We start from the raw sequence: 144179 nt of genomic DNA, 5'->3' as shown, positions 1-144179 counted from the left end.
ATAAAAGTATTCTTGTTAAATCTATCCACAGGTCTAGGGAACTAGTAAGTTATCTAGCTCCTTACATGAAAACTACTAAGTATCAAAGCCAAGAATGAATCTCACCAGCAGGTTCTGAATTGTTTCTCCCACTTCAACTAAAAGCAAAGATCCTGAATATTTAGTTATCTGTCTATTCATAATAGTCTGTCAATTACAGAATGAAATTTGAATGTGAAAATATTCAAAGTCTTACTCAGCCTCAGGCAGGTTATTTGATGTGCCACTGCTCACTGCCACTGTGTATTAAAGACAGGGTAGGGTATATGGAGGTGGAGGAATGCAATATGCTGTTGGGTGATGCCCAGAAATACCTCCTGATATTTTGTTTCACAATAATAATGCAGTGAAAAACCAATAAGCCGGGGTGGACTAGCTTTTGCAGAGTTTACGTGGCAGATGTGTCTCAGATATGTTCTAGATCTGCAGACCTGTACAAAAGTACCTGAGGTTATTAGACTGCCCAAATAGCTGACAAGAAGCAGTTTCAACTTTTACATCCCTTTTCTTTCAAATTCTTCCCTGAATTCATAAATGCAGGGACAATTAAAGAAAGAAAAAAAAAAAAAAAAGTTCCTTTGAGGAAAGTAATGGGACACTCAAGAAAGGACTGCATCTCTGGCAGGGTAGTTTCCTGAGCTGCTGCATCTATGAGAAAAAACACAGTGGGTAGTGGGTAAGTGTCAAGCTATCTGCTTTTAAAATCTTCCATGGTTTTCACTGTTGGTGTCATTTTTAATGAGAGTCTTGTACTGTGTCAGAAGAAGCAAAGAGAAGGGCTCTCATGCAGCTCAGGATGAGCTAGAAATGGGCAGTACTGCAAAATAAAGCTACTATGGCTTAAAGGTGGTGGTAGAGGTGGTGGGTACGTCCTAGAGGAAGCAGCAGATGGGAAGGGGACTCCTGGCTGTAAGCAGGCTCCTGACAGTCTCTAGCCATGGCAAGGCTGCTACAGCTGCACTGCAGCGCAGAGCTGGCTTCTCTCCTGGCTTCGGGGACTGAAGCACTGCGGGAACTCGTCAGCGCAGCAACTGCATATGCAGAACAACCTCTGTAGAAAAGAGCAAGCATCCCCTTGCGCTGCTGTTTGTTGCTTTCCAACTTATTCCATTTACAGATCTCTAGCACTTTATGGTACTGGTATTCAGACCATTACTAAAAGTCCTGATGCAGTCTTTGGAATGTTAGGAGTAAAAGGAGAAGAAAAGTTTCAGTGAGATTAACATGAGAATGTCCTGCTGATATGCCAGAGGTAAATTACTCGGGTGAGGGACTCTGCTTTCTTTTCTCCATAGAAATGTGCCCATCTCAGGGAGCCCTGACGGATAGCTGGGTGTCATGCTCTCGGTTCTGGAGGTCACCAGTCCATGAGTCCCCTGCACACAATGGATATTATTAGCATGCTCTACCACTGGACCCAGGCATGTGAGCGAAATGATCCAATACAGGGCAGGTATAGCTGTGCCTAAATTGTCAGTGCAGGTATGCTGCAGTGCACTGGGGACCATTGCACAAGCATGACCAGGAATGTGTAAGAGGATAGCCAATATCAAATTAGCTGACTGCGCCTCTGAAGACCACTACACGCAGTGGAATGGAGTGCTAAATAAAACATTGAGATACTGACTTGTCATGCACGCAAAGCATGTGGCCACAGAGACCAAAAGTCAGTCAGGTGTGCCTAAATCCCAGGACTCTGCTCAGAAGTCCTGGACGCTCTTCTGACACATGGATTAGCAAACAAAAGGCATCAAAGAAGTCAAAAGTTCAAGTGTGTTTCCACACAGCTCTCTATTGTGATTGTGCTTTTAATTGGTTTTGTTCATTACTGCAGCTTTTTTACAAAGAAATTATAAATTAGTAGTGAAGGGCATAGAAATTATTTTGATCCAAGATATCCTTTGATTCACTTGTATCCTACAGCTCCTTTGTTCTCCTTATTGTTTATTCTAATATGGATGGGACACACATTTTTTGTTTTTATTCTGACTGGGCCGTATTATCACAGAATTGTTAAAGAGAAAAATACTTTAGACAGCATGTGGCTACACTACACCACTACAGCAAAATAAATGACAGTAATATATCTCATATTTTAATAAATTCATCATTAAAAGCCGTATACAGCGAACGGCCTTTCCTGCATACATGATTTTGCACATAGATTTAACCTCTTTCCTTTAAAGACTTCGTAATATTTTATGGATGTGATGTCTTGAAACTTCACAATTAAGAAAATGAAAATATTTGAATGAAGAACAGTGGGACAATACCCTGGGTTTCTTTTCCAAGTTCCTCTTTCTCCTTTGTTCTTTAGCCAACTGCAAATGTTTCAGGTTAAGACTAGAGAGAGGGACTGAAGTTAACAAAAATTATAACTAGCATAGACATTGACAAGCATAAACAGAAAATTATTTTAATGATATTTTCACTAACAATTTGAATCAGGCCTGCTTTTATCCTGTAAAAATTTACGCAGAGCTGTTGTCAACACTTTCTTCATTTCGTTTCAATTCTGTGCCTGCTTGCTTGAACTGGAGTCTTTTATGTTACATTTCACAAGCTGAAGATTTTTTTTCAATTTTTCACATGAACATTATTTTCTTGCTTCCAGTAGTTTAACACTTTTATTAGTATATTAAATATTTACAAATTTTAATGAAATATATTAAAATATCTTTTATAAGCATTCTCATTTTATCCAGTAAGTCTGGTAGAAGTGCAGTTGATATTTCCACAGGCTGCAGTGTATTAATCCTAAATCATCAGGATTAATAGGAAATTCCGTGTTGGTTTCTTCTGTTCTTCTTCTATATGAGCACGTTTTACTGCAGAAGGTTTCTGGCAGCTGGTGCTGTCTGTACTACTAGCACAAGTGAACTTCATCTTGCCCTTGGCTTTCTTATATGAAAGCTATTCGGGCTTTTCTAAATCCAATCTAGTTGGCTTTGTTTGTATAACAAGATGGACTTCAAGCTTCTTTATTTAAGAAAAAATTACCTATTTATCTTTATTCAACAATATGGACATAAAGCGAAAGCAGATGGGGTTTATTTCAGACACGTCCAATATCCAGATTGTTTTCAATTGACAAAGGTAGCTTTATGAAAGCCCAGAGAGGCTCTGAACTACCATGAAAGGCTGCCTAGGCTAAAGGTACGAATGGCCAAGCATCCATGACTGCAGTGCAGTCATAGCTTCCCAAGTCTCACTTCTCTCTGCTGTCCCCACTTTGTTTAACAAGTGCTCGATTTTGTATGACCTGCAGCACTTTCTACAAAAAGTACAGATTATAGGCCTGGTTTAAGCTTTTAAGCTTTTAATTGCCAATAAACAGCCCTTGGCTCATTTGACTTATTGCCACATTAGCAGACTTTGCTTTACTTCCAAGTTCCGCTGGAGCTAACCACTGATTCACAACTGCTGTCAACAAGATTGTCCTTGATGCAGTGGCTCCAGAGAAATAACCTAGAGCATTTACAAGCAAGATTTCTGAAGAGCCAAATCAGGATATTTATCCAAAAGGGTTAGAGAGTTGCTGAGATCTGAAGACCTGATTGGGTTGAGGAGGGGACTTCTGTCCACGGGCAGCAGGTGCTTTAAAGATTTATCACAGGGGGTCACTAGAGAACTTGGTGACATCATTGAAATTCAGTGCAGGCAAAAGTGTTGTGTAAATCTTATGTTAGAGAAAAATAGCCATGGAAAAATACCAGTGTCCATCAGGCCAGCGACCAGGGAAAAGGTCAGAAAATGATTCATTTGCTCACCAGACCCAAGGGTGAGCCTCAGGTGATGATGTTACTAACAATAACAGAAGGACAATATTTTCTAATCTGTGTAATCAAGAATCTAATCCTTTCTCTCTCTTTGCTAGTAAAAAACATGAGGTTTTTTCACTGTAAGCTTGTGTAAATGTATGAAACAGACTAAAAATAAAATTGGCAGGCAGTAAGCATTCTCTGTTTTTCCAACACTACAAAATGCAAACCTAAAGGACTGGCCACTCCAAACAAATTAGAGGCTCTCAAAATTTGGTCTGTCTCTCCAGAAAGTGGCAAGAATAATTTTGAAATAAAAGCTCATTAATAACTCTATTCTTCACTTCAGCAACTTGTCATTTGGGCAAAATCTCAAAAAGTAAACACTACTGTTTCTTCATAAGAAACTTAACCTACTCTTTTATTAACTTTTGCTGGTTAAAATAAAGACTTCTAAGTTTTGCATCTCATTGATGTACTACCCGAAGTCCATTAGTACTAACCACAAACGTGTTTGCTCTGTAGTTAGAACGATTGCTAAAAGCACTTAAGTAGGTCTCGTTTAGGTATCAAGACCTTATTTGTGCATCTCATCTGATGTAGCTAAATGCTTTAAATTCATTCAAGAAGGCTGTGTTTTAGGAGTCAGGTTCCAACTCTCAGATATTTCTGGACAGTTGTGTGATCTCTTTTTTTTTTTTTTTTTTTTTTGGTTGGTTCTTCATTAAACCCTTGGGATTCCTACCGACTGAGGAGGACAGAATGGGTTACTGGTGTCTGCTAGTGTAGTTTCAGGCAGAATTTTCTCCCACAACCTGGGAGCAGAGGAGATGTGTTTTCTTATGAGGAGGAATGTTTTCTTATGAACTTTACTGTGCTCATGGATGACTGGCTTTGGTGGCTCCGCCTTATAGGGCGAGAAGCTATTTCTGGTGGCACACCTCCCTTCAGCTCCATGCGGATAAACCCTCCTAGCTCAAGCGTGGTTTTGCTAAGCTTGGTGTGTGAGCTCAAGTAACTTCCACCAACTCAACAGAAGCTTGAAACTAGTGAGAGAGTGAGGAAGGGTTTTCCAGCTGGTAGCCTATGGGCCACATATTTATTTCTTCTGTAGAGTCCAACCTAAAATATACCTTCAGCACCTTGCACTGTGTTGGAGTGAATGAAAATGGAGAAGGACACCATTTAGAGCCAGGGTTTTGTTGGTTTTGTTTTGGGTTTTTTTAACTGAAAAAACATCTGATGCTCAAGGAAAGAAAAACAGTAGTCAAGACTGGCTACTTTTTTATCATTTTAGGGCGTTAAGGTGTTAATTTATGCTACTCTCACTGCCTGTAAATTTGCCTTGTATTCATATACATATCCTCCTTACATCAAATTAGGATACCAGCTGTCCTCTTCTTAAAATCCAGTTTGCTTCACTATAGGAGTAGCACCTACCTTACTTCACCAGATAGGTGCCACTCATATACCTGTCAGCAAGGTCTCCTTTGGGCCTTCAGCTTGTCTCTCTCTCTCTCCACCATCCCCTGTGGCTTTGCAGCGTAGAGGGATCCCTGGAAAGGCATGGGGGGCAGCTCACCAAACCCTGAAACCTGTCCTGGTTTTTATCAGCAAATTGAGAAATCTGGTCACGAAATTGAACACTTGTGCCAGGAAACCTTCAGGCAGCCTCTGCTGTGACAAAATCCAAAGATATCCCTCCTCCTCCCTACTCTGAATAGGCAGAACACAAAGAAAGAGTGGTGGGCTGCTCCTAACAGATCTGTCCCTGCCCCTCACCAGCCTGCTCCATCAGAACTATTAAGTCGATCCTCGGAGTGATTTCATACAGTAGGGTCAGGGAGAAACAGAGAGGTATTCCTAACGTGCGGGCAGTAAGTAACACCACTTTTGCCAACTTCACCAGTTTGTATTATATATTTATGGTAAAAGTCCTGAAGAACATCTGGGAAGCTACCTGTCTTTCTGGAAAGTTCTATTTCATCAATAAGCAGAGCTCTGTCTTCCACTCAAACATCCTTGGGAAGAAGAGCCATGCCTGAGGCCATTCAGCAAGCATCCTGCAGCCTTAAGTGTTTGCAGTAGCGAACTTTGAAATCAAGATCATAATAATTCTCATGCCTTTAAAAAGAGCTGTAATTTCTGTATTAAGTCATGGTCATTTCACCATAGAAATCCTAAGTTTGGTTAGTCTTTATCTGAATTTCCCACTAATTTTCACAGTATTGGTCCAGCCCTCAAGTTTCAAGCTGAGTTTTGTTCTGAAGCTTAATACCTGCCCTAAGAAGAGTGAAACTGGAGGCCTGGTCTACTGAACACGAGCAGAACTGTTGTAGTATTACTCACAAGATACTTTTATTTTCCTTATGCATTTCAGTAGCAGAAAGGAATTACCAAGAGCATTTTTTTTTTCTTTTCCCTGTGGCAAGCGCTAGGCAGTGGCCTCAATGTACTCTTTAAGCCAGTGAGTCAGATGGGTGCACCCTTGGAGATCCCTAGGGAATCTTCTTACCATTTCAAGTAGCCTTTTTTATTTAAATAGTTACTTTTTAATGAGAACCAGTGTGTAGCATTGTTAAGCTTGATTAGGCAAATTTAATTGGCTATAGTAATGTATTTGTGCAAAAGAAGTACTCAGCTTAAGCATGGCCCTTAATCTTTCAGTAGTTTAGAATAATTTAAATAACCACAAAGTCTTTAACTTGTAATTGAACGTATTTCAAGTAACTTCCTCTATTGTCTCTTCAACTGTCTCTTAAACATTTCATACTTCCATTTCTGGCATTGGTACTCCTCAGTTTCCCTGTCTCAGGTAGACACAGCCATATCCCTTTCCTGTGCCTTCATGGCTTTGACTCCTCTTCTGAATACTCTGGGATCAAGAACATGTTTTATGAGTATTTGGCATTCTCTAGTTGAGAGTTTTACCATTCTGGATTACAGACACCAGATGTAATTAGTTTCTCAGCACACCAGTGGTGCTTGCTCTGATATTTATCTCCTTCATCTTCCTATTCATTAAGCTGCTGCATTGCCAGAGCTCCTTCCACCATAGGGGTCTGCAAGAACATGGAAATCAGAACACCTGAACCTTATACCATAGAGCTACATCAGTATAACAAATTTTCTTGAGGAGTATTTCTAATTATCACTTTCCCTCCAGGAACTTATCTTCCTTTTTCCTAAATTTGCCCTGCTTCATTTTCAGTCTGGCAATGCTCAGCAGAAGGGTGGCAATACAGCAGGACACTCAACATTTAAATCGTCAGTTACAAGCATCTACAAAAGAAAAATCCTCTTTAAAAGCAGTTTTTTTCTTGATTGTTATTTCATACTTCCATCCTAGCTGTTTTGACACACCTCAATACATATCTGCTCCACCTACTCAATTCTAGTTATTTCCTCTCAACAAATAACATTCTTGTTCTGTTCATGGTTCTCTTATTTTTATCTTATAGGCTTGTGTTAATTCTCTTTTAATGGGTAAAGGTAAATGCCTTCTGATGCCTGTGATTTAATTTTCTACTGTATTTTATCAAATGAACACTTCAGTCAGTAAACTTAAACCTCATATTATTTGAAGCATGCGGTGTGGATGTTAAAGAACAAACAGCTGACTGAAAAATGCTTCTACATAGTTGAATAGTTCATCCCTAATCACAGCCTAATTGAAACCAACTTGAAACAAAATCTAAGCAGAGTATTGTTTCACTGCTCTTTGAATGCTCTATCCATGCCTATGGGTTTTCAGATTACATCTCTAGCACTTGTAACTGAACAAAGTTGACTGTTGCAAGGGGCTGAAGGTTTCAGTTTGCTGGATGTGTCCACCTGCCTTCAGAACAGAGCACAAACATGACATTGCCAAAGGGCAAAAGTCCTCTAAATTTCCCATGTTACAAATAACACCAACTATGTTTGGGGTTTTTTTCCTTTCTTTTACAATTAAAAAAGGAATAAGCAATACCAATGTACCTTTACTGATCAGAATGACACACAGGTTATTACACAATCCACCATTACTGATATGTCATCTGTGCTCCCATTATTTTCAACCTGTTTCCTGCAAATGATGGGGAAAAAATATGTTCTACACCACGTTCATCATAAAAAAACGTTCCAGGCATCAAATTCAACATATGGTAACATAGACAAAGTGCAGAAAACATCCAATTCTCCCTTCTCATTTATATTCTCTCCTGTGGTCTATTTTTAAATGTACCTGTGCATTAGAGGCATCTAATCCTATTATTTCTGCAAGGTTTCATTAGTATATGAAATAAAACTCCCAGGCACTATGCTGGTCATCCCTATCCCTGTGTAAATGAACAACCTTTTGAAGCAACAGTGCATAAGGTTCTCTAAATGAGGCTGAAGAAGCCTCCTAACTGCAATATACAGTGTCATTATTGCTTCATTCTCTACCAAGAACACCTTTGGCAAATTTTAGAATTGTCTATAATAACCTTTGTAAGAGCCAAGTTCACAGAATCACAGAATGTGTAGGTTGGAAGAGACCTTCCAGATCATCAAGTCCAACCCCTGCCCTAACACCTCAGCTAGAGCATGGCATCGAGTGCCACATCCAATCTTTTTTTAGACATATCCAGGGATGGTGACTCAACCACCTCCCTGGGCAGACCATTCCAGTACTTTATCACTCTTTCCATGAAAAACTTTTTCCTAATGTCCAACCTATATTTCCCTTGACGCAGCCTGAGACTGTGTCCTCTCGTTCTGTCAGTTGCTGCCTGGAGAAAGAGACCAACCCCCAGCTGACCACAGCCACCCTTCAGGGAGTTGTAGAGAGTGATAAGGTCACCTCTGAGTCTCCTTTTCTCCAGGCTAAACAACCCCAGCTCCCTCAGTCGTTCCTCACAGGGTTTGTGCTCCAAGCCCCTCACCAGCCTCATTGCCCTCCTCTGGACACGCTCAAGCATCTCAACGTCCTTCCTGAACTGAGGGGACAGAACTGGACACAGCACTCAAGTTGTGGCCTCACCAGTGCCGAGTGCAGGGGAAGAATGACCTCCCTGCTCCTGCTGGCCACACCATTCCTGATCCAGGCCAGGATGCCTTTGGCCCTCTTGGCCACCTGGGCACACTGCTGGATCATGTTTGTATTGACCAGCACCCCCAGGTCCCTTTCCTCCTGGGCACTGTCCAGCCACACCATCCCCAGCCTATAACGCTGCAGGGGGTTATTGTGGCCAAAGTGCAGGAGTCAGCACTTGGACTTACTAAACTTCATCTTGTTAGACTCTGCCCATCTGTCCAAAAGCTCCAGGTCTCTCTGCAGAGCCATCCTATCTTCCAACAGATCGACACACGCTCCCAGCTTAGTGTCATCTGAAATTTACTAATGACAGACTCAATTCCCTCATCCATGCCGTCAATAGAAATATTGAACAGAACTGGCCCCAGCACAGACCCCTGAGGGACACCACTGGTGACTGGTCGCCAGCTGGATGCTGCACCATTCACCACCACTCTCTGGGCCCAGCCAACCAGTTCCCAACCCAGCAAAGAGAGCTCCTGTCCAAGCCACGGGCTGCCAGCTTATCCAGGAGTGTGCTGTGGGAGACAGTGTCAAAGGCCTTGCTGAAGTCCAAATAGACAACATCCACAGCCCTTCCTGCATCCACCAGGCAGGTCACCTGGTCATAAAAGGAGATCAGGTTGGTCAAACATGACCTCCCCCTCCTCAACCTGTGCTGGCTGTGTCTGATACCCTGGCCATCCTGCAAATTCTGTGTGATGACACTCAGTATAAACTGTTCCATTATCTTGCCAGGTACTGAGGTCAGGCTGACGGGTCTATAATTACCAGGATCCTCCCTCCCACCCTTTTTGTGAATGGGTGTCACACTGGCCAATTTCCAGTCATCTGGAACCTCTCCAGTGAGCCAGGACTGTTTGTAAATGATGGAGAGTGGTTTCCCAAGATCATCTGCCAGCTCCCTCATCACCCTGGGATGGATCCCATCTGGGCCCATAGATTTATGAATATCCAAGCATCTCAGCAGTTCTCTGACTGCCTCCTCTTGGATAATGGGGGGACCATTCTGCTCTCTGACACCATCTACCAGCCCAAGAGGACAGTTGTCTTGAAGGCAAGTTGTCCTCCCACTAAAAACTAAAACAAAGAAGGCATTAAGCACTTCTGCCTTCTCCTCACCTGCAGTTACTATGTTCCCTCCCTCATCCAAGAGAGAAGAAAGGTTGGCTTTACCCTTTCTTTTGCTATCAATATATTAGTAAAAACATTTTTTATTATCCTTTATAGAAGTCACCATTTTAAGTTCAAACTGAGCTTTGGCCTCCCTAATTTTTTTCCTACATGCTCCAGCAGCCCCCTTAAATAGTTCCTGAGAGACCTGACCCTCCTTCCAAAGATGAAACATCTTCCTTTTATTCCTAAGTTTCTTCAAAACCTCCTAGCCCATCCAGGCTGGACATTTACCTCTTTGACTCACCTTTTGGCACACAGGTACAGTCTGTTCCTGCGCCCTCAAGATCTCTGTTTTGAAGCACTCCCACCTTTCCTAAGCCCTTTTGTTTTTAACAGCTGTTTCCCAAGGAACTCTCTGAATAAGTCTCCTAAATAGGCCAAAGTCTGCCCCCCGGAAATCCAATGCAAGCGTCTTATTGGTGCTCCTCCTGATTTCCCCAAATATCGAGAACTCTATAATTTCATGATCACTCTGCCCCAATCGGCCTCCAACCACCACATCTCCCACCAGCCCATCTCTATTTGCAAACAATAGATCTAACATCGTCCTTCCCCTGCTGGGCTCACCCACCACCTGCAGCACAAAGTTGTCCTCCATGCACTCTAAGAATTTCCTGGACTGCCTCTTTCCTGCTGTATTAAGTTTCCCAGCAGATGTCTGGCAGGTTGAAGCCACCTACAAGAACAAGGGCTGATGATCCCGAAACATTCTCCAGCTGCTTATAGAATAAGTTGTCCACCTCTTCCTCCTGGCTGGGTGGATGATAACAGACTCCCAGCAGGATGTCAGCCTTGTTGGCTTTCCCCTGAATTCTTACCCATAGGCATTCAACTCCATCTCCATTAGTTTCAATACCTATGGCGCCAAAAGCCTTCTTAATACAAAGGGCCACCCCTCCACCTCTTCTCCCTTTCCTGTCTCTTCTGAAGAGCTTGTAGCCATCGAGTGCAGTGCTCCAGCCATGTGACTCATCCCACCACATTTCCGTGATGGCAACTCCATCACAGCTCTGCTGCTGCACCATGGCCTCCAGCTCTTCCTGTTTGTTACCCATGCTGCGTGCATTGGTATACATGCACATGCTGGGCTGCTGATTTCACCCCTGACTCAGGCTTTCCACCCTTGGGCCTGCTTCCAGAGAGCCCAGCTGCATCCCCTTCTCCCTTCAAACCTAGTTTAAAACCTTCTCAAAGAGGTCTGCCAGTTCATGAGCTAAGAACCTTCTACCCTTAACAGAGCGATGTATCCCATCTGGTTCCAACAGAGCAGGTGCTGTAAAAGTTGCCCCATGATCAAAGAATCCGAAATTTTGTCAATGACACCAACCCTTAAGCCACTTGTTAATGATGTGAGTTCTCCTATTTATTTCATTATTTTTCTCTGCCACCAAAGGAACTGAGCAGAACAATACCTGGGCCCCTGTCTTATCAACCACTTGACCCAGTGCCCTAAAGTCTCTTTTAATTGTGTTCATACTCCTCTTTTCGATCTCATCACAGCAGTGGGTAATAATCAGAGGGCTGAATCAGCCCAGGAAGTCTCTCAGTGATATTTCATACCCAGGCCCCAGGGAGGCAGCAGACTTCCCTGTGGGATGGGTCCGGGCGACATATGGGGCCCTCTGTTCCTCTCAGAATGGAGTTACCCAACTACAATTACCCTTCTTTTCTTCTTGATATTAGAGGTGGAGATTCCTCTTACAGATGAATCAGAATTGGGAGGCTCACTGGGCAGAGAATTTCCATCTAAATCATCTGGCTGTCTCTCTAGATCCAGGGCCTCATTCTGAAGTGGCATGTGGCTAGGGGAGTTTTGATTATTGCCTCCCGGAGCAGGGACCCATTTCCACTCCCCTTCATCTCCCAGGTGCCATTCTACTGCCTGGGAGGGGGACGCATGAGAGTCCTCTGAATCTTGATGGGCCTCCCTTAAGGATGGAAGGGCTGAACTCCCCCTGTCTATTTCCCTTTCACTTTCCCTGATACTTCTTTACCTTTCAACTTCCTAAGTTCGGCCACCAGTGAAAGGAGACCTTCACCTGTTCACACCGCAGGCACGCCTCCTCCACAACACCCCTGAAACAACCGAGAAGCTCAAACACTCCGGGCAGGAATGGGTCTGTACAGACGCATCCCTTTTGGAGAGCTCCACTTGGTCACATCCACTTGTACCAACCACAGTTTTCGACCGTGTTGAAACCATTGCTAACAGAAACCCCAAGACCAACCAGCCAGCAGAAACACCTCAGACAACACACAGAAACACCTCAAACAACACACAAGAGAACTTGCAGCCCTGCCTGCGCAAACTGCCGTGGACACGCCCCAGAGATGTGCCATGCCCCTCTTTGCCCGCTCCTGTTCACTGCACTCCCTAGAGGGCTCTTATAATCAGTCACTCAGCAACTGAAGAAGCTCCTCCCCTCGTTCCTGAGTGACTCACAAAGTTTTCTCTCTTTATGCTATAATAGACTGAGACTACCAGCTTACATTATCCCTTATCACACAAGTACAAGACCTTGACTTTTGTGCTGTGAACTTTTTCCATTTCTACTATATCAATTTTTTGTAAAATATTCTACTTCTGGTTTCTATTAAATATGCCTCCAAGCTTTGTCTTAGTGCATTTCATTACTATACTTTTGCCTGTTCTTATTCAATATACATATTTACTAAAGGTCCCATGACAGATCTTTGCTAAACATAATTAGTTAAGTCCCTCTGAAATTTCTAACATTCTCTATTTTTACTCATTAGTAAGGATTTCTTATTTAATACTTCTTCTACCAATTTCTATCTTTTTTGATTCTTCTTCTTGCCTGCTGACAACTGCCCTGTGCTTGCAATACCCATATTCACTCCTTTGCTACTGCAGCACAAAAGTGGTCTGAAAACCCACAGGGAGCTCCCTGTGGGTTATTTGGTAAGATTTGGGGGGGGTTACTGTTTCTTTAGAAAGAATTTAAGACTTTTCTTTTGGTAACAACACTTGAATTTATGGTAGAAGTTCTCTCTAAAAAAAGATTTGTATATTATATTTCTTTCATACAAGACTTCACAAAATAAATGCTTCATAATGGGTCTTTGATGCCTGTGACAAAAAACCTCCATGCAACTCAGCAATGTCAAGGTGCTATCAAAAACTAAATCCTCCAAGTAAGGATTACATGTTTCCCAAGAGGAATAAAAACATCCAACCATTCATTTTCAAACAGACCAATAAACTGTTTTGTGTCCTGTTTAGAGAGTTAATAGGAACTCAATAAATCAACTTAAAACTTCTGATGTAGATCACTGTTTCAGTCTTTTAAGAAAAGTATTCAGAGAAAAACATCTTTATATTCCTCTTGGGGTCACTGCATGGCCTATTGCCAGAAACTTTAATGCTTTTGATAGTCTAAGGCTATATGAAGGCTACCACCAAGCTACTCTTCCATTTGCCTTCCTCTTTGTATCTTTAGCTATGCACTACCATACAAACCAGAATAAATCATGGAGCTTCTTTTAAAGAACTATTTATTCTGTCAATCCATTAAATTTCACACCTTGTCAAAGCAAGTGCTGCTCAGTCAATCAAATTATGTAAGTGCATATGTTAGGGTACAGTTTTGAATTCTTCATTTTATTAAAAGTCTAATACAAGTTGTTTTTCTGGTATGAAATATTTGGTTATTGTCAAGCATTTTCCCCTTAAGTTTTCTGTTTAATCCCGACCTGCAGCATGAGTTACCTTGCCTATTTCCACTTACTGTGGTAAAGATTTGTGTACAACTGGTTCTCATTATAAGATCAGCTCCAGATATATCTCAGACAAATAGTCATCAACCCCATGACGTGGATACTTGTTAAGAAAAACAGTATTCTGAACAAGATAACTATTGAAGTGTGGCACACAATTAAAATGAGTGAGTCCCACTGAAGATCTGTCACAAGTTTATCAGGAAACCACAAATGCAGATACCATTTTAGAATGTCATGCTGTGATTTTTAACCTCCTTTTAAAAGTTTTCCTACCTGTGTTTTTGTAGACTCTGATTAATGGAAATAGCCCACTTTAAGCAACAAGTTCCTTGTTCATGACAGGAAACATACTAAATGTGTGTTTGAACTATTCAGTAGAAGTGGGTTTTCCATTAATCTATCACAATTATATACTCAGCATTTTTTATGAAGGATGATCACGAAGCCATGTGCATCCAGCTGAAAGCACAAAACAAAAAAAAGAAGTCTTACGCTTGTTGGTAGAACCATTTCAATTTTTACTGAATTTCCAAACACTATATAGTGGAACTGACTAAGTGACCCTCATCTGGACATCCTGCCACCTGTTGTAAGTCCGTCATCTGGGGGTCACAGCAGGCTGAGGTCTCTGCAAGATATATAAACCCTTGTTCACTCTTGCAGAAACCAGAACTGAGACTGCGATGCCTGCTCCCTGTGCTGTGGAGCACCACAGGGCAGCAAAGGGTGCCCTTTCTCACCCTTCCTGGAACAGGTTGCAGGCGGAATTTCCTTCTGACTCTGGCTCATCTTGTCTTGCTCCCTTGTAACCCTGGGCACCACTCTAGGAAAACATTACTGATGCTCTCTGGCAGGTTTCTTCTCCCTTCCTGGCATGCCATGCACATCTACGTGCACAAATATTATAGTTTCTGGGTTGAATATCTTACTGCAAATCATGGTCACTGTGCGTGATAAACGCTGGAGGTTTTCATTTTCAGTTCTTTTGTCCTTCTCACTCCCAGGACAGCTCTTCTATTTATTGTTGCTTTTCTCGGTTTACAATGTGCCCCAGAAAACCTGTTCAGCTAGTTTTTCAGTTTCTTTGATTGATTAACTTTTCTGTTACTAAGCCAGGATCAAGCCTGCTTTCTGGCAGTACTATTCTGTCTTCTTGTGTTAAACTTTGCAATAGGATCAATCATACTCAAATGAATCAGAGAACAATGGTGGAATATGCATTGTTTGGTGGTCTGACACCTGACCATTACTTCCTTTTTACATCAAGCTCCCTAGAATCACGTAAGTTTTCCTAGAACAATGAATTTAGTATTCAATTTGAAATAAATGGCTATATCTCTTTGCAGAACATAGATCTTTAGTTTTTAGTGGTAACCTTAACATACCACCTTAGAACTTGTTTAATTTTCTCATTTGCTGTAGCCCAGAGCTTTCATGCTGAGCATTGAATGACAATAATTGGCAAATTCTGGAAACCTGAATGGTACTAGATCATTCCATTGGCATCCTCACTCCTTATCTTCTGTGTTTTTTTCTAAACAGGTTTCTCGCCAGGCCGTGCTGCTCTCCAAGCCAGAGGGGAGAGGCTGGGAGGGACTTGGATTCTTTCCACAGCACGGAGATTCTGTCCTAGCAGCTAACAAGCGACATGGAAGAATGCAGCTAAAGTTAGGATACTGGAGCTGCACAAAAGTGCTCCCACTATGCTCAAAGCACGAAGACAAGCTCTCTGAGCTCCTTTGCCTCTGGATCCTGGTAGTCCTGTTCTCCCAGAAGCCTGGGCTAGTGCTTACACAGGAGGATCCACAATTATCTCTTCCATTTCAGTGCTTCTAGACATTAATGTTCCCAAAGACGGTCAGCTACCTGTCCCCATTAGTAGTCAGTCTTCATTAATTTTCCTTATAGATTTCTTACTACCCTCTGAGTCATATTAAAGAAGCTGTTATTCATATGCAACAATGTTTATACTGAAGGATTTTGTTTCAGTTTTGCTAATGGCATAAAATCTAGGATGACTTTTTCCCCACTGTACAGCTTTTAGGGCTGTTCGCAGCTTTCCAGTGCTTTTTCAAGTGCTATGTCATTTTCAATAGTTAAAATTGGGCAATTTAACTTTGACAAAAATTTCTCTTCTGTATTCTGAAGTTTAAAATGTTTGCCCTCTCCTGAATCCTGCTCTTTAGTACATGGTCAATTTGTTGCTCTTTAGTACATGGTCAATTTGTTTCTCTTTTGTGTTATTTACATGTGCAAAGCTCTATTCTTAACCTTTCCCAGAATTTGCCCACACAGTCACATTTAAATTTCATAGCCCCATGGTATGGGAGGGCAAAGAATGTTAAACTTCCAGTTTAACCTCTTTTACAGCATTCTGTCATATTTTTCGTGACATTTTGTTGGGCATTAAAGCATACAATTTTCTCCTCTCACTGGAGCAGCAACAGTGGGGTTTTTTGTTTTTTGGGTTGGTTTTTTTTTTTTTTTTTTTTTTTTTTTTTTTTTTTTTTTTTTTTTTTTTTTTTTTTTCCTCTTATTAAGTAACAGAAAAGCCAAACCATATGGTACATTTATTACTTTTAGAGATGCAAGAATACAGGGAAAAGAATGATTTTTCATGCCCTTCAGGGAAGGGAAATACTAATTTTTTCCTGATATTTATTTTGTGGTGAAACTGTGGCATATTGGAATATACTCTCAAAGTATATTGGAAATATTAAGTTTCAAAAGTCTTCAAGTCAAAAAAAACCCCACAAAACAAACAAACAAACAAACAAAAAACATAATGAACATGGTAAATCCAAGTTTCAGTTAGTTCAGGTGTGACCAAAATATAATTTGAATACTGCTCATTCATTACAGCACAGCCCCAGAATCTTCAACAAAATTAAAATATTTGCTGATACTTTCAGGTAACCTTTAATACAATGCTGTGCAAACTAGACCACAATATGCCTAACATGTCTTGATCATCTCATAGGCTTGATCTCTGAATTTTTTTTTTGTTGTGTGCCTGCCCATTCTGCTGATACTTCCTACAATAATTACATCTCTTTGTCTAATAGCCAAAAGTGTCAATACCTCCTCCTCCACCCCCCAAAATTGTTTCTCCATTTCTTTAAAGATGAAAATCACTCAATACCAGCAAACCATACATTAAGTATCTTGTTATTGCTCTATCTTTGGTAGCCACATAATGACACATTGTGTTCGTCACTACAACAATGCAAGAGTATTTATTTCAGAAATCTGCTTTCTACATGTGAAAAGTAGCTAATTAGCTGTCATAGTTAGGGGGTTTTAAGTCTTTAGTGCACAAGTTTTCCCCAAGAACTTCTTCCCTGTTCCAGCAAAATTCTTTCAGTGCTTCAGGACTTCCGGAAGCCTTCTGGAGTTCAGGTAAAGGCTCTATTGTGATCCAAGTCACGGCAGTAGGCACACACACCAAAGCTTTCTTAGTTACAGGCTTACCATGTTTACACAATAAGTTAGAATACTTGCATGAACCTTCTGCAACATTTCAGGTCAGAGTAACTCAGAGAGTATTTCCATGATTTGGGTTTGCTAGACACAGGTCAGGTTCAACGGCTGCAGTGACACAATCATTTTGTTGCCTTTTTTTGCTCCTATGCTGAGAATTCAGAAGTTATCTTCCATGTCCTGTCACCATCCCCATCCCATGAGCTGCTTTGCTTCTCTGTAGATGTTTTTCATACCTGGAAAGAAACTGAGTGTCACACAATATTTGAAGGCACTATATGCAGACCACTAATTTCTGGCTCTTTGCTCATGCCCCAGGGTTGCTTCCTAGACATCTAGGATGTTAGGTCCAAACTCTTCTAATGCGTGTTTTTCAAGCTTACAGTGTGAAGTAAATGCAGAGCTTGGCATCCTCCTTGGGTCCTAGGTGGGACCAAACCCTCGCAGGAAACAGACATCACGTACTGTGTGAATGTAATGACTTCATAAAGTCACCAGCAAGATGCCATGCCCCAAAACTGGGGACAACCCCATCCGAATATGGGATTAAAAGCCTAAGAAGAATACACTGCACAATGCTGAGAAGTAGAGAACATCAAGGGAAAGAGCACCAAAAAAGGCAGGTTTTGGACAAATATCCTGATAGCCTTAGTGTGCAAACTAGGTTTTGACACACGGTGGAAGGCAAAATATCCTCAAAAGGAAGAGCATGTAATGATCTATTTTTTTCAATACAAAAGTAATAGTTACACTGGGGAAAAAAAATAAAAAATAAAATAAAATAATAAAAAAAAATTAAAAATAAATAAATTTTAAAAAAAACCCACCACAAAAAAACAACCTCCCAAATGACCAAACTTCATGTTTAGGCTTCCCAGAGAATAAAAGTCGTAACAAATGTTTCTAAGCTCATTTATGAAGATGAACTAATAGACTTATTAAAATTGGCTTAACTCACAGAGGTAATATTTGTTTGCAGCTGGGTTTTTTTTTTTTTTTTTCCTTTGTCAAAGATATTTATTTTGGCAGTTATCAAAATTTAAAAATTGACTCATCTCTTGAAGCTACCCATTCTGGTTTTCACTGGCTTGGGTACTTGCCCACGCAATGCATTCCTTGTTTTTAACTGGCTTTACAACCAGCAGATGATAGTGCACTATATCTGAGCTTTCAGCTCTCAAGGACAAGCTGGTGTTTGAGCGCTGGTGACTCTTTTTTATGCTGCTTTTTGCCAGCCCACAAAAGGCCTGTGAGTAAAGGAAAGCCAAGCTGATTACTAACGAACAATCCTTTAACTTGTAGCAAGTGACTTTCATCACATGCAGGAAGAGAGTTGTAACTTGTCAAAATTTCGCAGGGCTTGCATTTTAATCCGCATGCATGAAAATAATTTGAATCTCTTTTATGTTAAGATGCAGTGCTACATATGGTTTTCTACACTTGTTTTATTGTGTGGATTTGAACACATCTTAGGCAGCCACCATCCCTGTCCCCTTTGTGCCTCAGGGCTTTATTAATTGTGAACAATAGGTCACTGTCTCTGAGAATGAAGAGAGGCTAATGCTTCCTAAGTACATTATTGCCTATTCATTTGCTCTTGAAATCGTTTGGCTGAATTTCATCTGTTCTTCCATCTGTGAAATCATCATTTAACTGAATGGTGATTATGCGGAGTTGCTTTTCAGTTCTTCATTACTGTTTAATAGCTGTTCTGTCTTTAAAAATTTTCTTATTTTTACTATAGCTCAAATGCTTCAAACAACTCTGCCTTCATATACGATGAACCCTCTCCTTTTCCCATCACTGAGTTCACTGGTGGGAACGCTAGGGTAGCTCAAATACTAGGAAAAACTGGGGAGGTTTTTTGGGGGGTGGTTGTGGGTTTTTTTGTTGTTTTTTGGGGGGGTTGTTTTGTTTTGTTTGTTTTTCCCCTCTATCCAAAGTGGAAGATTAAGGTTTTTTCTCTACACTGAAGCAACCACTATGGACATTGAACTATAAGTGAATGAGCAGCGTTGTTAGTATCAACAACTTTACCTAATTTTAATGTCATTTACACCCATCATTCTATTTCTTCTTTAATCACAGTGAGCTTCTCTGGCCCTAGAAAGTCTTAGATTAGAGGAAATTAACTCCTATCTAGTACTATATTTTAATGCTTGCATGGAGTACTAAGACCACACTGTGAAGTTATTTTTTTCACTTCCTGTTTTAAAACATCAACTGTACAGAATATTTTATTGTGTTCGTATTTGCAACGTGTCATCATATTACCATGCTTTTGTCATCTATCGAAGCTAGTTTAAATTTGTTCTATCCTCTTTTCCCGAAGTGAGCAAAGAATTATATTCCTCTGATAATCTTATCATGCATGTGATTCCCTAGAAGAGTAAAAGGTGGAAAGCAAGGGAAGGCTGTATTGCCCTGCTTGTCCTAGAGCAGGTAGTTTCAGGTTATTAAGCTGTTAGCCACGAGCAGCCTGTGACAGGTGCATTGCACTCCAAAGACACAGCTCAACCTGAGCCAACCATCCCTCCCCCCATACCTGACTATCACTTGTCTCACTGCTCAGTTCCGCCAGCAGCTTCAGGGTACCTTTTCTGCACAGACAAACACGAATGCTGTCTTCTAAAGCTCTTTTGCCACTGGCAAGCAGATCTCTATTTTCTAGATGTATGGTATTAATAATTAACAAAAAGTCAGAAATCTTTTACTTCCAATTGTATAGATTCTACATTCTATCTTGTCACAACTTACCCTCATATTTGAGAAGCATGATAAGAAGCCAAGTGCTTTCAATATCTTTCAAACAAATGAGCCATAGTCCTCAAAACAAGAAAAAAAGTGACCATTTGGGGAGGAAGAAAGAGTCACTTTGTTCCCTGCCACAGGCTTTCCTACCCAAATGGAATTTAGGTCTACACAGCAAAATCAAAGAGAATGTGATTGCAGGAAAATAAGGCACATCTTATCAAGCATCAGTAGATGTCTCATGCCAGGATTAAAACTCACTGAGGATGCTGGGAACTTGCTCTGGAAGGGGGCTCTGGTACCTGCATTTCACAGTGAAATTACACAGAACAGGCAAAGCCAATTATCAGTAACCACAATTCCTCTTTCTGCTCTTTAGGGGGATCATTTGGGATTCTTCAAGGAGGTATAAATACAGGCATTAATTCAACTGGGGTTTTGCTCAGTGAGTATAATCTTAAAATATGTATATATGCATAAATTGTCCTAAACTTCACAATTTGAAGATTATTAAACTTTTGGTAGAGAATAATGAGATCTACTTCAGGTCACTGGTAAACTGTCTCAAAATAATTTTAAGTTAATGAAGATATTCATAAACCAGCTTTGAGTTAAGTTATATTTTGAAATTTGTCTTGAATTTCAGACACTTGACATTAACAGTCAACTACATTCAAAACTATAAGCATATATCTCACATGACAAACTAGAAAAGGGAAATAGTTTTCTTCTTTTTCCACAGTCCGTGGTGGGCTTGTGCAATTTTTATTTTTTTTTATTTTTTTCCAATGGAAACATCCATATCGATGGGACTGATTCCTGACTACTGATATGCAAGACAATCAGTTTTAGGGAGGTTATTATGGCATACTACAAGCTTACTAATGGAAGTTAATTTGTATTGCTTTCTGACCACACCCCTAGGATGCATAGAGATAAATGCAATGTGCCCTGCACTCACAGCAGTATGAGCTTATATTTTCATATGCACAGACATTCTGAGGCTGATCCCCATTTGGCTCTGACCAAATCACGTCTCCGAGCAATCTGTCTTGACAGCCAGATGCTAAACAGGTTAAGTACACGTTCTATCTTCATTGGCTGCTAGGAGAATTAACATCAAGTTTTACTTTATGGGATCAGAATAAAAATTCTGCCCGTAAAGAGGGAAGGAAAAACTGAAAGTGATAAAAGCACGTATCTATTAATCAGTCAGGGCAACAGTCAGCAAACACCCGTGAGATCACAGGAGTCCTCTTCATAATTCCAGCAGTAAATGGGTGCAATCAGAGTGTAGGCCTAACTGGTTTACTCTATAACACATCCTTCCCTTCCCCTACCTCCAATAAATGTAATGATAAGGCTTCTCTTGGTGATAAAACTTTGTTTGTCTTTACAGAGGTAAACTTCTTCGTTGAAGTTCAAGTTTTCTTAAAGCAACAGAAAAGGCCACTATCTTTTATTAAAGCTTGTTCTTTTCCTCAAAAAGTACCACTATGAACAATTCTACAATTCAGTATTGCTTTTCATCTCTTTTGGGTTCATAAGTCTTAGTAAACATTTTTTTTACTTAGAATGTTTCTTAGCTGTTTCTGCTAACCACACTTTATTTAAACCTAGCTATCAACATTATGTATGCTCCAGATGAACAATGGGAACTTAAATGACCATTACAAACACACGTGTCAATGTAATTATTTTTTGCATCAAATATCACTGATAGTTATGCTTACTTCATGTCTGCAGTCTTGTGAAAAAAAAAATGCAAGTATTGATACTCCAGCTCCCACCACTGACAAATAAGCTTCTCACCCTGCTTCAAAAAAGGAAATGGGAACTTTAGGGAGCCTAGCAGGAAGGGATGTTTATTAATAGTGAAATTGCTTTTGTAGTGGGCTACAGGATTGTTATGAATGTATCAATTATTCCGCTTGTGTCAGAGTACAACTCAGCAGAAATGCAGTGGTTGGTAAGCTAATTATTTAGCAAGCTCCTTCTTCCAGCCACCAACAATCAGCCTCTCTTCATGCATTGAAACAAGTTTATCAGGGCTCCTTGTCCTTTTCAAATAGACATAAATTGTTATTTTGTCCTTGGGACATCTTGCTTGAGACTGAAGCAGGCTGCAAAGCATCTGGTTACTCTTGTTCTGGACAGGGTTGGCAGGCTGTAGCTAAGTCCTCTCTGCAGGTGTTTTCTAATCACTTGTTGTCAGTTTACCTGCAATGCTGCTGTCTGTTACCCATGGAGGAGCCAACAGGATGCATCCACTAACACAGACATACATGGCTTCAGCAGTCTTCCAGGTGAGCAGTGTAAATTGGCATAACCTGCCTGACTGCTGTACCTCTGGATTTTGTCTCTTCTGTGGCTTACTCGTTATCAGGTCTCATATCACACATTAGCAAGAGCTAGGAAATGTTCAATTCTCAGGCTTCAGACAAAAGCAGTCTTTAAGAAGAGAACTATGCTGTTCCACATACCAAGATAGCAATGACTGAAAAATACCTGAGTTTGTAAAAGTCATGCCTTTAATATGTGGAACACTGTGGAACAGATTAGAAAATTTTAAAGAACTGGTGCTAGAAAAAGAACATAGAATCTTTGACTGAGAACCTTTTTTCTCTAGGATTTTTTTAACCTGGTCATTAGAAGCACTCTGCTCATTGCCCACGCTTCTCATCAACAAACAAGTAATAACATCTCTTATTGAATATTTGTATATTATCATAAATCTCCAGTACATTTTATTTATAGGAGGCACTTGAAACTTGAGGAAGTTTCAAGCAAAAATCTGTAATTAAAATCTTCAGTTAAAAGTCAGCCATTACATCAAGTAAGATAGTCGGCTTTCAAACAGAAGTAGCATTTTATCAAGAACACTTTTGCAATATTTATTCCCAGTCATTCATGAAAAGTCTTGAAGTTTGAGGTACTATGTCAGCACTTTTAAAACAACCATCAATTAAATGGCAAGAAATAATTCCCTATTAAAGACAGAAAAACCCCATACACTCAAAATATGAAGGCTTTAGGGAGCTGAAAGGACGAGAGCAATGTTCTTTCTGTTATCACAGCTGAGTTCCAAGGAGCACCAGATAAGTTTACACATGAGACTCACATTAAGCACCTAGTCCCTCACCCCAAAAGAACTACTATTAGCATTTGCTTACATGAAATGATAAAAATTAACAGATTTCTTCTTAACTATTTCTTCTTTTTCTAATAGAAATATTTCACTTCATTCTTTGCATTACGATGTTGGTATGAGAATCTTTGGCTTGCACATCACCCCAGAAATAGAGACAATTAAAGAAAAACATTTGACGAGAGAGGAAAAGAAACTGCCATCTTTTCAAGGTCTGTCACCCTGCAAACCCTCCCAAAAAATAAAGTAACCCCATCACAAATCTGTGCACTGGAGCTTTAATTTTAACACTGAGGCTTTGAAAACTCTAGCAATGGGAAATGGAGAAATTGATTCTTTTTAAGGAAAAGAACAAGAAGTCATCAGTGTTTTTCTCCCTGCTATATCGAAACATGATTTTTGTACCTGTTCACACTGAAAAAGAGTTGTTCTTTGTGTGTCTGCTTTTCAGTGATACAGGCACAGTTTTGCAGAGGGCATGCTGGGATAAACTTTTTAACTCTAACGTCAGCTGACTTCTAATGAGAATTAGGCAATATTTTCAGAATGAAGTACGCACATGTGTTTTTCCTTCCTGACTCCAGAGGAAGAAAATGCTTTTTTCTTTTTTTAATAAACTTTTGTGTTTGAGCAAGCAGCTATTTCACTAGACATTTTGTTGTTCTTATATTAAAATTTACAGTGCACAAGAAAGTATTTTAAGCATATTAGAAGGAAATTAATTATAATGTCCTTGTGACAGTTCAAAATATACACGCATACCCAAACACATGCTTGACTTGGGACTAAAATCAACACATGTTTCTGATTCTGGTAACAGTTCTGTCTTTTTGAAGGATTCCCAAACTAGAGCATACCTTCCAAACAAACTCAGACTGAGAGCATAGATTTTCATCACAAAATTTTGAAATGTTTACATCTGGGAACCCAGACTATGGAGCCAACTAATTCACCTCCAGTTTATATTGCATGGCTGTAAACTGGGTTGCATTCCTGATTAATGCAGCAACTTTAAATAATTTTGCATATATAGCATCACTGAATTCTCTCACAGTCATCTATGTTTTAGCTGATCTGGTTTTCTAGGGAAAACAGCGATTTCATGCTATCTCCCTCAGCCACCTCAGATGTGTCACTCATTTGTGAGTGTCAGCTATCCACCGCAGCCCCAAGCTCCAGGGGTGTCCAAGAAAGTACCTCACTATTCTGTTAGCCTAAATTTTCTTTTTGCTTATAAATGCTGACTCACATATTAGCTGAAATAAACTATAATAGCATTTTTAATAAAGAAAATAAAAATATCTAAAATTTTTATAAGCCAGCATTTTAGTAATGTAGATTGGTTTGGTTTGGTTTATTTTTTCATACAAATGCCTTGAAGTGATTACTAGGAGAAAACAGAACTTCTTTATCCACAGTTATATCCACAGTGTCTGTGTGTATATATATATATACACACACACATTTAAGTGGGAAAATTGTGTAACAAACCAACATTGGATTCTGTTTTTCACATAGTAAGCCAGTAGTGCTATTTTCCAGTGATTTTCAAGTGTGGAAGAAAGGGTCATACTCAGTTACCTCTCAAAAGCCATCAAATATCTATCCATAAGTAAAATATTTTACCTGTTGAGGGTTCTGTCCCTCTAACTTTGCTGGAGTTAAACCTGTGCAACTGGAGGAGAATGTCACCTGAGCACAAGTATAATAAGACAGCATGTCCTTTCCTAGGAAAGAAATACCCTCAACCAGTGTGCACTACATTCACTGACAGGACTGAAGAAAAAAAATGAAGAAATTGAAAGAAGACTCTTTTATCACAAAATAATTCTGAATGGCAGGAGAATATCTCATTCAAACAAAAATTAAACACACTCTTGGAGAGTGAAGGGTTGGATACTTTCTTTTAAAGCAAGTTTTCTGTCTCCCTTTGTAATAATGGGAGCATAGCAGTGTTGTATTTTGCTTGTAGGAAGGACCTCGCCCAGACCTCATGCAAAGCACATGTAAGTTGGTTTTGCCATGTAGTGAGATGTGGAAAGTCCGTATTCCATTACTGAACCCAGTCATATTGTTTTAAAGTCCTGGATTAACAATGTGAAAAACGAGTGTTATACAAATGTCCTTCCCAAAGTAGCAGGAATTGAGCTCCCCAAATGCACAAGACTTACACTGACCAAGTAAGTAACTCAAATCAGAAAAGCATTTTAATGTAATTTATGCTCTCGGCAATGTCCAGGTCCATTTTAAAAAGATTTTGACATTAAATGGGTCTGTCAGAATGCACTGACAAGTGAAAATCTCACATAACTGAATATCTTCATTTGTACTTGAGCTGCATCCTCATATCAGGACTGATTTACCAGTTCACATCAGAGAAGTCTCTAGGATTCTGGAATAATGTGTTGTCTTATATTATTTGCATGAGCACATTTGGTGTCTCAGGAAACACAAGATGATAAAAGTATTTTGCTACTGTACTTCACCAGTAACCCATCTGTTTTCAGCATGGCTGCAACAGAGACTGCTCCTCAAAGCCCACAACTCTTCCAAGCAGACTTCATTTGAGATGTTGTTTAGTGTAAACTGTAACCAAGCAACTAGTAGACCAGGAAAACTCCTAATATAGTGGTCAACACCATCATCTGCCACTCAGTGATGAAATATGACAGAGCATTATACTTTTCACTAAAAGGGATAAAATAAGAACTGCTTGTTGGATTACTCACAAGGTCTAGGAAGACAGTTTTGTTCTGGGAGAACATGGAAAGAAAATGCCAATGGATGGCAGAACATCCATTATTCTTTGCTTTCTTCCTCAGGTCTCCATTTTTTGCTTTCTTCCTTAGGTCTCCCTAGAGCCAGAGTGAATCATCTCGATCTTTCAGACTTTTTGTCTTCCCACTTTTGACTATTTAGAGTAATTTTTTCACTGATGACTATGAGAACTTTGGAAAACTTAGCATCACCATCCTGATGGGGACAGGCTTCAGGTGGGGACAGGCTGAAACTTCAAACCCATGATTAAAACTCATAAGACTATATATAGACTTGCCAGCACAGTACAGTTATACATGCATGGATTTCCACTTCGTTTGTTAACCCAGTGAAAAAAGCATGCCTTGTTTGTATGCAGTCCTGTAATTCATCTTCAGTAGAACTACAGCTTCATTTCTGCACCTGAACAGTGCCAGGTGCTGGCATTTTAACATAATCATTTCTATCTAGCTGTGATTCTAGAAGGGCTGGCAAATGTATACACATTTTACATATAAGCAAAGAAACACTGTCGAGAGCTTATGAACACAGTGATGAATTTGCAATCTAAATCCAAGCCACTGCGTGCTAGTGTAACAAGAGTTCATAATTCTTTATGCAGGCTAAGGAACATCAATAGGCTGCTTCATAAAATAATGAATGTTTGTAGTAATGATTTCATGGGTTGACTGCAATTTAATAGCCTTTAGTTCAAGATGAGTTCATGAAGGATATCATTGGTAAATAGGTTCTTATGAAATACATTCAGTCAGAATTACCATTAAGCTCTTGTTGGTGCATTTGATGCACTTTTTACATGCTGTTACTGTTTATGTGATGATTCTTTTTCATAAAATTTTATGTGCCAGTTACAAGCTGGACATTTGCAATGGCTTTACAGAATATTGTCATTGATCAGCTAGGAGCTGGTGTGACTCTGTGTTGCATCAGTTTTATGCTTGTCCAGTACAAATTACTTCTGAGTGGCGTTTGATTTACGCAGCATGAATCCATAGACACTGCATCCTTTCCCTCCATCTGCCCGAATTTGTGGTGTCAGAGGGTGTCACATTCTCTACCCAAGGGATTAATTTGCTCATTATTCAACAGGGACAAATCAAGCGGCAGACCTGCATATGTGCTCAGCCTTGACCTGCCTCTAGGGCAGAGCGGGTAATGCATTCCCTCTGCTCCTGCCTCTTTAATAAGAGAACTAAGAGCAAAAATCAGTGCTATTAGCACTCCCCTGCAAAGAAATGGACCTCAGATCTTTTACTTGTGATTTGAACTAGTGACCTGAAGATAAAGACTTTGCATGTTTTTCATTGAACCTTTGCAATATCTGGGTTACACATTTAAAATACACACTTGCTTTATATTGAGCATGTCCAGGACACAGATAATTCTCTGAAATATTAATGTATTTTTTATGACTAGCAAGGCTGGAGAAGGCAATTCTCACTGCCCATTGCCACTCCCTCTCTACATACCACTCTCTCTGTTGTGAATCAACAACTGTTTGTGCGGTGATTCAGATTTAAAAATGGAGCACCGTGAAAAAGTTATGCAAGAGAACAAAGTGAGAGCTACGTAAACCAGTGCTGATGCCAAAGCAAAAATATGTGCTACCAAGTTCTTTGCTCATCCTTTATTAGTTCTAGTAAATCTGGCCCTAATTATTTGTAAATTACAATGGATAGTACAGAAAGTGTTTTTACATTCCAAAGCTTGCAGAACAAATCTATATGAAATAGCAAATCATTCTACAACTGCTGTAAACTTATCCTCTGTATGCAAACAGCAAAGAAGACTAAGCAGTAAACTATTAAATTGGTAGTGAAGAGGATGCAGCAACATATGACAATGACAGCAAGAGCCTGACCAGAGCTATGACTCAACTTTGTGCAAGTCATTTCCAAGTGCTTCTGTTTTCCCTTTAAAATGTAAGTAAAGAAAAAAATCACCTTTCACTGTTAAGAAGCTCTGAGATCTGGAGTGCATGAAAAGAGTTATATAAGTGCAAATTGCTGTGCTTACTCATTTATATTAAGAAAACATCGGTTTTTCATTAAATGTTTTTCTTTGTTTGGAAGTCCGTATCTTGATCTAACAAACCTTACTCAGCCCACTCAAATGACCAGAATCTGTGATTCATTCACTGTGTGCAGCAACACTAAAGCTTTGCAATGGCTTTTTCTATGTCCCATGGTGATATGGGCTATGTTGTCAAAGTCTGGCATCCCAGGACACGACACGAGCTTGGATGGGTGATCTTCAAGAATCCACATTATACACTTTAACATTTACTAGATCCTTTGACAAGTGTCATGTTTCCTTGAGTCCACACCGAATTGAGACTTCACTCTGCAGTGTGCCTTCAGAAGTGTTCTTCACTCAGTAGTAAAGCAATGCCAGAAAACCAGGTGCATGGGCAGGGTTCATCTTCTGTGGTGCTGTAATGACAGGGATACTAATAGGGCTCAGAACCCTTATTAGCTGCAAAGAAACATCATATGCTTGTTCTCTCTTAGATAAACTCCAAATATTACCGGGTCTTATCTTAACTGCTTTATCTTATCTTAATCCCCGTGTGAAGAACAGGGTTTCTATGCCTCCTGGCTAATTCGTGCACAGCGTGCACACCCAGCCTGTTACTCAGCTCTTCAGAGGTTGATATCCATTCTTTTCTGATCTAGTCCATTTTTATTACTGTTTCCCATCTCAATTCCATCAGCAACCTTGGATTTGTTCCTCCTTAATCCACTTTGATGTAAGACCAGCCACAAACTGACTCACCAGCTAGCAACCACCATCAGATAAGGTCCTGTTTTCAGGGCTGCTCTTTCCAGCTCTCTGTAGTAGGATTATCTGTAGTGCTAGTCCAGAACCATTTATGAAATGTGCCTTCCAAATATTTGCAGGTTACCTACACATTGCATGTTTTATTTTTTTCGTTACATTTTATGCTGGCTACTGTATCTCCTAATAATCAGTATCCTCCAATGTAATGTATAGGAATATTGCCAACAGTAAAAATTATCTGTGCTTATTAAAATGGGCTCAAAAGGTTGAAATACTGAGCTGAGAACTCCCCCAAAGCAGTTACAAAGTGCTACAGACAGAACAGCAGGGAGGGGAGAATGGTCTCAGCTTGCCTGAAGTGAGTTTGAACCTACCTTGTGACCTGACCCATCAGAGGTTGATCTCAACCCTCATGCATCAGAATAGCCTCAGAGATGCTAATATGAGCTGCTCATAGCTGAGCAGAGTGAACGTACCCTAAATGGAGATTTTGTGCTATTTTATGATGTGTCCACTGGGCTGACAAACAGAAAAACAACCTAAAAGGAGGGTGGTAGCTCTGAACAACTTGGGAATTCTGCAGTGAAGGGAGGGGTTCTAAGGGGAAAGACATCACACAGGGGAGTCAGGAGTAGAAGGTTGTAAAGCAGCCTGTATTTCACTTACAAATCTCTAGTGCAACAGGTATTTTAGAAAAAAAGACGTACAAATGCAATGTATTTTCGGGTTTCATCTAATGTTACTTAATTTCTATTTTTTCTGATGTTTATGTTGTAAAAGGTAGTAGATGTGCTCGGTATGCTAACAGTAATTCATGCCTACTAATCGTTTCCACAGGCTTGCTGTTGGTATCCAAAAGCACATCCTGTTCCATCAGTCTATCAAGTGTATGGAGTACTAAAGACTTCCATACAGAAAGCTTGCTTATCCAAGCAAATAACACTTAGCTGCTTAACACTTGCTGTGTAAGTTGTTGAGTTTGCTAGTTCTTTCATCAGGCTCAAGAGAGGCCTAAAATCCTGACAAAGGTCAAACCCATGCAACATGATCAGTGTCTCTTAAACCAGCGGTGTTGATGGTGTTCCTGTGGATCTGTTGGTGAGACTTCTGCAAAGACATCAGGAAGATGATGCTCCTCACTCTTCCTTCCTTTGGATTACAAAGTATGTTTATGCTTTCAGCTGATGGCTTCCTTGAGATGCTTAGATAAGAGTTAACAAAACCATCCATGACAGGATTTTCTGCATGTTGTGTAGAAAACCCTGTATGTAAGATATGTCTCACTTCAGAAGGTGAAGAGGGGGTTTATACTTGAGCTTTGAACCCAAGTGTGGGAATTATTTTTGGGTGTGTCAGTGATGATGTATGTCATCACAGAGGATTTCGAACATGAATTTGCCACATCAGTGGCAAATTGCAAACAAATCATTCAAAAAGGTAAACAGAGATCAATACACAAAGAAATATTTCCATGAACCTTAGATGAATAGAAATCCAAGTCTGGAGTTATAAATAAAGTTCAGTAAAGTTGCCATCTGAAGTAGATTTTGAATTTAATCCAAATCTGAAAGTTTCATCTTGCCCTTTCCCACATCTGCTTTTGTATCTGAAATTCTGAGAAGTCAAAAAGTTGACAACAGCATTGTTGAACCCAAGACTATTTCCTGTATAGGCTTCAGAGTTGTTCTCCTTACCCCAGAACATCAGATGTATAAATGCTGACTCTGTGTGCAGAAATACCACCAGGGATGGGAGCAAATGGCATTGCTTCTATCAGCCAGAGGGGTCATTTAAACTGATCATGGAATTACAGTATTTCCCTAAATTTAGTCTTCAGAAGCTGTAAAGGGAAATAATCATATTGCATGAATCAGGTAAATGTTTGGTAACGATTTAAAAGCTGACCTTTGCGCCTAGACAATAAGTTTTTTGTTAAGAAGTTAACAAGATTCAGTTCAGCAGAGCAAAACAGGTATGAGTGAAAACAAATGAATTAGACCCTTAAACAGCCCTGTGATGGGGCAGGACCTGTAAGTCTTCACGGGCCAAGCTGATGCCTCGGGAGGCTACCTAGAACAGATACTAGAGAGTGTTAAAGGAATAAAGGAGGTATTTATTAAAAAGGCCTTCAAAGGATACACCTTGGGCAGTACAACAGCCTGGCCGAGGCTACACCCAAGATGGACACCGGGTCATGAGTTTTGATACTTTTATAAGTTTTGGTCTATTTGCATATTAGGGTTAATTGTCCAATTACAGCTTCAGGTTATGAAGTCCTATAGTTTCAAATTGCTCTCCTCAATTCACTCTTGTTTGTACTTTTTGGGCCTGAAGCTGCAACGGTGTCCTTGGTTCTCTGGCTGGAAAAGGATTGTTCTGTCTAACTAAACTATGAAGAGAACTTGCTAACACTTTATATGAAGTTGAGAGTTATATAGTAATGCAGTACAGAATCTGGAAAATATGAAAGCTAAAAATTAAGGCACCAAAGTGACCCAACAAGCAAGAAGTCTGAGGATCTCCTATCTATGCCTGAAATTGCTGAAAATGTTGCCAGTTGTTAAGTTGCAAGTTGTGAAGCTAAGCTGATCCCTGCTGCCAAACGTTTTGGGCACATTTTGAACTAAAAAAAATAATCATCCTCACAGGAGGCCATCTGACGTCGTTAAAAAATGGTTTGTAAGCATATGCACATGCCACTTTGCTGACTTCTCCTTCATTCTTACTGCTGGCAGGAACCTGTCAAATCAATGTGATCCAAATGAATCCGGCCATACGCTTCTGGTGTTTATATTTTTATTAGGAATACACATGTGCGCTCTTTTGTCCTCTCCTCCGTTCATTTTTTCCACTGCAGGAAATCTCAGCATATTTGGCATGCAGGCACATCAGCACAGTACCACCTCCAGTGAGCACCAAGAGGCTTTCCAACTTGAAGCCAACGAATCCACAAGACTGGAAAAAGAAATGTGAGAGGAAAAGCTTGGTTCAGGTTCATCCCACTGCTCACTTGGGAGATCATTCCCAGGCCACCCTTTCCCTGTCTCCCTGATGCAGGAGCTCCTGTGCCAAACTGGCTCTGCTGCTCCCACTGCTCCAGTCCCCTGTCAGGGCATCACAGGGGCTGTGACAGCAGCCAGGGGCAGTCAGGGGGACAGGGATAATTACTCAACAGCAGTAAGGGAAATGCCCACGTACAGGACACTTTGCAGCAGTTCTCTGCCTTGTGGATGTTCTGTAGCAGACACTGCACTGGAGGCCTAATTTACTGCAGCCCTTAAGATAAGAATTTCTACTTTCTTATTAAAGTATTTCTACTTGTTCTAGTGGTGTTTGCTCTCCTTAGGTCCCAAGAGAAAATAGAGAAGCAAGGCACTGGCTTCATCTTTTTAGCGCCTTCAGGTGTCACCACGTTCAATTTTTCTGTGCTGAAGGAGTCCTTGGGCACCTCTGAACGTTTCAGTCAGTCACTTCCCCTTGCTTTGCTGGGTTTCTGTTTGCACTCAGGTATTGCTGCCTCATTCTTTGTGTTGTTTCCTGCAATGAGTGGAAAAGGCACATTACCCTGCAAGCTGAAGGTGGTGCAGACTGCTCTCAGCAACATCACTAACGTAAGCCTGTACAGAGAGAGATTTTGGTATTTTGTTTTGACCTGCACAGAACTTTCCCTGTTTTACTGCTGCTGTTACAAAGCGTGCAGCTCTCTGCAATGGCTGTCTACATGCTAAAGGCTTGCTTTCAGGAGGCAGGAACTAGCATTTATCATTCATTCCAGCACAAGGCTGTAAAGGAAAAGGTGCTTTTTGACTCATTTTGACGTGTAGCTTTTGATTTGTTCTTCTAGACTGAAGAAAAGGTTAAAATTAGACAACTCTAAGACAAACATGCTATTTCACTTTCACAATTGTTGTACTTAAACCAGATATTTTTCTGCTAACCACGTGGAATTAAGACCTACTACAAAACAAAATGACTGGCTTTTTTATTAAAATGTTTGGGGGGTTGTTGTTTTGTTTTTTGTTGGGTTTTTTTTGTTTTTGTTTTTGTTTTTGTTTTCTTTTTCTTTTTTTTCTTTGTTCATACTTTTCTCTTATTAGGGAAAGGAAGACATTAAAGGGGAAATAAAATTGAGTCAGAAAATGATTAATGACTTCTAAATGAGTTGCACGGGAGAGTTAGAAAATTACAAAAATAAGGGAACTGATTTAGGATCACATGTGTTAAGAAGAAAATGTAACAGAATTACAGCAAGATGTAGATTATAAGGTCGCATCTCTGGGATATAACATAAAGGAGATAAGTGAAACAAAGATTTGAGGAGGCAGCAATGCATGTTAAAGTTAATATGGTTTGAAGAGAGAAATTAACAGCTCGGATGAAGGTTTTTTGAGGGGGAAAGAAGAAAGGAAGGGAAGGGAAGGGAAGGGAAGGGAAGGGAAGGGAAGGGAAGGGAAGGGAAGGGAAGGGAAGGGAAGGGAAGGGAAGGGAAGGGAAGGGAAGGGAAGGGAAGGGAAGGGAAGGGAAGGGAAGGGAAGGGAAGGGAAGGGAAGGGAAGGGAAGGGAAGGGAAGGGAAGGGAAGGGAAGGGAAGGGAAGGGAAGGGAAGGGAAGGGAAGGGAAGGAAGGGAAGGGAAGGGAAGGGAAGGGAAGGGAAGGGAAGGGAAGGGAAGGGAAGGGAAGGGAGATTGGTTTCTAATTGTGGTATGCCTTCCACAGAAATGAGATAATTGAAGATGTGATAAAGCTGCTACACTGATGAAAAGGCAGGAGGATTAAAAAGGAAATTGCTGTATTCTATTTGCCTGTCTTTGCAACTGAGTGCATAAGCTCTGGCTGATTCCTTGATGGCACAGCTTCAATGTGGCTGTGAAAGGGGCAGGAGGAGAACAAGCCTGGGCTCTGAAAATACATAAACTGCTCAGGGGGCACATGTCAAACAAGGCATCAGATCTTTTTAAATCAGATCTTAAGAGAAAAAGCAACTTTGGTTGACTTTGGGAATGACTTGGATTTATTTTGTTGCTAGCTGACAATTCTAGTTAATTTATGATCAGTGTAAAATATTTAGAAAATATTTTCAATTTTAGGTGGTTAGATGAAGGGTTTTAAGTCCATTTTCAGCACAGAAAGGAAGGAAGCCTGGTTTCCAGAAGCCATGGCTTCAGTGGGGCTTACTGGTGCTCTGTCAGTTCTCAGCTAACTGCCAAAATACGGATTTAGGAGTCTGGCCATAGTCAGCCAAGACATAGGCAGCCTGGCCACAAAATATACTGCTGGGGTCTCTGTGAGAGCCTTAACACCTCAGAAGAAATATTTGGAGAAAAACACCGTACATAGAACAACTTTTGTTTCTTGTTAAACTATCTGGGCCGATTGAGATGTTAATTTTATATGTTACATTACTTCATCAGTATGTGGATGTTGTCCCTTCAAACAGGTGGATTTTCTTTCACTCCTACTAAATGACCTTAAAATTTTGGCTTGTTAAAACCCCAGGATGCATCTATGGCAAGAGAAATTAGTCACTACTATGGCCTGGCTCGTGGGAAAACAATATAGGGCAAATTCTAGGATGCCACTCTTCCTTTTTTTCCTAATGTATTCCCTTAAATATTCTTGTGTTTCTCTGTACACAGGTGAGGAATAGATAGCTCAGGAAAGAAACTAAATGGTTATTTTTTTTGCCTGAATTTCATTTACACTGTTCTGTGGAGAATGAAAGTTCCTGAATGCTTCTCCTTTAATCAAAAGGCAAAAGTCTTTTACAGTATGGAACGATTACCAAATTAAGTGAAAATATTAAACCCCCCCAAACAAACAAGATAGAAGTAGTATCATTCATTTACCTGATACAACTGTAATTGATTTATTCTACCTCATTAAATTTGGGGTTGTTAAAAACGTAGGATACAGCTATTTGTGAGAAAGATTAGATTATCACTCCTTGCTGACTCATGAGTTTTTCCCCATCATTGGAACAAGCCGTCAGTTTAAAAAAAAAAAAAAAAAAAAAAAAAAGTTTGATTTCTGTTGGGTTTTTTAAGGAATTTCTAAGGTTTTTCCAAAAGCAGTGTCCACTTCAACACTTTTTAATATTGATCTATCTGAAAATCACTGAAGAACACTCAGGTATCTAAAGTCAGCAAAAGTAAACTGAGGGATCAAAAAAATATATTGGCCCGTGCTAGACAAGGAGCGTTGAACACAGTTATCCTTTTGTCAGATTAGGAGGATACATGATTTACAGGCTTCTGGCAATGCCATAAAGGATCTCAGGGAAGTCATGAAGCTGCAGGAGTGCCTTGTTGAACGTGATACATTTGATCATTGAAAAGCTGGCAACATTCACGCTGCAGCTTTCACTGGTGGTTCTACATCTGGGCACATCTCCTGCCATCCTTTAAAGGTCCAGGTTGATGTGTTCTTTTACATATCAGCATTTGAACATCTCTTTGTGAAAGGGGATGGAGAAAATGACGGGCACCAGAAGAGAACAAAGCAGTCTGAAGTGCAGATATAATTATCCTCTGAATAGCTGATAGAGGTTTTTGATGGAGACATTATCCACACAAGTGCGTTAAAAGCCACGCTGAATATCCTTCAGTGTAACTAGCTGCAAGATGAATTTAAGCATCAGTTGAATAGACAGTCAGGTCATGATATCCACATTCAAATCCCTGGATTAGTCCCACAGTTTACATAACCCAGTCCCTGAGGTCCACTTTGTAACTGTTTCTCGTCATCCAAGTATTTCCTTTGGATTAATAAAAGATTAATGTCTGGAAATCCTTTGAATTTCCTTTCAGCAGCATGAGGAAGCATTTAGAAGTTATTTACCTAATTAAACATCTCTGTTTGACTTCCTACCCTTATTTTAAAAGTGGTGATTTGGTAACATAGATAAATGAATACTAATGACAGTTGTCCACCCTTCCCTTCCTTGGTTTATCTGTGTTTCATCCACAGCTGTTGCTAAAATGATTTGCAATTTTATTTATATTTAAATGTATGTAAACAGAGGTGCAAATTGGAGTTGCAGTTTCTGACACAAGGCCTTAACAACCTCATTCCAGAGATGCTTCTTTTTAAATGCACAAATTAAAGTGAACAACTTTCTTTTCACAAAGTCCTCCCTAGACAGTGAACTGCTGCTCTCCCTCACAGATTTCTATCAGAGATCTTTCAAACAGCTGACCACTTTCAAATCCTGCTATTGTCCTCACCTGCTACAAATAGCTTAGCCAATTTTGAACCAAAACCAGTCTTTTCACTGGATTATGCATTGCAAAAGGCTTTGGATTATTTTGTGTGACTGGACCCCTTATTTATAACAAGAAGATTATGGTTTTAAACAATAAAGAATTTTTGGACTCATGAGGATTCAGATCTTTAAATTAAGTTGTTAAACACTTCAGGATAGAAGGCTCTTGGTAATCTTCTAGTGTAATTGATACCACAGCAATTCCTACATTTATGAAGACTTTAAAAAATAGTATGTGCAGTCCCTCTGATACCCTAGGTGGCAAGTCGCACTCGCTTATGCTATATAGATACTGACTGCAGCACTCAGACTTGTTAACTTGGCTACTAGGGGTTTTTTTAAAAAACAACACTTGAGAACTCATAAATTCTAGCATTAGTTATTATTCTGTTGTTGTAACACTGGGCTGTCTCACAATCTTTCCATTTATTCATGGTTATTTACCCACGGGATTTGTAAATCAGGTGAAACTCACGGTGGTAACAAAAGGTCCCCAGGGAAAAGTCCATTGCAAAGGAGGTTCCACAAGCACCAGACTGATGAGGTTTCATTTTCTGTGAAGTGTTTTCTCATGGTTGACTGTCTTTGGCTTTTTCATTCTGAGACCAAAGTGAAATTTCTGCCATAGACAGACATTCATTACACTTTTTATGTGTGCATTTTCATGTCCATATTAATATAGGATCTTAAATTGTAGCATTTACCATAAAAAAGTGCAAAAAGGATCTTGTTAACCCTGTGACCCCTTCTTTTCATTACGTTTGTTGGAAATTGAACTACCTTTTAAACCTGTATCTCTATTCAAAATTATAGAAATTGGCTAGCCTGGTTCCAGTGACAGGAAAGGATTTTTCTTTTTCAGGTGAAACAAGAGCTAATGCCCACCAAGAATTCCAACTACTTTATTTACATCACAGTTGAAATCAGCTCCTGACCCACTGCCCTGTAGGAGTTTTGGTCCAGCCTTTGCTTTAATGAATGCAGCCCCACAGGGCATTAACCTGGAGAAATGTCTTGCTCCTGCACCACGCAAACTGCTCTGCCTCACCGTCTCTTCTCTCACTATAATAGCCAGCAACCTTGGAATGATTTGAACTGTAAATATGTTCTGGGGCTTATCAGAAAAGGAACAGCGTGGAGAATGATAAAAGTGTTACTGTAAATAATAGTCTTAGAACTGCAGGTCAGCCTCACCTCTAGTGAGGCAACTGTGTACCTTCTCACGAAAAACAACAGCAGCTCCCTTCCCTGAGACAAGGATCCATGCTTTGAGAACAGATGGTGCTACTTTTCATGCCAAGCATTCTGCACTTCACTGTTTATTAAATTGGCCAGAGAAGACTGTAAGAGCAGCTCTCAAACAACACAACATGATGTCTGTGCCGCGCACACTGAACCAGTGCACACTGAGGACCTTTTACACTGCAAAGACATGGAATATGCACAAGTGGAAATCAGCCCCTCTAGGACTTTTCTGCCAGATTTTTTTTTTTTTTTTAACACTCTTCCTATTTTATTCACAGTTTGTTTGGTTTTTTTGTGTTTTTTTTTTGTTTTGGTTTGGTTTGGTTTTTTTTCCATTTAAATAATTTCTGGAAGTTCATGGCAACTGCTTTATAATGCCCCAGTACAAATGGTGTCAGTGTCTAAAGCTGGTGGAGAGGAAACACTACTGCTTTCACTTCACATCTTTCTGGCTCCCGTTTGAATCCCTCCTGTGACTTCAGTACAGGGTTCTTCATGAACACTCTACTTCTTCCTAAAATAAGTGCCAAAACTCCCAAGTCTTCCCACATTAGCATGCCCATGATTTCCAGCAGAGCAGGAAGCAAACCTCCTAACCTTCCCTCTGCTCACCTCCTCAGTAGTGACCCAACGTGCTGAAGTCTGGGACCCTCACACAGGTTACAGATATTTGCTGCTGTAGAGGTAGTAATTGAGACATTTACATAATTGGCATTTCTCAGGATTCAGCTTGCTTAGCATATTCATCTTATCAATTTCAATAGCCTTTACAGCGGTGTAGTATACCACAGTTTTATGATCTAAACAACAAATAATAAAAAAAAAAGATATATCAAACCGTTATTTTCTGTGAAATAGCACTTTCTGGAAAGAACAATTCCTGTTACTGATTTTGACTATTTGGTATTTTTGTGATTTTAGAGATTGCTCTGAAAAGAAAGTATAACCCTGAAATAGAGGTTTATAGCACTTAACCACAGCCTCAAGTACTTGACAAAAGCAGTTATACATAACCTGTAATAATCATCTACAGGGGGGGTCTACTCTTGCCCTCAGCTGTGAAAAATCACACACTGCTCCTTTAAGGATGCCTGGCAGTAGTAAAGTTCCTGGGAGAGACTCTGGACTTTCAGCTTGTGTGTATTGACTGCCGAAAGATGAAAGTTGTTTAACAGGGCCTATGCCCTCTGACCACTTCTGCATTCACTGCTGCGGCTTCCCTTCCTTTTCCTTTTTTTAAAATTTAAATTTAAATTTTAAAAAAAAAATCTGCCTTGTAATGGATAAAATAAATACCATGTTTGTGTTTTCAGTTTGAGGACTGAAAATGGATCTCATTACAAAGAGACATACATTTTTGGACAACCTATCTCATCAAGTAAAGGTTTTCCAAGTCTATGGAGATCAACGTGGCTATGAAAATATTAAGTTAGGGAAGTTGCTTAGTGGTCAAAGTTTAAGATTTATGAGCCAGTGGATAATCAAGTCAGGTCCCTCACAATTGTTTCCAAAGTCACACTAGCAGGCAAGTTGGTGAATCTGCAGGATGGGTTTATTGAAACCCAGAAGCTTCTGGAAACAGCAAGCAGCAGTGAGAGGGGAGGGAGAAGGGAGCCAGCTGAATCAGCAGGGAAGAAGCAGAGGAACTCTGACCTAAGATTTCTCACTTTGTTCCATGTGGCTGGAAGCCATTCTTATTTCAGGTTCATTATTCTTCACTGGCCAGAGGACTTCAGGAAATCAGCTTTTTTCTTCTTTAGTCAGTTCCTGGCTAATGCACAAGCAGAGCTTTGCTTGCTAAAAAGAAAATTTACTGGCATTTTGGCATAAGGTTGGGGTTGCATGGGCAATCAAAACTACCAAGCAGGAAGGACAATCAGCAACTGGCCAGGAGCAATGGGGGTGCCTGTTGCAAGGGTCCTTGCAGTGTCATCTTCCCCTGGATCAGGAGAGACGCCCTAAACCCACAATTTTGCTCAGTTCTTATAATCCAGCAGGCCATGACCAGCACAGCACGTGCGTAAGTCATTGCTACTCCAACACCCTACAGAGAAAACATTTCTTAAATATCATAGCTATGGACGTAAGATGTTCCACAATGGCCATTTCTGGAGGAATGGCTTCTATTGTCTGTTTACAAATGTTTTATCTATGTACAATCCAATCACTTCAGTGACAGGGATGTGTTGGTACACTCCAGCCAGGATGTCAATAAACACACTTAGGCATAGAAATTAGTTTCAATTAGGGCAATTTCTAGATCAGTCTGCAGTTCCCACTGGACAGGCTCTGGTTAACAATCAGTCAACTACTGCATCATGAAGGTCTAGTTAATCACTTGGTTTCAGTTTGGTTCATTGTCTCAAGCTTGTCCATTATCTCATCCATGAGGAGACAGTTGGGATATTCCTGAACCCCTCCAGAAATTCATGATTTGGTGTGCACATAGGAGCCCTCTTACCAAGCTGCACCACAATTATAACAAAAGAACAAGCTTGCTTTCCTTATTTATTACTCAAAAATTACATCCCATAGCTCTTGTCACACCTAGTTGTCCTGGATGGGAGGGAAAAGATGTGAAATAGTTTTCCTGCTCTTGACGATGAACAACTGTCTGTATTAGAATGTCTCACCTGCAAAGAATTTTATCAGCCAAAGTGGAGGATGGTCACTCAGATATTTTCCTGCCCTCCTTCATGGTAGCTGTGGGGAACAGAACCTCGAGCTGTAAGTTGGAATGTCTGACTTCTGCAGTTTGAAGGGAAGACAGCAGCTCTAGCACACCTGTTATTTCCTCTGTTCTGAGAAAAGAAAGAATCGAGAGCATGATCAGCACTTTGATTAGGCTGCTTTAACTAAAATACACTGAATTTTTCAACTCTCAGCCAGGCTGAAAGAAAACTCAGATTCAGTCTTCACAGCAGAGACATCACTTATTAGTATGAAGTTAGCTTCTTCATATTTGAGAATTACAATATCCTATAAAATCTATTACTCTTGAGACTCATATTTCATAATGAATAAATTTCTAAAACGTCATCCAGAAAATGGTCTGAGGAGATGAGAGGGAGAGGAAAAGGGAGGGCAGGAAAAGGAAGGGAAGGGAAAAGGAGCAGAAGGTTAAGGAAGGGAAGAGGAACTAGATATGGAGGGAGAAGGAATGGCAGATGAGAGGCAGGAAAGGGAGAAAGCATTTTCTTTATATTTCAATGTAGTATCATTTATTCTAGCAAAACTGCCATGCTTTATACAAATTGAGAAACTAAATTGAGGTGACTACTTTGATATATAAGCCCGACTCGAGTTTAAAAAAAAAAAAAAACCCAACACTGAGGACCTACTGATCCTGGCACTTTTCCTTTTGATATGCATTTATGTAAAACAATCATTAAAGGTTTTCATGGGAGTGCATTTACTTCTTTCTCTCCAAATAATGACATTCCCATGGTAATCTTTGTTATCTTCAAAGCTTTTATCCTAGCTTTATGGGATTTTTACTTACAACAGCAATGTTCACTGAAAGCTATCAGCAATGACATAATTCATCAGTAGATATTCCAGTAAATGTTCTTTGGGACAGTCATCTTCTAACATGAGAGGAAAGATGTAGTGAAAGGGAAAATAATATGAACTTCTCTCCTTAGATTCACATTCTGCAAATACTTGAACATTCTCAATATTAACTGATAAACACATGAATGTACAATACTCAGTTCCTCAGTGGAAATGATCTGCAGCTCAGAGAATCAGATACCTTGTTTTAATGTTGAAGCAGCTCATGTAAATCACAACACGCTTTATTCAAATTTATGATTGATTTGTATCAAACAACCAAGTCTTAACCATAGGTATTCAGACAGCTCTGTCTTTTTACATGTATTTAAATGTTTATTAGAATGTCCAATAGTTTCCCTGGAAGATTAGTGATATTTTACACTGGGATTACCTAATACAAATAAATTGTTAAAAGAAAAAAAAGCAAGAATAATTGTCACAGGAATTGGATGAAAATATTCCTGATAAGAGTTCTTGGGGAATAACTCCATTCCTTCCTCCTGCAGCAATCACGTCCAGAATAGTACATTTGTCTGTGTACAATGTCATGTGTGATTTCACAGAGCTTGACATCAGCATCTTGTTTCTACTAATTGCCAGCACCATGGGATGCATTCACTTAAAATACAAACCTACTGGAAGTGATTCTTATCTCAACCTAACTATCAACAACATAGTCACAAAATAAGTTACTTGAATTGTCAATATTTTACTTTCTACATGTCTGCATTTGTCCAGCTGTAAAGAAATCATATTCATTATTTTTTAAATCACCTCAAATAACCAGATTAAATTTGCTGGAATTAACAAATATGATATCAGGTAAACACAGACAATTTTAATGTGTATCTGAAAATCTGCTTTTATTATTTTAGTGTTTGTATTCTATGAACAAAAGTACTTTCTTATTATACGTTTTATATTCGCACTTGCTATAAGTCAAGGTGATCAGAGTCGTAGCCAGCTAGTTCTTTTAACTGAAATTCTTTCATTAAGCTTTTGGTTTCTGCTTTTCTGTCCTCATTAAAACAAAGAGCTTCAGAATTGAAGTAATAAAATGCCGTGCATTCCCGTGGATAAAACCAGAGCTTAAAAAAGCTCAGAAAAGATTTTGCACAGTTCACATGTCAGACAAACTTATACAGGCTCATGTTGCAGCAGAAGACAAAGATCATAAATTCCTAGCAGTCTGAACGCATGCATTCACTGAAGTTGTCTGTAATTTTCGAGTGATACTGGCACAGTGTTGCAGGGGCACAGAAGAAACCATGAGCAGTTTACAAAAATCTCCTTTAGTAGCAGTCTGAGAAGACAAAAGCAAGCAAAGACAATGAGAAGCCTGCATGGAGATTCCAATGCTATTTCAGTCATGGGAATGCAAACATGGGCCGGTCGTGTTTTTCAGTAAGATGAAAAGAAGTGGCTCAGAGACCGAGTACAAATTAGTACAGTATTACAATGGCATGGATACTGAAAACGTGAGAATTACATACAAATATTACTAGGTGAGAGAAATCTCAAGTCACATCATTATTTGCATAAATAAATGTACACCATATGCAGACTCCCTACCCCTGGCTTCTAGCACAGAAAAACTTAAAGAGAAGTTTTTCCTTATACTCTTTTGCTTATATTTTTTTTTTTTATGTTGGGCCACTTTGTACTCCCTTCAGTCACACAGAAAGGTGGTAAAGGAGGTTCCATCAAGAAAATCCAGTCACAACATGCTGAATGGTGAACATAAGTGATTTTCATGTAGCAGATAATTTACCTAAGAGGTTTACTTTCTTTATGTACCAGTTCTGCAATAAACATCATTCAAATGATAATCAGAAGGGGTGGGGGGCACTGTCATTTCTATGACTACATAAAGCTGTAGGACTGCTTCAAAAACATGGTCTGTTACAGGGCTCACGTCCTAGATTTTGATGCTTTGATTGGCTACCAAGTTTATGTCTCCTAGGAGAATTTCAAAGGATGGCCCGTGCTTCCACGATGCAGGAAATATTGCCACTGCTGCACATTGTATAAGCTGCATTGTGCATCTCTGGGGTCTCAGTGAATAGCAAGATAATAGAAGGTTTTTATACAGAGTGCTTGAGCGTGCACTTATATTTCTTACACTTATTCTGATGTCCTGAACATACCTGTGGTATAATTGATAGTGACGGCAATGTAAATTACAGTCTGGATAGAATTTAATACATCCAAGATAGAGATCATGTTTAGTATCATGTGGCTCTAGAGTTATATTAATATGGTTTCAAAGGTCTGATAAATATCAAGTAACCCTAACACTGAAAGTCTAATGACTGCAATGCTTTTTTTTCCCACAGGAATTACAAAAAAGAACATATATTGTAGTCTTGAAGTGCATTTCTTTAATACATATGAGCGTTAAGCAGGAATAGACATTGAATTTCATTTTTCAAACTGGTCATTTTGTAATTCTGCCACACATTTCTTCATCATGAGAAACACAAATTAGACTCATAGTTTTTACAGAGGTATTCACTATAATATTTATGACTAGAACACTTTCCTATTTTCACTTAGCATCCCTGTGTGGAAGATTACAGTTCTGTACCCTGAACAGTAAGAAACATTTTAAAAAATGTTTTTATTTAAAGTGAGTATCACTTAGACAAAAAAGATTTTTCCCTGCTATACATAAGACGTAATGACCCAAATGGAAGTAATGAAAATAAGCATCTGGGGTGATGAACATAACATTTTAGTGCACTTTGTTCAAGATGTTGATTTAATTTGAAGGCTGGAGTGACTCTGGCATCTTTTTATATATCAGTATTCTCTATTTTTTTTATTGGCCTTTCTTTTAGGTTTCTGAGTAAGCAGTCACCATAAAGAGTAACAAGATGAAATATGTTAGAGCATATTCAAGTAATGATAAGATGTTCAACCAAGACATCATTCTGAGACAGTATTTAATTAATTCTATCGTGGCAACAGGAGATCATCTCTGCTTAACTTGCCACGTTTTCCAGATAAGCTTATCGAAAGGACCCAAGCTTCTGGTTGTTAATGATCATAAAAGTGCCTAATGAAATAGTTACACTCATAAATTTCAATATTCTGGTCAAACCAGACTTTAGAAATATACGTTTCCATTAAGTCCTCTCAAATTTCCATTGGGGTTTTAATTTTCATTCCTTTAAAATATCTTAACCATGGTATCCCTTCCAAACACCCTTGCCTTCACTTGGTTAAGTTGATGTCATAACTTTGAAGAAGTCGTCTGAGCACCTGTGAAACATCACTATGTTTGATTGTAGTTTGGTAAGATTTCTTAATTATTGTTTTTGGAAGGTATTTTTTTTCCTCAACAAAAAAGTGTCTGCACTCTATCAAAATATCACTGGCTGTCCCAATATTAAATTTATTTGTGGTAAAATGATGAAAATGTTCCCTCTGGAAAGTATAGAAGGGATGTTACAACAGCTGGTGGAGTCAATTGATACTGAATCTGTTGTTCGATATGGGTATGAAATTTTCATAATAACCTGACAAGTGTTGCATGGCTCAGGTTCAGAAGCTAAAACTCAGTGTCATGACTGAAGTTTTAGTGTATGGCATTAAGCCGGAAAAGAAATCAGTAGGAGGTCAGTAAAAAATTGCTTTGATTTTATGTCATAGGACTCCAAAATGTTAAGCTCTCCCAGACTATATCCTTCAGTGGAACTAAAGGCTTTCTCATGTGGATTAAAAATGTAAGGGTGTGTTCTGCAAATTATTTCCCTTGTGGGGTGCCAGAAAACAGAAAACACCATCCAGATTTCACATTTGAGATGGATGCCTCTGAAGAGAGAAGTCTTAGAGTGGAAAATGCATTTGTAGCACCATTTTCTATAATTAGTCAAGGGTAAATCTCACAACAGAGTGCATTTAGACATGAACTCACACACACGGGTACTCTTATGTCTTCATACACATGGAGAGAAGAGTAACAGCACACAGCATTGTACCAACATTCAAATGAGCCTCTGTGTCCTTTAGAGCCTGAAACCCCTGTATATGTGTATTCCATGGAATTGTTACTCTCAATAGCTTCCCTCTATGCTACTAGTGTTTATGTTCCTATGGGAGAGTAAAAAAATAATTTAAAAAAAAAAAAAAAAAAAAAAAAAAAAAAAAAAAAAAAAAAAAAAAAAAAGAAAAGATCCCTGACAGGAATATAACAACATCAGATAAGCAGAAATAAGTAAGGAAATTCAGAACTTCCAAAAGGTACAGCTACTGTATTGCTTGTGCGTGTGAGAAAACAGGAGTCGCTTCTGGCTATTAGTGGAGTTGGTACTCCCCTGCAGAGCTGCTCAAAGATTCAGCACTGGGACACAGACAGCAAGGAATCCTGCACCTTCCCTTCTGCAGCTGTTCTGAGTCTGGGTTGGTTACAGCATGGTGCCAACAACTGGCATTACAGCACAGTGGACAGTGCACACAGCCAGCAGTGACCAGAGAGGGCTGGAACAGGGGTAGTCAGAAAGGATGCAGCATCTCTTCCCTTTGCCTTGTAAGCTATAGCCTGTTCTCACTTAAAGGATGCCCACACAATTCGCAATTTCCTTTTCAAGCATGTGCAGAGGACACTGAGGTTGTCTCCAGTCACAAAGAGTCTGCTCAGGTGCAAACTTCATACATAAATGACTTGAACAAATTGCGACGAATCTCACCCCAAAATATATCCATAAGATTTCCCTTTCCTTAATTTACGTCTATAATGCTAATGCCTGCACCTGAGCTAGACAGTTCAGCTTTTATAATTGCTCAAAGTTAGAAGCAGGCACTTTCAAAGGTATGTTTGTCTACTTTATTTTGCTTGTCCCCTTAGGGTGAGATGCACTGCACCCCAAAGATGCCTTTTCCTCCACAACGTCTTTGAAGAAAATCCAGAATGGAAAAAATAAATATATTTTTCATCAGATTAATCCCTCTATCTTTTCCAGGTCAAAGCACACCTTGTAAAAGACACTTCCTCTAAGTGTCCATAGGTTCACCCTGAATGTCAGTCTTTATGCACAATCCACGTGACAGTTTAATGACCTTAGCTGACTTCTTCCTATCCTGCTGTGAAATTTTTATTCTGGAGGTTTATGACAGGAGAAGGGGGGCACTCCTTCTTAAGAAGCTATCAACTCTTACATGACTTCCACAAACCCATGTAATACACCTTCAAGGGACGTTGCCATAACCATCTGAACAGGCAATTAGCCACGAACTGTGGCTGCACAGCCAAGCACCTTTACAAGGTTTCCTAGGGGCAGCTGGATGTGCTACAGAGATGCAGTCCACGCGTGGGCAAGCGCAGTTTCCCCAGCTCTGTGCTCTGCTTCTCCCCGGGAAGAAGAATCTGTCTCATCCATTCCGAGGCTGAAACTGGATCTGTTGTTTTGCTGGGGCTACATCCATTAATTAGCCTGAGGATTAAGTTTTAGGCCTTCAGCTGACATTGGAAATGGTCTGGAGCCAAAAGAAGGAGGAGCGTGAACCCCTCTTTCGCAAATGTCTGAAGCTAGTCAGCAGAAGGTGCTACACTTTACAACGCATGAAGTTGTAATCTTTACCTGCAAATTCTGTGAATTATAATTACTCTGCATGGAGACAAACAATGTAGGAAACATTGTTTTGTTTCTTAATTAGTCCCATGAATTTTTAGTCATACAAAATAGCAGAAAGTAATATTGCACCTACATGGATATTTAATATCATTAGTTGTCTGCTCTGAATCTAATTAACTATCAGACTAATTTAACATAGAGAGCAACAAAGTTCTTTTTGTTAGCAGGAGAGCTGGTCTTGCGTGTTCACATTCCTGTTTGAAGTGATCTATGAGTAGTCTGGAATCCTGTAACAGGGAGGATTTTGTAGAAAATAGCTGGTTGCCTGATAGAGTCAAAAAGGAGCTGCTGCAGCAGAAAATCTCTGCCATAGTTTAGCATAAAGGCATATCTAAAAGGGGAAACAAAGCCTTGCATTTTAGAAGCATATATAAGAAATGAAAGTGTCACAGGTGACAAAAAATGTCTGTTTCACCTGGGAAGGGATATATATAAAATCAAAATGTGCCATGAAATTGGATTCTATGATACATTTCAAAATGAGGGGAAAACCAACAGATTAATGTTGTTTGTACATTTTCAGCAGTCCTACAGTCACCTTGCACTTAACATTAGCCATGAAACGACAGCAGAATGAAACCCAGTAAATATTTATTTAGTTCTAAGGTATTAAGACTAATCCCTTCAGTTCTCCCCTCTGTTGTTCTTTCCCACAAATGTGAAAAAGTTGGCACATGCAAACTTTAATTCACTAGCTGTAAGCTAAGGGGAAATAGAGCCAGTTTAACTTACAGAGGTACTTGCATAAGCAGTTACAAAATCATTACAGTGTTGCTGCAATGTAGGAGAAAAGGTTTAAACTTTGTAGTGTGGTGGCTCTAAACTGACCGGTGGATCTTCTGCACAAAGGCCTGAACCCCATCATTTCATGAGGAAAATTTTGTACTACGGATTTCTGTGCTGCAACCAGGAGCTGACAAATGCTTGGTGGGGTTTTACTGAATCAGCTTTGCACCAGTTCAGAAGAAAAATAAGTGAAAGAACATGGTCCAAATCCTTTCTGTCTTTTGCATCAGCACAATTTTTTTAATAGTTAACACTTGTATACCCTGGAATTGTGCCTCGTATCCTAATTCTTCTCTGCCCGTTTTATGAGCCCTGCATGTTCCACTTCCATGCCAAAGCTCTGAAGCTGGGGTCTGGTGCGTTCCAAACACATCTTCTAGATATTCACTTCTGAGTGCCACAAGCTTTCTGCTCCTGTAGCTGTCCCATTCTGCTTCTTCAGCAGATCTCCACGAATTCAGCAAATAAAGCAATCTCACGCCACCCCTTCTATCTGTCTGTGCAGGATGGCCTTAAGCCAGTTTTCCAAGGAACTCTGTGAGCTCTTGATGGGCGTCTTACCATGGCAGGGTTTTTTCTGCAAAGCTGCCCGGTCATACCCTGTACATCTTTCAAAGGACAGTTTGAATAACTACTAGGCAGATTTGAAGTCCTGACCTCATTCCTTGCTCTAAGATGCTTCAGTTCTGAGGGCCTAGTTAGGCTGGTCATGCATTCACACGTGGTCTCGACACCTTTAGTCGATTGCGTTAGCTGTGAACATTGAAAGAAACAACTTAATTGCATTGTCACATATTTATGAGGTGAGTTTTTTCTTCCAAAATGTAATTGGATCTAAATTGATATCCATACACTGGGTTATTGACACCTACAATTATTACTAATACAGCAGAACAAATTATGATTATATTTAGTTCAATAATTGCAATAAAAATATGGGAAAAAATCTTCTACATTGAAATAGAAATGGACTTATTCTGTGTATTTTTCATTGTAATGCTGCATTTTGTTCTCTCTAATTATTTTGTCTTTAAAAAATATAGACCACTTGCCAATAAAAAATGTTGTTTGAAAGAAGAAACTCAAAATGATTCATTAAAATATGTCAAAATAAGCAGTTGGTGATTTTAAAATGAAACATTTCAGAACTTTTTACACTGCTTCCATATTTTTAAGCTGTAATTATTTGCCAAATTACATTCATTGGTGTGAACAATTTTGGTCACTTTAAAACTGTACTTTCAGTGGCTTTCACAGTAATTGAAATAAAAAATTCCTCTCCCTGCTGTTATAACAATAAAGGTGCAAAAATATTCTCTGCAAAATGGAGCAGGAACAATAGACACAGTCATAACAGCTGAATAAGAAACAATAATTCTGTTTCACGAAAGTAATGCAGCAGGCATTTTCCAACCTGTCTTCATTCAACAGTTGTGAGTGGTCTACAGCTGTATCTAAAAGCCTTCTAGCATCTCACGTAAAACATTTTTTCATCTCCCAGGCTGAGGTCCCTCTCTTGCCTGAGTTAGAGCCTGCATTGAGTCTCAAATACATATCCCCGCATCAGGACTTTAGTGACTTCTTTATCAGGGCCCATGCTGTCTTCTCTGTCTACTGAAGATGTTTATTGTAATAAACATGATTTGCTAAATGGAGGTTTACGTGTTTCACATAACTTTTAGTCTTGGAGATTCTCACTCTCACCAGAAATTCCAGCCTTTTTTAAAATGTGTGCACTCCCTCGTGAGAAAATCTGATTTGAATTCACCTATATTTTCTGATTATAACAAGGGATTTTGGTGTGATTTCCCAACTCACTGCAATCAAGTCAGATCAGCACTTCTGCACTGTTAAGATTAACACATAGGCTGAATTCCACATATGCCAGAGACATTGTTTTGGTCATACCAGGCATATAAAATAAACCATATGCATAAGTCTTTGCAGGATCAGGTTACTCGTAGCAAAAGTTGCATCTAATACACCTGTTTAGATAAATATATTCATCCACAGGTAGAAAGATGCAACATATGAAAATGATGACCAGGTTGCAACTATAATTCTATTTTGTGTAGAACACAAGAAATGTTCCTCTGGTAACATATAACTAGAAAACCATAAATTACTGTCTGTCTTCTACCTCTGTGACCTTAACTTTTAAAAGACATACTTACGTATTACTGGTCAGGGACATACAAATATTTAATGGCATAGAGCTCTGCTCATAATACACTAAAATTAAAGACTATAGCATTTTTCCTACTGGAAAGGAGTTGTGCAGTACATAATTTACCCTATTTTCCACACATACAGTGGAGGGTAAAATGTCTTCTGTTTATTGCCTGAACAGAGCACCAAAATCACCTTTTTGGCCTGAGTTCTAACACCCCAGTTCTCATTCAGGGTTCACATCCTTACAAGTGAAGTTATTTATGAGTGCATCACTTAAGTTTTTTCCTCCCTCATGGGTTCCTTATGGGTACAAGTTACTCCTGTGGAGAGTCTGATTAGATACAAGACAAAAATTTTTCACAAAGAGAATAATCAGCCACTGGAATCCTGCCAGGGACTCCCCAGCACTGGACATTTTTAAGATTCAGCTGGGCCATCTTTTCCACACCGTGCTTTTGCCAGAAAAGATTGGACCATATGATCCTTGATGTCCCTTCCTAGCCAGAATTCTATGATTCCATGAATCTAATTTCTGAGATTAATAATAAGAATATTCTCAATCATAATACAAGTCAGTCTGACTTTGGAGAAGCTTTTTTATTCATTTGTTTTTCTGAGAACTTACGACCTAGATGGAGGTGCCTCGTAGGAAATTGAAGCGATACAACCAACAAACAGTGCAGCTAAAAATGGCTGTCAGGGTTTAGACTGAGTATTTTAGACCAGAGTCAGCCAAGAATCCTTGGAAATTTGATGACAATTTGGCTATATATTTTGTGCTATCAAAATGTGAAACTTTTCTATCCTGGCAAAAATGTGCTTGGTTTCTTATTGAATAGCTACATGTTTTTGGGGGCTGTTGACATTTATGCTTGAACACCGCCTCTCCCCGACAAGACCTGTTAGAATCACTCTGTTACTGATATAACCACAACTATTTATGCAGCTTATTTAAACCTTAAATTCTAATATAAGCATTGCACCATTCTACAGCTCATGACAAACCATCCACCTCTGTTATGTTCAAAAGAGTCAAACTTGGGGTGTCAGGAGTTCAGGATGAACAGGACTATCTGCTACTTCTCTGTATTTCCCATTTTACTTACTGTGAGTTTTGTTTAATTCATTGCCAGCAGAAAAGAACATAACTGACTAAAAATAAAGAATCACTGGAAATAACATAAAATAATAATTGCAGTTTGAAATGGGTAAGTTAAATATCCAGCCCACTCAAGGGTAGTGGCAGTAGTCTATAGTGGAACATGTAATCTTCTCTGGAAATGCAGTTCATGAACTGGATGCTGCCCTTCCTGAGCCACATGAAATCATTTACACAACAGAACAGAAAATATTAACAAGTTTTTGTGATCATATTATCATAAACAGGTAAGAAATAAAGAAACTGTGTGGGAAAAAAACTGTGAATTCTGTGCCCTGCAAAGCCATGAGATAATGGCTTTTCTCAGATTGGTGATTCTAGGTGTTTCTGCCCGTGGCAGGGGGATTGGAACTAGATGATCACTAAGATTTTTTACAACCCAAACCTTTCTATGATTCCATGATTTAATGATAAGAGGGCTGACAGCTCCCATTGCCCCAAAAGTGAATATGGCCCCCATCGTGGTGTTTCATGATCAAGTATCTTCCAGAGAAAAATCTGAAGAACATGATTTATTAGGCTGGAATCATTTTTCACACTCATCAAACTCTTTAGAGAGCTTAGCTGATGTAAAAAGTGAAGCAGCATAGCAGCTGGTGCAAAAAGATCCTTAAACATTTGACACACGTGAGAGAAAGCATTGCTCTGGCTGAGAGAGGGAGAATTGCAACAAAGACCCCAATTTATTTTTGCCATTCCACCCATTATACCTAGGATTACAGCAGAAAATAAAGAAATAACGGCATTGTTTCTTTCAAGTGCAAAGCGTGACTGACTGCATTTCACTTTGCTCCATTCCCTCCGCAGATTAAAGCCCTAGAATGACTACTATGTTTTCACACCAAAATATAGATACGTAAATAAATCACTAAATAAAACTGATCATCTGCTGCAGGACAGATGTTAACAAAACACTTGCGGTACAGAAGTGAAATTGATATTAAAACATTTGCAAACAACTCTCTGACTGGCAAGCATCAAAAACCAAGAAATCCATATTTAATGCTGATACTTTTCTCTAATTCAGACATATTAAAAAAAGAAACACCATATGTTCAGGGGTGGGAACAGGGTGGATATACCAAAGTGACATTATACAGAAACAATAATAAAATCACTGTTGAAGAATTGATCCCATATGACATGCTGTTGAATGTGCTTGGATATTAAGGAACTGACAAAACATAAATAATAAAATATATCATTAGGCTTTAAAACTTGCTTTTGAAGGATAGTATTGAGGATGCAACTAATTTTATGATGCACTAGCAGGTGTGAGATTGTGGGCAGGAGAAATATATTTTACAGCTTGTGTTTCTCAAGGTACTTACATCTACATGTCTCTTAGAGTGAGTTCTCTTTTAAGTGGGTTCTTCTCATTCTTCAAGTCACAGAGGAGTGTGTTCTACCAGTCAAGCCCCTATTCGTCCTGGATTGTGTCTGATAAAGGACAACACTAGAAGAATGGTAGGTGTTTCAGTTACTGTACACCTCATGTAGGATTTTCCTTTAAACGGATGTATTTCATGTAAGTTGAAAAGAGGACTTTTGTATTTCTGTTACAGGATGGGCTGATTTGGATTACTTAATCCTTTCTGAGTGTATTGCTGTAAATTAGGGGAGAAAAACCTCAGGCCTTGTGAACACTTAAATATTGTGTAGGTATACCCTTACTCCACCCTCTACCTCCACTAGTTAAAATATTACAAATCCAAACCTCATTTTTGCAGAATCTGAAAACATTCATGAATTTGGGACAGCTTCCAGAAACTTGCAGAATGTCTCATTCTGGAGGACTGCAACAAGGAAACAGTAAATATTTCTGAAATGAAACACTGATACTTCACATTTAAATTATGCTTTTGTTAAAAGCTGACTTAATTTGAAGGGGTCAGAAATGTGTACAAAAGCCAAAAAATTGAGCAATTTTTTTTTGGCACAACTCAAATTACATTTTTGCCTGGATGACCAAATAAAAATCCACTATTATGTGCTCTTAATCTACTCAGGTTTTGTGCTTATTACATAATGATTTTGATGAGGAAGTGATTTCTACATAAAAAGTTACATAATTGCAATTTAGGTGTAGTTATTATCAATAAAGGGGCTTTTTTTCCCTTACAGGTATAAGGCTTTTTGCTTCTTCATAAATGCAGTTTTCTCTTGTATATGGGAATAAATAAAGAGGTGCAAGATATTTACATAGATGAAGACTCCAGCCTCAGTGATGCTTTCATGTGTACCAGTGTTGCTTCTCTCAGTGTAAAGACACACCTTGGGACAGATCTCAGGTTAAAGCAGATTTTTTGAGGATTTTGGTCTGCCTGTAACAGTGTCTATTAAAAAGATGTGTAGAAATTAAGAACTCTTTGTGCACAGAAACTTGTTTTTAAAGTTTAATATGGTTCCTTCAAGTTTTGGGTTGGTTTTTTTTTTTTTTTTCTCTCAAACGATCAAAAAATGTGTAGGTGTTTTCTGGGCTACCCTTTTCAGGCTGAAAGTAGAAGGGGAAATTCAGAATTCAATTACCTATGTAAAAGTGCAAAAGTAAAGTGTAAAAGCTGTCTAAAATTAATTTGCACTCCTCTTTCCCACTCAAAGTTTTAAAATACTTGATCTGTGCAATAAAATGTGCTCAAAAATCATTCAGAGACTGAAACCTTCATTTAGTTTCAGGGCAACATCAATTTTTGTAGATACTCAAAAAAGGCAAGAGAGAAAATGCAACGTATACAGGCTTCATATTGTAGAAACCTATAGGTATAATAACCTTTCATTACTGAACCATGCTATGTTTCAATCTTATGCTGGATTTTGAATTCACAGAAGTTAAGATGGTTTCAAGTATCAAACACGGATGCAAGCAGTGGGAATACAGCATGTTAGTGCAGTTACCTTGTGACTTTACCTTGATGCATCTTTCATACATCTCCAAGCTGTATCCCTAAGGCATAGGCAGGCATAACCTTTGGGTTCATGCACTCCACTCAGCACACTGTAGAAAACCTGCTGCATTTAACTATCAATCCACAGAGGAAAAGATGAGGGTAAAGAAGAAAAACAAAGTTTACACCATTTTTAGTAGTTAAATTCTTGCCAAGATGTGCTCATTTCTAAGGGTTGGAATAAGCACTCTCAAGGAAAATGAAAAAAATAAGGGAGGAGCAGTTGTGAAGATGAAGAGAGTTAGTCTAAAAAGAAAAGAGCAAGCTCCTCCAGGGAATTCTAAACCTGCTTCTACTCCCATAATTAAGTGAAGCTAGTGTAACAGTGCAGATACTAAAAATGAATAAATGTTCACATTAAAATGAATGTTAAAACTCTCTTTTCCTTTTCCTTGAATCAGGAACTAACCTCCTGCTGGGGCTGAGATCATGTCAGTGAATTGCCATAATGAAAATATCATTGCAAAATGTAGATATGCACTATAAAATTATGACCTCATTGAGATATATATTTCTTTTTTGAAGTCATTGTTTCTTCTTTTTTACACTGTAGAAAAGAAGACTGATTTTGGTTATCTCTAGTTGTGAAAGAAACCTCTGTGAAGACAGCAATAATCCTCCTACAGAGCAGGACCATCTTGGATAATCACCCCTCCTCCACCACTGTAGTGCAGGGTCGAGATGAAGCAGAAGGTGAGCATCTCTCCGTGGTGCAAGGCAATCAGCCAGAGTGTGGAGGTGTGCCTGGAGGCGTGTTTGGCCACTGGAGAGACCAGTGCCAAGGGCAGGGAACTGCAACATAGGGATGTCCAACTGGCAGCAAGCAGACCGGCAACACCTTCAGCTTTTGGCTAATAGTTTTAGCCAGGGAGCAGCCCCAGGGTGAGTGACACCATTTAGCATCCTCCCTCTGCTGCACCAGCTACTCCCGAGCTACAGACCAAGGCATGGTCCTCTGGGTTTCTTCCCCTCTTTCTAAATTCTAACCACACACCTGCTTTTAAAATGTCAGAGTAACATAAAAAGACCTCACTCACTCATCCTCCTTTTTCCCTCTCTTCTCCACCCATTCCCTTCTCTTTTCTCTTTCTTGCCTTCCTGTGCTCTTTCTGCTAATCTTGGGTACATAATGCTTGTGCCTAGAAAGGTTGTAGTTTTTAGAAAAAAAATATGCAAGTTTTGCATCTTTCAAACAGACACGTATGAATCAAGGATATGTTGTATTTATTAGTATAAAATATCACACTTCAATAAAAATACAAATAAATAATTGAAAAAAGAAAGGCAAGAAAACAAGCATACAGAAGGAGAGCAAGAGACTACAGTAAAGGGAAGCAGAGCAGGAAGAAAAACAGGGAAGCATTGTCTTGGAAATATGCTTCTGAGAGGAATCCTGAAGTTTTCTGTTCTCTTTGTCAATGAGGTAAGTGGAGACAGATCTAGCTGGAAAATCTACCATTTCCTCACCTATTTTTTTTTTTTTTTTTTTTTTTTTTTTTTTTTTTTTTTTTTGTCTGCCAGAAACGTACGAGGAATTTACTTAGTTGGCTGTGAGTCTTAAATCTCTTGGCTGAGACAACAGGAATCACAGTTGCACTGCAGATTGGATGATACGTACTTCTGATCACGGGTATGAAACACAACGCTGGAGAGTGATTATTGCCAGTAACTGCATTACTCTTACGTGACAAAAAGCCTTAGGTCTGGAACTTTTCTGAGACACATTGAGAGCTTGACCACTCTGTGAGGAAGAGAACCAATTTTCTAGTTGTACTTTGCAAGGCAGAAGGAGTCAGATACTCATATTTCTCCTTAAAGGGATGGCCTTTGATTGAAACAAGATTTAAGTATGTCATCTTTAATATGATTGACAAATAGATTTTAAAAATATCATATACCGTGCAACTGTATGTATGTTATTCTTGGCTAAGCTTGTTTATGATTTAAATCAAAATATTATGATAGATATTTTATGAGGTGACAACACAGATTGTTTTTCATTATACTGTATGCAAAGAGCGGGAAACATGAGAATAATCCAGCTTTATAATACATTCCTAATTTTAATCATTTCTGCGTAACAGCCATGGTTATAGAGCATCCTTCCACCAAAAATTCTTCAGTGTATCCAACAGTATTAAAAGCACACTCTACCAGTGGTAAGCCAAACTGTGTGCTGTGGGGTGTTGTCTGAGCCCTTCTCAGACACATCTATGGATGATCAGAGCGAGGAGTCCACCACTGGGTCAGAAAATGCATGCATATAAATATACAGACCGTGTCCTTTGGTCTTACTGGCACTGCTGTCAGCCACGCCTGCTGCACAGCCTACAGAGATGCTTTTCCACTGCTTTCTAGACAAGGAATTGGACAGGCTCCTTTCTCCACACCGCACAGAAAACAGTCCCTCAGGCAGCAGTTTTGCTGAAGCACAACCAGACACAATTACTCTGACTTCAGCTGGAGGGGGGATGCAGAAGCACAACCACCTGTTAGCAAAGTGCAGAAACTCCATGCAATAACAGGTTAAATATCTCACCCAGCTGTAAACACATGAAAAAAAAAAAAAAAAAAAAAAAAAAAAAAAAAAAAAAAAAAAAAAAAAGAGGCAGGTTTTTTGGGGGGTTGGTTTGGTGTGGTTTTATTTTAAAGGGTCATAACGGGTGGTGGTGTGCAAGCATCGCCAGGGAGGCCCTGTCCCATACAATGGAATGGAGGCGAGAGTGTTGAGAAAAGCACATTGTTCTGCCACGAATCTATTTGCCCATTCCCACTGAAGTGAATAGCCCTTCATTCCAGTGGGAATTTGTGTGTCACTTCAAATGTTATGCATATAAGTTAATTTCACACTGCTTCAGGTCTTTGTTTTCTAACTACCAGAAGGGTTAAGAACTGAGAAGGAACAAACACTTGCCAAACTCCCCGGTCTGAACTAAGGGTAAGGGGGTTTTTTGGTTGGTTGGTTGGTTGGTTTTTTTTTTTTTTGCATGGGGGGAAGGGCAGGTGGGTGGACAATGGCCAGAAAGAGAGAGAAATAGGGACTGGAAATAAAGTACAGTCTTTTGTATTTCTACAGCTCAAAGATGCTTTTCAACAGGACTGCTGCCAACTGTGGAAAACCATCTTTTTATGGAAAAAATATGCCAGTGACAATGGATTTACAAGAACTGAGCCAGTGTGTCCTATACGCATTTATTCCATATTATGCAAGATTAATCATTTGGAGCATCATGCCTTCAGGAGCGTTCTAAGCATCAGGGAGCCAAATTTAGACTTGATATCATGAAGTCAAATTTCCTTTTGCACCACAAAGTCCCCAGGATGCCTGATTACAACAGTGCTGAATCTGGCACTGGAAGATGTTACCTACAGACTGGGCACAGTTCTGCTTAAATATGACAAATTGTATTTGCTTCCTAAGCCTGCATGAATCGATGTACATAATTTGGTGCTGGACCTTCAAAACATTTTATTTTAAACAGACTTAATGCTTTTTGTTGTTTTGGAATGAGAAGGAATAAAAACATAGCAGATGGCAATTTGAATATACTTGTCACAAACGGGATTTTAAGGCTGTACTCTCAATTACACTATGGCCCCATTATATCTCCTACCCATCCTAAGAATGCCTTAAACTCAGTGTAAATGTAATTACGAAATGTAATTTGTTTTGACTGCTAACTATAAAATGGGATTTATCTATATAGGACTCGTCTATACAGGGAAGTGGAATAATTACACCAAATTAAAACATCTACCTGGGATGTTACATCAGCAAAGCCATAGCAGTATAAATTATTCTGCTACAATTATGCTCATTAGTTTTCCTGGGTAAAAAGGCTCTTATCATAAATAAAAATGGGTCCCTAATGATTAATTCAGTATTATATTTATCCAGGTTTATTGGCATGGGGGAATACATTGGTTACCATGGAATCAAAAGGCAGAGTCTAACAGCAGAGTAAAGCACCAGGCATCAAAAGTATCAGCAGAGTGAGAAACCCTCTTTTAAACAAAAAGGTTTGCCATATGAACATGTCTAAGAACCTTTAGACAGCATCCTGTGTACCACCCGAGCGACCCCACATCCCTGCTGCTAATTGGAATGAGAACAGTTTTGCACTAGCCGGGGAATAGACTGGCAAAATTACATTGATTTCATAAAACTTTGATTTCTTTCAGCTATGTTTGGTTTTCACAGCAAAATGTTGAGGAATGTCCAACATCCATCATAGCCAGCAATTTGCCTGTAGTAACTCCTTGCCTGAATTCTGTTTTGTTTCACAGTTACAAATTAATGAGGCCAGTTAATTGGCAAACTGTGCCTGAAGACTGAACATACTACTGTGAGCATTTGATAAACTTAGCCGTACATATCTTTGAAACTGCTCTTCATGTCCACTGTCTGAAGAAATCGGCAAATATTACACTATTTTGGGGAATATATGGTGCTTACATGAAACCTGCTCCCACAGATGTTTCAGCAGCAAGTATGGTATTTATAGCTATTCAGTATTTTCCTTGAGGTTTTGCAAGATAGTGAATCCAAAATCAAAAAGCACACCTAGGCTGTAAAGAGGCAAGACTCTCAAGCCACTTCTTTTAAGGTTCCATAATTTGCTGTGGAAAAACATCATCTGGGGATACATCGACGCCGTACCCACAAAACTGACGATCAGCACCGAGATGCAGCAGAGAAATAGCATTTCTTAGAAAAGTCACCTTTAGTTTTGTAACCTGATTACAGACTGCTCTAATTCTGAGACAGCCCTTAGCTGGGCTCCTGGGACCTTGGGCAGAGGCACGAATCCCTCTTCACCTCGGGCGGTCGCTTTGCCCGGACAACACTCGGAGCATTGGTCTCCGCCCGTGGCTGGGGCACCATCGCTCCCTGCGGAGCAGCTCTGCCCTCGCCGGTGGCAGCGTTTCCCAGAGCACAGCTATGTGCTGTGCCACAGCCAAGAATCCCTGCAGGCATTAGCGTGACAGAAACGCTGCCTGCTGCCCCCGAACCCCTGCCGGCCCCTCTGCGAGGGCTGCACAGGGCCGTATTTGGTATTCCTCGAGCTCTGCGCAGGGCTCGCTGGGCTCCCAGATGGTTTCAGACCTTCGGATGCTGCCATCTCTCGCGGGCTCGGCACCGCCTCGAAGCCGTGCGCTCCACGCTCCCCGAGTGCCGCCCAGACGCCGGCACAAGCCCCGTCGGGAGGTGCCGTGGTAGCGGTGCCCCTGCCCGGCCCTCGCTGCCCGGCACACACGGCGCGTCCCGCACGGGGCTCTGCCAAGGCCAGCGTTAAGAGATGCGAGGACAACGTCGGTAAACTTTATTGGTGGCAAAACCACGAGGCACGGGCTGCACGCCGGCGGCCGTCAGCCCCAGCGCGGGGTTGCAGCACAGCGGCCAGCCGCCCCCGCCGAGGAGGAACTGGCCCGGCTCCCCGCGGCCGTACGGCAGCGGCCCTGGCCGGACCTCCCGGCTCCCGGGCGCCCGACAGAGAGGGCTGTGGCCGGTCCCCCGCCGCTCCCCGCCCAGGGCGAGCGCCGCTGGCTGGTCCCCAGCCCGCGGGGCAGTGGCTGCCTAGGCCACCCCGGCCCGGCGGGGGCAGAAGCCTGAGGGGCGGCGGAGGGAGAGGGGCGCGAGTGCCCAGTCCGGCCGGGCGCCCCCGACCGTGCTCGGGCGGTGGAGGGAGGGCGGGGCGGGACATACCAACAGCCCTCCGGGGGGGAACGCAGTGACGCCCCCTCCCACCAGCCTCTGGCGGCGCCCTTGATACCAACGGGAACCCCCCGATGCGGGGGGCGCGTCTGCGAGTCCCGCAGAGTGGGACGGGAAAGGCCGGGGCGAGGCGACTCGCCCCGAGGCGGGGGGGGAGGCGGTGGGGGTCGCGGTGAAGGCGCCCGGCACACGCGTCCCGCCTTCCCCCGGCCCCCCTCCCTGCGGCGGGTGGTGCGGCCCGCTCTGAGAGGGCGGGAGCGGCGCGCCCCGCCCCGCTCAGTGACACAGGCACCGTGTGGGGAGGTGCCGGCGGCGCGGGTAGCGGGACCGGGCGTGACTGACCGGGCGTCGTAGCGGCGGCGGCGACGGCGAGCCGAGCCCGGAGCATGGCCGGAGCTGGAGCCGCTGCGGAGGCTGCTGCTGTTTTCCCTCGTTCGCCGCCTCCTCCCGCCCGCCGGGAACTTTTCCTAGCGGCTGGTGGCGGTGCCTCCCTCCGGTGGTGGCAGCGGCGGCGGCGGCTGCTGCGTTCGGCGGTGCCTCCCGGGCCGGGGCTGGGGCTGCTGGGGCTGGTTTTCTCTCGTTTCTGCTGCAGTAAGTGGAACTTTTCCCCTTGGCGGACAGGCGAGGGGGCGGGTGAAGGAAGAGGAGGAGAGAAACCCGAGCCCTGGCAGCGCCGAGGGACGCGGCCGAGTTGAGGGAAACTTTGTGTGGCGCCCGGCGGCGGGGAGGGGTGGCGGGGGCTGCCGGCCGGCCTGCGCGGGGGGAACCGGGCGGGACGTGGCCGGGATGGTCGAGGAGGGAGGGATGCGAGGCGGGGTCCGAACCGGAGCCCACACCGAGGAGACCTACCTCGGTAGGTCTTTTCCTCGGGAACATCCGCTGCGGCAGCCGCCGTGAGAGCGAGTGTCCCGGGAGGCCAAGTTTCCCTGGCGTTCGGGCTGGGGCGGCCGCGGCCCGGGTGGGGCTGCAGAAGTTTATTCTCCGTGGCTGGGGTTTCCCCCGGCGGACGGCAGGTTATCCGCTGTAATTCCCGTCCTGAGCGGCGGTATTTCTCTTGTTTGCGGGAATTCACGGGCGCTTCCCCCCCCCTTTCTCCTTCCCCATCCTGGAGGGAGGACAGAAGGATCTTGGTGTTACCCGAGTGCGCCTGAGGGGAGGAATAGTACGCTCTTTGCCTCCGGCGGTGTGGGCTCGCGTCGTTGTTCCCTCTCACTGAGGGTGAAACCCGTGCTGGTTTCGGTGTTGGGTCGCTCGCCGCTGCTGCCGAGGTGGGATTGTGTGTGCTTGCTCTACATCACCCGCATCCTGAGCAGCTGCTGCCGGGGGCACTGCGGTGCGGGGCCCCGCCGGGCTTGGCGTGACCGCCCGCAGGAAAATGCCATCACCGACCCCCCCCCTTCCCGTTCATCTTCCTGTGGGGAACAAACAAGCGACGTAGCAGTTGGAAACTGAGCAGGAATTTATTTACTTATTTATTTATTTATGCTATACTGCATTCGGTGTAGTGTGCGTAGTGTCTTTTTTTTTTTTTTTTTTTTTTTTTTTTTTTTTACGGCAGTGGAAGATGAGAGGGGATAAAAGTAGACTTGGACAAGAGCAAATCGACAACCCTCATCCTGCCGTTGTATTCCCAATGCAGTAATGAATAGTTGGCAAGGATATTTTATTATAGGAGACTCTGTGTCCCTTCCCTCTTTAATGAAGGAGGAACAAGTTAGAGGAGGTAGTCTCTGGAGGTTCATGTGATAAAAATACCCAGGAACGAGCAAGCCATACCGCCGTAAAACACTTGTGTAGTAGCTGAGAAATGCTTTCTCAGGGAGGGAGTTGAGGCGCTCTAAGATTGTGCTCATGCATGTAATAGTCTCCCCCCTCTGGCAATGATATGGCTTTCAAAAAAGATGATTGTTACTAAGTTTGTAAATATTGAGAAGGCATCACATTTCAAACTTTAAGGCTTGAAGACTTAGTTTTCATGTGGTTGGCAAACTTTTTGCTCTAGCACTTTCCTCCCTTCCCATTGTTCAGGGTTATTTCTGCCCTTTTGCAAAAAAGTGAAGTTCCAAACTTGTCATAACCTTGACAAGCTATTTTTACATCTAAATGTGAAGTTAATAGTAACAATGAAGCTAAGACCATCTGTGCTTAGTGTCATACAGAGGCTCAACCATTTCAGTCTTGACTAGCGTAATTCAGATGTCAGTCTTCCCAGATTCTTTTTTTTTTTTGCATAAGTGAACTTCACTGATGACACTTCAGGACATCCGCCAGAAGCGGCAATGTTGTGTTGAAATAATTTTGTTCTTCGAGCACAAAATTTTGAAGTAAAATCTCTGGATAAAAGGGAAAACTTAACTGCTACAGACTTCTGGACTTTGGGGTGATCAGCAGGGGAAGAGGTTTTTTGTCAATATCTTAAGTTTTAGTTTTCTTTTCACCTGGAAATTTCCCAGTTGTTTTCATTGTTTCTGTAACTGTAACATATGACTCTGAAGGAAAAAATATTATTACTATGGCTCTTAAGAGTGCTCTTAAATATATTTTGAGCATATTTCCATGTTGATGGAGCCCAAAACTGCTTATTACTTTTGGTCGCCTTTTGTCCTTCTACTCAGCCATTCCGATAATGCTAAAAAAACAAGATTTGAAAATAGTGCCACAAAAAATGCCAACTCTAGCAGAATAAACTCACTACGAAACCAATCAGTTTTTATCCAATCATTTCAACTGACGGTTAGAAACAATGCTTTATTTGCACTGTAATTCCTCAGACAAATATTGCCAAAAACCTACCAACACTCGCACCAAAAAACTGAAGGGGAAATTAGAAAATATATCAGGCATCTGAAATAACAGCAACTTTTCTGGTTTTGAGTAAAAATAGACCTGCTTTAATAAATGCTGCTTCTTTTAACAAAACCAAGACTAGTGGCTTCGGGTTATATGTACAGTTATATGTACAAGTACTTCTTCCAGTTCCCAGTGAAACAGTGCAACAGAGCTCGCACTGAACTTACATGATCAAACTAGTGTAATCTTGAACTAGGGGACATATATGGCATCTGTAAGAAGTATCATCAAAACCTTTAATCCCTAAAGTAACTTATTTTGCATTGCATCAAATATATTTCAGCTATGCTGTAAATGAGGACCAGTGTGCTGCTAAATAATGAATTCCTCACAATTCCATTGCCTTTGTTAGTTTGTGCACAGTGAAAAGTTTTTGCAAAATGTTTTTGAATGTAAGCGTGAATTAAAAATAAGCAGAACTGTAAAGTGAGGTGACTAGAGAGGAAAGATGTACAAGATGCATTTTTCAGGTATTTTGTTGAAGAAATAATTATATTTTTTCCAATTTAAATTGCTGGTTATGTTAACCTTCCCAGTAAGGCTAGACAAAGAAGTATACATATGTCTTCTAAGATCCCTATGATTTTTTTTTTCCTTAAAGGAGCCTGGAGTACAGAATGCCAGACTGGTAGTAGAGCTGAAGGGATTGGGTTATAAAGGTGTAAATAATATATGTGTGCAGTGTACCATGTAGAGAAATAATAATAAAAAATTCCCAAGTAATTATTGACAAGAACAATCTGACTAGAAACATTTTTACTCATTTTTCAGGTTAAGTCATAGCAAATTAGCATGTCAAGCAAAGCAGGTTACTAACTTGGAAATGGGGAGGCATAGTAGAGTGATCAGAAAGACAACAGAATGTGTTTTTTCCTCATTGTATGTTAAATGATATGTTAATAGTTTAGAAATCCTTGTCTAAATATGCGTTTATTTTTTGAAAAAGGTGTGGAAATAAATGCTCATTTGAACAGGTGTTTGGCGGAGCAATATGACAGCAGTGAAAGAAGGAATAGGAATGCTATAGAAGGTATTTGAAAAGTTGGAATGAATAGTGGTTAACCATATAGTAGGTTGGGCAGTATATGAAACTACTGTGAAGAAATATAGTAGCTGCACTGGTAAGAACTACAGATAGGAGAGTTTAAATCTGAATTGTCTGATAGTTAACAATTTAAAAAAAAAAAAAAAAAAAAAATTGTCAGAAGTCTGTCCAGCCTGTACTTGAGGATAACTTGTTGGAATATAAGGTGTGATTTTTTGAAAGAATTCTTAGCCTTTTTCATTGTGGTAAGTCTGTCATTTTCAATGTTACTGTTACACTGTGATGCTTTCAGTGTGCAAGAACTCCCATATGTATGGAAATGAAGTACCGTGTTATCTGAGTTAGGATCTGAACGCCTGGAGTATCATGAAAGAATTGTGATGGTTGTTTAGCCATTTGTGCTACATAAAAGTTGAACAGTTACTTGATTTAAACAGTGTTTCTCTCTTGCATTCTCAAACAACTTAATTTTATGTCATAGAATATGAATACTATTTGATAGTGAACAAAAAGTAGCTCCAGCAGGATTACTTTTTGTGATATTAGAGAGTCAAGTATCCTGTTTAGAAATACGGTCAAATCTAGGTTGTTTTCTTTCTGATCCATTTTATGTGGTATTGCTGACAGGGTGATATTGAGAAACAAAGGACTGTTCTGTAGCAGGAAAAGCAAAAATATGTAACCTTTATAGAGCACCTGTGCCAGTTGATTACCCTTCAGGTGCTGGTAGTAGAGCTTTTAAGGTAGGCACAATCTGATGTAAATTGCATCTGATGTGAGAAAGGAAAAGGAGCTGGGCGTGTTTTGCTTCAGAAAGCAGTGTGTGGGGCTAGTGAGTGGAGCATTTGTGGAGCTCAAAGGAAAAATAAGTTGAAAACTCTAGAATCGAAAATCTGAATTTTAATTTGTAGAAACAAATTCTGGAGTGAATGAAATTAAGGTAAGAGAAAAATAAAACCTGGTACACAGAAGATAATCTTGCTAAGTGCCAGCTACCTGCCGTGCTCTTGGTAAATGTTGTCCTTTTTTAGTGTTGATTTGGTTATCTGTTGAAGAGCAATAATCTTTGCATCTGGTGTTACAGGAGTTACAGGGTGGCCTGCCCTGCTGTTGTGTGGCTGAATTCAGCTTTGTCCAAACAGCTCTTTATCAGAAGGTACAGCTGCAGACTGCTTGGATATGTGTGCAAAGAAGTGAGAGTGCTGAGATTGTGTGTGCTGTCTGCTTGCTCTGGAGGCCCCGTCCTCTTCCTCTTCTGTGGCTCTGTGATGACAGATTACTTTGCTCTAGCACTGTTTGTGTTTGTACTTCTTGTTTCCAGCTTTGGATGAATGTGTTGTATTGAATGAGGATTATTGCAACTTTGGTTGGTTGGTTTTTTGTTGGTTTTTTTTTTTTTTTTTACCCTCATGACTTCTGTTTTGATTGGTATGTGGATTGTTATGCAGAAGTTTGTCAGGAATTTTCCAAGGCAACTGATAGCTGGGAGTGAGTGGCCAGATTTGCCAATGAAAAATAGGTATAGGTGCAATTACTTAATTATTATTACTTTGTTATGCCACGTGTTCTTGGGTTTTGTGGTTGTTAGAGGTGGAGGTATGTATGGTCTTAAAAGGTAACTTTAACCAAAACTCTTTTGTGTTTCTGTGGTTTATTTTTGGTAGGGTTAGCCTGTCTAAAATAAGACTTTTTGAGTAGTAGTTATTTGAAGGGCAGTGGTATTCAGTGCTTCGGAGTTCATAGGTATCTGAAATGCAGTAATGTATTTTTATTGAGAGGCTGGAGATGATGACTTTTTGATTAGGCATGAAATAGGTTGATCAAGCTTTCTTGTTAAAGGTAAAGGGGTCATTAGTATTATTCTTTGTTCCTGGTTAGAAAACAGAAGGATTGCCTAGAAAAGAGTATCATCTGAGTATGAGAAGAAATCTCAAGAAGAGCTAAAAAGAAAAGATTGGAATGTGGAAAAACGCAGGGAAATATATGAGAAGCAAATAAAGAGTGACATGTGCAGTAAAGGCTATGTCAGGGGAAATAATTATTGTGTCTCTGTCTTGGGGAGAGGTGATAAAGCTGTTGGGTGAAAGCTTGTCTTACTCCACTGGATGTCCTGGATGGTGGAGGTGTAAAACAGTGCGTGAAAAGGAGGTGAAGGTGTGTGTGAGTGAGACTCCTGAGGGGGCTCATGGACAATATTTTCATTGATTCTAGAAAAGCTGGCCCATGGTTGCTTATTACACCACTAAGTATATAAGTTGGTGATGAAGAGGTTCAAGGTGTGTAGCACAACTTACGAGTCATGGTGAAAACACTAATCCAACTTTTTTTTGTGTTATCCAATACATGAATGCTTCAGGAGTTACTTTTCAGGTAATTAACTTTCAGACTTGGGACAGTTTCAAATGTGAACCAAAAAATTGGTCTTTCTGTCCATAAGTTAGCAACAGAAGAAAATGAGCAGCAGGAATGAAAAAAAACCCTGAAGGTCTTAAAGTTTCAGTTGATGTCCTCTGTCCTTTTACCTTGGTTTTTCCAAGTGTATGGGAAGGTAAATGTAGGTAAAGTTTGGTGTGTTATCAAGAAGGTCACATTTAGTTCAGGTAATGAAAAGCGGTAACAAGCTTGCAGACAATCCTCTTTTATCATAGCTGCATTCTTTTGTTCAGTATTTTAGCTCCTTTTCAATTGTTTTTCAAGTGATATACAGGAGTAAAAGCAATTTAAATATTTTGATAGTGTAAAATAGCATCCATCTTACTCTGTGTGAAGGCTAGTCATGTGTAACTCTTGAGCTGACAGAGATAGTAAGATTATCTGCAGCAATAGACAGCTCTTGCCCATTTCCCTTCCCTGACCCCCTTCCTATATCAGATTTTCATTATCTGGTGTTTAAGATAGTTATATGTCTACAGGGATTCATTGTTTTCTCCTTTTCCATTAGTCAAGGTTTGTATTACATTATAGTTCTTAAACTAATCCTGGGATTGGTTTGTACAGAGCAGAATGTTTTCCAAAAGTGACTGTTGTTTTGAATACTTGGCAGGTGCTAGTGCTATCAGTGTAATGCAGTGGCATGTGCAAATTTGGAGTAATTCAAATGGCAATCTCCTGCTAAAGGTGAATAAAGACTAGTCAAGCAGGTCTCCATACCTGATATGTATACAGATGAGTGGAAAAAAACTGCTGAGCTAGTTTGATGAATTTATTGGTTACTTTTGGATTTGTTGTTTTTATTAGTCCCTCAGTTAGAAGCTCACAGATTAGCATTGGATTTAATTTTATCTTACTCCTGTATTGTGTGGGCATTCTTTGCCCGCTTCTGTTGCTTTTTTAACTTGAAATATCACCTATGCTGCATGTGATATATTGGTATAAGCTGAAAACTAATTAATAACAAGCATAACCAAAGCCAGCCTATTGGATGAAGAGATGCTGGAGAAAGAATATGAAGTTGACATCATATGCAAGATGGGTAACTTAATTTCTTTTCAGCGTATGTAATTTGGTAGAAAAATAGCAACTTTAGTCAAGTATAAGTTAAATTACATCAAATACCAAGTAACTTCTTCATAGCAACAGATTAACTTAGGGAGCAAGGCTTCTGACTCCTATATAACCTGGGGGTAATTTCTTAGCCCAAATTCCTTTAATTTCTGCAACATTATCTGTTGGCCCTTGCCACAATGAATAGCTAAGGTTGATTGCTCCCCTTGTTGGAGAAGGGAAGTCAAGAGCTGTTAAGCTTAATATAATTTTTAATATATTTGTAAAGATTGATAATTGCATTATAAAAACCCACTTCTCAGCCCTTCACGAGTGCTGCTGTTCCTGTGTTTTAAACACTTCAATGTGCTGATTTCAACAGATAAACTTTCTTAAGGGCTATAATATGCACTTACATAGAGAACTAATGTTATTATGACTTCATTGCGGCACTGTAGTTCTAAAGTAATCAACTATGAGAAATTGATGATTTGACCATGCTATTAATCACTTTTTGAGAAATTGAAATGCATCCTGTTGAAAGTTTCAATGTGTTACTGGTAGCTGAGGTAACATAAAATAATCTACATCTGGTAATTTGCAAGTGTAATATAGCCATTTATCCAGGATACAGTCTATAGAAAGAAGCACACTAAATTCTGTTTGAGGTATTAGAGGAAATTCAGGCTTCTGCATGCAGCTTATATGGTCTAGTTCCAATCTTTGATTTGGGTTGGAAGGGACCTTATTCTGTGATTCTATATGTATAACACAACAGTTAAGTTCAACAGCTGTAAAATAGCAAGGTTTTTTTACTATGACCAGATTATCACAATTGATGTGTCAGTGTTTCCAGATGAATATTTAAAAACTTAAGCTACCTCCTGATAAATCAGAATGTAATCTTTTGTGGCGAGACAGATTTGTATAAGCTTCACGGAAAATTTTTAAATGATTCTGCAGAGTATTCTGCCTTACAGAAAGAGGTGAGGACTGTGTGACTCGATAGAACTGTTGGTGAAAGTTCTTTTTGTGATGAATTTCCAGAACTACACTACAGCTATGTATTCTGAATCTCAAGGGGCATGGCTTAGGTATAATAAATTGATGTGTCTTCAAATAGCTGAAAACTGAAGTGAGGAGAAGTTATGGTGGTGTCTCCACTATCTGAGACAGCTGTGAAAAGAGGTCCTGAATTGATCGCTGTAAGTACATGAGGCAAGACACTGGACAGAGGAAGAACACTGAGCGTTAGGAACCTTAAGGGGGCTTTTAACAGGATTTCCTAATATTTCCTTCTAGCCAACCTGCAAGATATGTTTTGGGAAGTGGATTATTGGATCAGTGAAAATTTGTGTGTCCTGCTGAGCTCAGAAGGTTCTGATCATCTGTATGGAGTCCACCTGGAGGCTTGTGGCTGGTGGCACCAGGGCAGGGGCAGTTCATCTGCATCCTGGCCTCTCTTCCATGTTGTAAGGCACTTAAAGCAAGTTTGTGGATGTTGTGGATGACTGTGAGGGTCAATTCATCTGCTGTAGCTAATTAAGTGGGATGTCCACTGGTCAGAAACCTTGTGAATTCAAAAGCAAGCAGCAAGCCAAGTCTCTCTTGCAGGGGCGTGACCCCATGCAGCAGCAGAGATGTGGTGCAGACTGGTGACAAGTACCTTTACAGGAAGGAACATCAAGGTCCTTGTGGGACAATATGTGCCTTTGTGTTGCAAAAGGTGAAGAGCACTCTGGACACGGTCTGCCAACTGAAAGAAGTAATCTGGACTTCTACTACTGGTGCTTGTGAGATTGCATTAAAAGTACTGTGCACCGTTTTGTGCTCCCAAGTATGAGGCCGGTGCTGAGGTGCCTGTGAAAGGCCACTAAGGTAGGGAGTCAACACATGATGTATGAAGAGGGTTGGAGAAGGGAGTTTGTTCAGCTTTGAGAAGTGTCTCAAGTGGGGCATCCTAATTGCTGCTGACTCTGTTTAATAGGCAGTGAGAGGAAAACAGAAGACAGACTTAGCTATGCACAGGGAAAGGTTAAGAGGCAGTAGACACAATCTACAATGAGGGAAATAACTATAATGTGTTAGCAGTATGTTTTCCCACACAGAGAATGAAGCACTGAAACAGGTTGTGGAATCTCTGTCCCTGAAAATATTCAGAACCTGACTATGGTATGACCCCTGAGTAATTTGATCTGACTTCAAAGTTGGCCCTGCTTTCAGTTGGGGATGGGATTGGATAACTTCCAGAAGTCCCTTTCAGTCTAAATGAGCTTCATAGTGTGCATGGGCAGGCAGGAGCTGGTATACTGTAGTTCCTAGCCCTGGAAGAAAAGTAGAAGTAGTTGGAAATCTTCTATTTAGATATAAATATAAATATAAATGTCAAAGTAAAGTCTGAAACAAGTTTTTCCTATAAATCAATTTGCTAAAAACTTACTTCAAAATTTGATCCCATTGTTACTTCCTAATGTAAGTTATATCTGTTAGAGAATTTGTTAAATAAAGATCTGGCTACATCTTTTCCGTTACTTCAATAAGTAGCCAGTAAGAACAATACCATACAGCACAGAGCTGGGTGGCACTGCAAGATGTACTGAAAATGTAGCTTAACAGTAAATTGAGCAGCTATTAAACAGCATTCCCTAGGCTTACTGTCGTGATGCAGTCCCTGGACAAAAAAGGGTTAACTTTCTGGAATGACCTGCAGCGAGCTGGCCTTAAGAGCTAAAAAAAAGCCAGCAGTGTCAGCAATGCAAGGGAGAAGCAGGCATCACATAACTTTATAATGTAACTGGTAACTCATCAGATTTTTTTTATGGAGAGCTGAGATTTGCTGCTCCTGACAAAATAAGTTTGTTTTATGTTTCATTGTATGATCACAGTTGTTCAATATTGGCAGATAACACTGAAACTTAACAGGTAATTGAAAATGTGAAGTTAATATTTAGCTGTCCTTCTGAAGTTGTTTGAGACTTTGCAACATTATGTAGTGCAAAGTACAGCCTCCCTTTTTACATAGTGTAAAGTACAACCTCCCTTCTCTTCCCGCCGACCTCAGTTCTCCCCAGAGGAGGTGGTGTGTGAAAAGACAGTGTACAAAAAGTGAAGGAGTGGTCTGCTTAAGGCAGTCAGGGTGTTCCTAGGGATTGAAGGTTTTGTTCCTTCCTCTAGAAGGGCTACACACACGAGTCAGTGTTCCTGAGCAGTTTTTAATAGCTTTCTGGTTTCAATGTAGGATGTACAGTGCAGGAGACAGGGAATGCTGCATGTTTACAACTGTTACTGAATGCTTAGAATTTCAGGTACTGCTTACTAATTTCATAGAAAAGCCAGAAGAGAAACTCCCCAGAACCCCAAAGAGTGTTTCTTTAAAGCAATTCAGAAACTTTGCTTGTACATAGGTTTTTGGTAGTTATGTGGACCATGTACATTCATACCACTAAATGCAGTGGGCAGTCTCTGACTCTGCTGTGTCCCTTTCTCCATTTAAAGTTGAAGCAATGTTCAGTTCTGTGTGACTTGAACTTTTGCTTTATTGTTCCTATGTAAAAGTAAGTTCTCCTCAAGACAAAGGTGTTAATACAACAGTATTTTTTCATTTACCTTGTTCTCCCCAAAATGGCTGAAATGCCCTAGGTAGTTTGGTTTGTGGTGATTTGTTTAAGTTATCCCAAGTCAGGTTTGTGCTTAAAGCTTCTTGTTTAGGTTAGGAGTTTCATAGACCTTGCTTTTCAGTGTGGCACACCTCTAAACATGCATAGTTTTGGCTCATCAGAACCAGCCAGCATTTCTGGTGGTATCTGTCAGAGTTAATTGGGGTGGTTTGTGTTGATTTTTTTTTTTTTTTTTAACTGCACTGTGTTTATACTGGATGAACTAAGAGAAAGGAAGGCAACTTGGTGTACCCTGACTTCATTGGCTTCATTCATCTGAACTGAACAGTTCAGAAATCTTCCTTTCCACTCCTGCCTTTGAGTAGGTAAAACATGGCATAGTTCTAGGACATGCATCTTGAATGTGATCATGTTTTTATTAGACCTTGTGTCTGAACATAAAGTTGAACAGTAATTGTGAAATTCAGAAATTGAGAGTTAATTGGTTCTCTCAGTTGCCTTAAGTTTGCTTTGATAAAGAATGGAGAGGTGGAGCCTGAGAAGAGCACTGTAGTATCAGAAGAACAGAAAGTATGTACCTATGGAAAATTACGTTACTGAGTAACAAAACAATGAAGTACTGATAGAGCACTGCACAAGTCTGTAAATACAGGCACAGAAATATGCTAATTCTTATTTTATATCTTCATTGCTTCTCCTACCCAGCTGGGTTGACTGTCATGTCAGCATGTATGCTATGCAGTCTTGTAATTAATATGTAGATTCTGGCTGACCATTGCACTTTCCTGTGCTGCCCGGTGTAAATACTGTGAAATGCATGAAAGATCAGGTATTAATTAATTTGACTTCTCGAGTCACTGAATTTTCCCTGAGGAGCAAGGACTACTGAACCAGAGGCAGGGTCTGTCTGATGAAGTAAGGTGGAGGGTTCTTTTCCCAAAGCATTGATATCTTGTGAGGAGGGTTTTAAACCATCCATGTTGAGATGGACTCTGATTTTTCTCTCATCTGAAGAGAAGCAAAGATGCAAGGAGCAATCAACAAGTGTCCAAGGGGGATATGATGGAAATTGTTTTTATGTCTTCCATTCTGAAGGCAGCACAAATGAGCACAATTGCAGGCTTAGGATCTCACTGGGATTCTAGCAATGTTGTGGAATAGCTTTGCATGACTGGAGTCGTGCAATTAGGTGGATTTGTACCTTTCAGGAAAGGCAAGCTGGCAATGTGAGGAAGAGTTTCTAGAATGCTTGGAGCTAGACTGGCATGGCTAAACAGAGAGCTGAAATTCAGGAAAAATAGAGTTCATGAGCTTTGGAAGAAAGGACAGGCAACTCAGGAGGACTACAATGATGTGACATTTGCTGGTGGAAAATTAGAAGAGCCAAAGCCCAACTGGAACTTAATCTGGCTTCTGCTGTAAAAGAAAGTAAAAATTATTTTTACAAATACATGGGCAACAAAAGTAGGGCTTAGGAAAATCTCCATCCTTTATTGAATGCAGGGTTAGACAGTCACAATGGATGAGGTACGTAATGAATTTTTTGCCTCGGTATTTAATGTTAAGACCAGGTGTTCTCTGAGTACCCAAACTTGGGGAGCAGGATGAAGCCCCTGTAATCCAAGGATAAATGGTCAGTGGACGTGCTGTGCCACTTAGACACGCACAAAATTATGGGACCAGATGGCATCCACCCAAGACTACAAAAAAAGCTGTCAGAAGTGCTCACCAAGCCACTTTGAATCGTTTACCAGCAATCCTGGTACTATTTGACTGGAAGTTAGCAAATGCGATGTCCAGCTACAAGAACAGCTAGAAGGAGGATCAAGGGGACTACAAGCCTGTCAGTCTGACCTCAGTGCCAGGGAAGGTTATAGAGCAGATCATTCTGAATGCTATCACTCAACATGTGTAGATGAGACACTTGGTTTAGTGGTGGACTTGGCAGTTTTAGCTTAATGGTTGGACTCAGTGATCTTAAAGGTCTTTTCCAGCCCAAACAGTTCTGTTTTTTTTTTTAAGTCAAACATCTGGACTGAGATAAACCACAGCCTATGCTGTTGAATGGAGTTAAGGGGCCGGAAGGCAGCTTGGCAGGCATGGGTATACAACCCTGGTGAACAACAAACTGAGCAGTATCAGCAGTTTGTTCCCATAGCAGGGAAAGGAGGTTCATCCTGGGCTCTGCTAAGCAGCTTGAGGGAAGGGATCCTTTACCTCTCTTTGTCACTGGAGCACTGTGTCTGGTTTGTGGCTGGTGGTACTAGGCGGACACTGAGCTACCAGAGCAAGCCCAGAAGTGGGTCACTGTTTTGACTAGAGCACAGGATGTGTGAGCAGAGGCTGCAAAATCTGGGCCTGATCAGCCTGGAGAAAGGAAAGCTGCAGAAAAGGAGCCCTCATTTGCTGCCTGATGAGAATGGAAGTAAAAACTTCTTTTTGAGGGAAAAGGTGCCCAAAATATTTGAGGAATCAGTGTTCTGTGGTGATATTCCAAATATGACTGGATGAATCTTCAAGCATATAACTGGACCTACTTTGAAGAGGGCTGAGTGGCCTCTTGAGGTCCCTTGCTTCTTTACCTACATGAAGTCATTATTCTCTACATCAGTATTAGAGCTTGTTTGACTTTGCCAATGATAAATGCATTATGAAGAAACCTGTGCCTAGGAGTTCACTTGTGTTTGTGGTAATTGCTAGGTGACCTGGTTGGAAATGATCACTGTAGTGTGCATCTGTGTTTGACATGACCTGTTGAAAACTTTGGAGATATCACAGGTTTTCTCTGGGGAAGTATAGTTAGTTGGGTTTTCCCCCTCCCCCCTACAGGCTGGTACTGATGAATAGTGATTCCTGTGATTTGAGTCTGAATGCTTCAGTCTGACGAATTAAGTCAAAGTGATTAAGACAAGAATATCTTAATAATGCTCATAATTTAGACTCTGGGATAGACATGAGCTTTTTGGGTAATCTAGAAAGATGCACATTATAGTTGCCCTCATGGTTAGGATGGCAGTTTACGTAAATACCACTGTGTAGCAGAAAAATGAATTGCTACTTTATAATGAAAGAGAGCAAACAGCAGTGACAAGAATCCTATACTCATTTTGTATTGTATTTTTGGGTTCTGATTGAGTTGCCTTGGGTTTTTTGTGTGTGGGGGGTGTTTTTGTTTTGGGTTTTTTTGTTTTTTTTTTTTTTTTTTTTTTTTTTTTTGGTTGTTGTTGTTACTCTGTGAAATGGCAAGTTTATTATATGGTAGCATTGAAATAAAAGCCATTTAACTTGGAAGGAAAGCTCTTTTTTAGACTGGGTTGGCATTGGGAGCATCAGCTCCCATTTTTGCAAGTTTGTGCCTAGGTGGAAGAGAATACACTATGTCACTGGTAACTTCCACATTTTGAAATGAGGCAGAAGTGATGGGCAGCAACTCCTTGGACTGTTGTGATGTTTAGTACTCAATCCCTCACCTTCAATTTCTCTTCCCCTCAAAAAAAAAAAGAGAAAAATTTGGATACGGTAATAGCATTAAATTGCTTTTCTAAATAAGGAGTGGAGATGTCTGGAAGAAAGTGGCAGAGTGTTTTTCTGACCGGACTGTTTAGCAGTCACTGTGGTCTGGGAAGCTTTTCTGGAAGAATTCATGTGGTGGAAGCTATAGTTGTAGTGGGGCTGGAGGATAGTAGGATCTTGTCTATTGCATTTCCTGGAGTATGAGGTGTCCTAATTATATATAACTACTAGTTACTGATAGCAAATTGGAATAAAGATAAGTTACAGAGTTTTGAAGTACCTTAAGAAACTGAGGGATCAAATAGTTAAGCAAGCTGAAGTGTAGACGGTTGTTCAGTGATGCCCACGAGGCATCCTTTGTGAAGGAGACTATTAAACTTTGTGTATGAATTATTATAAATATGTTATATTTCTGTAGTTGCAAAGAAGGCCTTTAGTATTTGACGATTGGTTCTGTGAGCTTTGCCAGAGGTCTGGTTTGAAGGAGCTGCCTGTACAAGGTCTGAACTAGGCAGTACACTGTCGAGAATCTTGTTCTCTGTCACAATGTTGTATTGTCATCCTCTTTCAACTTGAAGCGTAGTAAAGCCAGCTTTGAAATTTCTTAGTTCTGAATTCAATACTAGAATTGAAACCTTTTAAGAATAAACTGATGTCCAGGAAGTGTCAATTTTTGTGTAATGTGTGACGTTGTTTGTATTATGAGAGGTAGTTTATATAAGTCAGAAAGGCTGAAGCACTAGCTGACTAAAACTGTGATTAGGTGTTCCTGTATATCTCCTGAATGGAATTTCTTTCATCACCTTGAAATCACAGCCTTGGAAATAAATGAAGAAATTGAGCTTTTAAAATAAATTTTAAGCAAGCAGCATTAGAGTTATGTCTAAGCATAAGGTTATAACTCAAGTTATTATTGAACATGCTCAGAATGAGTTACTTTTCTCAAAGCTGAAGGCTGTCACTTCTCCCAAATCTTACTTGTTGCTGAGAATAAGACTTGTTTGTAAGGAGTGATTTGAGGATGCCACAGCGATGCAGCTGAGGACAAACTGAGGCTAACAGATTTCTTGGGGAGTTGTAACTACAACTTCAGAGTTAAAAGCTTTTTACAAAACACGTTACAAAAGATGAATATCTGCTTGTGGATCAGAACAAAAAAAGTAAGTCATAGAGGAGACTGGTCACCTGCTGTGAGGGGGCTGTCCCTCAGATGAAAAGGAGAACCTTTACTGAAAAAAGTAACTAAAGGATACAAATAGAAGAAATTGAGAAATACATTTGATAAGAAAGTAGCTATTTATTTTAACAAGTTGCAGTATTCAAGTTAAAGCAAATGCAAGCTGACCTGAGGATGAAAAACTCATCTGAAAGCGCTGGTGCTTTGTTTCATTAAACCATTAAAAATGAAACGGATTTGCCATTCTAGATACCATTGGTGTTAATTTCTATTTTGTGTTTTCCTTATTTCCTTCATGTATAACTGAAGGAAACATGTATAACCATTTGTAAAGCAAGTAGAGGATGGTCTTAAACACAGGTGAAGAAACAGTAGGTTTCTAGGAAGAGAATTGGGAATGAGATTTGTAAAAGCAGTGTATTCTGAAGTCTTCTCACAGCAGTGAAGTCCGGGTGAGACCAATGGTTGTGCTAGAGCAAGTGGTATAAGTGTATGGGCTGGAATGTTGCAAGTAAATTCCTGAAATGAGAACTTGTCATAAAGTCCTTTAGCATGTGTGTCATATTGGCTAGCAAGAATTTTAAGGAAGTCTAGATTATTACTTTACTAAAAATGTCTGTTAATCTTACAATAACGAAGCAAATAAAATCCTTGGTCATGTGCAGGATCAGCTTAGGTTAGTTTGGGGTGGGGTTTTTTGTGGGTTTTTGTTGTTTTGGTTTTTTTAATTACTAAATATCGAACCTTTCTAAAGGGTATGGAGTTTTGTTATTTTGGCCAGGGTATTCGTTTGAGGAATTCATGTTCTGTAGCATCAAAGATTTTCTTTATTTTGGTGGGCTTGGTTGTTGTGTTTTGTTTTTTGGGTTTTTTTTACTGGTTTATCTCCTTCCTAATCTTCACAGGCATTCTCTTTTTTCAGTGTAAGTATTTTGAACCTCTATTGGGTTACCTTTTATGAGAATAATAATGAGTTCTTCCAGTCATTTCTTGTAGGTCATGTTTTCTAGGCCTTTGAGCACACTCTGCTTTCACACTCTCTAGATGGCTAATAATATATGATGTGTGCTGTTCAAGCTGAACATCTCCAGATGGAGCCTCACTGATGTTGGCTAGAGCATATACTTTTAAATTAGCATATTTTATAGTGTCACTTTCAATTCTTGAAATGTAATTACCATACACTTTCTGTAGCTTTCAGATCACTCTTTGGTCTCTAACCAGTTATTTAACATCCTCGATGTGTTACTTAGACCTGTTCCTGCTGGCTGCTAGTCTAAATTGGATCCACTGCATCTTGAAGGTATTTTTCTGCCCGACTGGGAAAGGTTTGTTAAGTGTAACTTCACTTGTTTCTCTGTGTGTAATGCATCAGTTCTCAGCCTCACCAAGATTCAGATGTGCAATTCACCTTTTGACCTCCAGTTTTCCGTTAAATATTTTGGTTATGTGTTTAAACTGGATGCCATATAGGAGGACTTCAGCCTTTCCCACCAGAACTATTGACTCATCTTTTGTGTTTCAAAAGATTTCTGAGATTATCTGGAACTTTTTAACAAACTTTCCAGTAAGAGGTTTGAGTTGTATTAAGAACTGCTTGTTTCAATCTCTTCTGCACATTTATGCCTATTGCTCTGACAATTTATTTAAATGGGAGTGTGAAGCATTTTGTGGTGGCTAGGTAGTAGTGGTGTGTATATGGCTAACTTTTGAGCTACTTGTTTACTCTTACTGCTAGTTTTTTGAGGGAGTGGGACTTGAGATGTTCTCCTCCTGTCCTGCTTTTGAGCCTGGCTCATTTATTAAAAAAAGAGTACCTCATGGTCCTGCTTATTTCCTTTTCAAGGAGGTGGGATTGGGAGATTTGGTGAAACAGAGTTGGAAATATTCATTACAGAAGAACTTCCAGCTGACTCATAGCATGCCTTACTTATTAGTTCAACATGTTTTATAAACATCTGAAAGTTTAGTGTCAGGATAAACATGTATGTCTTAATTTGCTACGTGTTAATATGTATAAAAGATTATAACGTAAGAACATATAAAAGGGACATTGATGTTGAAATTCCACATGAAGTTTTTAAGTTCATGGGACTTTGTAAACATTCTTAGTCAGTAGTTTGATTTAAAGTTTCAACCTTATAAAATTGACTTTCTAAGAGTGTCCTTCCCAACTCTGTTTGAATCACAAACCTAATGTTTTTTTTTAACTTTCTCTAGTGTCTTAGATTGTCCTGCTGCTTGATGCTAAAGGTCTGTGCAGCATGGTGGGAAGCAGGGTATGCTGGGGCACAGGTGCTGTCTTACGTGGAGTTAAATTAGAACAGGAACACCAGTTCACATGAGAAAATGGCATTCTGAAACAAGAATGGTGGGTAACAACTATGTCAGACTTCAAGGGCAGAGCTTTTCTGGATCTCCAACTCTATGAGCTGGGATCAAGCTAATGTTAAACTCTGAGTTGTAACTACTTTTCCTTTGATTCTGTGTTGCATTGGAGTAAAGTGTCTCTTTGAAATCTGTTTCTTTGCTTTCTGTGTTGCAAATGTCAGTCTTGTGCATAATTGTTTATTGTGGAGCTGAAGAAGTTTGCCTACTTTGTCATCTTTGACTCCTTTGTGCTAGGATGACAGTTCTTTGTCCAGTATTGCATTACCTGGCCTTTCAACAGGCAGTGAGAGTCCTCTCTCTGGGCCCTGGATGCTATCTTATGAATGGTAGCTGTTGCCTTCCCAACAATTATTTCTATTCCTTGCTCCCTCTGTGTAGATACACATGTTGATTCAGCAGCTCGAGGGAGATAACTGACATTCCCTTCCATCAGCTGTAGGGAATGAAAGAGCAGAGTAACACAAGCCTCCTGGCTGAATGGTGTGATACCTTGGCAGCTGTATGCTTAGGAGCAGCCAGATGGAGGTTCAGAGCGTTTCAGAATTCTGCAGAACATCCTGTGATAGCACTTAACTGAGAATCCATCTGTCTGGAGCTTGATGTTAGTAAAACCCTTCAGCAACAGCTAACTTTTGAGGCAGCACTGAAATTGAGTCTGACCTCTTCATGCAGTTCTCATTGCCAGTCTCTTTGATTTTTAGGCTGCTTGGAAAATATACAACTTTGTGCAACTTTATTTTATAATTTTCAACTAGAAATTATGCTTCCCTTTCTATGGTTTCTGTGAGAAGTCAGGCTATAGTCACCTAGAGGAGAGCTGCTCATGCAGTAAACCAGGTCAAGACTGGAACCTCATTTTGGGCCATTTGCAGGTGTAGAAAGTTAACTGTCAGAACTTAATAGAACCATTTCCAAGTGGTGGATTTGCATGAGCTATGTCATGATGGTTTTAGTTTCCTTTGTATTTAGGTAAAGTTGACCTCTGATTTAAAAGACAGAATCCCCTGAACTTCAGTAGAATGAAAAAAAACAACCTGAGAGAGCCTGAGAATTTCAATTGCTTGGTTTCAGACTATGGACTTGCTATACCTCCTTTCACCAAAACTTCTTTATATTCTGGTATGCTTTTGTATGCCTATTATATTGTGTGCTAAACACTGAACAAGGTTTTAAGTTTTGCACTCTGAGATGGAAGTAACACATCCCAGATTTTCTTCTTTAAAAAAATAAGGCGAGTACTCTGCAAAAAAAAAAAAAAAAGGAACTTGAGCTCAGTCCTGTAAATGCAATGCTTATAGAAGCTAATCTTGTGCTGTTCCTGATTCCAGCTCACTTGCCCCCAAAAAACTGATTGACACTCCAAGCAAGGATTGTGAGAAAGCAGATCCTTAGGTGAGAGTAACACTAAGTCATAATACTCTCTCTTTGATGTAAGTGCAGTTTTTCCTAAGTACTTGCTTAGCACTTTGAATTGGAAGCTAGTGTTGAGGCATTTTGTACTACTTAATCTTGAATCTCTTCCATTCCTTGGTTCTGATCTTTTTTTGACACAGTAATTTGATCGTACCCTGGTGCTCAAAAGACACACTGGCTTCTTCCCAGTCATTTAAGCATATATTTTTATAAAGCCTCAAGTTGAGGTTTCAGCTTGTGTTCTGCAGTGTCTTAAAGTGATTTTTTTTTTCCAGCTAAACAAATATGAAAATGCCACTAGATTTGTGGAGCTGTGCTCATTGCTTATGTTGCATTGGCACTTGTGATTGACCGAGCTAATTCAGAAGGTTAAATCAGAAAGAGAACGCAGGAGTTTTTTGTAGGTAGGGGTCTTTTAGGTACCTCATGAGTCCTGACACAGGAGGAGGACTGCAAGAATAAGCTTTCTGATGTCAGCTGAAATTAAACTGACCAAACAATAATGCTTGGCCTGACCTTAAGAGTGTTCCATGGGAAGTTCTGCTGACATGGCAACTTGCTGTCGGTGAAAGAGGGTGTTCTTGTTGTTTTGCTCCATTCTTGATTGGAACTGTTCTGAGTTCCCTGCCACTGGTGTGTGCTAGGGCCACATATACCCATGAGCTGAATAACTTTCTGATAGAGGGGAAAAAATTTAGTTTTATGCTCTTCTGTCGTTTGGCTTTGTCTTGTGGAAATAGTTGTCAAGTTGTGAGAAATCAGTGACTAGAAAGTGTCAGTATGGTTACCGTGTCTTGCCAGAAGTATGCTGTTGAGTGGGTTACAAAATGCATTGCTTTTATAATTAGACTTGTGCATGGCTGCTTCATAAAGAAGACTAAACCTGCTGTTTAGTGGAACAAATAACAAGCCTGTAAATGTGGACAGTATTCTGCCATTCCATAGCATGAATACTTTGTTGCTTTAAGAAGGTTGTCATATAATTTCTCGGTATCTTTTTTCAGTTAGTGGTTGAAGCTTAATCCAGAACTGATATTGAACAGATTGTTACCATGGTCAGTATTTGATAGCACCTAGTTCTGTGGCTTTTAATGCTGCAAATGAGCCTTAGGGATTTTTTTTGTTTGTTTGTTTACTCTTTAAACTTTCTGTCAAGTTACATGAGTAGAGTCAGTTCCTTGCTGTTTCAGGTAAGAATCTTAATGGCCGAGGCATTGTATCACTGTGATCAAAACTCAGTTTGTGCATAGGGACTTAGGTGAAATTGAATCATGTTAAAGTGCTTGAGATGGCAGGCTCATCAGGCTGCATATGAAACAGTACAGGACAATCTTAGATATTCCAAGGGAGCACAAAGGAAAGGGAAGGCAGATCTGTAAAAATTTGGACAAACATAAAGAAAGAAGTAAGAAAACATCATGGTGCTGTGTCAACCTTGAAGTTACAAAACATCTTGATTACTAAGTAAATATAAGTGTACCCATGAGGTTTGTTGAGAATGAGAGACTTCAATATTGTGAACGTGAAGCAGAGGTGGTCAGATTTCAAGAGGAGGAGGACTGGGCCTCATTAAAACAATAAATGTATGGCCTATGTGCTAGTACTTTGGATCAGTTAAGGACCTAATAGTGTGGTCTTGGAGTGTCTTGTTCTTCAGAACTTGTGCATTATAAGCCTCTAAATGTGTTATTTTGGAGGAGACATGTAGCTTGTTATTCAGCTACAATCTATGAGAATTACTGACTCTGGAGTGAAGTCTTTATGTCAAAGGCAATACCTTAAGCATCCTGAGCCTTGGAGAGCACTGAATATCTGCATGGTAATTAGCTTGCTAGTTTGAACTATTAGCTTGATTGCTCTGCAACTACGGCTAGTTAAATAATAACTGGATGGAGATTAAAACAAAAGATACTGTTCCAAAATAAATATGCGGCATTGGCACTTCAGATTTAAACTATTTCTAGCACTTTAAACACTTTGGAATCTATATACTGTTGTATGAGCTGTAAGTTCAAGTTAAATTATTCGTGTAGCTAAGTTGATTTTGGTTTTTTGTATGGGTTTTTTTGATTTTTTTTTTTTTTTTTGTTTTGTTTTGTTTTTTGTTGGAGTCTGAACATGTGTCAGAAAATGAGATAAATGTAAAAATGTAAAATTTGGAGTAGTGATCTGTTAGCTCTGCCTCCCTTGCTGGAGAAGGTGAAGGAAAAAGATCTAACTGATCAACCTTCTACAGCTGCAAGTATGTTTGTCTATAAATATATATAGGTCTTGCTCAGTTCAGCCTGTAAATCTTAAAAATAGCAGCAATTAAAAAGTTTGACTTCTGAAAATATTCATGTAATTCATGTGAGAACACAATGTTCTCATGGACAAATGAGATGTTAGAAGTATTCCTTGGTGAGTAAACTGTTGAGTATTAACTATTTAAATGTACAATGGTAATCTTTACATAGCTAAAGCCTCCAATGACTGGGAGCAGAGGTGTCAAAAAAAGAAAGTAAAAGGAAGGAAAAGAACTCACGTGTCATTCAGTTAACTGGGATGTTTTTTCGGTTAAGTTTGTTACCTTCCCCAGAAGTCTGAGCAGTTTTTTAAGTTCACTTGTGGGGCTTTTCTACACCAAGTTGTTTGGGGTTATATACAACTAATCACTATGTTAAAGTTTCAGTAGATCTAACAGTTGCAAAAAGCTTATTCCTGAATGAAGTTGTTTTTCTTTGCGTAAATTACATTAGGGAATATGTATATCCTGTACATTCTGAAATATTTTTCACAGATATAACTTGTGAGCCTGACATATAAGGTAGGAAGCAATAACTTTTTAAGGAACATTCCACCTTATGTTTAAATGTAGCAATGGCGAGTGACAACAAAGTTTGGGCAGAACTCTGTGCATGCCAGTTTGCAAATAGGTGCCCTCTTTCTGGTGTCTGTCGCAATAATGTGTTGGATAAGAGGCATGAGGAGAATAGACAGAATGATCTTGCACTACTTGTCATGGCAGATATTCTCTATATGAAACATGTTATGGGGTCTTTTTACTTTTCTTGCTATTTTTGTCCCCTCACCAGCCCCACTTAGTGACTGATGTGTCAACAATATTGGTCTAAATTTCTGGCATGGTTTGACTTATTTGTGTAACAGAAGGTGCTCGTACTATTGATGTTGGTCAGTAGTTTTATACTGAAGAAATCCATAGCCAAATCACTTTTTTGGGTGACTTCATTGACTCAGAAATGGTTTGAACAATGAAAAATATCCGTTGATGGAAAGTGGAAATCTTTTTACTATGGACTTGTAGATAAAGGTGTATTAAAGGCCACCTTCCTGAACACATGGCTTGCCTTTTGTGTGAACTTGGTGAGTGAAAAGGCAGCGCATGTCTCAAGTTGAGTGACTTCTTCATGCTTATGAGAGTGGGGTTAATAAAATTTATATTTGACTTCTGCTTCATTGGTGAACTTCCTCCATTACAGCTTGAGTAAGTATCTGGAGAGAAAATCAGAGCATTTGAAACAGGTCTGGTAAAATCTGAGCACAGGAAAAAGAACTACATTGCGAACTAAGACTTTGGTTCTTTTTCATCAGATTTTAGTTTGCTCCGAGAGAACTAACGAGTGAAGTTGCTGGAGCAACTTCTTTTGTTTGGCTAAAGAAATTATGAACCTGTGGTATATTGAACTGCTTTGTCCTAGGGGATTTCCTTTTTTGAAAGGAGGGTGGCATAAAATGCTGAGCTCAGAATGTAGTTGCTACTGTGGAAAGCATTTTAGGTATTAAACAGAAATACTTTGAATCCTAAGCAAGCATTTGGCTATGCCTGCTCTTGAATATTTACTGTCTGAGGGAAGATCTTTGTGAAGACAGCCCCTACACTGAAGCAGAAAGATTACATATGTATGATGGTAAATGTCTTTGTTAGGAAGTAGGGTAGTAGAGCTCAAGTTGAGGTCTTTGAATGACTGTCACTGTAAACGTGGAGTGGTTTGTGGGATTTTGATAGGGGCTTTTTTATTTGTTTTTCTAATTGTTGCTTTGCTTTTTTAAGTATTTACTGGTATTGTAAGTGCTAGAAGTTTCACTTGTTTCTATATATAAAAGATACAATTTACCTTTTAATAAAAGATTATTTAAGGAGAAACACGTAAGTGCGGTAGTTTAACTTAAGTTTTTGCTTGATGCTCTATATCAGTAATCAGACTCCTAAAAAGTACCATGCCTTGGGGGTTTTTTTGGTAAATTGGAGTTCACTAAATGTTCATATCTAGTAAAATTCCCAAAAGACTGTTAAACCAGTTACACAATTGTCAGGTCATTTTTTTATGAAGTTGTGTATCAGTGGTAGTATTCTCTGAAAAATTATTGATCTGTGCTGGCTTTGATGATTTTGCTTGAAATACGTTTCTGTAGTATTTCCAGACTGTTGTGAATCAGTTATTCAGAAGAAAGCAGGAATTCTCTTCTAAAAAATAAGCTAATTATGGAAGAAGGCTTACTGTGAAAACCAAGCAACATAATTTTCTTGTGAGGCAACTAATGATTGCTTTGTTTTTAGGTGCCTTAGCTGGACCAGTTGTTGATCCACATGTGACAGCAGTTTGGGGGAAGAAGGTTGCACTGAAATGCATAATTGATGTAAACGAAACAATAACACAAGTTTCTTGGGAGAAGATATCTGGTAAAAGTTCACAGACTATAGCTGTTCATCACCCTGAATATGGAATATCTGTGCAAGGAGAATACCAAGGAAGAGTGGCGTTTAAAAACTACTCACTTACTGATGCAACAATCATCTTAAAAAATGTAAGCTTTTCTGATGCAGGAGAATACGTTTGCAAGGCAGTTACATTCCCACTTGGAAATACACAGTCATCAACAACTGTAACAGTATTAGGTAAGTCAGCTTCTTTTTGAAAGGAAAATTCTGCAAACTTACAAAAAGTTGTATTTTACCATTTAACCCAAAGAAAATGCAAAATGTGTTTGTTGGTCTTTCATTTACAGGTGTGTTATTTTTACTAATGTCATAGAGGAGACTTCTTTTGTGTCTTGCTTCTTTAGAACTTGTTATTTGACTGTCTAGTTATTAAAAATAAATAACTAGTTCCTATTTAGGCATTATGCTAAAACAAACATTCAGTTTATATTAGCACAACGTTTTAGAGATTTGACAGACAATGCTGATACCAGGGGCTTGTGTGTGTGTGCTGGGAAGCTGCTGAACTTGGCTCTAGCTACCATCTTGGCTAAATTCCCTCAGTTAGCACTGAGTAGTCACTGGTCTACAGAAAAAGCAGGTATTTCTAAACCCTGTTGATAGCTGCTTGTCTCGGTGAGATAGTCCATCATTTGTAATGATGTTAGAGAGTTCCCAGTGAGAATCAATGCCCCACACCTGGAAACATTCAGATGGGACTCTGAGCAGCCTGGTTTAGCTGAAGTCCCTGCTTATTGCAAGGGGATTTAGACTGGATGACCTTCAAAAAGTCCCTTCCAACGCAATTCTATGATTTTATAAATGTGCTGCTAACATGCTAATTTATCTCCTTGGATCTGGTGATGCAAACTGTTCTTTGCACAGTGTAAATGTAAAGCAAAACTGTCCAGATGGCTGCTGGGAGTTGTGGAAAGAAAGAGTCAATTTAAGCTCTTGACTGTGGATAGTCATCATGTGAAGCTTTTATAGACTTGTAGGTTTGTTTACACTAATTTTGTCCCTCGTGTTGAGGGCTGAGTATTGCTGTCATAAGGAATTAGTGCTGAAGTGCAAGTAACTCAGGTGTTCCTGCAGTGTAGGGTAAAATGATTACTCTGAAACTTGAAAGCCTGTTGTTAATTTGCCTTCTCCTTACAATAGTGTTCCTCTTGTACCTAGTGTAAGGTACTTCTGTATCTCCTGCCAGGAGTCAAGTGATATTGTCTGTAGCTGAGGTGGTCATTGATGACTATTTCTGTAAGCAGATGTACTTTTTAAGGATCAGCTCTTGGTCTTTGATACCAGCTTTTCATAGGAGTAGAATACTCAATGGGATTAATCAGATGGCTGTAGCAGAGTATGTAAACTGCTTTTCACCACAAGGGGGGGCAAAATAAATGCATCAAAGCAACTGGCTTAATCCAGTTTGAAACTAGTAACTTGATCAAAATTCTGTGTGATGCACAAAGCATGTGGTCTTACGGCCCTCTTTTTCACTTGACTTCCATCTGTACTGCAAGTGTTTATGCCTGTGGTTATTGTAGCAGTCTTTTGACTTCAGGTTTCAGCTATTGTGCTTCACCAATAAGCAGTGAGATGTTTTTACTACCTCCCCTCGCCTGTTCTAATCAGTTCCTCATTCTAAGATTGCTTTTTTTTTCCTTTTTTCAGGTAGCATTAGTAATTGTGTCCATTCTGCACTCATATCAGGTTTTTGGAGGAACTTAGAAAGCACATGTATGTGCCCTGTGCTTATTATTCTACATTTGAAAGAGTAGAAGGACCACAACTTGTTTCATTAGATATATGTTATGAAAAATTGCACTTAAATAGACAAAGAAGTATTAGTGAGGCATAGAGTGGTTCTGATCATAGCTTTTTTCATCATTGATGTAGATGGTTGCCAATTGCTGTGGGTCTCTCAGGACTTGGTATCAACCTCTAAATGGCAAAATCCAGTTGTTATTTGCAAAGATGCTTTTCCATCCTAGTTACCAGCAGCTTCACTTGCATGTACCACTAGGTAGCCAACCCTCTGTTGGACCTGAGTTCTTTGGCCTTAGCAGTGTATTTTCTGTCCTTTTAGAAACTTTTTGCTACATTCACTTTAGGCTTAAATAGTCAAGATATTGGGAAAGTAATGATTTTCAGGATATGCTTGTAAATTAATAACTTGTGAACTTTGCTGGCCTGAATTCAGCAATTCCAAGCTCAGCAGAATCTCAAGGCATGCAATAACTGTAATGTAAAACTTGATGTAACTTAAAATCATCTTCAGTGGTGCATTGACTGCATTCTCCCATGGGTCTAAAAAACTCTCCCTTGAGTCAGGAAAAAAGTTCCTGTCCCAAGGCTGAGGCTGTTTCCAGTTGAAGCAGGATTCTTTTTTCCTAGTCCCGGTCTGTTCTTATTTAGCAAAGAAACAGTTTCCTCCCCATGTGCAGTGGACATACTTAGTCATGTACTAGATGCTTGTACACTGTGAAGTGGAGACACTGAAGACAAATGGAAGAAAAAAATAGCTACAAGATAAAATTCCCTGTGTTTTGCCATAGTGCACTGATCACTTAAGACTGTATTTAAAAACTCTCATGTGCCCCAAGTTTAACAGATTAGCCATGTTTGATGACGTTGCCCATTCTCTGTTTGCTTTGTTTAGTGCTTCATATCTTCTTAAGGAAATGCGCTGTAAAAGAAGAGGTTAAGACAGTGGAAATATGCAAATGCTTTTAGGATCAAAGAGATATATTGAACTTTTCTAAAACTTTGGTATGCCAAACTTACCTTGTTAAATTTTGGCAAAAAATGGCAAATAAATTTTGTGTGAAGCTGTTGGTTTCCCCGAGATGCTGACCAAATGAGGCAAACTGGTATCTGAGGGCAGAAGGATTGGCTTGTTGCAGGGTAGCTTGCAGAGCTAACATAATTTTTATATTACTAACTTGAGTGCTGTCCATGACTATTTTAAATAATTGCTTTGGTTTGACTCTGTCTTACTAAATTGAATTTCTCATCATGGTTATTGATAAAGTAGGTCTTGTTCCTCTGCAGCCTAGTTCTTACCAATGCTACAAATGAGGAATGAGTTGTACAGATGAGTGTCAGAGGTGTAGGTCTGTCACCATGAATTAGATCCCAGACACTCTAATGCAGAAAGTTTTGCAATTAGGAATTAAAAGATGATGTGTGTCAGGCAGTATAGGCACTGGATCCTTTCAGACAATTCTGATGAAATAATGGTAGTTGAGAAGTGCTGGTTTGATGAGATGTACAGGTTCTTAAGTACTACAGAATACTCTGAGCCAAGTAAAAGTATCAAGTAGATGGCAAATTAGTGAACTGACCAGCTTTAAAACAAAAAAAACCAATTCCCCCCCTGCCCCAAACTACTAAAACAAGAAAACCTTAATAAGTTAATTATTATTAATTAGCATACAGGATAAAGTACACAGAAAGATAAAGCTTCTGGTTTTGAGGTGAGAGAAAGTTAAAACTTGAAATACTGTCTTGGAAAGAAGTTAACCAAGTACATGTCAATTGTGATAAAGGGGATGCCAATTCCCAGTGTCATACTATTGCCAAGGAATTAGTGAATTTAATGTCAGGAGGAAATAATCCTGTTTGTGTTGTAATCATGCCAATTTCATCCAGACCTCCTGTGCCCAGTGTGCGCAGAAAAATAGTTTTAAAACTAACAAGCAATTGAAAAAGGCTTATGAAATACATGAAAACCAAGAAGCAGCTTTTTGGCCTCAAAACTTAATACAGTAGGATTTAAGGCTCTTGTCTGGGTGCTGTATTACGTTCTTTTTCAGTAAAGAAGTATAAAGACTTGAGCAGCGAGAGATTTCTGATATGTCCATGTTGAATGTAAGGTGAAGGTAGAATAAGCTGGGTTAAATTAGGGGGTGGTCATGAGTCAGTAAAAGGGCAAGCACAGATTGGCAAATTAGTTGAGACCTTTTGAACAACTGCACATCTAGCTTCCATGCTTCAGCCATCCTACCTTTAATATTCAAGCATAATTCATGCCATAATGTTGCTTTAGATGGAACTCTTACACTGTGGAAGTAGGTCCTGCTTTTGGATCTTAGGTGATTGGTGGCTTCCTTTTCCACACAAAGCATTGTCCTTACCATCTACTTCATTTGGCCTAAATAGAGCATCATGTTTCTACTGAGTGGGAGTAGCAGCTTCTCTAACGCTCTCCCACCTGCCTCTTGTGTCCTCCACCACCACTGTGAACAGAGAAAGTCAGTGAAAATTACATTCATGTGGCACACTGAATGGTCCTGGGATAAGAGGACTGCGTATAGAAATTACACTTTCAAAAACAAAAAATTGCCACAAAAAAAATTTCCAAAGCCCATACTTTGGGTAATCTCTTTCCCAAACTGCAAACGGTAATATTCGTTTGCACTGTGAGAGATGAGATGCCAATGGCCCCATGGATTCAATCACCAGACACTTCTTACTCTATGACTGAAACATCTAGTGAGGCCATAGAATAAGTAGCTGGGCTTCTGCGGGTTTTGTTTCCGTTGCTGGGACAAAGTAGTCCTGAATGATAAACTATAGAAATAAGTATCCTAACAGCAGTTGCTTTCTCTTTTTCAGTATGTGACTGTTTAGTTATTTGGCAGTTGGAGTGTAGCACGAGAATCACAGTTTATGGGAAGATGTGACAATAGAAGCCTAAACATTTGTGATGTATTAAAAAAACTAAAGCATGGAAACACATAGGACTGGGAATAAGTATATTTTATGATGCTGAGTAGTTTTGAATAAGTTCACCTTTGTGTCTAGTTGACAAGTATAAAATCAAGTATTACACAATGAACTCTAACTAACAAATTTCTGGTATCACTTGAGAAAGTAGGTTTCTTAAATTAGTCTATTGTGCGTTCTGGCTACTTGAAGGTTTCTTTTTCTAAAAGTACAATAATGAGTAGTCTGCTTTGGGTCTGAACATCTCTGCAACTTAGTTAGGAGTTCTTGTTTACCTTATGTATCCCTTTACAAAGAGGTGGAGGAAAAATTACACAGTTGCATACTTTCTTAAAAAAGAAAAAGCAAAGGAATAGAACATGTCAAGCTTTTATTTCCAGCTGAAACTATTGGAGTCTACAGTTTTGGCATGAAATGCTAATGGTAGCTGCTAATTTAATTGATTTTACTGCTATGGATGAGATCTCGGGAAGGGAGGTATACAGCAAAAATTTGAATTTTCATGCATGTAAAATTCTAAATATAAACTTGGGTGTTTATTTCTGCATTTTGGTAATGCTACAGAAGCTATTGAAGTAGTAGTCTGTACCAGTGATTTGGGGAGAACAAGGCAGTAATGTTCATGTTAAATCAGGAAAACCTAATTTCTAATAACAAAGCTATGTAATGTCAAGTTTTCCATACTAGGTTTTAAAGGCTTTTTTTGCAGATGACACAATGCTTCATATGTACAACAGTTCAGATAACCAAGCTTACTGCAGAAAGCTCTAGCTGTTGCTGGTGTTGGAGAGCAGGGAATCAGATTTTGAAAGGAGCTGTATTAGAAATGCTTTGGATCTAGAAGAGTGAGTGAGCGTGCATCTTGGCAGAAAAAAACCCTGATATTGGCTTTTTTTTTTTTTGCTAGGTTACAAATCTCAGAGGGTCACCATTCAGAGAAACAAAGTAGAAAATAATTCGCTCTCAGTATCTGCCCAAACAATCTTCAGCTTCATAACAGCTTATATTCTTTAAGCATTTCTAAGTACAGAACAGAAAGCACACATTTTTATAAGGTTATCCATTTAATAGTTGCCTTTTCCTTTAGTGTAATTGAGGAAATAATAAACCAACTTGTTCAGACGTGAACAGTTAAACTGGGCAGAAAACAGTCAGAAAGTGGTCCTGGCACTGAATGGGCAGAAGCTGAAAATATTTGTTACCCAGTTATCTTTGGAAGGTATAGGTAGTTGGGGAACTTGCCAGATACGGTAAACTTTGCTCTATTCTGTTACAAGTTGTGTCTGTGGGTCAGCTTCAATTTATTGGAAAGAAATTCCATGAACTAACTTTTCTTCTTCTGATACTGAAAGGCACAGAAGTTGCAAGACTTGTCTCTGCTTTGTGATTAGTGAGGGCTGATCCACTGAGGTGGATTCTGAAGCATTGTGGTGAGTAGCAATGACCTTCCTTCAGAGGACTCCAGTAGCCAGATGAGAAGGAAAGACCAGGATTGTGGAATAGGCTGGTATGCTACTGCAAACCTGTCCCTTACAGATGTGGTGACACAAATGGGCCATTCTGAAACAGCCCAGCCATGGTTTGTATCTGGAGTACCAGGTAGTTTTTTTGACTTGGGCTGCAATTGTTGAGTGCCTTGTACAGAGCTGAAATAGATTTGCCAAACCAGAAGGAAATTTTTTGAAAGCTTTTTAGTCCATGGCCCTCAGCAGTAGACTTGTAGAAGAGGAACTCAACTTCCTTTTAGAAAGAAGTGTGTTCCCCTAGTTTTTTAAATTTTGAGGTGGGCAGTAGCTTTACAAAGAGGTCTCATCCTTCCACATGCAGATTTCTTTAATCTTAGTATTGAGTTCCCATTTTTTAATTAACTTTTATAGGGATTCATATTCAGTGTATATATATAGGCAAAATTTTATTTATATATAAAACAATTCTATTTTTATTTTGTCATTGAAGTTTTTATTTATATATAGATTACTTTGTATGTTGAGAACTTAGATAAATTTTATATACAGCTGCATATGTCTGTGTACCTATTAGATCCTTTATTCAGTGCGTGGTATGTATATATAATAGAGGCAGCACGGAAGTAATTTGTATCATAGTGATCAAGAAAAGCTTAAACTCTTAATGTTGGGTGTTAGAACACTGAAGTAGCTTCCAAATAACCTAAACTGACAGTATAGATTAGTTCTTGAATGCTTGAAAATGCAGCAAAATCTAAGCTTAAAAAAAAAAAAAAAAACAACCCACACACACACGCAAAAAAAACCCAACCCTGCAGTGTAGTTTCAGTCTCATACCTTATGCTCTCTGTTGTCAGACACTGCAACTGGAGCACTACAATTGGCATTTTGGACCTAACCATTCTGGAATTCCTTGTTAGTACATTAAATGTAGTGAACAACACTGAACTTGAATGAATGGACAAAGGGAGATAGTGACAGCAGGCCAAAGCCTTTTAGAGCTATCATCTCTTGAGATATGTGTGGTCTTATATCTAGGATGTCTGATTAACATGAGCATTTGCAAGTGGATTAGATATTGTCAAACTTTTAAGTAGTGACACTTTCAAAGTTGTGGAGTTCTTGTTTAAATCTCCTTTTTTTCTCCCTCGTTAGTTGAACCTGTTGTGAGCTTAACAAAAGGATCAAACCCTCTAATAGATGGTGCAAACAGGACAATAGCAGCCACTTGTACAGCAGCCACTGGAAAACCTGCTGCACAGATCGACTGGGAAGGAGGCCTTGGTGAAATGGAATCCACCTCTACTCTGTTTCCAAATGAAACAGTGACAGTTGTAAGCCACTATGTGATTGTCCCTACACGATTTGCAAGAGGAAGACACGTCACTTGTGTTGTGAGGCACCCTGCCTTTGAAAAGGAGATACGATATCCTTATGTGTTGGACATACAATGTAAGTATTCTGTGAGGTAATAACTCCTGGTATGTATCTTGCAACCTCCCCCTTAATCAGTGTATACCTTCCACAGGAAAGAGATGAGCACTTTCTGCTTCAGGAAAATAAAGGAAGTGGGGACTGTATAGAAAAGCTGTGATAGATAAAGAAGCAGGTCGGGTAGGAGTAAAAGCCTAGGATCTCTGTATTGAAAATAGTCATGGAGCTAGAATACTGTTATATTTCTACTGGTTTGCATATTGAGTTTTGGTTAAACATGGGGGTTGATCCATTAGCTGTTTATAGTGTCTTACAATTTCAACTGTATTAAAAAAGAATGCTAATGAAGATTCATGCTTGAGATGCTAAGTTGAAAATAGCTCTCGTGGTGGTCAATAAGTTATTTTCAGATTACTCACCAAGTTTTGTCCACTCTAACTTGTGTAAGGAATCAAGAACATAATACATACATGCCTAGCATTTGTTATTCAGCTTCAGGTTGCTCATACAACTCAAACCTGTACCAGGCTTCTTTTAAAAATGTATGGCTATTAAGGACGTGAATACAAAGCAAGGTGGCTTACAATGTTGCTTAGTTAAAACAAATAGGCTTTAGGCATGTGGTCCCTTCTTGTTAGACAGTGCATATATTAACAAAACCAACTATTTTTGTGTTGCTCCTTTGGTGTCCTGTCTTGGCTGTGTGCTGCTTTAAAGTTCCTAAATCACAGAAGTCTGTCAGTTCAAGTGGAACAAATGTAGTGGCTGGAAAAAGTAGACTTGGCTGTTTCGATTTGACTAGAATTTGATTTTTGGCTTGGTTTTGTTCTGTTTGATAAAGAATTGCTTACTTTGGCATAAAACAGGGATTAGCTCTCCTTTATTTTATTGATCTTGAAATGAAGTTCTAGACTGGAGGGCCATTGATACAGAAATAAAACTAAAGGGGATTTGTATTGTCTCAAACAGTGAATAAAAATTGTTTCTAATTGAAAATGGTCTTAATATGAAAATGAAGTTGGTCTTAATATTTTCATCTGAGATTAGTGTTAATGCATGTTTCAGAATTTCTAACGAAGTTGTATAGAGAGGTACACAGCAGCGAGAAGCAGTGTGTGCTCCTCAGTCTTCCCTGACACTTACTACCTTTGCAACTGATGCTCCATCTCAGCTCCAGAGCGTATCCAAAATCAGTCTGTTCCTTTGCCTTTGAATGTTTTTCTAAGTCCACTCTAAAATCACCTTCTGGCTTTTTAGAGCCATAACAACATAATTCTACATTTTGATTTCAGTGGATAATTTAATCTTTATTGTTGGCATATGTGAACTTTTTGGGGATTTCCTAATTACCTGGCTTCTCCCAAGGTGGTTTCTGATCCTTTGCTGTACCTTTTTAGTGAGAAGTAGTTGTAAGTTACCATTCCTCACTTCCCAAAAACATGAAACTGATTGTTTTTTCCTGAAGTCTTCTCACTTCTTCAAGGTGCTGTGTGGTTTCTGAAAACACACTGGGAAAGTTGCACCAATTAAAACAATTTTTTCACTGCTGCATGTTAACGTTGTGGCTTGGAACTGTATCATGTTCTCTGTATATTGTGGTGGTGGCCTTTAAAGTGAAAACAAAAAGGCAACCAACAACTAAAGCACACATTCCCCTCCAAAAAAAAAAAAAACAAAAAAAACCCCCACAGAATAAAAAGATAAAAAGTACCCTTCTGTTTTATTGATCTTAAAATTTGCTTTTAATGTAAAAATTGAGTGTTCATTGATGAAATCTTTTTTTGTCAGATGCCCCAGAAGTTTCAGTAACTGGTTATGATGGAAACTGGTTCATTGGAAGAGGAAATGTTCAGCTCAAATGTAATGCTGATGCAAATCCATTACCTATGGAATTTATGTGGACCAGGTAAATATTTATGAAAAGGGACTTGCCCCATGATTCAAGTGGTATAATCACTTTGCTTACAGTAAATGCATGTTTTGAAAACAAAGAGCATATGACTTCCGTTGGTTGTAATAGTTTTATCCAGCTTTTTAAAAGGAGATTACAAGATGTGTTTTTATATTAATACAGGTGAGTAGATATCCTGTAAATTTATGTGCCTTAACAATTTGTCTTTACTCTTATGGTAAAGTTTTTTTTAGTTACTCAAGGTAGACTAAGCTCTTTCTGTTGCAGCATGTAGAGCAAAGATAATAAATCTAGTAAAGATCCAGCTATTATTTACACATGCTTCTAATGAAAAAATTTAAAAGCTTACATAGTATCCACATTTCATGAATCTGTGGACTGTCATTGCCATCCCAGGCTTAGCTCAAAATCACTGTGATAACCAATTTTCAAAAACGCCCCTAACAGCAGTACCATTTGCTTCTTCAGATGCACTGGCTTCTCAGTTCTCTCATTTGAATTTGAAACACATGTAAGAACTAATCCATACTACCACTATTCACGATTCTAGAATAAATAAACCTACTAAATCCATTTAAAGTCAGCCAAGCTTCAGAGATCACTGTTAGATTTCCTAAACTTAAAATGGAACAAACTTTTACAGGAAATCTAAATTTTGTGGAGTAAACCTGCTGTGCCTTTCTGAGCAACTGCAAAACCCATCCAAAAAGCTGTAGTACTGGAGAATGAGGGACTTCATATGTAGGAAAGGGGAATCCACGTAGAAGAAAGATAGTTTGAGCTTCATTGGAGAAGTGAGAACTACTGTGTTGAGCTGTGTGCTGTTTGACTGGTGTCAGATTACAATGGGCTGTAGAACTACCTTACCAAACAATTGTATCCCTTGGATTCCAAGGTGACATTGTATTTACTGGGATAGTGATATTTTCATGGTTAGTAATATTTTTAAATGTTGCATGTATGAGAATTTTTTTGGAAAAGAGCTTTCAAACCAATTAAATGCTTTATAATGTTTCTTGAAATAAATACATCTGGTACTATAGATTATGATGTATGTGCCTAATGACTTTATGTGGCTGAAGCAATTCTGGGCAGTAATCACAGCAAAGGAGCAGGAATGTTCTCTTGAGCCATATTTTTTGAAGATTGCAATAACTGAAGTATTTGTTTCTTTTCCTTTGAGTACCTGTTTTAAGTGATGGGTGCCTTTTTGTTTAGTACTACTTAAAAAATCATGCTTGCTAAATGCTTTCAGGGTACTGTCATCTAGCAATCTAGTTTGAATATTGATTTAGACCTGCTTAGATATTAATAAGTATTTAAATCAAAATGAGTTTCAGTGGCATGAAATTACACAGGTGTTTAATGGACAGTTGGGAGCTCTGTTAGAATAGTTCCAGGGCCTTTTTTCTTTCTCCTTTTCGTCTTGTATTTACACAGTTGTTACTGCAATCTCAGGCAGAATTGTACAGGGAAATTCTAGACTTAGAAAAGTCAATTGATAAAAAAAAAAATTTAACCAGTTGTTTACCCAAGTATATCACCAAGTACCACATTCCATTTCAGTGCTGTCATTTAGTCAGAAATGTGATGGGAGATGAGAAAAGGCAGCTCAGGAGATGGGAAACTGCTTGAATTCTTGCTCTGAAATTCTAGTCAAAATGTCCTCTAAAGTAAGCCTGCATTTATAAGCATGATGCAAATAAACAGGCAGCTAATCCTGACAGCAGAAGTTCTTCTTAGATTTTAGTTTCCAGAGCTTGGGTTGTCTTATTCCTCCAAGTTCTTTTGAGATGCTGCTTTCTTACTTGTAGTAGTGTTGACTTGAGAGAGCTTGCTAGTTCCAGCAGGTCTGACATTTTAAAGGATCTGGCCCAGAAATTAAATACTAAATAAACCTTCGGGTATACACTGAGAATATCGAAGGAAAGCTCACTGGAAGTGTCAGATCCCAGTGAAAAATCCATTCTATAGATTATTGGCAATATTATTTTAAACTACTTCTGTTTAAACTAGCTGTAAAGATATACACTTGAAATATAACTGTTCCTTTAGGTTAGATGGACAATGGCCTGAAGGATTGTTGGCTGTTAACAATACTCTGCAGTTCAGCAGCCCTTTGAGTTATAACTACACTGGGACTTACATCTGTAAGGTGACTAATGCCCTTGGTCAGAGAAGTGATCAGAAGACAATCTACATACTAGGTAAGTCTTACTTCCTAGCAAAGACAGTATATTAACTTGAAACTTCTTCTTTGTCAGTGATTGAATTAGCAAACTGAAGAGCCAGTTGCTGCATGAAATATATATTAATATATATGCTTTTTGTGTGAAAAGCTGTTAGAAGTGTGGATTTAAAAGCTATAGCAAAATTTGGGATTAAGCTGACTCTTGAATAGCAACATGTAGCAGAAGTTGTTAAGGTTTAGGTGTTTCTAAGATGATTATTTTCTCCTGGTAGTTAAACTAGTTTTGTGGGGTGTTTTGTTTGGTTGGTTGGTTGGTTTTTTTTGCAGTGTTAACCTGTGTTTGACTGTAATAAACTACCTTGTCTGTAATAAGTTGAGAAAACAGATATTGGTGGAAGGGGAACAACTACATTAAGAAAAGCTAAAGATGCTCTGTTTTAAGGATGTTAAAGTTATGTTCTGAATGTCTGTGTTTTACACCAGTTACTTGTTTCATTTTCTTGGAGTGCAGATACCCAGTAATCATCAAGTTAAATACCTCATGCAGAATTCTTGCTGATCTACATAGTACCATTTAGCAAATCTGTGTGTCTGTGTAGCACTACTGCTGTTGGAGTACACATCCTTGTATCATTAACACAGTGTAATTAATGTTTTACTGTGATACTTTTTTGTGAAAGAGCAGCATGACTTACAATAAGTGTGAATACTTCTGTACAAGTGTGGAAAGGCCGTTCAGATTTCCATAATGGATTAAGTAAATTAGCTTAATCTCTAGCTTGATTAATAAATGCTAGTGTTACAGGGTTTTTAAAGGGTGATAATAGACATGAAAATCAAAACTTCGTTCTGTTGTATTGTATTGCTACTTTTCAGTAAGTTCTTGACATTAGTCAAGAACTTCATTAAGCAAATTAAGTATCAGAGCACATGTGGGCCTGTTAGACATGATGGATACAAACAGATTTCTTTGTTAAAACTCCATATGAACACTTAAAAGTTAAAATGAGAATGAGAATTTAAGACTAAAGCTTTAAGTACAAGATGATTGAAACCACATCAGTCAGAATTCACTTTAGACAGTTGTCTGCATCTTTAGAATGAATGAGAATGTTGCAGTCAGTGATATAACTACACTGTAGGCCACTGTGGAAAGCTAGAAAGTTCTAATTAACTGTCTAGTCAATGAGCTAGTTAACTGGAAACTTATAAATAGTTTGAGACAGTTGAATTACTTGTAAATTACTTAATAGCTAGAATCTTATATAATTTAAAAAACTTCAAGTGCTGCCAATTGTTATGAAATTTATTTCTATGAGAGTTACTTTTAGATGTTTTGGTTCTAATGCTGCTTCATTGGAGAAGATTTCATGGTTGCTTAGCAGTCACAAAACAATTACAAAGACTGGCACATTGTAAGAAATATCAATTCAAAAAATTGAAATATCATCATTAAATAGGGTGAAATGTATGTCTAGAATACAACTTTCAAATACACTTGCTCAGAAAATAACAATGCAGTTTATAGCTCTGTTTTCAGCCCTATTCTAACTCTAAGAAGTGAGAAGTTTTTTCAAGTCCACTATTAAGTTGCCAGTTCTGTGACTATCATGTGCTGTAAATAGACATCATGCTTTTTACAATGACTGTCATGCATGAAAATTAGAGGCTGCCATTCAAATTACGTTTTCAACTAACAGACTAAAACAGGCCAACCAGGAAATCATAGATAATATTTCCTAAAATGAATCAAGTTTTTGAAAAGCAGGGTAGGCACACAGGCTATTTGGACAGTGGTGATGGTTTACCTTCTAGCCTAATTCAAATGTTAGAGTTTAAACCAGCTCAGTGCAGAGATAGTTAAGCTGCAGCAGTTGGCCTTTCCTGTGAACTGATGGGCACTGTTTATGTGTGTGCCGCTTTTCAGCTGTGCTCAGCAACTTTGTTGTACTGTAGCAATTTAACTACAATTAGCAAACCTTAGCTGTTTTCAGGGAGCAACAAAACTGAGCCTCACTTAGTGCAGAATCATACAGGGTCGTGGTTCTGCCAGTTAGGCACACCACTAACAATAAAGATTTTAGCTGACAGTAAATTTCAGTTCTTTAAAGGGTTATGTTGATCATGCTGACAAAATGATTAAAAACACTGTGTATAAACTTATTGTATATAGGAGGCTTGATAAAAATAGGAGAGGTGAAGCAATTACTAGTGTAACACCTGTATTGTTTTCAGAAAAAAAATACTAAGCACATTTTATTGTAACTCTTAAAGAACCAGTCACTCTGAAAAGTTATTCTTAAATAACTGAAATGCATTTAAATGATACAGGATGGGCAAGTGACTGATAATGAATCCACTTAGCACATTAAATATTTGACTTAACTCACCAGGTATATATTAATGGTAAACATGGTAGTGATGTACTACAGAGCAATAAGCTGAATCAATCAATTAGCTTATTTGTCTATCTTTGCTCTTAGCCGCTGTATAGAACTTGGCATAAAATATGAAGTAAAATTTGGAAGTTAATGGACAAAATGGTATGATCACACCATCTTTCTGATTTTAATTATGAAGCTGTCAAGAAGGATTTATGAAGTTCATGTTTCTGAACAGTCACCATGCTTGTAGTTAAGATTTTTAACTGCTAGAAAAAAATACCTATTAAGTTGAAATGTGTTGTAGGTTTGGAATGTAAACTGAGCAAAAAAAATTGTTTTGGTCCTGATATTCATTGTTTAAAAAGTTAAAGGTATCTTTTTAATAAGTGCTCCTAAACTTTATTAATATTCTTGAAGTGAAATACAAAAATGAAAGAGAAGTAGTTGACAGGAGCTAAATGGTAAATTCAGCGTTTCAGCAGATTCTACATCTTTAAAGGAATAGAAAAATACTCAAATGGTGTTTGAAGCCTGATACTTTTTAATTTTTTTTATTCTATTTATTCTAAAGGCCCAGCTGTCTTTGCTGTTTTTATTAATTTGATGATGTAAAGTTAAACTTTTTCCATAGCTGTCCAACAAAAGCAAATCATGTTCCTCATGAAGTTCAAGCACTGAAATAATGGTTTTCCAAAACAAGCTGTCAGCTTGATGTATAAAGCACTTCCTTGTACTATATTGATTTACTCAGTTTTCTTACACAAGGAATTGAACTTTGTTTTCTTGGCTCTGTGTTTCTTCAGGCTCATGTTGTTTACTGAGGCTTTCCCTTCATCCCCTTGCAAGGGAGAGGTGACCTGTGAGACTTGCATTTAGGTAGCAACATAATTCCTCTGTCATCACAGCCTTTGGAAAAGATTAGTTTTGTTAAAAGTAAAGCCAGCCTTTGTTAGGGGGCAATCCTAGAAAGGTGTTTTTTGTAGGTAGAGGGTCACCTTCTTGTAGAGTGGACATTGCAAGGATTAACATAGCAGAGGCTGATCGTTGGGTTTAGGTTTCGCTGCTTCATATATAAACTTCTGTTCTGAGAGCGCCTTGTGAATACAGGCACTCTTATTTTCTAAATTACATATTGGAAGGGATGTTGACAAACTACTCTTTAGCAAGGGGCTTTTGCTCTCTGGTTTAGCAGGCTTTGAATTTTTAGTGGCCTTCCGGAATATTCTTCCATGCTGGAGGTTACGTTAATAATAAGTTTCTTTTGTGTCCCAAAAAACCCCAAACATTTGGTACATGAAATTCCCAGCTAGGAACCACAAAAACACACTGAACTTTGAAAGTAGATGATTGATGAGAGAAATTGTCGGTACCATCTTAGTATTATGCTGCCAAAATAGAGGTAGGGGAACACACACTGAAAATAATCCTAGGAAAATGTTGAGCCTCTAGTGTGGAACCTTTGCAGGCAAGACATTGTGGGGAGAGGCTTATGCAGTGTCCTCACCTATTACTTGACATTAGAGTAGCAATGGTTGGAGAAAGAATTATAAATTTCCAAATCATTTACTCTCAGACATTCAGAGTCTTCTTCCATGTAAAGCTGACTTTCCCAGCTGTCATAAAGGAGTTGCTACATAAGCTTTTCAGCAGTTGAAAGAAAGGGACAATTTTTAAGACCCAGCTGCACATAATAATTATTTAATTTTTAAGTACTTAACATCTAAGGATAATTTAGCAAGAACAGAAAGTTAAGACACGCTAGTATGTATGTATCTGTACAAACATACAAGTAATACATACACTTGCCCCTCAATAAAATGACATGTGCAGAGAGAGATCTTGTAATTTGTGCAAAGCCAACTCACTTTTGGATTAGAAGGAACTGATAGCTGGTCCTTGTCTTGTAGGAGGCAAGAAAGGGAACGTTTGCATCTTGAATGGTGTGGGATAATTTTTCTTTCAAATATGGAGAATTATTTTTTGGCCATACTGTTGTGGCTTTTGGAACCAGACAGACTTTGACTGGCCATGTTAACACAAACAACTCTCCAAGTAACCTTTCCTTCCAAAACTTTGTTTCTGTAATGCTTAAATGACAAATTTTAAGACAAGGAAATTGTGCCAGTATTGAATTATCTTACCTGTTCCAGAACTGGTCACTTAACCTCTCAAATACTTCATAGTGGGTTAAATCTAAAATGGTTTGTGGTTTAAGAATATTGTGTTCTCTAGTTGGTTTTTTTTTTTTTTTTACGATGATAAGCCTAGATGTGATAATAATTGATTTTTTTTACAATGATAAGCCTGGTAATACCTAGACAGCACTTAAACCTAAGACTGTGAAGATAGTGGTCTGGTTTTTAGGGATTCATCTCTTTCTGCTTTCATCTCTCTGACACTTGGCTTATTGTTGGCTTTGAATTGACACCAGAAGCAGAGGTAAGTCCCAGACATTTGAAGGATGTGTTACTGCAGGAGGATTGAAGAAGCAGGAAGATGTAGTGTTTGGGATGCGAAACATGTCATGTTGGATGCCTTGAAGGTAGAAACTCCCCTGCCCAAGATAAGTTGTTGATATTGTAAGAGCTGAGAAAACTGTATCAAGAGTAGTCATTTAAGGAAAAATAAAACTATCAAGCTGACACTGTTGACAGTTGGCACTGACTTTGATGGGGAGCATCTGGAAAATAATTAAGAGTGTGAAAACTATTTAGTGCACAGGGATCATGGTCCTTTAATTTGAGGTGGTATCAGAGTCAAGAGCAAGTCTTGCTTTTATTGGCAGAAAACGTGTCAAAGGCTTTGAAACCAAAACCACCTAGGAAAACTTGCCTTCTTTGTGTATTGAAGGAGCCAATTGACTTGCTATGTTCATACCAGAAAATTGGAGTTTGCTTTCTTCAATTTTCTCTTGTTTTAATGGGAGCGGTAGCTATGTAAGAGTAGAATAAATTTTGTTGGGATCTTTGCTTGTCCTCATCATTATTACAGGGTACATGTAATAAGGATTTGAACAGGGCCCGTAACATAGTAAGAGACAAACCAAGATCAGGATGAATTCAAACTAAACCCAAACTTTTTCCAGAATTTCAGGGAACTTTCAGCTCCCTGACCCACATGGATATTTTAATGTTATGCTTTGTGCGACAACAGAAGCCTACATCAGTGAAAGAACAAGAGCTGTTAAATATTGGGTCTGAAGTAAAATGTTAAAGGAAGTCAGTAGGAAATTGTTGCTTTTGAGTAAAGTGCCATATGAAACAAAATTTAAATGATATCCTCAATGATTTGTGGAAAGCCTTAAGAACTCAAACATGTATCAGTGATTATGTGAAATATTATAGCTAAAGAACTTGGTGAAATTAAATAATCTTGTCTTTTCTAGCCACAGATAAGAGTGGCATTTTCTTGATTTGGAGATGACATTTGAGGTGGGATTTGCAAGCAAAATGTTATGAGGTAGACATAAAACTTTGGTGCTCCTCATCTTAAAGTTGTTCTCTATTTGGGAAACTTGCTTGGTACAGGAAGTAAAACAAAAAGCTAGTTTTACATTCAGAAAGCTCTGGATGACATCAGAAGTGAGCTCACATATTCTTAGCTGTAATTTGCCTTATGAACAGGAAGGGTCCATTTTAATTTTGTCATTTGTCAACAATAAAAGGTGCCAAAATAAATAAACCTTAGAGGTATCGTGGTTATGTTTTGCAGGAATACGTATAAAAAAATGCTTAATTGTTCCTGTGTTGCAATTGTTTTAATTGTTAATTAGGGCTTGTTGGTAATGCAGCTGGGCAATCTGACAACTGGTGGATGAATGGGAAGTTTTGAAGGAAAAACTCTTTGTAAAACACGGAATTTATGATATATTAATAAGATTGTAATTGCCACTTTGTTTATTTCACATATGCAATGATTAAATTTGCCAGGATGCAAATACTACATATTTATGGATACGGAGGGATAGGACTTAAAACCTCAGTATCAGAAGCACAAAAAATTACAAAACCAGTTAATTAAAGCCAAACAAGTATATGTAGCCTGGAAGGATTTTGCTGGTACTGTTTGAAATTGTGTTTTAAGGTTGCAAATCTTGAGTCTAAAGTAAATTTCTTTTTTATGGAAGAGGGATTTGAACTTCATCACCTAGGGATGTGTGGGACATAGAACCATGGTAAACTTGGATTCTTTAAACTCTACTTTGTTAAATTATCAAACTCACTTGAAATCAATTTTTACTAAAATCATAATCTGAATTCCTCTTAATTCATTTTAGTAGCGCATCTTTCTTATTCAGTTTCCTTTTTTCTGTCAAATTAATTCCATTTATGTATAGTTCCCTAACGAACCATCACTTTTTACATAGTTAAAGAATATAATTATGCCCTTTGGAACTCTGTGTAAAATTTTACTTATGCCATGCTTAAAATGTTGCATTTAGCAGCAAGGTGTGTACTAATCATGACAAATGTGAGAATTCTGTCTAGTATGAGAAAATTGTATGTCTGTCTCTGAGTAGTGAGATTAAAAATCATATTTTTGGCTATTTAATCGTGATTTGTCAAATAACTGAAAGCTTGACAGAAATCTAGTTCTATCTTGTTTACTCTTTGTGGTGGTAAATTTAGGGTGCCTCTAATGTGGTGGTAGTACTGCTTTCATGGATCTTGCTTTTGGGCATTTAACTAAATAACATGATATAATGAGCTACTTGGCTGTCCATGTAATATTCTCTCTGAAAGGTTCAAGCTATAATAACCTATTTAGAATTGCTTTTTTGATTTTAAAGTAATTAGCTTCCATTGGGCAAGGCAAAAAGTAATTTCTTTTCAGTGTGGCATAGAAATAAGATGCGGAGTTGTATATAATATTGTGATTGACTGGTATAATCTCAGTGTCATCAGCCCATCACTTGGAACTTTGTCTGCAATACAGATGCATACATCTCCAGTAGACCTAAAGTACAAAGGAAAAAAACTGCATGCTGGAGAAGCTTGGTGTATCTGGCAGTCTCTTGTTTACATTCATAACCTGACATGAAATCAGTTTATATTTTATATTGAGGAATGAATATGGGAATTTCTTTGTGGATCAAATGGCTTATAGAAGGAATGCATAGAAACAATTTTTGGTTCAAATGTTTCATTTTTTTTATTATTTTAAAAACCTGAAGGCTCCTTGCTCAACATAAGTGTTACTTTGATATTAATACGTGCCATTTTTAACTATGCTTCTTTCACTAATCCCAAGGTGAGGCTGAGTAAGTTTTATTAATTAAACATGGTTTTGGAGAGAATAGCTTAAAAATCAGTAGTTCATGTGACTGAGCACACAACTCATAGTTTTTCATTCTTATATTCAGTGCCCTGAATTATTTCTGAAGGGGGAATTTAATGTGGAATAATTGACTCTGTGGCATAATCAATTAATTTGATCCAGAATTCCCTATGGCTGGATGGAAAGTTAGAGGACTGCTTGGGTTTTTTCCTCCTTGGAGGTAAATAATGATGAACAGGTAAACAGGAGGTAAATAATGATGAATAATTTTTCCATCTGAGTGGAAAAACTACATCTCCTTACTCTGAGGAGGGAAAATTGTCTACCTGAAGATGATTTTTGTTTGCTCCCCATACTTTCTGTCCTGCTGCAGCTTAACTCAAAACCATGCGTAAGGAAGCTAGTTCGAAGCTCATGAGTAATTTAAGACTTTTATAGTGCCATGAACTTGAGAATGAAAAACTATTCTTGTAGAACATACCCATCAACTTTGCTTTCTTATAAACCCTAACTGATTTAGCTCGCATTGACATTCTGTGCCTTTTCTGTGTCTTGTCTACTTCTTTGCTCTTTCCATTAGATCCTCCTACTACTACCACTCGACTGCCCACGGTTCCCTGGCATCCTTCGACTGATGGCACCACAGGTTTAGCAACAGAACCTAAAATAATAAATTTCCCAACATCAACCTTGCCAACAAAGCAGGACGACACTTGGGGTATCGTCGTTGGTTCTGTGGTGGGTGGGGTTCTTTTACTGTTACTTCTTGGTACTCTGGTTGGAGTTGTCATCTATAAGAGAAGAAAGACGTTCCGCGGTGACTACTTTGCTAAGAGCTACATTCCGCCATCAGATATGCAAAAAGAATCCCAAATAGATGTTCTTCAGTCAGATGATATGGGTTCTTACCCTGGCAGTATAAAAAAAGAAACAAAGCACCCAATCAACTTAATATCTAAAGATTATTTAGAAGACTCTGGAAAACCTGAGTTGAACAATGTAGACAATACTAACAGGTACCCGGACCGTTATGAAAGACCAATGGATTATCATGAAGGTGGAACATTTGGAATGGGTTTTATGCATGATGAATTTTATGAGGATGATGACTTTGTTTCTCACTTAGATGGTGCGGTAATATCTCGGAGGGAGTGGTATGTGTAGTAACCACTGAAAACTAAACATGTACCTGCAGTTCGTTTCATTGGCTGGTCACTTTCAGATTGTTTATACTTACACAAGAGGAGGAATAAACTTTTTGAAACCTTTTTTTTTTGAAAGTTTTTATATTGTGACTTGACACAATGGAAATACTGAATCTGGGGAAAATGTATTTGAGCTGCTTTTTTTTCCCAATGCTGTACTACTGTTTAAGATTTGAGTTTTAACACAGAGTGCTTATATTGGTCTATGTCAGAGTTTTTAAAAAAAGAAAAGGCTAAATTGACATTGCCATTCAATATTGTTTAAGAATAAAAAGAGGCTGTCTTGGCTCTGATTTAAAATAAGTTCACCCAAGGCAATGATCAAATATAATCTTTGGGGGCTTTGAATTACTCCAATTTAGGTACCATCCACAGTAAACTTAATGCTTCTATATAGCAAATAATTTACCAATTAAAATGAGTTACAGCAGAATTAAAGCTTTATTTTCTAGGGTTTTTTTCTGCATAAAAATGAATACCTCTTAGCATTTTAATGAGCCTTCTTGTAACTATATACTTAGAAGTTAAGTCATTGCACTGAAACTAACTTATGAACAACATTTTGAGGAGTAATTGTAAACAGGTCAGAGGCTTGTATTTGAATAAGATGAAAAGTTATTTTTTTATAGTCATTGATTTCTAAAGCTTATTCTAGTGTCTGTATATATACATACAGTAAGGTGTTTTGTTACGCCTGTAACTGGCAGGATGTCAAAACTCATTAATGCATACAAGATGCTCTTTGCAGGTACACAGGGTGCAATTTTTGAGACCTGTTCTGGAGGCTTTGTGGGAATCTTGCCATTGAATTTAAAAGCTGGTTAATTGGACACAACTAAGGAGAAAACACCCGTATAGATTCCGAAGATGGAGACTAATGTGAATGTGCTTATTTTCCCAGGTGCCAAAAAGCATTAGAGTTTCTATGACCAGAAGTTAAAACAGCGGTTTTACGCTGCTTCTAAGTTACAATGCCTGCTTTGAAGAGGGTAACCAGAGTTTCTGATTATTAGTAGGGAAGTGGACACTTGCACTGCTACTTCAGGTATTGAAAACGCACTCTTCAGTGGTGCAGCTAAAAAGTTATGAAACAGGAATTCAAATGATTTGTGCAGTCTCTGTACCGCAGTGGATTTGTTTTCCCTGCAAATAATCCATACTGATTTTACACGTTCTTTAAAATGACACCATATCCATTATACGTAGGAAATCTTGTCTGACATGTGAAATAGTTCTACTTTGTCTTGAGCAGATTCACCAAATTAAATCTGCTGATTACATGAGGAGGAATTAAATAACTTTAGATGAATTGTAGAAAAATGATCAATTCATAAGTAGAATAGTAAATCTTTTGAAGTGCCATTTTTAAGTGTTTAGCTTGAGGAAATTGAAGCTGGTAAGGCTATTAGTATTTGAAACCTGAAAAGGGAAAGGTCTCCGCTACCATTGACGTGAATAGGCTGCATAATTACAGCTGCTTCGTGAGCATTGATGCTGGAAGTTCTTTTCTATCCTCATGATGTTTGGTAGCTTACAGCATTTAGAGCTTCACAAAAATAGTTGTATTGAGCATTGTAGACAATACACTGTGATTGCATATGACTGCATGTCTTTAAAAAAGATTAAGACAACAGCTTTATTTGAAATTCAAATGGAAAAGCATCCCTAAACAACTTAAGTTTGGGTTTGGATTAATGGAGTGCTGATACATGATTGACCAAAGTCTCAAAAACAATAGCAAGTGGTCTTGTGGTTATCTGTAGTGTGAGTGCAAACACAAGAAAAGGAGTAAAGATTTCTAGCAGAGGGTTCTGATCCAAATTATCTCTGGAATAAAGAGATTATACCTCTCTTCAAATAAAAACTTGATATATCATCTTTAAAAGATGGTGTTACTTGGAAATAAACATAACCATAAACCAGTTTTCCACATGGGATATCTTGCTTTTGTCTCTGTGGATTTTTTGCTTTGATTTTTAAAAAAAAAATATATATATATATTTAATTCCTATGAGTTGAGAAGTTGAGATGTTCTGGAGTTGAAGTTCTTAATAGGGATAGGGCTTACGCGCGTTGCAATGTTTTGTACATTATGTCTACTGTAAAAAGAATTGATTGTACGTAAAAATGGCTGTTGTGTGAATAAACTTTTTCTTACTTTCTGGAGCATAGGTAGTGTTCAAAAATGTTTCACAGGTATGTTCTTAAAAATTGGAGATGGAAAAGCACAATAAACCCAGAGGCTGAATAGAATGAACTAAAGTGTTTAAGCTGTTTGAGATGGGCTGTTTAGTATTTCCCCTTGGAGATCCTAAGCTTATAAAACAAGTGTTCAGAAACTCTTTTAAGAAGATTAAGAGAATGATAAGTGGAGGTGGTTGCTGTCCAAAACATTTCATTTCAAGCACAGCTGATTAACTAGGAACTGCATACTTAAAAATAGTCTTGTTTTTTCATTTCATTGTCTTTGTTTGCTTTAACTGTATTTCTTGGAGTTAATTAATTCCCATCTATTTCTGACCATCTGGTGGTTAAAATGCTTTGTGGGTGCCACCGTACATCTTAGGTGCTCTCTGGCCTGTTTAGCTAGGCATGGTGGTCTGGGTTTATGATAATTTCTCTGGTTAGAATGATGTTTTGCCAAAGCAATTTAAAGAACCAAATTAAGTGTGTCCTGTGGTAATTGCACTTAAATTCCTGAGGGTCGCTGTGCTGGGATGTTGTTATTTTTCCTGGTGTTCAGAAACAAATGGGTGTTTATTGTCATCTCACCCAAAATGACTTGATGGGTGGACTTTGATTGAAAGTATATTTTATGATGTTTTAACATTATAGCAGAATTTAACAGAAGAAAAGACTCCATGGAGTTAGGATGAAACAGTCAAGAAACTCTTCTGATGTAATCATAAGACCAAAGCATTTTCAACAATTCTGGAGCTAAGAATGTATATTAGTTAGTTGAGACTTCTCACTTAGTGGAAAGGGCACCCTGTGTAAACTGAACTTAAGCCTCTTAAAATACAGTGGTTAGGTGACCTTCCACTGATCTATTCTTCAGGAAAACTCATGAATTATGCTTGTGTCATAGTTTAAGTCCATCTTGCAGCTAAGCACCACACAACTGCTTGCTTCCTTGACTCCTCTCTCCTCCCAGCCCAGTGGACTGGGGAGGAGAATCAAAAGTAAAATTTGTAGGTTGAGATGGGAACAGTTCAATAATCTAAGAAAACAAAGTAAAATGTAATAATAATAGTAATGGGTAATGAAAGGAGGGGAAAACAAACAGTGATGCACAATACTTCTTTCTGAGTAATTTCAGTTTATGTACTTGGCATGATGTTCTCTGGTGTGGAATATCCCTTTGGCCAGTTCAGGTCGCCTGTCTCAACTCTGCTCCCTTCCAGTCGTCTTTTGTGCAGCTTCTCACTGGCAGAGCATGAAACACACACACACAAAATAGAAGTCCTTGACTTAGGATAAACATGATTCAGCAAAACCCAAAACTTGGGTGTATTATCAGCGTTATTCTCACACTGAATCCAAATCATTGTACCAGCTCCTGAGAAGATATAATTCTATCCCAGCCAAAGCAAGGACGGTTTATAGTATCTGATGGACACATGGAGCTTATGCCAGGAAAGATGTTATGTAAACCAAGGGTGATATGTTGCATTCATCTTGAGGAATGAAGTAACTTCTGCAAGTTGCTACTCTAGGACTTAATTCCTTAATACTAAGGAAGTCACCAAAAAAAGCTTATTTCAGGTTTTTTTTTTCAATTTATTTTATGAGTGTGATCCCAGGGGAATATTCATGTCAGATCTTTGATAAGCAGTGAGGAGACAGAAATTGCTTTATTAGAGTGCAAGTCAAGTCTTGTATTTTGGATTTTTTTTTTTTTAAATTCAGGGATTTTGCTCAGCTTTCCAGCATACAGGCAGAACAACATTAGAAATCTGAGGAACTGATAAATCATATTGCATAGTTTCAGGGGGGTTATCTGTGAATAGAACATGCAGCTGAAGAGGGTCTCAAAATTTCCTTTGGTAAGAGATTAAATTAAAGAGTGGTTGTGTTGCATTTGGATAATAGCTGAAGCTGACTGTTTTAGAAATATGTTACAGGTATAGAACTCTGCTAATTTTCAATTTCTGGGCTGTTAAATTTTCTGATTCAGTAATCAGTGTAAATCAGAGCATTATTTAATGTATGCTGCCTGAATTTTGTAGGTAAGTGTTTAGTACAGCTGACATGAATTATTCCAATTGGGAAACTTTTTGATGAACCTGTTGGTGCAAGCTTCAAGCACTGATGATTTAAAGTTAAAGAATGTTAGCAGCCTTTTCAGTTCTGAACTTAAAAATTGGTTTCTAAGCAGAGTGAAAGTAGTGGCCTTTAAAGACTGAAAAGTATGCGAATTCAGTGTGAGAGTCATTCAGCATTGGATTTGACAATGCTAAGGTCAAAAGAAAAATGCTTTAAATGGAGAAAACCACAGCTTTTTCTCTCCCCTTATTAAAATTAATTTATGAAAATTACTTTCTTGTTGCTTGAAGTGTGAAGTCATAAAAATGAGAGATGGTCTTAAGGTTTGCTTTGATAAGTGCAAGCCAAGTATTTAGTGTTTGTTTGTGTGTTCATTGCTCCTAGCAGTATATGGGGGTTTTATACCCTGTTTTAAGTTTGTCTTTTTTGCTTTCTGCAGGCTTAAGTGTCTTTAAAGAAACATTGTCAATAAATCATAGTTGCCAAGGTTTTTGAATTAACACCTTGTTAGTTCATGTAAGTGAAAACCATATGTTTTGTAATGTTACTTTACCTTGAAATTGAGAATGAAAGCATGCTGCTAGTGCTTATTAAAAGTAGTCTGTAAAATTTTTGGAATCAGGTTTTGATTTCATGAATTCTCAATTCCCCCGGTTTTTTAGTTGGGTAAGTGGAGGCAATACTGCAAAAGCACTAGTGCAGGACAAGGCTTTCTGTTTGGCAGTGGAAGGAAGAAGCATTTCTCAGAACAACACTGAAGTAGCTTATCTGAGTATTGAAAGTATATGAGCTTCTTAAAGTTGTAATCTATGCTATCACATTGCAGATGTGCCCTTTAAGCAGACATCTTCTGTTGCTGTAGCAGGGGCTGTGATTGGAGCAGTCCTTGCTCTTTTTATCATTACCATCTTTGTGACAGTGCTGTTGACCCCAAGGAAGAAAAGGCCAGCCTATCTTGACAAAGTGTGAGTATGTGTGGGACTTTTTTTTTTAATTCAATTGAAAGTAATATGCAGAAAACATTTGTTCTGTGCAGGAATTTAAGCATCAGGCTTAATTTAGCAGCTATTCAGCTTTTGTAATTTCAGGGCTCTATTTTCAGAGTAGACAAATGTGAAATCACACTTGCATTTCTGAAGAAGAAATGAGGGAGGTAAAAATTACTTTAGAAGTAATATGATGCTTTATCTTTTGAGAAATGTGGGGTTTTTTGAAAGAAAACTACTCATGGATTTAACTGGAGGGCAAAGAAGAGTTCCCTCTTGACTGATGCCAGTGACTGCTAGTTTGTTGTAACTGTGGGTCTAACTTGCAAATAAATTGGCCATGCTTTGCAGATGTTAAGATCCCCTAAAATTAATCCTGAAATGTTTGTATAAAATTAAGCAAGCTCCCACAGATACATGCTTAGAAATTACTGGCTTGTTGTGCTTTCTGGAATGTTGGTTGTTTCTTCAAGTCTTTGGCACAGATATGTAGTTTACATTATTCGATGTGATCAAACAAAAAAGAAGGAAATAAAAACATCTGAAAAGATGTTGTCAGTTAAAGTGCATGATGTCTAGATCCCGTTTGGAACATGCATTAAAAATGTGATGGGGCTTAGAATATTTGTAAACATGAGTCTTCTTACATCCCATATACAGCTTCTTACATCCCATATACAGTTAACACTTAAACTGAATGAGAAACGTTCATGTTTGTATATATAGTCAATGAGAACTAGAGTGAAATAACTTAGAGCCTTTAGCATAAAATAAGTTTGCTCATTTTCATTGAGCTAGCAAGATTAGTTAAGTCTTCTTTTGAACAACTTCTAACATGGTTAGAAGTGCTGATTCTTGTTTGTTTCTCTTAAATTCTGTATCTGAAGCATATTTATATGAATCTTACACATTTAAGTTCTTTTATAACTATTTGCTTTCACTGAGAAAATTAAAATAGAAAAAAGTCTTGCATGTAACAATTGCTAGCAAGGCTTTCTCAAAGGATTTTTAAGGAAAGGCTATAGTTAAAAATGTTGTTCAAGCTGTACCTCATAACTTAAAAACTGTGTTAGGTACCAGTAGTGTCTAATCCTCCTTGGTTGGAGTGTAAGGGGGGGAAGTTCAGTCTGCTTAACAGAGGATGCAGTAAATAAATTCTGGGTGGTGCTTTTCTACAAAAAGTGTGTGGCTGAGCAATAGCCAGTGGTAGATGTGGGAAATCTAGATGTGTTCCATTACAATGTGTCACATCTGAGTCACTGCTGACTGAAAGGTGTTTGTCCCTGAGTGCTGAGTGTTCGGTGATTTGGCAGTTAATATCTGACCATTCCATTGGATTTCATTAAAATGATGTGTCATATTTCACTCCCTCTATACTACAGGATTGATCTTCCACCCACTCACAAACCAGCCTCGTTTGAGGAGAGAACATCGACAGTACCACAGAAAGAAGCTATGCTTCAGGTGAGTAAGTGTTTATATGCATCTTAAATTGACTTAAGGAAAGTATTAACTTTGCTTTATTATGTTAATTTGGTCTGATTTTGCTTTCCTGGTAATACATGGAGCATTTAAATGGTTTCACAACCAAGCTGTTTCCCTACATGTGTGATATCCCAATCTCTTATTTGTGATGTTAAAGTCATCCTTAGTGGTCAGGAAAGTGGTAGACAGATAATCTTATAGTAGCAGCCTTTGACAGACATGACTCCTTTTGAGTTAGAAAAACCTATAGTTGAAATTCTGTGGTGTGAGAACACACATAGGTTTAGAAAGCAGTCTTCATAAGGGAGAAAAATTATGGTTGGTAAACTTAAAAAGTGACCTTATCAGATCCCTTGCTAGTAACAACTGTCGTTCATTTGAGTTATTAACGTAAGAGGGGTGGGGATAGATTGGAATTTGGTCTTTGATATGGCTAATTTACCAAAGTATGAGTTTGATTCTCATTGAAGATCACTAAATCACTTTTAAAAACTTGCAATTATGTAACTTCTAATTTTATCATCTTGCATTTACCAGCAGCAAAAGACCCATAACAATTTTGTGACAAAGTTGAATTTTTAGTGTGCTTTCTGGGGTAGCTTCTTGTCCTGTAAATTATTGCTGTCCAAGCAAGACAGCAATAGGCAAAAAACTTCTTTACTAGCATTTAGTGTTTGTGTGGGTGTAGTCTGATCAAACAGGCTCATAGAGGTCACTCTGGAAAGCTGATTCTAGCAATTGAAACTGTTTGAGTAAGTGGGGAGCAAGGAAGGGCTAGATTCTTCCTTACAGCATGGCTTTGAGGTGGACTGGACTGCTTGGAAAACTCCAGATGCATTCAGGCTTCTCTGGCACTAGGCATTGCAGAGGAGATCTGTTCTTGAGAGATGACTTAAGCTAATATCACTGATTATTACACTTCATGTAATAAACCAGTCAGTTATAGATCCTGGCCTTGGCCCCTAAAGTGTCTTTTGTGTGTGTGTTTATATTAAAATAATCAGTCAGATTTTTTAGATTTCTGTTTACACTGAAGAAAACTTCTATTATTTATGAGTATTTGGAAGAATTAATTATAATTGTTTTTAATAAAATTTTTGCTCCCTCCTCAGTACATACCATAAATCATGTGATTCTAACTACTGATACACTGAATTATAATGCTGAGTTAATTAAAACAATCATTTGTTTATAAGAAATATAATTTTTCCAATACTATGGTGTAGCTTCACAACTTTAAGCACCTCTAAAAGTCCTTTCTCATAGAGGGGGAAAAATCTTCACCTACCTTTAAGAAGGATTTTGATGGAGTTTTTAATAACGTTGAAAATATTCTTGTAGGCTTTGTGATGGATGATTGCTAAAGCTCACCGAATATCAGTTGCTGATAAAAGCTTTCCTTATGTTGTAAACATTACAGTGGGTAATACTTGTGTATATTGTTGCTGAGTGAAGGAGGAAACTATTCTGAGATCCATTGCTGCATTTAGTAGCAACTTGATGATTATAATATTGTGAAGGTAGAAAACTTTTTTTTTTCTTTTGGCATAAAGAATGATAGGTTTTCACCTTCTTACCTTAAAGGTAGTATAGCACCAAAGATGACACAAAAGAACCAGTGCCCTTCTGCTCCAGTTGGGCATCATAGCTATTTCTTCTGTTACTACAGTACTCAGCAATTGCTACTTTTGATGAAACATTCTTCTGCTATTATTCCTGCTTAAAGTATTTGAAAAATATTCTCTTGCTTATAGAATCAAAAGGTATGGTCTGTTGTGGTATTTGTGCATCTGTAGTGCTGCTAGATGGCAAATTGACAACACTAGGAAATGCAATTATTTTTCCTTTACAGAGCAGCTTATGAAGGAGGTAGACGTAAGAGAATCTGTACCTTATTGGTTTCCTCTTCAGAACTTTCCTGTCTTTGAATTTTTTCTAGGTTGTGCTTACGGTGGCTTCTGTTAATGGGTACTGAAGAACTTAGGCTGAAACTGACTGTAGTCTTGGAATGTTTAATTAAATGTTTTATGAAAACGTATTTTGTAAATAGAGAAAAAAACCATAGAGACTGAATTGAATATTTGTTTTCCTCAAGTGGGATAAACAGAGTTTTAAGTTATTTTGTGAGGAGAAAGATTCCTCTTCAGGTTAGGTGTTAACTATGCTTTATTTAAGAAATGTATGTTAACATAACACTGTTAGTGTACCTGTCTTTCTCTCTGTGGAACTGCCGAACTGAAGACTTGGAGCTTGAGGCTGTCTTCCTAGCTGATACTGCCTCTAATCAGTATGGTAGTGTGTTATGCTTGAGGCAAGAGCTTTGTTTTATCCAACAGCAATAAATGTCAAAATACTGGCTTTAGCCAAGAAGTGATTGGTTGCATTGTTTTGGTGTAACAAGCCAACATTTGGATAGCTGTAAAGAGGCAAAAGAAACAGCAGCCTGTCAGGATGTCTTGTCCTGTGTGACTGAATGTCTTCACTCACCACTGTACTACCTCATGTTCCAGTTGCTGCCTTGCCTACCCAGAATGAGATGCTGGGTGAGCCTCTCACTGGGTAGTTCTGATTTAAATTTCTGGAGTTGTTCTGAAAACATCTGTAGGGGAAATGTCATTGTTTTGTCAACCACAATAGATTATCAGTTCAGTCTGAGTGGAAATGATAGGCTGCACAAAGGTGCAAAGTAAAAAAGAGTGAATTTAAACGGTGTCTTCTGCATACCCACAATAACTTAGAACTGAAAGTGGATTTATTCAATTTAGGCTGATTCTGGTAAGTTGTTACAAATAATGTGCAAGTTTTTCAATAATCTGTACTATTATTGTTCAAATCATGGACAGTAGCTTTTTTTTGATCTTGTAAAGTATTCAGGATTCAACTGATAATGCTGAAATTGTCCTGTTTGTATCCTAGCAATCAGTATTTAACTAATTTTATACATATCTGAGTCAGCAGGTGATGGTATTAAAATGAAGGGAAATGTTCTGGACCTGTGCTAATACTGGATAGCTAGTGTCTTTCATGGATACTTCTTAAGACTTGGAAACACTTGGTTTACTTAAATAGATGTTATCATTTATGTGCTAGTGTTAATAATGAGCTACCAGTATGTACAAGCAGTATATAACTGAGTACTCATAATTTCTCTGTACTGGTATTTGCAGATACCAATTCATGTATTCATGTGAATCACTTCAGAACTGAGAAAAACCAGTTCACTTATGGCCCTAAAAGAGTGACGCAAAAGTCCAAAACATGGGAATATTATGGAACAAAAATTACATGTATAGGTTTTTTTTCTATGTCAACTCTTGTCAACAGCACTGTTGCTTTTTGTCCAGGTGTTGTTTTAATAATCATTGCCATGGAAAATCTGTTCTCTTACTCAGAACTATCTATTATATGTAATGTGAAAAAGTGGTGAGCAGCCTGAAGGTTACATCCTTGGTGAGAGTGGAATCTCTGCTTGGCAATGTGAATTTTTGAGGTGAATCAGGAAGAAGTTGAGCAATGGAAAAATTCCAACGGCTTAAAGAAGAATTTTTCTATTGCATAATATTTCAAAAAGGAGTGTAAGAGGGTGCACTAATTCTGGCAGTCCTTAGAATCATTAGAGTTAGCTTCACTGTTTCAAACAATATATTGCTAAGAAGCAAAAACTTCATTACTTTCCTCTAAAGATGCTTGAGATGGGCAGTCTTTGACAATGTGAAAGAACTGAATTTATTACCTTGACAGGTGCTTCTGAAAGAAAGAGAAAAAACATGTTTTCCACCATGCAGTGCAACATTTAGAGTGGTTGAAGGGCTTGGAATTCCTGTAGCAACGGGTGTAAGAGTGGATAAGGGAAATGCAGCACAGTAGGTATGTCAGGCCATGAGAACACTGACTTTAGACTTGCAGCTTGGAAGAATGCCTCACTTATTTAGCCAGCAAAGCTCTTTAACTGTAATATCTATATTACTGATCAAAACAGGAAAGAAAAAGGTGAAGTTGTCTTAGCACTATTATAAGCATCAAATACCATTTACCAAATGATGATATTTTTGAATCAAATTTAAAACCACCAGCCACTGAACTCCTAAACCTAGTATAATGCTGATTCATTTATGGATTATGGCTCTCTTGCACTCTTCTAGTTCTTTTCCTAACACTTTTCATACAGGTGGCAATATCTCTTCCTTGATGAAAGAGGAAGTGTTATTGTTATCATTTGCCTTAAACCAAAGAACTGCTTAGACAAACAAGATTGAATGGAAGGGAGCACAAAATGTGCATCAATAAAATCATCTGTATTGATAAAGGATTTTGCAATAGGAAAAAAAAAAAATTACCAGATAGGGGTTAGAATGATGCACAAGCTTTTTTTGTTAGTGGATGCCATTGTAATCTAATTTTAAGCTGGAAAGAATCAGAAAAGGTAAGATGAAGTTTTTGGTGAGATAATTGGTTTTAGGCTTTTGAAGAACTGTTTGAGAAGGAGAATTCTTAGAGTAAAACCAAGGTTTTATGAAACTCTGCAAATTGTGATGGTAAGACAGTGCAAACTTCTGTTAGGAATCCAAGCACAGAACCCCAGATTGTTTCTATGCAGGAAGACAGACTATGTAGATCAGAACCAGTTTTGTTTGACAGAATCCAATGATTTTGATTGTCACTTGCTCTGTGGCTGTAAAATGTATTATTTCATTATGTAGCAAAGGTGTTGTCTTTGTGAGATGATTTCCTTTGACTTACAGTTTTAATTGAATAACCAACTGGAATTTGCTATTCTGATTTCCAATGTGTGTCTAAGTCATGTCCACATCCACTGTTGGTAGAATTTCTCAAGCAAGCAGATTTTTTTGTTGTTTTGTTTTGTTTTTTGTTTAAGGAACATTAGCTTTTGGTGGAGACGGGACTGTTCTTGTTCCCCGTGTGTGTTTTGCCTCCTTGTGTGCTGAACTCGTGCTCTTAGCTGAGGTGTGAAAGAGCAATGCTGCCTGCTAAGTGGTAAATCACATATCCTCAGAAATGCAGACTGCATTTTAGGACTTGAGAAGCAAAAGCACGGTGACTTTAAGGGCAGAAGGGTGCACTTTGAAATGGTGAAAGACAAAAAGTTTTACAAACCAAAGATGGAAAAACAGACCTGTGAAGATGGTGAAAAATAACTGTTGGGGGAGTGGAGAAGGTTAGGAAATATTAGATTTTTTTCAAAGCAATTTTACAATGCATTTGGGGGTCATATTAAAATTTAACTCAAAATTGCTTCAAAACTTTAACTAAACAAATGTGGAAAGGTAAAATGTTAAGGGGAAGGAGGAGAAAGTAAGAAAGAATGAAATATTACTGAGGTTGGGTTGTCTTCAAAATAATTCTTGAAGGTTAGAATATGGATGTATATGGATATATGGCCACTGCAAATGTTACCTATGTGTATGAATGCTTGTTTTGGAGGGACTTCTGCACAAACATCAGCCACCTAGCTACTTTGTGTTGTTATCACTGTGAGACTGTTGGGAAAAGAACTGCAAAACAAACAATACACACAATTGTGCGAAAATGTTGCTTTAGCCTATAGTGGTCCTATACTAAGTGTGGCATAAAGGAAGAACTTAATTAGGAGTGATGATACCACAGTACAAACTGTACCCTAAATCATAATTCTTAGATGGCATTACTTGGTGTGATTTAGATCTCCCATTAACCAGGCTGTTGGTGATTAACTGGATGTTTGGAAACAGCCCATTTCACAAATGAAGATTTCTATCATAATGGTGAGGACAAAAATAAATTTGGAAGAAGGGAGATTTCAATGCTTCTGCTTGAAGTAACTTCTCATCCACCAACATTCCAAGTTCATTTCCTTAGGGCTGCTCTTAATCACTTCTCCGCCTGATCTGTGTTTGTGTTCATGATTGCCTTGACCCAGGTGCGGGACTTTGCTCTTGGCCTTGTTGAACTCCATGAGGATCACACAGAGCCACTTCTCAAGCCTGCCAAGGTCCATCTGGAGGGCATCCCTTTGCCTCCAGCATGTCACCACACCACATAGCTTGGTGTCATTGGCAAGCTCGCTGAGGGTACCTTGATCCCACTGTCAGGTTGCCAGAAAGGTGTTAAACAGTGCTGGTCCTGATATGGACCCCTGAGGAATGATGCTTGTTGCTGGTCCTTTCTTGGACTTTGAGCCACTGACGAGCCGTCTCTTTGAGTGTGACCATCTGGTCAGTGTTTTATCCACTGAGTGGTCCACCCATCAAATCCAAGTCTCCTCAGTTTAGAGACAAGGGTGTCATGTGCGACAGCATCAAATGCTCTGCACAAGTCCAGGTAGGTGACATCAGTTGCTCTTCTTTTTTCCACCAACACTATGATCCTGTCATAGACAACCACTAAATTTGTCAGGCTCAGTTTGCTCTCAGTGGAACCATGTTGAAAGTCACCGACCACCCCCTTATTTTCCATATGCTTTAGCATAGTTTCCAGGAGAATCTGCTCCTTCGTCTTGCTGGGCACTGAAGTGTGATTCAGGTCTACAGTTCCTCAGGTCATCTTTACTTCCATTTTTAGACATGGGGGTCTTATTTCCCCTTTCCCAGCCAGTGGGAACCATGGGCCTGCCACTACTTCTAGTACAGGACAGATAGTGTGTTAGTCACTTCTTGTGAAAGTGCCTCCAGAACTTGCAAATGTGTCTCATCAGGTCCCATGAACTTGCTCACCTCCAGATTCCTTAGATGATCTTGAACCTCATCTCTTACTGTTGGCAGTTTGGCTGGGATAGGGCTAATTTTCTTTGCAGTAGCTGGTATGGGGCCGTGTTTGGGATTTGTGCTGAAAATAGTGTTGATGATTCAGGGATGTTTTTTATTGCTGGACAGCATCAGAACCTATTCTGCTTCTTGTACTGTCCTGCCAGCAGATGGGCTTGGGGTGTACACAGGAGATTGGGAAGGAGATGAGATACTGGCAGAGGGAGCACAGCTGGGACAGGTCACCCTGACTGATTCTCATCTTTTTTCCACCAGCTTTGGATTGTAAGAAGGATTCTAAATGATAATCAGTTAAGACACTTCCTAATGTAGGGTGTATTTTGGGATGACTGGTGTTTTTTGTATTAACCAAAATTGTTCTGCAGTATTGAATCTTGACTTGTTTCCTCTGTAACTTTTCTTCTTCCAGAAAGAAAATTTTGCTTTGCAGAGCCAGTACAGAGAGAGGGATGCTGGAACCTTGCAGCACATGGTAAATAATAATATGGCTTGAATTCCTGATTGAAGTTTTGATTTAATCTTATTCCATGAAGTATACTTATAACATTGCTTTTCATGAACCAAAAAATATTTGTCCATCCTGGTCAATAACTGTTGGATTGTGTGGGTTAAGTGAAAAGTGGCAGTACCCTTTTAATATCCAATAGTAGTTTGCTGACTAATTTAAATGCTTAAACACTCCAGCTTTCATTTCTTGGTGAGTAACATAAAGCAGAGGAGTGTTGACAGATATTTTCGTAGTTGGTGATTTGCTCTTTAGATTTATTGAGCTTTAGAGTCCAGCTTTGTTTGGAACGAACATTTGACGTTACCTCTGTCTGTTAGCGGAATTTTTAAGTTCCTGCTTCTTCATTCATAGGGTTGTCTTGGAGATCATGTATCTTTGATTTTGCTTAAAGCTTTACCAAGAATAGGAATTGCAGGTTCTATGCATGAGCTATGAAACTTATTACTTCTTGTGTGTGTTTAGAAAGCTGTGAATGGAAGGCAACTTACTTGTGGGGCTGAAGAGCCACAGGAACAAGAGGGTCTTCAGCCTATGTATCCTGTTTATCAGCAAACTTACTACAAAAATTGGAGCAACAGATACCCACAAAACTCAGGACCTGGAAGAGTCTACATCAATCCAAGGGAGCATTATGTATGATTCTGTACCCAGATGTCCTTAACAAGGGTTTTATTACCAGTTGACTGTCTGACCCTGATGTCTTGTTGGCTTTCATCTCTAAAATAATTGGGTTTTTTTCATGTATGGAGAATTTTATATAGGTAAACCATACGGAATTTGAGACTTGCCTCTAGTATTTGGTCTGTGTTTTTGTACTAATATCGATCTGCCAAATGAGGAGAGCCACTTAGCTTTATTAACCTTCACAGTCATAAGATGTATAACCTGTAATAATTGGTTGACACATGCCAAAATATAATTAAGCTTTTTCACTGGCTATCTCTGGGACCATTCTCTCTGGATATTTTACAATAACCTTACCCATGTAAAAGTGAATAAATATGAGCCGGACAACTGAATCCCTTGAGACATTAGCAGTCTCAGGCTGAGACATTTTTTTCCATCCTAGAAAACTTGGAATATGATTTTGACTAGCCATAGTTATTGATTTCTCAACCAGGTCTACCTCTCTCAGTCAAATGAGCAACAAGACTACCTCTCAAATACTGACTGGCTGGTCCATAAACTACACTGTTTGTCTTCCCACCTTGTTAAAAGTGAAGTAATTGCCTTACATCAAAAGATTTTCATAGTCTCTTGGTTTTGCCTGCTGCTGGCTTTGGTTTTACAGTTATGTCTGCATGAAACTTAGTAGAAGGAGGTAGATGACTACGCAGACAGAACTTTCTGTTAATGTCTTTTGTGAAGCTACATCTTAGCCTGAAACTGCTTTTTAGCTGTTTCCCAAGTAGGACTCCTGTTCTAGATGCTGCAGAGTTTCTTTTCCTTGATAATAAATACATTCCTTGGTGTTTTCTCAGTTTGCAACAAAAGTGCCTGTGATGCGTTCTTATGTCTTAGCAAGAAAAGAAAAGCTTCAGTCAACTTCAAATGCTCATCAGCACTGTACTTTATTCTTAACCAGTAGTGTGAAGTAACTGGAGAATGTCCTGATGTCACCAGTGCTAGCAGTATCCCATGTGAATCTTTGTGTATGTGTGGTAATGCTTAAAAAATGTGCTCAGGATCTTTCTAGAAAAATAAGTTTTCCTATGAATTAAAAAGTAAATATTTAGCAAGTAAAAAATACGTATGTAATGTGTTAGTGCTGAAATAAACTCATAGGCAATCATGAAATATTTTAAGACAGTAAAAAAATGAATTATATCCAAAATTTGCCAGAGAAACTCAACATACTTGAGTGTTCTCTAAGTACGTATGCATGTAAGTACAGAATGATGATTTTTGGTCAGATGACGTGAAGAACGAAATGTTCAGAATGGCTGTGTCATGCTGAACTACCTGTTGTACAGAACTGAACATGACTTCTGGGATATTAGTGTGTTTCTCTGCAGATGTTTGGATTTTTTTAGAGGCCAGAGTCCAGCTGTAGAAGCAGCAGAATTGAAAGCTAGTAGGTGAATGTGCTGCAGGCACCGGGGCCATTGTTGAACCTGTATTCAACCTGCATTCATCTGCATCACAGTACAAGTTAATGAGATCCCTGTCCACAACAGGGCCAGGTAAATTAAATGCTTCTAGCTTATTACAGGGAACAGCTAGAAGATCATGGCTTGAGTGCCTGTATTCTGGACACTGTAGAAGGAGGTATTTGCTGTTCTCTTGCTAAGCAGCTTTCTGTTAAATGATGTGGTTTAAGTCGGCAACTGAAGGAATGGCAAAAAGAAAGGTTGGACAGAACCTGCTTCTTGGGAGCTGTCTTTGAAGTATTTTCACCTTGTTTTCCTCTTAGGAACTGGACACATTCATGTAAATTGAGCTATTGTTTTCAATTTTAAAGTTTCCTGCTGTATTTGAGACCTAAACAAGGGCTTGTGTCCCCTGAAAATGTTTTTCCATAATGTTAGTCTAAGTAGCTACCTCTTTACATGAGCATTTCCCCACCTGTCCTTCCATTCCTGCAGTTCCAAAAAGCATCAGCTGTCAGAACACTGAAAGAAAACACTGTCTTGACCAAATGAATGATGGAACATTGAGATGAACTACACTGCTTAAGATACTTTGATCAATATTACTGAGCAAAACTTGATACCAAAAATATTTGAATAGACATTGTAGAATAGTTCAAAACTCTTGCTGTGGTAGTGCTTCCTCTGCATTCATTAGTACACTGTGGTATTGAGCAGGTGATCATTTCAATCCGTTTTGCAAAAAAAACCAATTATTTTGGATTCAGGCCGCTTTTACTGCTTTTTATAATTATTTGCAGATACTTTTTTTTTTTAAGAGTTAAAACTTTGGGGGGAGGAGGAATGCTATCAACAAAGCTACAATTGTTTTTTAATTTGTAAAAATAGCTTAAAAAATAAAAAATTAATCCAGCTGTGTTATCCAAGTTGCATATCGACAAACTACTGAATGCTTGATTTGCAAACTACCCATCAGGATGTAGTTTGCCCTAAAGTCGTTAGGGAAATACATTATCACCTACAGGTTTATTACCTGTGAGAAATGGTTTCTTTGTAATCTGTTCAGGGACATTTAGTGTATTAGGTTTTTGAAATGTTGCTTTTAGTTTTAAGTCTGGCTGGATTTGAGGGAGGGGCTTTGGCATAGAATGTTCAGGAGAGAACAGAAAAAAATGTCAGCTGATTAGGCTTTCTCACCAGAAGGATTGTATCTATAGAAGTAAGTTCTATCTGGTTTTTTTTAATGTAGAAAATGTCCTTTTTTTATTTTTGTACATTTTCAAATGCTTGTATTTGTAATTTGATTGGAATAAAAACATTCAAAAGATAAATTTTTCTTCTGTTGTTTAGATTTAAGATTGCTTAAAATGCAAAGTCTGGTAAAATGCATCCACTTTTTTGGTGGTATGTTTTATCTGTGGTTGTATATGCAGACAATGGAGTTTTTCCTAAAGTAGCACTTTGGTTGCGTGCTGAAATGCTTTTAACTTTTGTCTTACATTAGAGAAAGCATGTAGTACTGTGTGAAAATCCAGCACATAGGTGAACTGAACACCCAGAATCACTCGTGACGGAGGTAGGAAAGGAGGGGAAGATTACTAATTCACATTTCTAGCATTGGTAAATGTAAATTGTCCTCTTCCCAAGTATCTCTAAATTCTACAAGGTAATCTAATTATAAAAAAGTGTAAGATTTAATGTTTGGAGTATGTCCAAAATGATTGTGGATACAATACAAATGAAAACTAGGAAATTGTACTACTCATTGTACTGTAAGGAAACACTTAACAAGATATTATTAAGGGACTTCCACTGTTCAGTCACAAATTATCTAATGTATTGTGTATTGAGCTCAAGGAATGCACAATAAAAATATATGATACTTCATGAAGAGCAAAGGGAAAGTTTTCACCTTCTGAGTTGTTAGCTTTGCTTTCTTTCTGGCAATGTTACTGCTCTTTTGTCCTCTGAGGGATGCAAGTTCAGGTGCTATGTTGTTATATAGGTGATTAAAATTTATTACAGTAACTTTTTAATGCCACAGACCTGAAACTACTCTATCTGAACCACTGTGTTGTGTGAAGGCTGGGTGAGTGCTGTACCAACAAGTAGTTGCAGAGCAGACTAAATCATTTTGACAACTTGGGCCACTTCAGAGGTTGATGGTGAGGACAGGTAAAGCTCCAGGTGAAAAAATATATCTGTGTATATTGCTGCTACAAGTTGTTAGACTGCCCTGTGGGTGGTGGCCTGGGGATTTTTGCCCACCTGTGGTACATGTCTAGAGTATTGGGAGAGTGGGTTTGACTTTCTGACAGAAGGTGAAGATGTGATATTTCTGCATTTATTAAAAGGTATGACATGGTTCTTGGTGAATAGCTTAATACCTTCAGCTGAATTATATTGAAAATGCACAAAAAAATACACTGTGAATCTTAGTAGTAATCATTCAAACAATGTGAGAAACCCAAGCAGGATGTGAGTGATGCTGCACTGACAACCCCACAGTCAAATTTTTTCTATACTTGTTTTGTGATCCTAGTTTTGATTTTATGCTGTATCTAAATCTAGATCCTTCAATTGTCACTATAAAATAAATAGTATTTAAAAGCCTACAAGTGTAACTGTGACTCTTCTACCCCTTTGTGGGACTGGTAATCAAGGCTGTAAATTGGAATTTACCTCACTATTTTGAGAGCAAGTTGGAAATCAAGGAGACTCCAGCTTCCTCATCAACTGAGATAAATTTGCATTTCTCTGCAGGGCTACACACAGAATGCATAGAGTGTGCTGAGTATATTAAAACATAATTTCAATTTACCTGAGTTTAGCCACAGATTTATCATATTCCAATCTGAAATGTACTAGGTTAAATTAGACTTATTATCTAACAGATTTACAGGAAATAACTTCTCTAATACTGATTGTCAGAGGAAGAAGTTTAACATATGCTATAAAAGATTCCACTTTCCCACTGTCTTTTTTTTCTTTGTCCTTTTCCCAATGTTAGATTTTATTTGCTACTGTCTTTGATCTCTGAATGATTACTTCTAATAGTGTTGCCACATCAGATCCTGTTCTATGAAGGTGTGCCTGCAGGTTCAGTTTCCCTGACATCTCATCTCGCCTGTCCTATTAAGAAGTCTTATAGTCCTCTGTATGACTTCAGATAGTCTGTGCTTGAATAGTTCCATTCCTTGACGGCAAAATATTTTGGGCCAGTGTTGTTTACCCAGTTCAGTTTGTAACAAACTCCAGAATGTTATGCTTTCCCTGCTGATGTATGGCTATATGCAGTAGGAGGTTGTGTGCAGTGCAGCAGTGTACCCACAGAAGATGTTTCAGCCTTGCCAGTTGCCTCCTGGCTGGTCAGCAGAGAGGCAGACAGTTGTCCAGGTGTGGTTTCTACAGCCACCATAGTGTTTTGTACTTACAAGAAAAAGAATTCAGAGATATACGTAACTTTTCTGAACTGCACTCATAATTTGGGAATAATTGCTTTCAGGCACTATTTGTGGCAGAAGCTTAATTTGTTGTCAAGTGGGATTTCTGTCTTATGTTTGACTTACCTGGCTCTTTTAAAACCAGACTTCAGCCACTGACGTGATTGCTCCTATTAATCATGAAAACCAAAGGAGCTTGACTTTAATCCCACAACTAACTAACTTTTTTGCTTCTTTGATATGAATTGAGAGGTAAGAGAGAAATGGCCGTAGGCAAATAAAATGTCTTTGTATTAGCTTTAAAATTCAGATTGATGGATAGTATCAAATGTAGATTGGTTTATCCAGCTAGGCTAAGCAAATGGACAAAAGGCTTAAGAGGAAGCTTGAAGGAACTCACTGTTTCAGAGTGCAGTGCTTTTTTAGTAATACTTGTGACATTGCAGCATGTTGCTTACTTTCATCATCTGGATCAGTTTCCTGGGGCCATAAATACTGCTAATGACCCTGCATTAGTAGTAAAAACCCAAATATTGGGCAAGGCAAAATGTCTGTTTGGATGTGTTTTGTGTTGGTTCTTTGAGAAGTTTTAAAACTGGCTACTGAAAGATTGGTTCTTGAAAGTCCCACTAGCTTTAAGAAGTCAAGCCATCTGCTTTACACTTCCCTCTACCCTGAATTCTTCTTGGGTGAGCTTCACACCTTAAGTCATATGGCACAGATGTATCTACTTCTTATAAGAAAATTGAGTGGTCTCTAATTTTCTAGAATTGGTGTGGCCATTACCAAGGTTTGTGTGGACAGAAATATGGTTTTCCAGAATCTCTCGCTGTGGGATTGGTACTTCATCAGCCAGCAAAGCCCCTGGTGTTCTCTGACTTTGTACACTCAATAGTATAAACCAAAACCTGCAACTTCTCTTTCTTTCCTCTGTTCTTTCACAGTGTGTATCATTCAGTTCCATTGAGGATTAGTAGTGAAAGTATTTCACATTGAAAAGTTGACAGGCATCTTAAAAATGTCGGCTTGTTTCTGTTAATTTGGCAGGTTGTCTGTCTCCTATCCCTTCCCTACACCTTTGCTCCTTCTATGTCCTTAGGGTTTTTCTTTGGAAAAGAAAAACGTTTTCTTTTCTTTCTCGGAGAGGTAACAGTCTCTTCCCTAGGACTTCCATTCTTTTTATGGTCTTGGCTAAATTTTTTCTCATTAATACAACTAGTTTGGGCTTTGTTAACAAGAAAATACCTAATGTAGTTCTAAGATGGGGAGTAGGTTCTATGTTGTTCCATCTTTGTCTCTTACAAAGCTCTGGCTTCTTGGGACAGTATTAGTTAATTTTCAACTCTGTGGAAATGTTTGAGATTCAGTGTTACTGAATTCATATTCTGCTCTTTCATGTTAACAGCTTGAGGGATGTGGTGTGTCTCCAAGAAATTTTCAAAGTGGAAAATGGGAAACTTGTTAACATCAGCTATTCTCATTATAGCTGGACAGATGATGTGGCATTGCAGATGGTTGAATTACCTGACTTTAAGGTGATATGTGATGTAGAGTAAGCAAGAAAAAAGGCAAACCAAGGAATGGAGCTTGGAGGGAGCAATTCCTGCTTATACAGGAAGGTGACATACAGATACATATTGCCTCTTGAGACAGGATAGCTGGCGATAATAAAGCATAATATAGTATAATAATAACGTAAATAATAGGGCTAGGAATCAGCAAACAAACAGAAAAATATTATTCTCTGTCAAAGCAGTGACTCTGTTTTCTGAAACAATTTTAAATGAACCAAAGGTAGCCATTGTCTAGAAAGCTCCTCAGTTTCAGATGCATCCTAATAGCAGGAAGAATCTGGTTAATTTGGATGTTGATGCAACTTAGTTGATTGTTGCAGGTTATAGTAGGTTATCCCAAAGCCAGTTCAGAGACAAAGTGTGAGATTTAAAAAATTGTCACTTTCAAATATGTTACTATGAAATCACATCCAAGTTTCACCATCTGCTTAACGTGGGATCTGTATACAGATTAATTAACCACATAGCTGTGCCATAGTCCATCCAAAGAATCATCTAGAAAGCCAGAGATAATTGAATTTCTAGTGTCACTGATCACACTCAATTGCGTGATTTGCACAGCAAGCGTAATTGACCCCGTGGGTATCTATGTGAAATAAAATGCCCAGTGGATACTTGTATCTAAAAGCATTGATTTTACAGTAAGTAGTTTGAGTTACTGTATTGGGAAATATTTTAGCCTTTTTACTGAAGAAAATCTATTCTTTTAAAGAATGCTGAGGGAGGGGGGCAGAATAAGCTGCTGTCAACACCCCAGAATATAAAGTCTCAGCTGAAAGTAGAAAACAACCTCAACTACAACTGAATAGCCACAGCAAGTAATAGCATTGTCTTCTCTTGTAATAGAAGCTTCAGCTTTCAGATGAGTCTTCCTCTTGGAAGAATACCAGAAGACAGAAGATGATTGCAAGCCTTTGCTTGGAAAAGCCATCAGCCTGTTGGGTCTAAAGACAAAGCTGGGGACGCACATGCCTGAATGCTGCACGTGCAGTGCACTGTTGGCTTTCCATCCCACTGTCCCTGTCTGTGAGGCTGCCTGGGAACCTCAGCAGAAGGGCTTCTGCTACAATTCAGCTTCTCTTGACATCAGCAGTTGGATTTAACTCTGGACTGCTTCCTGCCTCCCCTTGTCCCATCTCCTCTGCTGACACTTTTAGAAATATTTGGGGATTTTTTTATTTTTTTTATTTTTTTTAATTCCTAATGTTCTGGAGTTAAAGGAGCTGATGTTGGTGAGCTTCTGAGATGGTGACTTAGACAAACTATGGCAGACCATGGCATGATTATGTAGTAGCAGGCTAAAGGATGCCTTGAAGTGTTTGGAGCTGCTTTGGACCTACTCCAGCACCATTTCACAAGTACTGTCTGAAACAAGTCCTGAAGTGCATTAAAAAGGAGAGCTTCCTTAGGAAACCCCACAGAGTCATAGAGGTGGTAGTGCTTTTTTTCTGGCTGTTAATGTTTGATTACAGCTCACAGCATAATGTTCATAGGCAGATGGCATCTTAATTTGATCACATACAATTCATGTCTTCTAGTTCCTGAGTAGAATTCAGTAAAGAGAGGGGGTAAAAAACCACTGAGGTGATATGCAAGTAAACTTGAATCTGAAATTGAGTGCGTTCAGGGCAATGCTTAAGCAATTTATATGGGCGCTGATAGTTCAGACAAAAGTCAGACAAGCTGGGCACTTACCATTGTGTGCCAAGCTATAGAGATGCCAAAGCTTTCAAAAAATTGAGCGGAAAATTTTTTAAATTACATGACATTGAACTTCCCCTAACTCCAGCTGGACTGGTTGCTGCTTATGCAAATAAAAATATTTCATTGATGTTACACAGCTTTTTTTTATCTTTTGCCCTTTTTCTCTTTTTTTTTTCTTTTTAAGATTCAGAGAAATAAGCAGAAGAAAATTCTTGTAATCTTCCTGTATACAATATGTATATGATGAGATGCATGTTGATTGATGCAGTTCAGGAAACCGTCTATTCCCTGTCACAAACTCCATCTTGGCATTTCTTACAAATTTAATTTATCAATAATAGCACACTCCAACAGCAAATGTTTGCTGGCTTTTATAACTGGAATTTTGGAATTCTCTAGGAAATCTAAGTATTTTTCATATTTCTTCTGAAGCTTATTTACTATTTCCTCTTACAAAGATAGGCTTGCTGCTCCTCTGCATTTAACTAAGCATTGCTTTTTTTGCTTGGAGATGGAAATTTAATTTTGAAATATAAGGTCATTGTTGCCCATGCTTGACTGACATAACAAACAAGTTCTAAACAAGACCCCCCTGTTTGGGGCTTTTGATTAACCTGTCCCCTTCCCTTTGTGCCTTGGAATCTGAAGTCTTTTTACTGAGCTTTGTATTTTCTGTAAGTCAGGACATTTAACATGTGTATCTGTTTTGAATTACAGTTAATTTTGACTTACACACCTGACATTTTGGAAGGTGAAACTGAAAAAGGGGGGGGGGGGGGGGGGGGGGGAAAACACATCAAAAAATATTGCCAAACTGGATGCTGGTATATGCTGCCGCCCAAGTGCCAAAAGACCATTTTAAGGGCTGCCACGAAAGTCCCACTTGTTTACTGGAGCACTAAACAAATAAGGCTGAAGGGAATAGTGATTGTTAAGGACTGCTGTGCATCTCACCCTATCTCAAGATAGCTTCCCTTGTATTAAGAGCTTGTATCTCACCCTGATTAGTAACAGGAAATAATTAAAATATAATCAGGCTCTCTTCATTAGAAATGTTCTTGAATACTTTGAAAACTGTCAAATAACTGTCATCAAAATTGAATGTTCCTATAAATAAAGTAAAAGAATAATGTTGTGTCTCCGATATATATTTTTTTATGCATGTTTGGCTCTAATGCCAGGATAAGCACACACGGGCTTTCTAAATGCAGAAGACTGAAGCATTTTGGATATTTATGCAGACTCAGGCTAGCAGGGCCAGCTCTTCCATAAAGCTGAAATTCCTGAAAGTCACCATTTGCAGTCAGCTGGTGAGGGGGTAAAGATGGACTTCAACCTAGGTGTAAAATGTATTTAACTCTGAGTCATTAGTACATTAATACAGGTGAGCTGCTCATCCTGCCGTTTGGATCTCCACTGCCTTGGGCAAGTGCCCAAACTGAAGTCTTTTCTTTGGATAAAAAGTATCAAAGGTACCTTTTTGTGTGTTTCCCTCTATTAATTGCTCTGCTGTTATTGAAATGCTTCTTGTTCACAGAATATGTTCAGTGAACACATGGGGCTGCCTATTATAGGTTTTATGTATCTTCAATTAAAACAATAAATGTCAGGACCGAGTGATTGTGTTTCCCCTTAGGCCTGTACAGTCGGTTACCAAAGAAAGCTGGTGGTTACTGCCAGGTAGGTGGTCAATGCTGCTGCCCTCATTAGGTCTGTGATTGCCTGGAGTAATTATTGTGCAGCTTAACATTTGTGCAGTTAGCTGGAAGATAGAGGGGAATAGAAAATGATGTGACCCTCATGATGCAATGCTGCTGTGCCCCTTCGAGTGAATTTTCTCTTTTGAAACATTTCCTGCTTTTTTCCTGTTTGAGAGAGCACTGTATGTACAGTGAAGTTGCTTGGATGAAACTGAAGCACTTTGTTTCCCAAACTGCAAACCTTGGAAAAAACATAGATGAAATTCTAATTTGAGCTGATACTGAAATTTTTCAAGAGAACCTACACTTGTGTTCAGCCTTTGTGAAATCTGAAGATGCATGGTTCTATTGTGAAGTAAAATCAAGTCGCATTTTGCAGTCTTCTGCAAATTCTGCGTATCAGATTACCAGGAAAAAAATGTCCTCCAACACAAGTAAGTTTTAGGTTTATTTCTGTGCTGTATCATGTTCTTCATCAGTATCCTCCATCACTCATGTCTTAGCCCTTAATAACTGTGTTTCAGAAAATCATTCTGCTATAATATTTCCTAATAATTAAGGGGATTTTTAAATGAAATTTTCCATGGGTTTCTTTCTGAAAATGAAAGTTAGTGTCTAGCCAGAGAATAGATTGCCCTTTAATTACATATTTGTTGATAATGCCACTTCTCCTCTTTTGTGTGAGTGCACCTTGGGATGCAATGTGAACTGAGCAAAGAAAATCCTTTTACATCAGGATGAGACACCTTCAGGAGCTGTAAATGGTACTGTAAGGGACTCTTAGTGCTCAGAAATGTGCTCCTTGGTGTGGTGTGGTCTGTCACAGGTATGGAAGCTGTGAGACAGCACAGCAGCTCTGTCTGAGGCTGATGGCTTAGCAGGTGATTTCAGGTAGTGTATCACCAGTGAGAGCCACACTGAACATGCCCTGTGCACCCCACACATCCCTGCGAATGCCAGGATGAGCTTTCAGCCCTGGCAGGCTGCTCCTGTGCCTTTGAAACTAAACCATATGGAGTGTGAGTGCAATTAAGGCACTATGCTTTTGCAGTTGCTTGCAGTTCCAAATGACTAAAGATGCCTGGAGTGCTTAAGGAATTGCTTAAAATATGATCTTAACGAACACAGGAGAAACTGGTGGGATGCTTTTCTCAGAGAGAATCATATATGGTGCCAGAATAGCCTCCTGAGGCTGAACTGATGGTGCGAATTTACAAATGAGAAGAAGGTTTTCTGAAAAAAAAGAAGTGTTCCACTTTAAATTCAACTGTATGCTTGCTTCATTTTGGAAGTCTTGGATTTTTTTTGCCACCCATAGTCACTAAAAGAGACTTGCCAATTTCTGTCTTGTATTGGAAGGGCTGAGATAGAGTGCTCCACAAGGGGCTTCACAAACAGAGAGCAGAACTGGCCTTTTCCCTTGGTCTGCTGACCAAGGTACCTTGCATTGCAAGGTGGAGTTCACCAGTGCACCCAGATGTTTTCCTGCAGAGGCCAATTCTTGCTCTGTGCTTTGCCAATTCCTGCATTTTTTATTGTATGAATCAAGCTGAGCTTCTGTAACTGAGGAACTGAATCCTGCTGTACACCTAGTTTGATACACGTGTGCTGTGCATAATGGTTTTGATGGGAAGTGATCACTGAACTTCAACATTGATAAAAGTGTTGACTCTTATAAAGGGAAAGATTTCTTTGTGTGTTTGGTCACACTGTGGGTTTGTGGTTTGCTTGTCACAGTGCAGGGGCATGGTTCACTCTTTGCTGCCATGGTCATGAATCGAAGGTTATCAGCAACCCAGCAGTTGTGATGGGTTAGATTTAGCTGCACTACAAGCTTGGCCTCTTATAGTGCCTTTAATATTACTTATCTTCAGAGACCTGCTCTGGAAACTGTATTTCAATACAATAAAAATATTGTATTTCAAAAGAATAAAAATAAGTCCTTTTTTGTAGATAGAAAAAGGAGAGGTGATGGCATTTATTGCCCCTATTTCTTCATTATTCTGTTTTAAGGACAGAATCACTTCAGTAAGTGATCACATAGCTTGGCTTATTGCAACATGTAGCTTCATAACAGGGATAGCTTCTAGTAAATATATGTATTGAAGAGTCGAAATGATCTTTTACCTTTCTCACACATCTTGGGTAATTAATTTGTAACAGACACTTCACACAACTTTTCCCAGTGTTTAGGAAGCTGTCTCCAACTTGCAGGCTCATTAAACTCCTTGTGCAATAAGATCTTCTTTCACAGTACTATCCCTGAATCTGCCTGATTATTGTGCTCAGATCTGGAAGGTGGAGGTATTGAAAGGCAAAGCAACCTGATCCAGTGAATTCTGCTGTCCTGTATGTATCCTTCCCTATAGGCAGAACCTGGATATAATCCAGTTTAGGTTAAGTCACCTGTGGATTTTGCTCTCAGAGTCACTGCAACACCCAGATTCAGGGTTCATGGAAAAGGAAGTCCAAGGGTTATGTGTGGAAAAGGGCATGGCTCACTATTTCTCACATGAAAGACTGATGTACCTCTTTGTGTGTGCAAATTAGCAGTGTGGTATATACACACCCCAAGTCCCAGGAAACAACCCCTGAAAGCAGCATGATGGAGTTGAGGAACAAACTGTGTATTATTTGGCTTCATAGATAATTATGTCAAGGGGGAGGAGTAATATTATATTTTAGTTTATATTATATTATTTCTATTAAGTATATTATATTTATATTAAGTATATTATATATATTATATAATAGAAATATAATCTACTTAAGTGTATATAATGTAATATAATAAGTAATATAAAAGTGTAGAATTTTAAACTGTGCTTTTTATTCTTTACTTAACTGTTAATCTATTCTTGATCCATTCTGCAGTTTCTGAAAACACAGGTTTTGACCAGCAAGGAAAGTGTAAAAGGTGCAGTTTGCTACTTCGGAGGAGTGGCTCAGTCTAAGGCGATGTGTTCATCCCAATTGAAATGCTAGTAGGGGAAGATGGCTGTTCCCAGACTTTACTAAGTCTACATGAAAGTGACAGTGCAAACAAGCTTCTGAATGATGTGGTGAACAGGGAAAGAGGGATGAGAATTAGTTTTAGATTGCTAGTTAAACATCCAAGTAGACTTTGGAAACTGACTTAGGTAACATTTACAAACCTGGGGACAAATGCTGGCTGAACTGACAGCAGCAAATGGAAGCATGGCTGCTGAATTGCCCAAGCTACAAAAGAAACCAGAGAGAACACAGGCTTTGGGTGTAACAGATGTTGCACTATGCACCTCTCCAGCCTTACAAAGTGCTTACTGAGACTTTGAAATTTTTTGTGTAGTTCTAGGTATTTTATCTGTAGAACTCCTAAGTAAGTAGTAGCTGTGCTTCCCAGTGAGCAGAAATGCTTTCATCTCTCTGGCTTAGATGATGGGTAGATCAAAAGCCTAGAGAATGAACTGCTTCCCTGTTGTTAAATGCTTGAGCTCTGAGACATTGGTGTCTGGGGGAGGTGAATATGTGAAAAATGTCCCAGTAAATCTGCTGGGACATATGGAGTACTTAAGAACTTAAAACCAAGGCTAGAAGGATGTCTCAGGCTGTGAAAGTAAGCTTCCCTAATGTCACTTCCAGTTGCTCATATATTCACTTTCACTGTCTGGCATTGCTTCATGTGTAAAGCTGTTGTTTTGTGGAAGGCTGTTTAAACATGTGATGGTTCTGCTGGCTGGGACATCCTGATTTCCAGCTCACAGGTGTATTTGGTAAATCCATACTATTTGCTCTTACGATGAATTGTCTTCTGTTTCAATTCTTCCTTCCTTCCTGGTGTTAGGGCCTCTGTAGCCACCAGCCGTATTTCTCCCTTGCCCTTCACGGGGCTGGGGTTAAGGAAGTTCATCTCTCTGTTGGCAGTGCCAGACTATTCCATGTAACCTCCTAAAAGACAAAGAGTTCCTGAGCCTTTGCCTGGCCTTCTTTGCTGTGAGCACTTGTAACATTGGGTTTTAAATCTCATACCAGATACCCCATCAAATCTCACACATAGCATCCATTGCTTTAGTTAGTGTTATTTATTAAAATGCAGAAGAGGGTGGATTGGTTTTTTTTTCCCCCATCCAGACACAAAGAAAACAGTATGAGGTTCTTTAGCTGCATGGGGTTCCTTCGCCACATGTGGCATTGTAAGTGTTCCCAGTGGCTGACAGAGTAATTAACCTGGCTTTAATTATTTGAAATGTTATATTTGGAGAAGGAGGGTACGTAATATGAACAATGAGGCATTAGGATGAAATTATTTCCATCAGAGTGGCCAGGAAGTCTTGCAGAGCAGAGTTGTATTGCGCTTAAAATTACCAATTACTGCTGTGAGCTCTCTGGGCCTTGCTCATGCTGCTGTCTGGTAATCTGCTGGTTCAGTAGAGCACCCTAAGTCAGGCATAGCTGGAACTGGAACTGCCTGTTTGCCCCCACCCAGCTTTCTTCTGTGACCTGCAAGGCACCTGCTGCCAGGGGCTTACTCAGTGATTTGTGCTGCTCTTAAAGCCTGGATGGTTTTGTATTTGGAATAGATCATAGTTCTGTATAGATACTTTGTTCACCAGCAATGGGGATGGGAAGATGGTGTTTCTAACAGCAATGGTGTCTTTGCAGGAGACACAACTTCAAGAGCATGCAGCAGGATCTGAAACAGTGTTGTTTAACTCAGAAGGCCCTGCTGTTAACAGTGCACAGGGGTTTTAAATTACCCTCCCCAGCATTTTTCACAGTAGTGGTACATCCAGTGAAGATCCAGGGGTTAGCCAGTGCTCCCAGGAACTGTGAGGTTCCTGTGGTTCGCCTGCCAGGGGTAGGAGATGAGCCACAAGGAGCACTCTTGAAATGGGAAGGTTTCTACTGGTGGGGAGCTGTTATTTTGTACAAATAATGGGGTGTTTGCTATACAGGCAAGAGAATGTAACCACCCTCATTAAGCTACTTGGTGGGCAGAAAGCAAAGCTTTTCTCCCTGCTCCAGTTAATTTTTCGAAACAGAAAATCTTCATTAGGGAATGTTCAGAGCCAGACTAGAACAGAGTAGCCATTATGAATCCTGAAGTTTAGCAACCACATACAATGGAGTTGTATGGAGAATGAAAATTTGGGATTGGCTTTTTTGTCTCCATTGTACATATTCACAAATTACATATTTATTTTCCTGAGGTTTTGTGTCTTCTTACAAAATAGCAGTAGGTCCCCAATTTACTGAAGTAATGAGGAAGTATTTGCAACTTTTGACTTTTTCAACATCAGTAACTCCTTACAACCCAGGTAAAGTCGTTGTAATCCTGTCTGATTTTACTATGTGAGTTTAATGCTTTGTGGCAGCTTTGATGTCTGCTAAGCCTCTATTGTTCTGCAACTCAGAGGATTTAAGTGCTGGAAAAGTTATTAGATGTCTTGAATGTGTTTCACCAAATGTACAGGCTGTCTTAGGATCTCCCAACACAGAAAACAGTCTAAAGCCTTGGTGCCATTTCTTATTTTTACTGCAAAGTATTAGATGTCAGGGGCGTGGCCAAGCCAAACAATGGGAATGATTTAAAACAAGTCCTCCTGTAAAGAGGCAAGAAATAAATGGCCCTGTAGCTCCACTGCTCAGATGAGGATAGAACCCAATATGTTCTATCCCTTCCGCCTGGCTGCTTTCTCACATGTCTGAAATAATGAGTCAACACTAATGAGCTGCAAGGCCCGAGCAGAGGGCCAGCAAGGCACTGGGCAGTGCTCGGGCTGCCAAGCACTGAAGCACAGAACAAGTTGGATAAGCAGCTCCTGTCTCATAGGATTTGCAGCCTGAGCGCTCTCGCTGCTGGTGTAGCTGAAATCTGAGGGTTTGCGGGTTCCTTCTCTTTCTGAAACTAAACTTCACAAATTGATGTTGCCATGGAGAAGCGCCTCCTCGTCATCAAGGGCAGACGATGAACTAATTAATTGCAGAAATCTGACTGTAATAGTGATAATGCCCCTGGGACATAAAACAGTTACCATTAAATTCAAATAGCCATTTTCAGGGAAGCAGTATTTCCTTCAACATAATGTAGTGCTGGCTAATCAACTATGATATGAAAATTTAGGCACTGATGGATGTGTAACCAAGAACGTGGATGCTCAGCTAATTATGAGTGAATAGATACATCTAATTTCTGCCTTCATTTCTACGGATGTGGGTATAGGAAATGAAAAAAAGGGATTTTTTTAATGCACATTTAGAGCACAAACTGAAGATACATAATTTTTTTTCCTTTCGTTGACATTTTATTATTGGTAAAAACTTGATACTCTGATGGAAGGAATTTCTGATTGCTGTGAGATTTGTACATAACTGTTCTCCCTCTCTTTTTTTCTTGCTGATCCATTTTGGTTTTGTCTAGGAAAGTTCTTAGCCTTGTCTCTGCTGTCCTAAACTGCTTGTTGAAGAGCATTTTTAAGGAGCAGAATGTAACAGATTTAAATAGAAGTGCTGTTTTAAATCTTGCTAGCATGAAGACATTGATCAGTCTCATATCAAAGAGACATTAAGAGTGTCAAGCAACCTGGAGAAAGAGGTAAAATATCAAGTTGCTTGCGATTCAAAAAGGAATTTTTAGTTGTTAAGGAAAGCAGGTTAAGCATGGGAGGGAACCTGCTTTTGCAATGGTTGTGGGAAGAAGAAGATGAAAGATGCCACAAACAGCAGTGGGCTGGTGTGTCAGATGGGAGCTGGGATGCCTTTCAGTGTACTCTGCATCTCAGAACATGCAAGCTCCTCAGTCACTGCAGGAAAGGGCAGAGGTCATTTCTGTACCGAATGTTCAGAAATGCCTCTGAAGCGAAGACTGAGGCTTTTTTAGAAGAATGCGGGGATGAGTCCTTTCTGGATTTAAATCTAAAGTGGCACATGTCATGTTTGTCCTGGTCTGGTTGTAGCCCTTGCATGTCTCCTCCTGCACCTCAGTAAGCAATGTCAATTACAGTGGCAGAATCTGGAAAACCAACATCTGGATCTTTTACTGAATAATACAGAAAGCTTCAACTAATCAAAAAGTCCACAAGCAATCCTTCACAGTGCCATAATATGTTTAGTAGGATGCTTGTAAGGCCCTTTAAAATGTTGGGTAAATGGAGAATTTGCCCAGTGTCTGAAGATACATTTCTGCAGCTACTTTGGTGTTTGAGCTTCACTCTCAGCTCTAAAGACGGATTTGTCAATGCCTAATGAGGTCTGTCTCAGCTCCAGCTGCGTGTGCCATTGCAAACAGTGCTGGCCTGTCCCAGTTCTCTGGTGGCTCCAAGTGGGAAAGCAGTGCACTAATGAGGGGGCTTGGCTGTGTTTCCTGCCCCCCTTCTGCAATTAGGGGCTGCCTGGACAGGCCAGGAGGGGAACTGGCTTGTGTTGGCTAAAGGCACGTGGAGAAGGGTGACCTTGGAATGCAGGGAGGAGGATGTCCTCCTGACTAACACATCTATGCCTTGATTAGACTATTGATTTGGGGGGGGGGAGTATGTTCAGCAGGGAGGGCAGGGCTGCTGTGTGGATACTGTGAGGCTGCAGCTGTGAGCTCGGCAGGGAATGCATGAGGACTGGCTGACATCAGGTAGCAAACCTGTTCTGTTCTGCATGTGTCTGCAGCAGGAGGAGCTGGCTGTTGTTGCAGTGAAGTTACTGGGCTGGATGAACCAGTGGTTCGAACTGGTGAGGTAAATGGTGCTTCCTCAGGACCAACAGTCATACCAGTGTTTGGAGCACTAGTCCATTTGTAGTGAAGAGCGGCTAGGAGAGCAGGCATTTGCAGCAGACCTCCCTACTTGGAGATCATCTTACTTCTATAAAAATGTTTTTACATTAAAAAAAAAAAAAAAACAGTAGATGCCTTTCTCATGTCTGCTCATTTTGCCCAGTTATGGCGGTAGGGCTGAATGGAAGTGCATTTGCACAGGATTTCTCTTCCTTATTCTCTATAGCAATGAGCTCATACATTAATGTATCCCTTCCTAGAATAACTCTGAGAAGGATAGTGCTTGTAAATGAATGGAAAAACTAGTAGTCATTGAAACACTTCGAGAGTATTCTAGTCACAAGACAACATTTGAATGCAGACGAGTAAATAAGAGAACAAGAAATTTATGAGAGTCTGCTGCTTGTGGTTAAGGAACAGTGAAAAGTCAAATTAGCATAGAAATGGATATGCATAGATTAGAGGGATGAGGAAACTGAAGTTGCACCTGTACTAAACTGAATTGGTTGGATAGAGTGTTTCTATTGACTGTGAAATAAATAAATAGCAGTGCCAACCAAGGTCATGTCGGAAAGCACTTACCTAGAGGCTAATACAGCCTTTGTGCTTCCAGAACAGCTCTGTTGGATTCAAAGCTGGGAATTAGATGCCCTAGGTGAGCTCCTTATAGAGAACAGCGATAGAAGTGCTGAATTCAAAAGTTGTTCCGTGCCACGTGATAAAACAGTAACAAAGGCAGATAACAGGCACTGCAGTTGTCTTGCCTGATAAGACTGAGGGGTTTGCATCACACTGAGTTCCAGAGGCTAAAATGAGTTCATCACTGCCTTGCTGCACACCAGAGCGATCTCCTGAAAACCTACCCTCTCCTGTCCCGTGTCACACCATGCCTCAAAGAAGTTCAAGCAGATAGCAGGCTCATAAAAATCTTCCTCAGGAACTGGAAATCCTCCAGAATGTTTGGATCTGGCCTTCTGTCATATATGTTTTCCAAAGACTGTTCTCTGCATGGAGTACATTTGTGCCAGCAGGCAAGAAAAGCTGAAGAGAGCCCTGGGCTACTTTGTATTAGCAGAAAGAAATTCTTTAGAGGAACAGGTGTAGTCATTAAGATGTTAAGGTACAGATGTAGTGAGGTTTCTTTTCCTTGTTAACAGGTGATTTCTTTTGGTTCTTGACATAATTTTCATTGTCAAGTATCATCTTTAATTCAGTTATAATCGACCTCTCCTCAGCCCTTTCCATGAAGAGCAAAAATACCTCTTTCAATGGAGAAGACAAAGGTACTTAGGCAGAGTGTGAATCTGAAGCGCTCGGGTTTTTGTCTTGGTGATCAAGTGTTGGCTTCTGTGTTCTGATACCTTGTAGAAAATCTGTCCTGCTTCAAAATTCTGCATATTTATGAGAAAATACCCCATTTCACTTGACTGTGTGATACAGAAGTTGCTATTTTTTAATTTTAAAAATATTGCTGGAGTTTATTCTGATTTAGAATTTCTGACACATAAAGTGCAATTGTGACCTACTCCATGGTAGTACTCAAGATGTAAGTGTATTCTCCAGTGTTTTTATTTCATTTGAATTGCTTAGGGCAAAGGAACCGTGGAGTAAACGTTGCTGAGCAAGGGCAACAGTGCCCATGGCGATTTCTGGTTGCTCTGTTTGCTTGCCTTGCTGCAGCTTCAGCAAAGACCAACCTCAGAGACACGTTCTTACCAGGCAGGTTCATCTCTCCCTGTACTAAGCAGCTCATCAAGGTTTGTCCATCCTCTGGTTTACCTACTCCCTCCCACTGCCTCTCCATGTTGTGACTTGCCAAAAAGGGAACAGTAGTTTAAGCTCAGCTATGTGGTGACTGATTTTTGAAAGAGGCTGTACCAGTCTCCCAGCTGCTTCCTCGCACTGGGCATCAAATCCAACCTTCGTCTTGTCTGCTTGTCAGGAATCTGACAGCTGAGTCCACTTCAACCTAATCATGGGTAGTTTAGGGAGGTGTTATCTTTCTGGCTGGATCAAAGATTTGCACTGCAAACGTTTGCCACCTGACTGTTCAATCCAGTCAATGGGAAACAGTGCAAATATTTAGGCAGCATGAGGCCCATTTCAGTAGCCAGACCACCCCTTTGGCAGTAGCCTCCTGTTTGGATGGATTAGGCATGTTCAGTCTGAAAGCTCGAAGCACTAAAATTTAATACCTTGTATTCACCTAAAACTGAAAAGATATAATGAGTAAAATCATTTCAGTAGTGTAAATCCAGAGACTTTACTGCTGCTTCTTGAAGAAGACGAGACACAAATTAATTAACCTGATTGGAATTACTGGCCCTCAAAATCTTTCTTCCAGGGTGACCAGTAATTACTGAAAGAAAGAGATAGAGGTGGATCTTGAGCACATTAATCTATGTAAACTTTCAGGACTTAATCTATCTCTGCTAGAAATTTAAAATACTCCATACTTTGGTAATCGTGTAGAGGGCTAAAAGTGGAGCTGCTTCTCAAAGAAAACCAACTTCGTGAATACAAAATTTGGGTTCATGCTGCTGTTCCCAAGGTGAGAATCTGGCCAGGATGTGCAATGCCTTGTATCAAGTGCAGTCAGAAGAGACTACACAATGCACAGACAGGTAGCAATGGGAAGAGGAATTGATTTTCTTTGTGCAGTTCTGACCATTTTCACATGTTCTGTTGCATTTTCTCACAGGGGTCAGTAGCAGAAAAGTTCAGCATAGGTCAGAGGCTGAGATTTATTCCCCATGAAAATATTAAAGCACACTGGAAATTACAGAAAAGTTCTTTAGAGCCCAATAGTGTCATGAGGTGATGTTCTCAGATGCACAGGTGTTAGGTTTGAACATAAGGTTGCTACCTGTAATAGTTTGATTTAAAATCTCCTTCCTCTAGCAAGGAAACAAATCTCTTGAATTGATTTGTTTAGGCTTGAATCTATTGTAACAGCTATTATCTCTCCTTACGCTTAGCAGCACGATCTCTGAGCTCAAAGCAACCTGGTATGTGGCTCATGTTGTACAAGAAACGATGTACAAGCCCCCTGAGTGGGGCTCATGGCAGCAGTGCAGCGTTTTAGAAATGTGAACATGCAACCGGACACATTAAAGAGCCACTTTCGTCAATCGCTCTAAGAGACAAGTTAATCAATGCAATCCTTGCGCAAATCACTGGTTGGTAGAAAATCTGTCCTCCAGGAAGTTTTCTCCTGTGAAAACTTTTTCTTTCATAACAAAATTAATCTTAGTGAATGGCACACTTGCCATCTCTCCTATTGAATTATTTATTCGCTTCCAGCACTTAGTTGCTCATTTGAAATCCTGTGCTATCATGCATGCATCAAGGAAACCGTTCAGTCTGAGGAACTGCTCAGGCTGCCCACATCCAATTTAGCCTTCCTTGGAAAGAGGATGCTTTGGAAGAGGAGGCCTTCCTTCCTCCCATCTCCTTTGGAACTCAGGAGAAAACCAAGAGGAAAATACGGTGTGGAGAAGTGACGGGTTTGGGCTCAGAATGGAAATCCCAACTGTACAGGTGTTGGGTCCTACAAAAGGCTGAGGAACTGATAAATCTGTGTGTGTCACTGTCCTCATGATGTGGTTGTGATGGCTGCATAGAAAAGCCAAGGAAGGAGCATCTGTGAAAGATAAAGTCCAACACGAAAACTCAATTTGATTTGAAATTATGGCTTGGGATCTGGCTGATAGTTCTGGTAAATGAGTAACAGGAAAGCCTTTCAGGATAAAATTGATGCTGCTCTTGTGAATCCTGCTGTCCAATATTCTGTCACTGTGAGCTCGTTCCAACAATTTTTGGACTGAAGTCTGAACCTGCTTACTAGTATTCTGCTTTTTGAGGACTTGATGTAAATCCACTTAGTGTCATCATGGGTGTGTTTTTATTAGCTTTTAAATCCCATCTTAACAGCCCAAGTGTGTGTTCTAGAATCTGCCCCTTGTACAGAATAACGTGATGTATTTTCCATGCACATCAAGCATGTCCATTCTGTTTCCCTAAAGCAACACGTGGGAAGGAGGGACAAATTTTCCACAGCGTATAGATGTGTCCCAGAGGCTGTTGAGTGCCTCAAATAAGATGTTCAGACTCTCACAAGAGTGGTGCTGGAATGTGAGGCCCTTGGGAAGATGATCTCCTGAGTAATGTATCATCATCTGTGCTCCTGTGTTTTCCAGCAGGGTAGGTCCAGAATTGATCTGCACCTTTTTTCATCACCCTCCTGCTGAGTTTTGTTCCACCGCCAAAGACTGGAGTAAAAACAGAGCTTAAATTACATCGTTTGAAGATGTGAGGGGGGAAGAAAAAGCACCAAGCTCAGTGTTCTTACTGGTTTTGTGCCATCATTTGAGCATGAGTGATGATTGACAGCATTTAAAAATGTGTGTGCTCAGGACACTGGCCTGGGGGGAGGCTGATCTGCAGACAGATGCTGTTGTGAAGTGTGCGGGTAGCCCTGCCTTGTCATGGGTGTCAGGAATACTTGTAGATGAAATTAATACAATGTGAGCTGGCAAACAGCAAATTCTGTATGAGTATGAGCTAAAATAATTAATGATCAATGCTGTTGAAAAGGAACTGTTGGAAAAATTAGATTTCACAGAATTTCTACAGGGTTTCTTGAAGGTTTCCTGCCTTGCTGGGGAGGGTGATGCCATCAATTAAACTTCACTGGCACTCTGAAGGTACTGCTGGTATGCTGGGCTTGCAAACAAAGATTTGTTTGTGAAAATGCTGCATAATCCCCAGTTGAATTCTTCTTGAAAGATAGTAGAGCAATATATTTTTCTTTGAATTAAATTATTCCCTGGTAGAAATGGAAATGAGGAAAAAGTATTCTGGCATAAAAGAATTTTAAAATGGCTTCTACCTGGAGTCAGCAACCTTTTTGGTATGCCAGATAACAATTTGCCTTGACAAATTATAGGTGAAACATGCCTGTAAACAGGGCTGGAAGCTGGAATATTACCTCTTGTACGCCACTCAGCAGCCAACAAAAGCAGGGTGTTGTCCCTAAAAAAGGCAGGGTTCCTGGCTAACCTGGCTCCAGAGCAGGCCCGGAGCTGGAGGCTGCTGCCTCTCCCCAAACACCACGACTTCCACCAGTGTTCCACCAGAATGTCACTCCCATCTCCTCAGAGGCTATGTTGGGTAAACATTTCACAGGCAATAAACCCAGAGACTGATTGATCTCCATTGTGAAGCTGGATCAAGGGAAAATTGCAGCACAGGGAAACTTGCCAAAAATGCCCGTCATGGAACTCATACGTGTAGTTGCCTGCGTGGTTGCAAAGTCTATTAGATCTGGACACTTAAAGAAACTGCTCGGAAAACTGTTGCTCAGGCTGGAATAGACTTTCCTGTAAAAACTTAAAATTAATATTTTGGGAGAAAGGAAAGTTTTTCAGTTAGTTTAAATAATGATAAGGAAATCATAAAACGTAATTGCAAAGCCCAGGCACATGTTGCAAGGGATGAATCATTGTGTCTGGCTGCTTAAAAGTTATTGTATTAATACTCAGTGTGTATTGACATAATCACCAGGAAGTTTTCCAGCAGTGTTTTATCTCTAGCATTTTTGGATCAATAACACAAAATTAGAAATGGCAAAGCTTTTTCTCTAATGGCCACTGCTGATGGGCTCAAAAAGGATTCCAGTCAACAATTGTATTCAGAAGCCATTGTCTCTAATTGTAAGATGCTGATTAGTTATAATAACATGCTGCCAACAATTGATGAGTCATGCCAATACTCAGATCAAGAGGTTTGAACAATAAACCTAAATATAGCAGACATAAACAAACTGGGGAGTCTGAAGTCTATTACCAAGGGCATTGCTAGCACAGCTGTTGGAATACATGGGGGAATATAATAAAAACATTTTTGCAATGCAGAAATGTCACTAAAAACCTGTTGTTTCTTACAGGGATTGATCTGACAAATAACTCAGAAATTTCTAATTCAAACACTGGTCCCTGGGTGCTTATTGCACATGAAATTTAATTTTTGCTGCAGATGATCAGATTGGATTCCTCAAAATCTGTTGTCATCTTCCCCTTTCCCTTTTCTATTTCATTATTTCCATTTGTAGAAGTGGGCATTGAGAGCCTCCTCCTGAGACTTTTCAACCTCAGAGCCAAAATCATGAAATGTGGCGTAGAGCCCTGAGCAGGTTGTAGGAGGTCTCGTTGGCTTTGACTTTGTTCAGGTGTTCAGAAGGGGGACTGCTGTGGACAGCAGCTCTCGAGAGGAGCAGAGGACGTGGCCCAGGGACACAGGTGTCTCACTCAGCCCTCGCGGGGCACAGGGAGGTGATGGAGTCTGCGGATGGATCTGTCACCCGCCACACAAGAGCCTCTAGGGACAGAAGAATAAAGGAGTGGCAGCTGCAAAAACTCAAGCAAGAAGCCTGGAAGAAACAAAAGACAATTGTAACTTGATTAAAAGAAGGGAAGGAGGTGAGCTGCTGGTCCATCTGTTAAATATAGAGGAGAGGGAGAGCCTGGAAAGACTCTAACTGGTGATAATGGCATATTTGTGGGTGTAAAAGGCTGGAACATGGAAGCACACGGCTTCCTCTAACAAAATGAGTATTTACAAACCTGTCCAAACATTAGGGGAAGCGATATATGTAAAAAGTGCTGCATCTGTTCACTTTGCTTTATCTACTGATAATTTAAGTGAAGGGCTTGTGTTTATCCAGGTGATGCCTTTGATGCCAGTGCAGGAGAGAAAATATTAAAACACTTGGTAAAAGATGATAATGTTCTCTTTTAGAGTTTATATCTGAAACTGTCTTGGAAAGTAAAAATGTTTCCAAACAGTGGCCCCACATTTTTGCTTATATGGGTGTAAGGGAAATAAATATGTGGCTGCAGAAAAGGCTTCACTGTGAGGATGTGTTAACTCAGATTATCTAGCAGGGGCCCAGGGTGTGTGCAGCTTGTCTCAGAGGGCTCAAAGAAGCCTCTCTGCCTTAAGAAAATAAGCCAAAATAACTGTTTGATGGAGCAGCTATTCTTTTAGAAGAAAGCATTGCATCTCCCTCTGCTTCGTTTAAAGAATGGGAGTTGCCTGAATTCCAGCCTCCATTTCTGCTGCTGGAGAGTGGCATTTCTGTGCTTTTCTTCCCTCAGCTGTAGCAGCTGAAGAATTTGGGTAGGATTCCAGAATGAGTCAGAAGGCTGAAGTGAGCCTGTCTGCGGAAGGAGCGTGTCTGCGCACTGGCTGCTGCACGGGAGCCTGACTCGTGCGCCTGCAGAGCTCTGGAGGTTATGGAGTGCCGTGAGCTGGCTGGGCCTCGGAGGCTGCTGCCCCTGAAGGACAGAGCAAATTCCCTGAAGAGCCTGCGGCCCCAGTTACAGGTCATGGCTGATGTACTGAAAAGTTGCTGTGTGTTCCTGTAGCCAGCAGTGAAGCACATCCTTCGGCACTAAGGCAGTGGGAGGTTTCCTTGCTCAGCCCGCTGGTTACGTGCCAAGTGGGTCAATGGTTTGTTGTAGCTATTTCATGGCGTGTTGATCAAACAACTGATTTATTTGAGAGGGATGAGGAATGATGGCAAATTTTACAAATTCAGTTTAGATCATGCAGGAATTGCCTCGGATGTCATATGAAGTTAGAGGTTTGAAGGGCTTGGGTGTGGAAAGTGTGATCATTTCAACACCAGAGCCATACTGAAGGGAGAGGAAATATGCTCATCGCATATCCACATGCCCCAGTAGGTCAGGAACACATTTGTTTGATGTAGATGATATTTAGCTTTGTAGATTGAAGAAATATGAGTAAGGAAATACTTTCTTTGAATGTAACACTGAACACGTGTTGCCTTGTATAACGAAGAAAGGAAGATGTTAAGGCAATAAGACAGACCTTAATCATAATTTTCTTTCTTGGATCACTCTTAAGCAGCTGTCTTATTCAT

General features: G+C 39.2%; 1 protein-coding gene across 3 annotated transcripts; it reads left to right on the top strand.

The window, feature by feature from the left end:
- Positions 1 to 59529: 59529 nt before the first annotated feature.
- On the top strand, positions 59530 to 121351 carry NECTIN3 (nectin cell adhesion molecule 3). Of its 3 annotated transcripts, XM_040055795.2 has the most exons (10): positions 59540 to 59779; positions 83236 to 83574; positions 90726 to 91022; positions 92793 to 92910; positions 94972 to 95123; positions 109066 to 109204; positions 110608 to 110689; positions 117881 to 117943; positions 118442 to 118512; positions 119461 to 121350. In XM_040055795.2, the coding sequence occupies exons 1-10, from the start codon at positions 59575 to 59577 to the stop codon at positions 119480 to 119482; spliced, it is 1488 nt and encodes a 495-aa protein (XP_039911729.1). In that variant the 5' UTR covers positions 59540 to 59574; the 3' UTR covers positions 119483 to 121350. The 3 variants fall into 3 exon arrangements, with proteins under 3 accessions (XP_039911727.1, XP_039911728.1, XP_039911729.1); XM_040055794.2 differs by having other exon boundaries at positions 59539 to 59779; positions 118442 to 121351; XM_040055793.2 differs by lacking the exons at positions 109066 to 109204; positions 110608 to 110689; positions 117881 to 117943; positions 118442 to 118512; positions 119461 to 121350 and adding an exon at positions 103349 to 106144 and having other exon boundaries at positions 59530 to 59779.
- The last annotated feature ends 22828 nt before the right edge of the window (positions 121352 to 144179 follow it).

This window comes from Hirundo rustica, chromosome 2, assembly GCF_015227805.2.
Source record: "Hirundo rustica isolate bHirRus1 chromosome 2, bHirRus1.pri.v3, whole genome shotgun sequence".
Taxonomy (NCBI): domain Eukaryota; kingdom Metazoa; phylum Chordata; class Aves; order Passeriformes; family Hirundinidae; genus Hirundo; species Hirundo rustica.
This window is presented reverse-complemented; position numbering and strand designations above follow the sequence as displayed.

Coding starts and splice junctions, on each gene's coding strand:
- NECTIN3 (XM_040055793.2), top strand. CDS start 59,575: ATGGCCGGAGCTGGAGCCGCTGCGGAGGCTGCTGCTGTTTTCCCTCGT. Junction 59,780..83,235: donor TTTCTCTCGTTTCTGCTGCA/GTAAGTGGAACT, acceptor CTTTGTTTTTAG/GTGCCTTAGCTGGACCAGTT. Junction 91,023..92,792: donor TTATGTGTTGGACATACAAT/GTAAGTATTCTG, acceptor TTTTTTTGTCAG/ATGCCCCAGAAGTTTCAGTA.